Here is a 138916-nt window from a genome sequence, read left to right on the forward strand (position 1 = left end):
TCATCACATTTTCAGTTGTTTGCAGTGTTCTGTCAGACAAAGCTTATTATACTCCATTATTCAACTTGGGATCAAGTTAAGGTCTTGAGGCTCCCATGACAAATTATATCTGTTTAATACAGACACTTCTGATTAAACTGTTAACTCAAGTTCTGCGCTTTGGTTTGTCAATCCTCCCCCTCTAAGAATAGAACTCTTAACTCTTGAGTTATCTGTTTTTTTGGTGTGGATAGAATGCAAACACCATTCTCTGTTCAGTTTTGAGCTGCAAAAGAAAACTTGATTAAAGTAAGAACTTGATATTGTATGAGTTTGTATGAATTGTAGATCTTAACACTTTTCCCATTTATTCTTTCCGAAGAAGTTTTGGAGTGTGCCCTAGAAGTAGTGAAGTATACAGTTGTCTCTTCTTCAAATAGTGATTATGTTGGTCAAATTCTTTCAAAATGGATCTTTCTCCTCACATATCTTCTCACATATCCTGACCCTGCAACCTTAAATAGTAGTGATGCAAGACAGAGGATAAACACCAATGGTAGTTCAGAGTGTCACCATGTTTTCCACGTAGTGATTGCAGCCAGGCAGACATTCATTTAATGAGCAGAGAATTGTAACAGCCCACATTTTGTTCTTTAGAACACTTTTATTTTTTCCTTCTACAAAGAAGAAGGATACAGACAAAAAGTTGCTAGGTATATATACTGTGTCTTTGCTGGCAGCAGCAGGACAGATACAGCTGGCAGGCTATGTAGTGGACAGCTCTAGGCCACGGTAGAAGCTCATTAGACCAGATGAGGTCTGGAGCAGAGAAGGATAAAGCTGTCCTCAATATTCTGCATTGAAAGGGTATTCCTTGTGCGTTTTGCACCTGAAGGATATTAGAGAGGAGAAATTAGTCTTATGGCTGAAATAAAGACTATATAAAGTTGTACTGGATACTTGGAGGATCCAAGTTGTATAACCACAGAATTAATTAGAGTTCTCTTTTTTGGTGCGCAGGTAGTATATGTGACTAGTGAATTCTCAAGTCCTTTCCTGTTATTCAGGCCCTAGCTATTCAAAATTAGTACAATCAAGTCACTTTCTAAATAAAAGTTTCAGTTCACTGTTTACTGCCTGAAAGACAGATTCTGTGGCCTTTCAGAGGCTTCCTATCTGCATATAGGTCTCCAAGGTGCCTATCTGCAAGCATTTGTTCTTCATATTTAACTTCAGATGGTCATCCCTCTCCCAGCCACCTATGAAAAAAGCTGCCATCAGTTTTTATAATAAATTCAACATAAAAAAGTGATCATAAATTCAAGGCTGCCATATACTCATTGCAAATATGACATAGTCAAAATAATCAACTAGAGTCTTCCTGTTGGATTTCCACTTACAGAAGGTATTCTGGAGGAAGAATACAAACGAATATATACTATGATTCATGCTCATTTTGACAATAAATTGAAAACACAAAACTCCAAATGAGTTATTTTTGAGATGGACCATCTGTAAATTGAGTTCATGACTTCAAAATATGCCTATTTCACTAAAGTATAACCTATGAGTTTAGGCACAAAATCCCCTGTAAAAAGGACTCAGAATTAAAGAGTTTGAAGGAAACAAACTGTCACTCACGTGATCATTTCACAGATTCTCCAGTTTCTGTTTAAATTGAGAATGGTTGCCATCTCCTCTTTAGTCAATTCAAAGTCAAACACCTAACACGAGAAACAGCTAGAAGTCATCTCTTGGAACAAACCAAAGATGGTGAGATTGACAAGATTCAAGAGCAAGTCCACCCTGGGCAGCGGTTGCTGGTTAGAAGCAGCAATGGCCTCATGCAAGAGGGAAAAGGAAAAGAAGTCTGCAGGCATTTCCAAGACTCCACTGGCAGAGGGAGGAAAACACCTACCCACCCCTACCCCACCTGCAGCTGATGAGTGTGCTGTTCCAAGAAGCTGGGTGAGCAGCTAGTGTTGCAGCATGCCTCCACCTGTAGAGGTTGCATCTATCTGTCCTGCTCCAATGGAACACCTGGAAGACTTTCTGCAACCCATTAACCCCACTAGGTTTCTTCAGAAATCCTGACCTCCAAGGTCAGTCAGGGATGGCTGAATTCAGAGGAGCAACTTGGTGTAGGGCCACTAGAATGATCTTCCTAACATTGCCTGCCCTGCATAAGACTCTTCTGGCATGTTATTGCACTCGGGCTCCAGGTGAGCCCCGTCTGTTGATTCATGCAGGCCTGTGAGCCCTGCATGCCCATTCACAAAGAGTAAGAGACAGCATGTGAGGTGACTGTTAAGGTTACCAGCAGACTGCTTCCAGGAGCTCTGGTCACTTCTGCTCTGTGAGCTGCAGCTACTAGTTTAGCCCTGCCTACACCATAGGTAAACATGCCTCTGTTTAGAGAGAGAAAGCCCAGTCCTCTTGTCTGAGGAGGACTTGGGATGGACAAGAAAGGATGGCTACTGCTGTGCAGGGAGAAGGACTGCCATCCCTAAAGGGCAGCACCCAGGTCACTTACAATCACTCACCTTGGCATTCTCGACAATACGCTGCGGTGTGACAGACTTCGGAATCACAACCACATTTCTCTGGATCTGAAACCGAAGAACCACCTGCAAGAAGAGACCACTGAGTGAGCTACAGGACATCTCCTTTTTTTCCTGTAAGGAGCAGAGTCTGTTCTAATAGCAGCTTGCTTTAAAGTGTAGAATTCAGCAGAACTAAACCATTTCTGCAGAAGTGCATTTCAAATCATTCCTGTACTCAAGGCCTAAACAGCACTTCTATAAGACCAAAAAGAGAAGTGGTAGAGCCCACAGAAAGTCTTCATCTCTCCTCTCCCTTCCAGTTTTGGGACGGTCAGTTCCTTCCCTTTACATCTAAGCAGTCTCATTCCCTGCGTCAGGGCTTGATATGAAAAAATTTTCTCCCCTTTAAACACACATTGCAGGCCGCACAGCAAACAACCTGCATTGCTACTAAACGTCACAGAAGAGGGCCATGGTTCACAGGGAACGTAGATACAGGCTATACCATTTCCTCAAGCACAATTTTCTTACCGGAACCAGCACTCACTTTCATGCACTTGCCTACCTGTGCTGGGGTTTTGTTGTGCTTTGCTGCAATCTCTTTAATCTTGGGGTCATCCAGAAGTATGCCAGAGGGACCTTCTCTTCCACTGGGAAGGAAAAAAAACAAAAAACAAACAAAACGCATGGGACCTCTGCAGAAAGAGTCTACCTTCAGCAGTAATCTATATATATACATATCCACATCATGGCTCATTCAGTTTGTCTGGATGCTTCAAGCTTAAGATGCACTAACTCATTTGTAGATTGGAAATTACCTGTCAGGGCGTCCAAGGGGACAATATGCTGTCACAACAATCCCTTTTGATTGGCAGTAGTTGATCAGCTTCTCCTGGGTAAGGTATGGATGGCATTCAATCTGCCAACACAAGAGCAGAGACTGATAGTGGCTGAACAATTGCCATGTTGGTCTAGGGATTATCTCCTCCTCTAATTACACACTGCCTTTATCTTAGCTTGCCAGTGGTCTGTGTGATAATACAAAGCTGTAATGCTATAGGGCACTAACTTTTACACTAAGTCCTCATGTACTTTGATTTTGCTGAAAAGATTCAAAAAAGAAAGAAACTGAATACAATCACATGATCAGAGCTCATCTCTGTATTCACTATTCTTTTTAAAAAAATCATACAACTGCTCCAGCATATGTGAACAGTGGTTTAGCAAGTTCAAAACCAAAAAAGAGAAAGTATCCTGGTGGCTTGTGTCCCATAGGGTGGGGTTTAGAGAACATGCTGTGTCCACTCCATCCTCACTTTTTCCAAATCCTCATTTGACTGTAATGAAATCTTCATAATCCTTGAAGAATCTGCTGTAACATAGCAGCCTACCTGGTTATTTACAGGCTTGTATTTCAGTCCTGGCTTGTTCAAGATTCTTTCAGTCTGCTCACGGTTGAAGTTGGAGATTCCAATGGCTTTGACCAGACCAGCATCCACCAGCTCTTCCATGGCCTAACAGAAAGGGCAGCAAAGTCATCATCAGGTATGCTAGGCAGGGCCTGAAGAAGACATTCTTCCTGACATGGCTCACTTCCTTTGTAAGAAGGATCAAAAGACTGGACAAGCAAAGGCTGTTCTTGATTCTCTGAGGAAAATGGGAACACTGGTATATACATGCTAAGTCTCCCATCTCACATAAGAGATCAAAGTCTTATTCTTTGAGTTTGTAGAAATTAACAGAGTTCCATGTGGAAATTAATAGCCAATTATTGTGCCATTGAGTCTTTCCAATAATTCTGCATACATGAGACAACAATTCTGCAACTGCTGAAGGTAATGAGAACATGGAAGAGAGGCAGAAAACATCATTCTCCCCCAGTAAAAGAGCTTACCTCCCATGTATGTAGAATATCAGTGTTGCTGGGTATAGACATGCCTTTGTCGTCAGTGGGAAACAGCTCCTCTCCTGCCTGTCAGTGCAAGAGAAAACTGCTTGAAACACTCTGTTGGGATGCTAGCTTAATGCCATGCTAGCTGAGGACTATGATAACAAGCTTTTAGTGCAGAAAATTAAATGTCTACATTCTTCAGTCATTCTCCTTTCTCCTTCACGTGGACCTATCACACTTTTGCAGCAACCAACCCAACAAAGACAGGTACTTCCACACATTGTTGGCTCACCAAAATACATACAGGGAAATTAGACATTCCACTTGTTCGGAAGTGCAGGTGCAGTGCTGGTACACACAACAGATGCATGATACTTCCTGGCTGGAAGCAACAACTGAGCTTCAAGAGTGCCAATTGTAAGAGATTGACAATGTAAAATAACACTGTTACCGTACCTTAAACCCAAAAGGCCAGTGGATAAGATAGAGATCCAGGTAATCCAGTTTCAGGGCAGCAAGAGTCTTCTGGCAGGCTCCCTTCACCAGAGATTTGTCATGGAACGTGCACCAAAGCTAGAGATAAAAAGCCGTGCCACACTGTGACCTCCTGAGTTAAAGCTCTCAGGTGCTCTCCTGAACAAGAGAGAAGCTTTCCGTCTTCTTTGGCAGCCAGTGTAGAATTAGGTCATCTTATAGGTCTTCTAATGGGGCCTGATCTGCAAGCAGAGCTAGACCATGATAATAAGTACAATATGTGCCATGGCAGTACACATACTTGAATACAGTAGTTGTAAACAGAGTGATTTGCTTCCATTTGTTCACCCATCATTTAAGTCACCTATTGCAAGGCCAGGTATTGGGAAGAATAGGATAGCATGTATGAAGACAGTATTCTGTCAGGCCTGACCATTCTTAAGTTTCTGCAATGTATTTATCAGGTAAAGCCATAAGACCACAATGCAAGCCATTGGAATTCTGGAATTCTGGAAGAGGCATTTAGCAAAGCAAGAAGCTACTTCAGAACCCAGCTAAACATAGTGCTTAATAAACAAGAAAAAGAAATTCCATGAACCACAACTTTCCTGGGACATGTGCTGACTGATTACACTGTCCCAGGATGCCCAGAGCCTCATCTTCCTCACACAGCAGAGGGACCCCCTTTCCGCAGGACTGCAAACCCAGCTGCTGCAGCAAGCACAGAATGGCATCACAGGCACCAGCCACCAAAGGGCTTTTCTCAACTGTGCATTACCAGCTGGCAAGGTCCTGTTACCAATTAGCACTGCATCGGTAGCAACCCACAATACCAGATGTTCTCAGATCACTGCAGTGTTAGTGTCTACCTTGCTTGGTGCTACCTCTGCCTGCTTCCCTGCTCCTGCATCCCAGAGCAGCACTCCTCAGGTGGCCTCTGCACTCCAGCAGAGGCATGACGTGCAGGGCCAAGTTCCTCTTCATCCCCCAACACATTCACCTGTCCCAAAAGCGCTGGACTACGAGAAAGCTGCTGTGCCAAGCGCTTAGTGGATAGTGTGGGGAAATCACAGCCCTGACTTCTTTCAGTGGTATCAGACTGGCTGTGAAAACTGTCAGGAGAAGTAGGATTCTGTCCTCTGCTCAGAGGAGAAGGGATGCACTGTTCCTATCCAGGGGACATGTAAAATCACCACCAACGGTTAGGAAAGAATCAAATGGTATGGTGGTGATGAGACGCAGCACGAAGGCTGTATCAGGAGTAATCTCAATTACGCACCGAGTTACTCTTCTCTACACCGTAACGCCAGAATCCCAGGCCACCGAGCCCTACCTTGCTGACGACGAAGAGGTCCTCCCGCTTCACAGCGCCCTCCTGGACCTTCTGCTGGATCCCCTCCCCGACTTCGCTCTCGTTCTGGTACACGTAGGCACAGTCGAAGTGCCGGTACCCGGCGTCGATAGCAGCCATCACGGCACCTTCTACCTTCCCTGGTGGGGCCTTGGCGTAGAGAAGGGAGCAGGGGGGAAAGAAGAAAAGAGGGAATAAGAGGGTAAGAAACGCAAGTCAGAACACATCCCGTTTCCGACCCAGCTTGAGCACAGAGGAGGGGGAGGAGGGAAAAAAAAAAAAAAAACAAGCAAAAACCCCCCAAACCACCACCCGCGCAACCGCGCAAGAAGGGGGCTTAAGGCGCTCTTGCCCGGAGCGCTCTGCCGGCCGCCCTCGCCTCGCCTCGCCTCGCCAGCGCGGCTCCCGGGCTCCCTCCCGCCGCCGCCGCCACCACCGCCACCTTCCAGGTGCCCAGGCCCAGCAGGGGCATCCGCGCCGCGGCGCCCAGCCGCACGCACGCCGCCATGGCCACCGCAGAGGGAACCTCCCTCCCTCCTTCTCTCCCCCCGGCTCCAGCGGGTGGTAGCGCCGCCACTGCCTCACGTCACCGCTAAGCTCTGCCTAGCCGCACGCGGCCAGTCACCGGCCAAGGCTTGCCCCTCATGGATGCGGGACCCAATCAGCGCGGCCAGCAGCAAGGCAGGACAACCAATGGGAGGCCCGCGCGGTTGTCATGGGAGACATACCGTGGAAGGCGCCACAAGCAGGAACGGGGGGGGGGAATCCCGCCGCGGCGCTCCCCGCCCCCGGGGGTCTCCCGCCGGGGGCAGGTGGCTCCCGGCCCTCGCCGAGCTGGCAAAGGTCTCGCTTTGGGGGAATGAAAGGGTAAGATTGTAAGAGCGTTGTTCTGTAGGGGCAATTTAGCAAATAGTTTAAAATATTTTAACTGTTGGGGAAAGGTGGTTTTATTGCATAAGGTTGCAGAAAAACAGCCGCTTTCTGGTGAGCGTCGTCTCGCTCGCGTTGTCCCTCCGTCCTTAGGCAGGTGCAGAGGGCGTTTCAGAATAAAACGCTCGCGCACCGAAATAAACAGTGCAATTTCACGTCAGATATGGGCTTTGAGGCTTTGCAGAGACAAGAATGTGCTGTCTGATGAAACGGTCTCAGTGGCGTGGAGTGCAGTTGGAGGCCTGTGGCTAGTGGCGTCCCCCAGGGCTCAGTACTGGGTCCCACCCTGTTCAACTTCTTCATCAGTGACCTGGATGAGGGGACAGAGTGCCTCCTCAGCAAGCTTGCTGGTGATACCACACTGGGAGGAGTGGCTGATACAGCTGAGGGCTGTGCTGCCATTCAGAGAGACCTGGACAGGCTGGAGAGTTGGGCGGAGAGGAACCCCCTGAGGTTCAACAAGGGCAAGTGCAGAGTCCTGCACCTAGGGAAAAATAACCCTAGGCGCCAATACAAGCTGGGGGCTGACCTGCTGGAGAGCAGCGCTGCAGAGAGGGACCTGGGAGTGCTGGTGGGTGACAGACTGACCATGAGCCAGCAATGTGCGCTTGTGGCCAAGAAGGCCAATGGTATCCTGGGGTGCATTAGGAAGAGTGTTGCCAGCAGATCAAGGGAGGTGATCCTGCCCCTCTACTCAGCCCTGGTGAGGCCGCATCTCGAGTACTGTGTCCAGTTCTGGGCTCCCCAGTACAAGAGAGACATGGAGCTACTGGAGAGAGTCCAGAGCAGGGCTACAAAAATGATCAGAGGGCTGGAGCACCTGCCCTACGAGGAACGGCTGCGAGAGCTGGGCCTCTTTAGCCTGGGGGAGAGAAGACTGAGGGGGGATCTTATCAATGTGTACAAGTACCTGAAGGGAGGGTGTCAAGGGGCCGGGGACAAACTCTTTTCAGTTGTCCCGTGTGACAGGACAAGAGGCAATGGGCAGAAATTGAAGCACAGGAAGTTCCGCCTGACCGTGAGGGGGAATTTCTTCCCTGTGAGAGTGACGGAGCACTGGACCAGGCTGCCCAGGGAGGTTGTGGAGTCTCCTTCTCTGGAGATATTCAAGGCCCGCCTGGATGCAATCCTGTCTACTATGCTCCAGGTGACCCTGCTGAGCAGCGGGGTTGGACTAGATGATCTCCAGAGGTCCCTTCCAACCTTACTGATTCTGTGATTCTATGATTCTATGGTCACAGCACAGTCTGTGTGTGGGGAAATAAAAGCAGATTTCCCCGCAGGATGCCAGGATGTGATCAGTACTCCATGGTGGCAGGGCAGCCTGGGAGGCTTTGCTGCCTACTCAACGTGAGAATTGAAGCGCACGTGTTACTTGGGAGTGTCACGGTGCTTTGTTTTCTCCCATAGCAGGTGCCAGGTTTTTTTTTGCTCCATTTAACTTAAGGCAGACCAGGTAGTAAGTTTCTCCCTCTAATCTTCCTCCTGTTTTATGACAGCACCTGTAGCTCTCCTCAACACGTGATGTGGTTCACTTGAATCCTATGGCAGTTAAATAACTCAAGCATTCATCTTCTATTGCTGTTTTTGGATTTGTTTTCCATAAATCTGCTCTACATGCGCTCAGGTTCCTGGGGGCTGGTTCACTATATAGTAGAGTCGAAGGAAGACACAAAATGACAGGTTCTTCCTTGGCTGTGATTCGCTCTCTCAGGGCAGCCTGAAGGCCAGGGGAGGGCCAGTGCCCCTGATCACCATTGCATGCCCTGGATGTTCAAGCTAATGCTGTTGTGCAGGTGATTTATTACTTACCAGCAGAGAGATGTACTCGTGGTGCTTTAATTCCAGGTGTAGGAGCCCTTGGTGTAGGAACTGTCAGAACTGATCAGATTTTGTACTGGAGTGCTACAAAAGCAAAGTGGAACCATCAGAGAGACGTGAAAGCTTGCAGAGCCCTGCTGCATGGCCAGGGAGAGGGGATTTCCTACCATAAAGCGGAGAAGACTCCACTGTGTTTGTATTCTCCTGAGCCTGTTTTTCTGGGGAGAGGTTTCAAAGTTTTTGTGATGCAGTGGCGATGAGCTGGGTGGTGTGAGGGAAGGCAGCAAATGGGAGTTGCTGGAGAGCCCAGCTGAGAAATGTAATTTGGCCACCTTCTCATTTCCTTATCAGCTGTCTGTGTGGTGTCGTGCTCTGCAGCCTGTTCTGTTCTCCTCCCGATGCGTGTGTGTGGTTTTCACTGATGATTTCTTGCTCGAGAAATGTCTCCACCTTTTTTCAGAGGTTTCAGACAGAATTTTTGTATTGTGCTGTGCTGTTTGCTCTTGCTAGTAGGAGACTTTCCTACTTTCAAATCAAGCTAGGAGCATACATCAATGGATTGAGGTCCTATGGCTGCATTTGAGTCTTCTCAGAGTTAATGAAATTACTTTGATAGCATTAGGATTTGGTCATTAGTCAAATGTGCAGGGAAAACTGTGTACTTAAGAAAGCAAGCCCAGGAATAGTAAATTCTGAACAAGGGCATGTGCCAGTGCCTGTACAGCCTGAGGCAGATCCAGATTGTATCGTTACTTGAGGCTCTTGCCTGCTCATCACTCAGTCTGCCACATTGGCCTGATTCAGTAAAATGATGTGGCTCAGCCCCTCTGATGTGTCCTTTTTTTTGGCAGGTTGTTGTCACGCTGCCTTGTGAAGGTGGCAACCCTGCCCATAGGTGCAAGGACAACCATCAGCCAGTGTGGGAGGGCTGAGCCCCATCTGCAGCTGTGGGGCAGCTGAGCTGGGCTGAGTTGGGGAGGAGGCAGCTGGGTTGACAGGGGCTGCAGGAGGAGGGTTGTTGCAGCCTGATGAGCCCTAGTCCCCGAGCTTCTGGCATGGTGGCCTGGGCTTAGTGCATTTGGCCTTGTGAGAGGACCTGCTCTCCGGGGCTGCCTGAACTTCTGGGGAGGCTGCCTGGTTTGGGGTCTCCTGGCAGGGGAAAATGCAGGTGTGGGGCAGGTGAAGCTATACCAGGGGCCCTGGGGGGCTGCTCCTGGGTTGTGCTGGCAGAGCAACGGGAATCTCCTTTGGGGCTTGCTGCCCTCAGGGGCCTGAAAGGGAAGGTGGTTTTTCTAGCGGGGATTGCTCCAGAGATGAGTCGTGTCCTCTGGTTCAGGTAGCCACAGCTGACCTGTCTGTGCAGAGCTTTTGGGGCGAGGTAACATTGAACATGAAAACATATACAGAGTTCATTTTATATCAAACATCACTTTTTTTCTAAATCAGACAGAAGACTTTCAGCCAATGATGTTTTTGCATTTTAGAATGTTTTTTATTTAAAATATCAAACTCTACTGATGAAATTGTTTTTCCATGTTTTCTGTTTTGTTTTGTTGACATTTGAGTGGTAGTTTAAGCACTTTGCCTATTTTCCACCTTCTAATTGGGCATTCTGAAAATAATTTTTTCATCTTACCAAGAAAATTATCACATACCACAATTTGTTCTGTAATACAATTATACTGTTTTCTTCTTCCAACAAATACTCAAACAAAAATCATTGAATACATATCCTGTTTCTTTAGTGTGAGCAGCAGGGCAGATGCAGTAAAAAATTTAGAAAAGGGAAAGCTCTAAGTTAGAGCAGAAGCACATCAGACCTCAGAGGTCTAGAGAAGGGCAAGGTAAAACCATCTTCAGTATTCTGCATTAAATGCGTAGTCCTTGTGATTTTTTGCACCCAAAGGAAATCAAAGAGGGAAGATTAATGGCTGAAGTAATAAATGCTATATAGCACTGTAGAGGATGCATAGAGGAGCCACCAAGGAAAGATCTGAATTGTATAACTGCAGATGAATATGTGGAGATATGTATATATAAAACATATACATATATACCTATATACATAGATATATATGCACACTCCCCCCCCCCGATATATATTTGTTTTTCTTGGTGCTTGCATGTCATTTGTACCCTAAAAAATTCTCAAGTCTTTTCCTCTTTTTCAGGCACTGACCATTCAAAGGTGGTGGGACTTAGTCACTTTCGAGATAAAGAATTCAGGTTCACACTGTTTACTGCCTGAAAGACATTTTCTGTAGCTTTTCAACAAAGATTTCTATCTGGCTTTCAGCTGCCAAGCGTAAATTCACATACTTCACCTGTCTAATGCTCACGTGCCTCCCAAACGTTCATGAAAGACATGCCATCAGTTTCTATAATATTCCTAAAGGGTATTGCAGGAAATGCAAATAAATTCTGCATGAGAAATTAGGAATTTGAGTCTGTAACATGCTCATTTCTCTAATACAGACAAATGCAAAATGAACAACCAGAACTCATCTTTTGTAATTCCAGGTACAGAAAGTTTCCTAGAGAGTGAATTCAAAATGAGAACATAGTTTGAATTCTTTGAATTCTTTTGTTTTTAAAATGAAAATATTAAACCCTCTTCTGAAAAATTATTTTTGGGATGAACCACTTGGAATTTAATCTGACAAGATTTTTAAATATGCCAATTTTTTGCCCAAACTAATACCTGTGACACAAAATTCGCTGTAAAGAGTGCTAATAATTTAAGAGATGGGAGGAAACAAGAAGTGTCAGTTACATACTTAATGCACAGATTCTCCGGTTTCTGTTGAAACTTAAAATTGTTGCCGTCTCTTCTTTACTCAATTCAAAGTCAAACACCAAACAGGAGAAACAGCTGGAAATGATCTCTGAACAAGTCAAAGCTTATGAAAAAGATGCACAAGATTACCCACTGGAGAGGTACTGGCTAGCTTAGTGAGCAGTTATTGCTAGAGAATTTCAGTTGGTACATCTCTCACTCCTATTCAGAATAAAAGTTTGGGAGACTTTTATATTTCTATCAATCCAACTGCATGTCTTCAGAATAAAAGTTTGGAAGACTTTTATATTTCTATCAATCCAACTGCATGTCTTCTGAAATGCTGATGTCCAGTTTCAGTCAGGGACCACTGAATTAACAGTTAGAGGAGTGACTTGGATGATGGACAAAAGAGGTATTTTCTTAACATTGCCTGAATGATATAAAACTTTTCTAGCATATTTCTGCACTTGGGCTCCAAGTAAGCTCTACCTACTGATTCATCCACAAGCCACAGAAACAGGAAATATATGAGCCATCTTCACTGCTGTCCTCCAATTGTAGCTGTTTAGCCCTCACTAGAATATAGCTAAACATATAGACAGAAAAAGCCCAGTCCTCTTGTCTGAAGAGGACTTGGAAATGGTTAAGACAGGATCGCTACTTGCTCTGCAGGGGGAAAGACTTCCATCCATGAAGGGCAACACCCAGGTCACTTATAATCACTCACCTTGGAGTTCTCCACAATACGCTGTGGTGTGACAGACTCTGGAATCACAATCACATTTCTCTGGATCTGAAACTAAAGAAGAATCTGCAAAAAACAGACCACTGAGTCAGAGAGAGGATGGCTCCTCTAGTTCCATAAGTGGAAACTGTTCCAGTATGGACTGTTCTTTTCCTGTTGAATAATTCAGCAAAACTAACCCATAGAAATGCATTTCAAATCATTCCCGTACCTGAGGCTTAGGAAGCACTTCCAAAAGAGCAAAGAGAGAAGTGATGGAACCCACAGAAACGTCTCCTTTCTCTTTTTCCAATCAGTCATATGATACTCAATTCTTTATCTTCCTACCTGCACTTCTGGGAATCTATACAAAGGTTTCATTCTGTGCAACAGAATTTGAGATGGGAAGACTGAAACATGAAAATATTTGAAGATGTGCTGAGGACATTTTCTTTGTTGAGGACCAAAGAGCTCTGAGTAACGCATCTTGTAGGCCATGTAGTAAACAAACTGCATTCTTAGAGAAAAGCCACCAGGGATTGCCGCCATAGGGAACAGATGTCATATGTATCTTGTCTTTAAGTATGGTTTCCTTATGGCCGTGTAACAGGAACCAGTACCGTGTCCCCTGCGCCACCCTTACTTAACCTGTGCTGGGGTTTTGTTGTGCTTGGCTGCAATCTCTTTAATCTTGGGGTCTTCCAGAAGGGAAGGATCCTCTGGCTTAGCCCTGTATGGAGAACAGCAGGCCAGTGGTGAGGAACCTCCATAGAAAGGCCCTACCTAGCAACAGAAATCTGTATCTATTGGAGAGAGAAACGGTGCAGGTACAGTCTCAATGTTTTGAGCATAATTCATGCACGCTGCCTTGCAGATTGCAAAGCGGTCTTACCACAGCCTGTTTGGAGAGCCAAGGGGACTGTATGCTGTCACAGCAATCCCTTTGGACTGGCAATACTTGATCAGCTTCTCCTGGGTAAGGTATGGATGACATTCAGTCTGCCAACATAAGAAAGCAGAGGTTGACAGTGGCAGAACTGCTGTAATGTTGCTGTGCTGCGGGAATTATCACCTAATTTGGTTACAGCCTGCCTTTTTTCCTAACTTGCCAATGGTCTACATGATAATATGCATCCTTAGCACTGAAGGCACATATCTTTATAGTAAGTTCTTACACCACTTTGAATGCAGAATTTTGTAAAGCTCATTTCTGGGTTCTTTATTTCTCCAGATTGTTTGTTTAAAGAGGAGCTGCTCCATCAGCACAGTTGTGCATCAGTGGTTTAGCAAGTTGAAAAACAAAGGAAGAAAGTATTCCAATGTATCTAGAAATAACCGCAGGGTGGGATTTAGAGAACATGCTGTGTCCACTCTATTCTTACTTTTTCCATGCCCTCATTTGATTGTGATCAGTTCTTCATAATCTTTGGAGAATATTCACCTGCTGTCACTTAGTAGCTTATCTGGTTATTTGCAGGCTTGTATTTCAGTCCCGGCTTGTTCAAGAGTCTCTCAATCTGCTCATGTTTGAAGTTGGGAGATTCCAATGGCTTTGACCAGACCAGCATCCACCAGCTCTTCCATGGCCTAACAGAAAGGGCAGCAAAGTCATCATCAGGTATGCTAGGCAGGGCCTGAAGAAGACATTCTTCCTGACATGGCTCACTTCCTTTGTAAGAAGGATCAAAACAACTGTCTCAAGATGCACAGCATTCTTGAGTCTCTGATGGAAAAGGGGGCACTGGTATATTCATGCCTCAGCTCCCATCCCACACAAAACCAAAGTGTCATTCCTGGAGACTGTGGAAATTCCCCCAGAATTCTATGTAGAAAAGAGCAACAACACTTGATAATCGCCTGCTGTGCTGGCACTGGAGGGCTCTGCCCCAGGCTCTAGGCAGGATCACATGTTAAAATGCCTTTATTCCTGCAAAGTGTGTTTGGACAGTTTCCAAGAACTGTGTTACAGCTGCAGTGAAGACAACTGTATGATTGTTAAGGTCAAGCAAAGAACCCTTCCTAACCTGAATTTGGTCTATGGCTCCACTTAAAGTCATTGGGCAGCTCATAGTGGGTTAGGCATTTAAGTAAGGCACTCAGGGAACAGGAATAACAGCTTTGCTAAGCGTTAATGTTATGAAAGGCTACTTCAAACTACTCTAAGTTCTCCCCAATAATTTTGCATGTATAACTGTGACTGCTGAACGTAATGAAAATGTGGGAGAGACTTTTGAGGTCACAGCAAGCTTCAGTCTTCTGCTGTGGCTGAGCTACCTCCAGGTATGCAACAGATCAGTGTTGCTGGAAATACACATGCCTTTGTCATCTTTTAGGAAACAGCTCCTCTCCTGCCTGTGATTTCAAGAGAAAACACTTGAAACAATCTATGTTGGGAAGCTAACTTTGTAGGAGAACAGAATACAAACATGAGGAGCCTGCTACATATAAAAAAAATGTATTAACTTTTATCGTAGCTTAATTCATTCTTCAGTTGTGTCTTATTCTTGGTTCATGCAGGGTTATGGCTTTTTTTTTTTTTTTTGCCAGCCACCATGCCAATAAAGACAGGTATTTCAGCTGGACCCCACAAAGTCTATACTACTAGATATATGAGTATATACCCATATATATGCCACTAGATATATATGAGTATATACCCATATATATGCATGAGTATATGCCCATATATATATGTGAACTGACACAGTTCTTCTGCAGTACCTGAAGTTTGCAAAATTATGGATATCAAAAAGCATCACCTTCTTAAATCCAAGGTCTGCAGAACAACAGTAAGGTTCTGACAGCAAAGGTCAGTCTGTCTGTACTGTATTAAAGACTTAGTAATTAAAGAGAGAAATGGAGAACAAAAACATTTTCTCTCGCTGTGTGATTCTGTAACATGCAGAAGAAAGACCTTCTGTCAGGCAGGGAGGTACAGGCCTCCTTTCCACAAGGAGGGAGCCAAGCCGTCGTGAGAGGAGCGTACTTAGGGTTTGCAGAGAAAAAGACAGGAGCGTAGGGCATCCTTGCAGCTGGGAGACCTGCCCCTATTTCTAGGCCTGCTTCTCCCAGGCTCAAAAGGGCAGAGGACACTGTGCAAGCAGCAAACTCGGAGACATTGATCAAGAGTCTGGCTCACATGGCCAAAACAAAGCTGGATGAGCAGTAGTGCCCTAAGCATGACTGGCTCTCCCAGCCGGAAAGCCAAGGGCATTTCTGTTCCTGTACCTTTAACCCGCAAGGCCAGTGCATGAGGTAGAGATCCAGGTAATCCAGTTTCAGGGCAGCAAGTGTCTTCTGGCAGGCTCCCTTCACCAGAGTTTTCTCATAGAACGTGCACCAAAGCTAGAGACAGCAAGCCAAGCCACACTGTGTCCTGCTGGATTAAAGCTCTCAGGCGCTCTCCTGAACAGGAGAGAAACTTTCCATCTTCTTTGGCAGCCAACATGAAATTAGGTTGTCCTGTTGCTCTTCAGATGGGGCCTGTTTTTTGAGCAGAACTGGCTCATGATACTGCGGGCAATATGTGGCAATATGTGCAGTGGCAACCGATATGATGAGATAGGTCTGTAGTAAAGTCTCTTATTACAAGGTCAGATACTGTGTAGAAGAAAACAGCTTAACTCAAGAAAACTTTCTTTCAGACCTGACCATTTCCTGTAACAAATTTGTCAGGTTAAGCCATGAATATGCAAGCCAGTCACTTGTATATTCAAAAAAAAAAAAAAAAAAAAAAAGGTTTGTAACATACATTTACCAAGGTAAAAAGGAGTTTCAGAATCCTGAATCCAAATACAGTATTTTCCTCCTTTTCCTTTCTTCTTCTCCTTCCTTTCCAGCAATAAAAACAAACTCCACCAACTACACTTTTCCTGGGACACGTACTGTGCAGATTACTTTATCCCAGGATGCCCAGAGCCTAGTCTTCCTCACAGAGCAGAGGGATACCCCTTTGGCAGGACCATGAGCCTGGCTGCTGGAACAAGCACTCAGTGCCACCACAGACACCATAGGACTTTCCTCCTCAACTGCATGTTAGCAGTCGGTGAGTTGCTTCTGTCCTTTTAGAACTGCATCTATAGTGATTCACAATACCAAATGTTCTCAGATCTCTGCCTCTGTAATGCTAGTTTCTATCTTGCTTGAGTGCTACCAGGCCCCCCATACCTTTGCCTGCTTCCCTGCTCCTGCATCCTGGGGCAATGCTCCTCATCCTCTGTGCTCCAGGAAGAACAGGAGATGCACATCCAGATTCTGCCTCATCCCCCAGCACTTCTGCCTCTCCCCAGGAAGCAGTACAGCAGAGCTGCTGTGTTTGAGGACTTTGTGGATTGTGAGGGGAGGAAGAGTAGCTGCTATCCAGGGATTTGGATAGAAAGAAACATTCCCAGGAAGAGTATGGGTTGAAGAAGGAAATGCATACTCCAGAGGTGCAGGGAAGAGCAAATGCTACCAGCACCCTTGGGCTTCGACTTCACTGTGGAGAGAAGTCCCTGTGACATGGTTCTGACTTAGTGGTTCAGGTTGAATGGAGAGCGAGCTGCCAGTAAACCAGGAGGAAAAGAAGGATTCTCTCCTCTGCTCGCAGCTGTAGAGACTCAATATCCCTACCTCATAGGTATATCAAAATCACAATCAGTAGTCAGGAAAGAGTCAAATGGCATTACCCCTGTCCGTGGTGCACTCTCCGTGTGGAATAGGGTGAAGTAGGAAGCTTGTATCAGGAGTGACCTGACTAATGTTATGAATAGCTCCATCCTATAGCACATAGCTTCTCTCCAATATTAAGTTTCTTATAATGAAAATACTACAGGCGAAGCATGCCCCCTTCCCCACCTCAGGATGCGGGTCCATCAGATCTCTACCTTACTGATTACGAAGATGTCCTCTCATTTTACAACACCTTCCTTGATTTTCTGTTGGATCCCTTCCCCAACTTCACTCTCGTTCTGGTACACATAGGCACAATCAAAGTGGTGGTATCCAACATCAATAGCAGCCATCACTGCAGCTGTTACATTCCCTCGTGCAGACTGAAAAATAATAGAAAAATCTAAGAATCTCAAATCAACTCATGTTAAGTACCTGTTTGCTAGAAAAGTAAAGATAGGAAGACCACCTTACCCAGATTGCCCCCTCCCCTTTTTATTTTATAAGAAGTTTATTCCATGCAGTGTTCTCCAGGCTGCACTAATCTCATAAACACAGGCTCCTGGGCTTAAAGCCTGCCTCCAGTCATTCCTCTGTAATCCCACTGCCACACAGGGCTCAGCCTAAAGGCTAGGTAAAGCAGAAGCCCAAAACACCAGGACAATTTTCCAGAGCAGGACCAGGAGGATATGAGTTTTGTGCCAGAGAATTCTGCAATACTGATGCTTTTCATTGAAGCCCTTACCTTCCAGGTGCCCAGCCCCAGGAGGGGCATCTTTGCCCTAGTACTCAGCTGCACAGAGGTCACCATAGTCCCACACACCAGTTCAGAGCACTGCTGCAGCTGCCTCCTGCGAGCCCTTTAATAGCGTCAGGACCCAGCCCAATGTGGGGGGCAGGTGGCGGAGTGGTGCCAGTGCCCCAGGCCCTCCCCTAGCTGGCCAACAAAGCTACAGCCCTTACACCTTAGATTTGACTTGCACAGCTGCACACAAAAGCTTAAAGGAATTAAAACCTGTGGAGGTAACTACCTCCCTGGTGAGGTTATCAGAGGGTGAGGGTGGAGTGTTGCTGGGCTCTGTTCCCATGTGTGTTTGTGCGGGGTTTGGACCCTGCAGTGCCTCGTCACTGTGCCACCAGTTGTTGCAGATAGCTTGCTTTGGAGAAGTGCTTCGGTATTGCAACACACTTTCAAAGTTCATCCTGTCGGTTACTGCATTGGGAGCACATTTCAGTCAGGAGCACTTTGGCCCATGACTTTGCATCAGTAAAGCCTCAGGTGTCATGAAATGAGTCACTAAACAGAGTCCTGAGGGAGGCCATGAGGCAGCGGCAACATTACACAGAGGTCTCGCGCTCTCTGCTATGTAGCTGCAGGCTGCTTGGTTGCAGGTTGTGAGCCTGGGGCTGTAAAGTGGCAGCACGTGTCCCCGTCACAGTGTTGGTGGTCAGTGCTGGTCCCCCCTGGCCTGCGCTTTTGACCCTGTCTGCTGATAAACCAGACAGCTAGAGAAAGCTTAGCATGGGTTTGCAGAGGAAGAAGTAGTTTCTTTTTGCCCAGACAGACCAAAGTGATATTTCTACTTTACATATTGTGAAATGAGGTACTAGGGGAGCATGACTTACTAAAGCTCATGTAGGGCATGTGTGACAAAGCTGTGAAGTAAAATTAGATCCCCGGGACTTTCAGGATCTTAATGGGGCCATCATTCTTCTGGTAAATTCTAGAATTGCATATTTTTTCTGTTCACTTTTACCTCTTCCCATTTTATTACTCAGTTGGAGGCAACACAGTTGTACTGCTGTGGCTTCTTTTTTATCGGTCAGGGCTTTCATAAATGAGAGTTTCATAATGCAGGGAAAGGCATGTAGGTGTAGAAGAGACATGTCCTTTGGCTACATGATCATGATGGATGTCATGTATAATTAGTGTCATAAATACATTCTTTTGCAGAGAAATAACACAGGATCCAGATAGGAGGATGGGAGGCTGTATTTTAATGTTTGCACACACGGGGGCAGAATGAAGCTTGTGTGGGACAATTGTGCTTTTGAATTTCCTCAATAATCTCTTAATGGATTTAATTGCGTATTGTTTTCTGTAGATTTTATAACAATGAGAAGTTAAAAATATCTCTTCCTCTATCCCTTTTCCTAAAAAGGATTAAACAAAAAAGGTGACTTAGGCTTAGTAAAAAATAGGTATTAAATTGTTCTGCCAGGTACTCAAAGATCAGTCTGAGGTTTGAAGAGAAAATTGGCAATTACTGTCTGAATTGTCTTAGTTGTCCTTGGATTGAATGCACAGAAAAAAAGAATTCCTTTTCTCTGCTGTCTTTTGAACTGAAATGGATGAGATTGCCCTTCCTGCATGAACTCCCTACCCTATCTGACAGATGTTCCCAAACCAGTGCTTTTAAGAACTCTATGTGTATGGGGGAATCAACTTCATTTTCTACCTCCTGTTAACTGTGTCATATATCCTAGGGGAAACAGAAAGACTGTCTAAGATTCAGAATAGTTATATTTATTATGGCCAGTAGCCGTCAAATGTGCTCAGCACCTCCAGCTTGTTTTGACTGCAGCAGTCAGTGGGGCTCGTGGGCTGTCTGCAGCTTATAGAAAGCAGTAAGCACTGTGCAGCACTGGGTTTTGCAGCCAGAGGTGACTTTCACTGGGAGATTTGCCGTTGGTTTGTGGGGGTGCAGCAAGCCTTTTGTTAAAACATCTGCCAGCAGCATCAGCTTTCTCTTTGTTTAGCTGGTCTAATGGCAAACTCTGTCTAACCTACTTGGTCTATCATCCCTGATGTCCTCAGAGTGGCTGGATGTTGTGATTTCAGCTTCTTATGTGTTTTCCAATGCTCCGTCACCAGAGACTGTCCCCCTGCGGGACATGATGCAGCAGTGCTGGTGGTGCTGCCACAGCAGGAAAGATGAAATCCCACAGCAGCTGCGTCATGGCCTTGGCTCGAGCACGCTGGCATTTAGGAGGAAGAACCACAGACAACAAGAAAGAACAAGAAAAGTAAGAACTAAGCCTTCCTGAGCACTGTTCCCTCTGCGTAGTACAAAGCACTGGGTTGAAGCTGATTGAACAGGTGCTGGGATATCGTTCCAAGCAAAGAAAGTGGGGCTGGTTAAAATGCTTTCTGGCATTGTTTATACTTTTGCTCAGTTACTGTGCGTGACCCTCTGGGGAGAGATGATAGTCACAGTCCGACATTGCCACAGCATTGGGCTAGCAAGATGCTCAAAGGGATGTATTTTTGGCTCGTGTACTGGGCATGGCTGGCAGGGTTTCAGCAGCATGGTCTGCTGGGTGCCCTGCTTGGCAGCAAGCCACGAACTGCCTGTGAGGATCACTGCTGCTCCCAGCCAGCTCTGAACTGGCAGGAGAGAGCCCCCGTGTGCTGAAGCTTCAACAGCATGGAGTGCTGGTGCCTGGGTGGGTTTAAGAAAAGGTGGCAGCTGCGATGGGTAGGGGGCAGGGTAGGGGGCATGTGAGGACACAAAAGGAAAGACACGAGGAGACCAAAAAAGAAACAGAGGAGACACAAATAGGAGATGTGAGAGGAGACATGGTAGGAGACACAGAAAAAGGTACAGAAGGACACACGTGGAAGGGGATGCTGTTGAGGACAGTGGTGCCCCGTGCCAGAAGAGGCATGCCTTGGAGGCACCGTGGCTGTGGGCCACCCACACCAGAGCAGGGACACCCTGAGGGACCGTGGCTGTGGGCCACCACGCTGGAGCAGGAATGTTCCGAGGGACCACGGCTTTGTGCTGCCCGTCAGCCTGCCGAAGGGATTGGGAGGGACGGAGCTTGATGTGTGGTGAAAAAAAAAGGGGAGCTGAGACTAGGAAAGGGGGAGGAGAGGAGTCTGCGTTGAAGCTGAGCCTGGGAAAGGGCAGGAAGGGTGTTTTCCTACACGTTAAATTGTTCCTGTCATTTTTGTTTCTCAACACCCAAATCAGTAATTAAAAGTTTATGCTAACTGGCAACAAATTCAAATAAGTGAAATTCCCCCAGTCAAGACTGTTTTGCTCATGACAGCTCCCAAGGAAGCTGCAGCCAGTCTGGCTTTGAGGCTGTAGTAACTATTACTATTATACATCAAGGAATTGCTGGGAAATCTCTGGAATTTGAGCCCAAAACTGTGTTGAGGAGGAAACTTTTAGCTTAGCAAAACCAGAGGAAGTCAAGATATATAGAGCTACATCAAATGTGGTGGTTTGGTGATAAAAAGAGGTGTAACTTGCCAACAAGAGGGCATGGGAGACAGGAAAAAGATAGTTAAGAGAACTGTGCCAAGCAGCAGGGAGCAGACCCTGGCAGGCACTGGAGGAGGTGCTGACAGCAGATAAAGGCAAAGCAAGGCATGTCCATGGTAGTCCCAAAGTATAACATGGTTACATTTTCTTCTGAGGCTTGTCTACACAAAAATTTCACACTGTTTAGAAAAGGTTTAATTTTGTCAATGCAAATGCCTTTTTTGGACACATATCAGTTGAAGTATGTTGTATTTTGCTTTAGCTTACATCTGTGCCTTACCCACTTCAGTTAGACAGTGGAAAGCACTCTGCAGCAAAATAACATGTATCCTCCCACAGAGTTAGCATTTAACAGCTATTTAACAGCATCAGTTTTTGAACTGTTTTAATTAAACTGCAACTTCCTTGTACAAGCCAGGACTGGTTCTTGCGGAAGCAGAAGCATGTCAGTATCTTTTTGTGTCTTTTCTCAAACCCTAAAAAGAAAACTTCCAATAATAGACTGGAGCGGTGGACTAATGTGAGACTAGCAAATACCTTTGTTTAATTTTCTCCAGATGAAAATCCTGCCCCGTGAAAAGAGCAGGTACCAAAGCACCAGCAAAGACCATACCTTTTCAGTTGTTTCTGTGGAAGAATGGACTTTGTAATGAGGGGGTAAGCAACTTAAGTAGGAAGGCCACTATGGCCAGCCTCCAAAGCCAGCTGGTCTACAAATGGAAAAACTGCTCATCCCAGACTTACATTCCTGTTCAGGGTCTGTTGGTAGGCATGGCTATCAAAGGAATAGGGGTTTTCTCTTGTGGATGTAGACTGTAGGTTTTTCAAAGCTCATCGCTTTTGAAAACAATCTGCTCTTTTTCATAATAAGTGGAGGCTCTTGTTCTGGCCAAAAAATATTTTCATGCTCCAGTTCAAGTTTCAGCTATCAGCTGTGTCTAGTTCTGGCAAAAAAAGGGGGTGCTTAGAATGCCTTAAGAGTGAAGGAAGGTATGTTTTCCATTTGTGAAACACAAAAGTGTTGAAAATATTTTCCTCATGTTTAAAATACAAAACAAAACAAAGCACACGCTAAAACCAATGAGATCATTTTGATAAGGAACATCATGAAAAATACCACTGTGCAGAATTAGAGCTGAGTGGAAATTGCTTTATAAACTGAACTCATACATAACAGGGCAGCCCAGTCATTTCAGTGGGCAAAGTAACTCAGGTTTTGTGAATGTGAGGGCAGAACTTTGTGTGGTCTTTCTCCTGTCAGACAGCAGGACCCAAGGGCCACAGGGGTATTTAGTGTGAATGCGGAAGGTCCAATGCTTCCCAGAAATGTTTGGCATACTGTCCTGCACTAATCTGTGGATCTGTGCAGTTATTTCGCTGCATGCTTCAAGGTCGCTGTAGGTAGTCAGGCAGGCTTCTCCACTCTCAGCATCTGTCTTCTCCACCAGTAATTCAGGTACATGCAGGGAGGAGGTTGTGAGCTGCACAGATTGTTCTGGCAGCATGGCATCATCTTGCTTCCAAGTGTTATCTGGTCTGAGGACTCTCGCTCGTCCTATAACCCGAACGTGCCTCTAGCCTGAGGGGCTGAGGAGAGATGGTGGCTCAGTGTGGGTTGCCGCAAAAGCCAGGACAGTTAATTTGACCACAGTGTGTTCCCAACTGCCCTTAGTAAACTAGATGCAACCCAGCAGGCTCGAGAAAGTGGCTTCTCTGCATCTAAAGTTTATGAGCGCCTATATCCTTAGAAAGACAAGAAATCTTGGTCAGATAACATAGGCTGCATTTTATGATGTCTTCCTCAAAGTATTATAACAAAAAAGAGACATAGTTCCTTTCCAAGATGTGGTTTATCAGATACATGCTACTTCTGCAAATGCCTTCTTAAGAAAGGCAGGAGCAGTGTGCCTGGATTTTGTTCTCATACAGATCTATTTAATTGATCTCAGCTCAGTAACTTACTTGGAAGATTGCAGATGCAGACATTTGCAAAGAGAAAAATAATGACAGTAGTTACTGTTTAAATAAGTACTTGACCTATCCAGAGTGCCAAATACTGGATAGTGTGTAGTGTCTCTGGGAGACAGAAAGGTTTGAAAGTCATTTTTTCCAATATACAGAAGGAGATCTTGAATTACAGGCAAAAAGATCTTTGGTAGGTTTTTTTGGGGGGGCAACTAGATCTAATAGCAGTAGACAGATTCTTAATCATAAACGCAGTGGAAATCAGACACAAGATGATTTTGATGAATAGATTTTCATGTGGGCAAAACAGGTATGAGATGAAAATTAGTTCTGGGAAGTTGGATATCCTGGCTCCCTATCCATGCATGATTTATTACTCTTGACTACTAGCTTACTCATGCTCCTTTTTCATTAATGAAATGGAGGGAAAAAATGAATTAAATCATGACCTATAGGTATTTATATATGGTCTTTACTCCTGAAGTTGCTTATGAAAGAATCAAATAAAAGGAAGGCTTGATTGTATGGCCTTTTGTAAGTCAGGAGTGACCCTGAATTGTGAGAAGTAACAGTAAGGTAGAATGCTGTGACTCAGACCTGCTGTTGCTATTATTCAATCATGACACATAGGACAGAATTTTTATACAGGAAACTCAGTTTTCGCTCTTCTCAAAATCAGACTAAACATCAGTCAGATTTGTTTTGTAAACTGGTATGGGGCAAGAAAGCCATGTATCAAGGAAAGAAACTAGAAGAAGTGCAGAATAAATCTTTGCGATTTTTAGAGTGTTTGGGAGAAAACAATAAGAAGTAACAAGCACTGTGCACACCGAATTCATGGTTAACCCGGTGTTCCCTTTTCTTTGTAACACAAGTAAAAAACTTCTAAGCAGTTTTTTTCAGGGTGAACCACTAATTTGTAATAGAAAGACATTAGTGCAAGAAAACAAATATATCCTTTGTGTTATTTGTTCTCACCATTCTCTCCAGTAACACTGGAGTTCTCATTTTTTTACTTTTGAGTATATTTGCTCAGATTCTTATGCTGTTACTATGCTCTAATATCAGCACTATCCAGTCAGTTTTTAACTAACTTTTCACGTTCTGACTAGACACTTCCCTTGCTGCTTTCTTTTTTCCAGAGGAGTGCCTTTTAAATTATCACTCCCCAGAGAGTTTCTTACTGATATCTGATATCTGCAGCACTTTGTTTATCATAGAAAAAAAAAAGTAGATGCATCATATGATTTTCTTCGCTTTTGGTACTGCTGCAGTAATTTAACTTGTACAGTATTGTGATTGGAAAACAGTGAAATACTCTAAACTAAAACCCACAATGCAATATGGTCCAAATCTACAATATCTAAAAGTGGACCTTGTAGATGTTTAAAATGCATTTCTTGCTCTGGAAGTGAGATAACTGTTGGCATGTGATACAACTTCTTTCAGAGCTTTTTGCGTGCCGGAGGCAGCACCTGTTACTGCGGGGTGGATGCCAGCACATCCTTCCTTCGGAATTCAAACACCAAGTGCTGGGCTAGTGCTGAGCCAAAGAGGATTTGCTGTGGTTCCTCCACTCTCTGAATCATGTCTCAATAACCTTACATTTGTTTAAGAAAATACATATGATTTATCTAAGCATATAGGATGTGCTTTGGAAAAAAAATGACTTCATGCAGAAAAGTGTTTAAATATGTCATCCATTTAAATTCTTTCCTTCACAGCACTGTGTTCTACACACTTCACTGTAGTATCTAGGCACCTGTTGCGATAAAGAGTCGCAATTTTAAGATACTTTAGGGTTGTCTTCCTTTACTTTTGTAATGGTTTTGAGGGCAAGAGAATGCAAGTTTTGTCCTATTTTTTCTGTCTCAGATTGTATGTTTTCAGCTTGAGATATGTAGAAATATTTTTTTTAAGCTAAGACTTCAAATGAATACACAGATGTCATGTGTTTTACTTCAGAAAAATGTTTCAGGACATATCCAGGGACTTCTTTCATTCCTCAAAGCAAAATCAATTAACACTTCAGAATAATGTTGCCAGTACCTAACAATAGGGATTACATGAGAAATTCAGTTCCCAGGCTTAGATATGAAATACAGTACCCCACACAGCAGCTTCCTTCCATCTGTTTTGCATTTAATGAAATGAATGTTTCTATGTATTTTTTTCTTCCTTCTCAGTCTGTCACTTATTCAACAGTCAGGGATTCAAAAAAACCTACTTCGTTACTTAAGACTAGAGCTGTGATTCTGGTGACAAGTTCAGGGTTAGTTTTAGTGCTTACACACTCACTTTTCTTTTGTTTGAACAAACTTTTTCCCGCAAGTCGTGGAGTCATAATAATAATTAAAAAAAAGTAAAATATTTTATTTACCTTCCATATGGATTTTACGCTTCTGGTTTTGACAAAAAGAGAATCCACTCGGATGCCTGAAGTTATATGTTGCCTCCATACCCAAACAGGATGAAAGCCCTACTCTGTTTACATATTAAAGCCCTATTTCCCACAGGCAATAGAGCCCAGGCACTATTCAAACAAAAGGTGACAGATCCTGTGCTGAGGAGCTTGAATTCCAATTCAGTGACTAATTGGTGTGCTAGGCATGCCTCACTGCTCTGTCAGATATATCCCTGAATTTTAGGTAATAATAGGTTTGGTTTAAGACAGGGATATGAGATATATTAGTAAATAGGGGTAGGTGCATGATGAAAAATTACGGACGCATAGGCAAGCTTGAGCCAAGAAAATACTGAGAATCACTTGGCTGATTAATGCGAGACACAACGAGTGGCTATAACAAAAAGAATTAGAGACCAAGGCCTGGTCAGGAGGTGGGAGTTAGAGCCGTATGAAGCCGTATGAAGCCGTATGAAGGTCAACAGGACTCTCCTGCAATTTATGTGGCTGTGGCCTCAAGGACAAGAGAAACAGCTTCCAGTATGTGAATTCATATAAATTTGTGTGGTACGAGGCTAAACAAGTGGGTTTGGAGTATAAGGTTGAGTGAAAATGCGATATTTGTATTTTGGGGACTATAGTCTTTTGGGGATGGAAAAAAAGAAGGTGACTGGGGAAAGAGTGAATAAAGGAGTCATTTAAACCAGTAAAACTGAGTGAGCAGCGGTATGAAAAGAATAGGTAAGGAGAGTGAAAGTATGGCTAACACAAATATGGTAGCAGTGTCCTGCTGTTAACACATGCTGCGAGTTTTCCATGCCCCTTCCACATTGCAGCTGATTTCTTGCAAGATATGAAGCTTATGTTTACTACTTGTGAGATCCGAGAACCAGTGTTTTGGGAGAGTGATGGCCAGGGGGATTAATTTAGTCCGAGTGATTTTATGTAACAGTTCTGGATATTGGAGAACCTGTTTGAGAAATATAGGTCTGTTTACCTCCCTGCATACAGTGTTTTATCCTCCTAGACCTCTCTCAATGCAAGTTAGCCGTGAATGGAAGTGGGCCATCAGAAAAGCTGTGGAGAAACGATTCAGTCATAGAAATGTGAAATAACAATTGTATGGATAAAAGAGAAAAGATAAAATCTAAAATGTTTGTGGAGGGAAAACTATGAAGTGCTGAAAATGGCCTGAATGTGCCAGCATCAAAAAAAGGGTGAGATTTCTTGGGTGCACATCTGGGCAGCAGAGAGCATGGGCGTGCTGTTGGCAACACATGAAGATTGAAATTTTACATTAGTAAACAGGAGGAAGAATTAGAAGGTTTCAGAGTTACTGAAGAGTGTGAGGATTTGATTACAGAAGTGTCTTTTGAAGTTGAAATTATGAATGAAGGCAGCTCATATATCAAATAATGTTAACTAATGAGCTCTGAGTGTTCTGCAGTGCTTTATGGTAAATACTTGATCTAGATTTGAACAAAGTAGCTATTCAGTGAACAAATACCAAGGGTGTAGAGCATAATCACTGGAGAATGCTCCTGTTTGCCATGGTTTTCATCAATTATTTATCTGCTTTTCTTCCTTCTAGTTCTGTTGTCTTCTGTTTCTGCCTTGGTTAGCTCCAGACCTTGCTTTGGTTTGATGCAGTTGAGCTAGTGCCCTGGCGGAAGCTTATGTGTCAAGGAAAAACTTCCTAAACTGCTTCTGCCATAAACGTTCCAGCTAAAAGCATCTGTTATATCCTGGAAAGGTTCCAGGTTAGAGACCCTGAAAAACATAGCCCAGCTGTTGCAAAAGATTAGTGCTGCCAAATGAGGATAGCCATCTGGAAGAACAGTAACAAACAGGAATATGGCTTGAACTCTTTAGTCCTTGTGTAGTTTGAAATTTGAATCACAATCATTTGGCTGTTTTTGCAATATTAATGAAATCATCTTCTTATAAGACTAATGGTAATAACAAATCTGTATGTCATGGCAATAGAAGTCCTGGCTTGTGGCACACATTACTGTCTAGTGACTTGTGGTTATGATTCCGTAATGGCATGTAATGTATCTTTCTGTTATTTGTATTCTTAGTGACTGAAGTACATCCTATACATAGAGCTTAGACTCCTGAGTAACTGTTTTTCTTTTGATCTCTAGTATGTTTGGTCTTGCAAAGGCAATTCAACAGTCTGCTTGTGATGCCTTCATAAATAAAAAAATTTATCACTAGTAAGTTCATACAAGCAGAGACAGGCTTGATCTGACTGGAGAAAGGGTGACTGCAGGTGTATGCTCATGCAAGGTGATGCAGGAACATTTCTGCTTACCAGTTGGAGCTGATGGATGGAGAAATAGAACTCAGATTTGGTGAACTTAGGATACTACTTTGATTACATAGGTGGACTGGCTTTCTACTGTAGGCTTTGGCTTAGAAAAAGTTGAGAGATGAAAGGTAACAGTCAAAGTTAGTAAATGAGCTGAAAAGCATTATATTTTTAAGTGCAACTCACATCCAATAGAAACACTTTGCAAAAGCAGCAGATTTTGTTATTTTTTTCTGTGCAGTACACTTAAGGTGGAGGGCTGATAAAACTTAAAATAAAATCTTTTAAAATCTCTATTTGCCCCAGATTTTTTTACAGCTCCTTGCCTGTTTTTTTCTTATCTGTGTATCTCTTGCCTTCTATCTTCATGTCGTACAGTCATAGCATATTAAAAATGCAAGATCACCCTTTTCTCTGCTTTGGAAAGAAGGTGATAAGAGACTGTGGTATGCCTTGAGCTTGTGGCACTTGTCACTTTAAATTATGGCTGTTCAAGGGTAAGTATTTAGAGAAGAAAATACGTATCTGGTTATGCATGGAAAATGTGTTCTACTATTTTTAAATGACATCAGATCTGTTGCAATAGAGGCAGTAAAGGACAGCACCTTCCCATACCGCTTTTATCCATTTCTTGCTAGAGCTGCTCAGCTCATTTGTTTTTGATTATTTTGAATCAAAATTAGAGCTTGTGGGTATGAGAATAGCTAAGATGATTTTTTTAAGTTCCCAGACTCAAGTCTGTTCTTTCTGGTGATTTCATCATGAGTAATGAGATTGTGGACCCTTGCTGGAGCCAGCCTTACTAAAAACAGAAGGCCCTAAGACCAGAAGAAAATTTCAGTGCTGCCTGGGAAACCCCCCATCTGACTGATTCTGTGCCCTATTTCCTCTCTCCCTGGGAAGGAGCAAAGTGCTGTTAGATGTGAGCTGAGGGTATTTACCACCTTCCTTCTTCTGGAGAAGTTATGGGTGGCAGAGGAGGGAACAAAATGACCCACTGTCTGAGCTCAGCCCAACTCCCTTTGTCTCTTCCCTGCTGCGACAAATGGGTCACCCTGCTTCCTCCCTTGTTTTTGCAATGCCCAGTCTGCACATGAGAGAGGAGAAGATGCTCTGGAGTTGCCTGAGACGCAGAGGTGGATGGAGGTCTACAGCAGAGGTGGGTTTGGTGAAGCAGGTCCAATCTGCTGCCTATGTAGGAATGGGGAGGTTTCTGGAGAAGCAGGAAGCTGGGCTGTGCCTGGTAGTATTTTCTATGCATTGGTGTGACTGGACTACACCTGGCAGGTTCTCATAGCGGGAGGGGCCACCGCAGTTCCTGCAGCAGAAGGCGCATCGCTGTGATCTTTGGTTTGGTAGAGCTGACAAAACTGCAGTATCACACACGCAAATAGCGTGTGTGCATGTGCTCAGAAATCCAAAATGAGGTGAACCAACATCTCTGCTTTGATCCTTTACAGAAAAATGACCCGTTCTTTGAGGGCCAAATTTCTAACTTTGAACTGCTTGAACCGGGTGGGTGGAGAGGGTTGGCAAAATCCCATCGGGGTCAAGGGGGAATCAGGCTGGCCAAGGGAGGCAGCGGTAGAAGGGGTCAGGGCAGGAGGACGGCAGAGCCGGACACCTTCCCGCCGCGACCATGCTGGGGCTTTTGTCGCTGACGCCTTCACCACAGGCCCGGAACAAACACCCTGTCCCACCTCCTCGGGGAGCCCCGAGCCGCCCCTGCGTTCACGCCTAACGCCCCAGAAGCGCTTTCAGCCCGCGGAAGCAGTCGCCTCCGGAGCACTGGGCGCGGGGGCGGCGCGGCCCTGCCGCCCCGAGCGGGGCAAACACCACCCCCCCCCCCCCGGCGCCGCGCCGCTCCCGCCGCGCGCATCGGCCAACGGCCGCCTCCTCGCGGCACCGCCCACGGGCGCGGCCTCATTGGCTGGGCGCCGCGCTCGTTCGCTGGGCCAGCCAATCAGAGACCCTCCCTTGCTGCCACAGCGTCGCGTGGACGCGGAGGGCTCTTCAGGCCGGGCCTGCCCCTGGGCAGCGCGTCCCCGGCGGTGGCGGCGGCTCGCGAGGAGGGGGCGACTGCTGCGGCTCCGAGCTCTCGGGCGGCGGAGCGCGGCGGTAGCTCTTCGCTGACCGGCTGGCTGGCTTCCCGCAGTGTGCCGCCGTCCTGAGAGTGAGGCGGCTTTGATTTAGTCTGGCGATTTCGTGAGGTGGAGGGATGATGGGGGGAAGGACGGACGGACGGACGGTTAACGGTCGTGCTGGGGCCGTCCGTGGGGCGGGCGGGGGGCAGAGGGCTCCCTGAGGGACGGGGAGGAGATGCCGGGGCGAGGGAAGAGGCTCCTTAAGGGGAGAGCCGGAGCCTCGTTGCGGGGGAGGGGAAGGGACGGGACAGGGCGGGACGGGACGGGACTCCCTGGGAAGGGACCGCGTGCGTGTTTCGCTGTATGTCCCCTCCGGCTGCGGCAGTGCTTGCTGCCTGGCTGCTTGATGAACTCTCTGCCTCTCTAAGGAAGGCTGAGAGACACAGATGTGCCACGCAGGGCGTGTTTAAAAAGGTGTGTTCGACCTGGTTGGATTGGGGGTCGGGTCGGGTCGGGTCTCCCTCTTTTGAAGTTAGGCCTTCAAGCAGTGCCTGGCTAAAAGCTCTGCCGGTGTGTGTGAGAGGTTGTTGTGAACAGCTAGCTGCGCTCTACTACGCAGAGCCAGGGCTCTGCAGTGTTTCTGTCTTAACACTGGGTCCAGGTGTGCTGTCCAGATCTGTAGCCTCCATAAAGCCCTAGAAGCTTCAGGGAGACTTCTCTGTGTGTTAGATCCAAGGTAATTGCAATCTAAAGCTTTGTGAAGCAAATAATGTCCTGGGGCATCTGGGAGATAAGGAGCTTTCCCTTGTTGGAAATGCAGGAGCTGTACTTCTGTATCCTTTTTGGGAGGAGAAAACTGGTAGCTTTCCTAGCATGTACAGGGGGTATTTTTCTCTCAGCTCTGAGAACAAATGATGGTAGACTAACCATTTGCACTTCTGGTTTCTGTGAGAGCACTTAGTGTTTATTCTCTTCGTACAGATAACTAGCCAAGAGTGTGCGGTGACCTCTGTGTAGACCAGCTCTTGAGTCTATGCTGGGATTTGTGGATGTTGCTCAGTTGCCTTAGGAAAGGTGAGTAGGATTAGTTCCATGTGTTTGAGACTTTCTAGCTAAATGTTTCCATAAGTGGACTGATATTTAAAGAACCCTGTCACTGCTTATCCTTTAAGATTTTTTTTGAAAATGATGATTCTGCCTAATCTTGTTTATAACTGAACTGAAGTTTATGGACCCCAGATGAATTTAGTTCTTTGTTTAAGTCTTTTCCGGTGTATTCCTTTAGCTATCGTTTCAGGCTGAAAGCACCCAACTGCAATGGGTGCAAACAGGTGCATCTTTTTTTTTTTTTTTTTTTTCTCTTTTTTTTTTTTCCTTTTTTTGGGGGGGGGAGTGTCTTGATTTGGCTTGTAAATCACTTGCTCTGTTCTTGTAGATAATACAGTCTATTAGTCTGAACAATAAAATATTTGAAGAGATGGAGCTTTTTCTGCTGTTGTGAGTCTTGAACATGCTGTGAACACGCTGCAATTTTTAATGATATCCATGGAACATGAGGCAGGGATCTAGGGAGAATAGTTCGGCATTAGGTTGAAAGCCATCTAAAATTCCTTTGTTATAAGACCGAGGTGTTAAAGGGTACAGTTTAGTCCTCTATCTGATGTTACTGCTAGGAACATGAACTTGGGTCCTAACAGAGTTAGGGTCTTTCTATAACATGTAGCTGATTATCATGAATGGAAAAAGTTGAGCATATAAGGATTTCTTGTCCAAAAACCTCCATGTCCTACACAACTTATTTTTTTTTTTAGTGAGACCACAGCAGACTTGCCACCATCCCTTCTATTTGCTAATTGTCTGCTGTATGTCAGGCAATACCTACTGATATTTTGTAAAATCTGGCAGTCCTTAAAGGCTGTTGTAAATCTAGGCTATACCAGTAATTAGAAGAAGTTACAGAGCTGGGGAGGTGCTGCATTACTTTCTTACATGAAGTAGACTCTCTTCTGTGGGGGTAAAGGAAAACTAAGTTGCTGTTCAGTCAAACAATATCAAACTACTGAGACTGTAAACTAATTGAGCTTCTGTATATAACCGTTAAAAGGCTTATTTGGTAAAAATGAATGCTGACATTGTCCTTAGTGCTTCCAAAAAACAGACTGCATGAGCCTTATCCATACTACTGATGTAATTCAAGGGCAGAGTGGGCCAGGATTTTCAGGCTCTTGATCTGAGATACCTGGAGACTTGGAGTGTGATTCCAAGCAATTCCAACTGATTTAAGATGGTGGGAGCTCCTATAAACACATCTCTTCTGGAAATCCAGTATCCAGATGTGCAAAAATTAGACCTCAGATTTTTCAGCCTCCTGGTGCCCATGATTTTGGGGCCATATGAGAAAGGAAGAGTCATCTAATGATCTGCTCATGGGTCAAGAAAAAGGCTGCTGTACTAAGCTGAGCTTGGGTGGTATTGTCTGCTAATGCTCCTTTGAGGATACAGCAATACCCTCAGTGCAGGGCAATGTTTTGGTTTCTTTCCTGCTTGTTCCATTCTTGTCTCTTCTGTCATCCCATTTCAGGATGATCAGGTGGCTCTCAAGAGAGTAATAGTGCTCTGTTGGATGGACTTATCAGGCCTCACACGAATAGCTAGAATATTTTTGGCCACACTGGAAAAACTTGGGTGGGAGGACACAGTCCAACTTCCACTAAAAAAAAATCAGAGGCTTCTGTTGCTGAGACAACAGGAGCAGAGAAAAATGCAGTGTTATTTGATCTTTGGAATGTGTAGCTGTCTTATTAAATAAGGACAGAAAATATGCTGTTTGTGCCTACAGCAAAAAACAAAAATATTAATCCTTGTGTGTCAGAATCTGGCACTCTAATTCATAGACACAGAGAGGGAAAATGTACTTGAAAGTCAGGAGGAGAATGGAATACTCCATAAGATCGCTTTTGGACTGTATGAAAAAAAGAGACTTACTGTAGGATGCAACACACAACTATAGTTGTGATGTGGCAGTAGAATTTGGAGGAATGGTGGGGGAGGGGAGAAGTATCTAGTGGAGGAGGAGGAGGCCTGGAGGAAAAATGAAGCGAAGAGATTGGCATAATTAGCAGAGTAGGGTGGGGGGAATGTGAGGAAACAAATTTTGCAGAGCATAGCTATGGTGAAATCTCACTTGAGAACTAATAAAGTTCTGTATATCGCCAGTTTGAATTCTGTGGTCCTTCTCTCCCATTACTATGGCCTAGGATCACTGCTGCTGTCTGTGTATCTGCATGCCCACAGAGCTGGTGTAGGTCTGGCAGATGTTACAAGCTTGGGCTCCATATATGTCCTCTAATGAGACTGAGTCACCAGTGAGGTCTGCTTTGCTGGTTGGGAGCCACTAATGTTAACTTAGTCTCTGTTTAAGGGCTTAGGGGAAATCTGTAGACAGTACTTTTCCTTCTTACTTGACGATGGGTAGCCAAGAGCCTTTACTCAAAGGTAAAAGCTTACTCAGTAAACATCTGTTTCTCTGAATGTATTGATCCTGATAATTGTTTGCTCTCTGCTGCCATATTACTTCTTGTAATGCATATTTTTTATGGAATGTGGTAGATCTAGCTGTCTCATGTCGTTCTTCAGATGCATTGTTACTAGATGCCAGACCAATCTTCATCTATGCCAAGCTGCAACTAAAATGGCAAAGTACAAGCTTATTCTCTTAAGACATGGAGAAGGAGCCTGGAACAAGGAGAATCGCTTCTGCAGCTGGGTGGACCAGAAGTTGAGTAGTAATGGGATAAAAGAAGCTCAGAACTGTGGCAAACACCTTAAAGCACTAGGCTTTGAGTTTGATCTTGTTTTTACCTCTATATTGAGCCGTTCCATCCAGACTGCATGGCTGGTACTAGAAGAGATGGGTCAAGAGTGGGTCCCCATTCAGAGTTCCTGGCGGCTGAATGAACGTCACTACGGTGCGTTGATTGGTCTCAACAGAGCAGAAATGGCTCTGAATCATGGAGAAGAGCAAGTGAAGATATGGAGGAGAAGCTATGATGTTACCCCACCTCCCATAACGGAATCTCATCCATACTATGAAGAGATATACAATGATCGTAGGTATAAATGCTGTGATGTCTCTCAGGATAATCTCCCAAAAGCTGAAAGCTTAAAAGATGTGCTTGATAGACTTCTTCCTTATTGGAATGAAAAGATAGTGCCGGAACTGAAAAGTGGCAAAATGATCCTCATATCTGCCCATGGCAATAGCAGCAGGGCACTACTCAAACATCTGGAAGGTAAGGGTCCTCTCAGTCTTCCCCTGTTCTCCTTACTCACCTGTTTGCAGCTTTACATCTTTCTAAGTGCAGCAAGTGCAGCTTTACATCTTTCTAAGTGCAGCAAGTGCAGTTTGCTCTCTAGCATGTAATACTTTCTGTCTGGATGCTATAACAATGTCTGGTTTCCAAAGAGAAAGCGAAAGGCTGACCTACTGAAAGAAGAATCAAGCTGGGGAATGAGAGAGGTCAGGAAGAATTAATTGGGTTAATGTAGCTCTTTTGAAGAGCCAGGCTCTTTCCTTTGCTTCCCACTGCCTGTTTTAAACTAGTGTATCCAAACTATAAAGTTAGTCTCAGTGGACAACCTCAGACTCTAACCCTTCCTCTTCCTCACCCCTCTTTCATTTATTCAGCTGCTATGTCAGGAGGGTTGAAGTCATAATTGTTCATTAAACAAGCATTGTTATAACAGCAGAATAAAGTGCTAGTCTTGGAGTTGCAGAGGAAATTATTGATAACTCTCTACTTGCAAAAGCTGTTGTGACAAAGAGTCTTTGTAGAGAGCAGGTACTTGCAAAATAACAGTGCAAATGCATAAACATCAGCAATATAGAAAATGTTATCAGTGAACAGTTAAATGCTGTAGCTCAGCATAGGGTTTTTAATTTATTTGGGACCTAAAAAGGAAGCAAGTGTACCTTTAAGTCATTGCCATTTTTCCCTCCCTATATTAAAGACATGGCTTCTAGTTTCAGCCCTCCTGAGCTGGAAGACAAACTATATTAACTTCCTTATGTCCATGGATAGAGTTAGTGACTATACACAAGTGTAGTCTGCTAGAGATGTAATTGCAAGTATGCACAGATTGGATTTTGCTCTTTTTTTTTTTTTAAGTAAGCCAGAGTAAAACTCTGTGCTGTTGCACTTTCTGCATCAGGGCATGCTAGAACAGTCAGGACAGCTAATTCTCTAGCAGGAGTTAGATGCCCAGGGCATAAGGATATACAAATGCCCTCTAGAACCACAAAGGTAGTGAATTCTGGGCTACAGGTAACTGCTCTGGTGCAGGAGGAAGACTGGTTCAAACCACTTATCCTGAGGTGGTCGAGGTGGCTTATCCAAACTATATGAAATGATAAAAATTAAAGGAAAAAAGCTTTGGGGGAGCCCAAGCGCTGTCCCCTCCCTCCAAAAGTGCTGAACTGGTATAGGAAGCCAGGCTAACAAAGCCCTCTTGGTGGGGTGATACACTGCGAGCTGACCAGAGTTCCACATGAAACCCTGAGCCATGTTGTGTGCAGGCATAAGCCAAGGCTAGAGGTTGACAGCATCAGCAACTGGTAATGCTTGTTTTTTAAGATAGTATGGCCAGATTCCCTGTTGCATTGGTGCAATTAGGGATTAATTACAGCTGAGGCTGAAACTGGAATAGCTTTATCCACAGTTAGGTTAGAGAAGCTGCAAAGCTGCTGTTTGAGATGGTCTCTTAGCTAGATGTATTTTCCTACTTGCACTATATAGATTAAGAGAACGAGTAGAGCTATATCCCTTGTCTGTACTACATTAGACCTCATCCCTCCCAATTCACGTGAAATTTGAGGCAGAGTCTGGTAGAGGGTCTAATTCTGTTGATTGAAGGCTGTCTGTCAGCTGCCCCAGTTCCCACACAGGAGCAGATGCCATGTAAGTGATGGCTCTTTTGCGCCCCACGCAATGTAGATCATCTGGATTGCTGCAGAATTGACCTAGAAGGTTGCATAACGAGAGCACTTTAAGACCTGATACTGCAACCTGCCTTTTTCTCAGAACTCCCACTTACATCTGTCAGGATGTAGGAGGTTCTTTGTCTGTGTTGCTGACTGTCTCCCTTTCTCTCCTGAAAGGTTGTGAGCCTCAGCTGCTCTGGAGCTTTGTTTGAGTTGGACATAACTCAACAGTGCTTAAAGTTTTTCTGCCTGTTGTACTCCTAGCATCTTGTGTGGGGTGGCCTTGATTTTGTGTGGATTTTTTTTGTGACAGGCTCAGTGTGCCCTGCACCTGAGTAGAAGTTTCTAAGCCCTTTCATCTGTTTATCATAGCTGGAGCTGTGGGATTTTTGGCATTTAGATAACTGTATTCCGTATGCCTTAAGAAATCCAAGCATATACGACTGCTCCAATCTTAGTCATAGTTACAGTGTTTAATCTTTGAGGCTATTGCTGGGAGACTTTAAATGGCAGTAAAGATAAATGTTTTCATTCAACGTGGATCTGAAGAAACAGACATTCCAGGGTGAAACTTTGTTCGAAGAATACCTTTGCTGAAAGGTTTCACGGGTTACCCTTAAAGCTGCTATTTCAAAGAGGTGTTTTTTTAAAAACAGGCTTGCTGTTCTTTGAATCTGAATGTTTTCCTCGTTATGATTAATTGGTAAGGAGCTTGAAATGTTATGACCTTACTTTCCACTTGCATGCGTGCGCGCACACACACATGCGCGCACACAAAAAAAATTAGAGCATTAGAAAGTCAGGGTAACAAGGCTTTGATTGTGGGTTTGGATTTTGTTTTTGTTTTTTCAGTGCTCAGATGGACCTCACTAGGGTGTTTGAAAATTTCTGCAGGATCTGTCACAGTTTCCATGACAGATGACTTTATTTAACTAAAAAAAAAAAAAAAAAAAAAAAAAAGGCAACACCCCAGTAATTTTGCTAAAAGCAGTGTTTAATGCAATTCTGGCGGTATGCTTGTATGCACTTGGAGAGCAGAAACAGTAGCTGCTCTGAGAGCTTGTTTTTCTGTCTCTGTGGATTGGAATAACCCTTCGTTAGAGTGTGCTATTGAAGATGTTAAAGCTGCAAGATATTGGCCTCTGGTGGGGATGCTTGACTGACTTTCTTTTTGTAGGTAATTCCCATGAATGTGGTGAATACCATCACAGACAAGCATGACAGTTTTTAATGCAGTCCACTGTTTTGTGCAATCCTGTCCATTCAAGTGATCCAAATTGTATCAAGTAAGATACAATGTTGGCATCAAATATAAGTTTAGTGGCTAGGCTTGTCCAGTCCTTTGAGAGCACTTACCACCTGAAGATGATGCAAAAATTTATATGATGCTAGGAACCACATTGGCACCACTAAAACTGATAAAGCAAGAATTTTCATTTGTTGTTGGTAGGGATGGGAAGGCTCTTTGAAAGTGTGACTCTCTTCCTCTTACGGCAGTAGTTTTGTTTGCTGAAACTTCTTACTGTGACTTAACTGTTCAGTGTGACACCAACTGGAGTGAACTATGGCATATAACTCAGGTCTGCACATGGAGTATATTTTTTCCTTTATGATATGGTATATTTTTGCACTGAAAGAGCAATGATCTCAAGAAATGAGGAGGGCATCAAAAAAATGTTGTCAGATTTGTTAGATAAATTTCACTCTGGATGCTGAACCTGATTATGGAAACATCAGTTTTCAAAATCTGGTAATTAAGCATCCTAAACACACACAGTCTATTTGCAGGTGATTATCTCAAATCCTTTTATCTGATGCCATTAACATTATGCATCTCTCAGTCTGTTTAATCTTGGGCTGCCTGAGGAGTTCAAGATAGGCTGATCCTCTGTTGCATGGAAGTAGGATAGATACCATGATTTAATATTTTCTTATACTAGCCCATAAGGGGATGGCCTCAGTAATGACCACTGTCAAATTCAGGCAACAGTCAGAAGTTGTTGACATAATGATGTAGAGGGGAGAAAATCTTGGCAGGTGGAGAAGGGTGGAACAGATGTAAGATAGTGTGCTGCAGCCATGGTGGTAGCCTATGATCTCCCCTTTTTTCCTTAAAATCAGCACAGTGAGATTAGATGCTGTAAAGATTAATAGCTATATTCCAGTACTGTGCCCAGTTCCCTTTTCTGTCTACCCTATTGGAACTAGGCCCCCTGCTAGCCTATATGCAGCTATGACCCCATGATGGAGGGCAGAATCTGTCCATGAGTGTTTAGCTTGTTCAACTAAAGTGCAGTGTTTTCACTAAGCTTGCAGGAAGGATGCAAGACCTGATCTGGATCTCTATTACAAAGCAACAATTACAAAGCAAGCCCATCACGGCTGAATTTACGTATGTGATGTTTTGTTAGGTGAATCATCTGGCCTTGGATGTAGTTGACATCAAAGGGAGGAGGAGTATAGCTAATTTCAGTAATTGTTGTTGTGTTTTTAAGTTTTCATGTTGCTCTGTCCATAAAGACACAGGGAAAGAGCTTGGTAAGAACAAGTAAGTGTGAGGGAGAAGCTTAACCAACTTCTAGGAGCTGGCTTTAGATGGTCAAAATCAAGTGTAATGGGTTTTGCATCTGTAGGACTTTCTAGAATGTAAATGTTTCAAAGCACTTCATGACCTACCAGAAAAGGTGAATGCTTAAGCTTTTATGGAGATGTGAAGTGTTCTTCATGCAATATATCTGCAAAGTCAATCTTAAATAACATTTTTCAATGAAAGACCACACCGTAACCATAAAAAAGCAAAACAAACCTCTACGCCATAAAGAAGTATTGGCTAGCATTGTTTTGATCATCCAGTTCAGTTAATTGAAGCATAAGTTAGCTGGGAAGGAATCTTGAGCATGACTTTGAAAGTTGATTTTTAGTATAAGGTGCTCTACAAATCCTTATAATAGTCATGTGCATAATCCCTTCCTGCTATACAGCTACCGTTGAGGCACAATGTTTAACAAATATTCATGAGATAAAATGGGAAATATCCAGTTGATATTTCGGAAGAATTTTAACTAGGTAGAATGCAGTTGCCCAGTCAGCGTTTTTATCTGAGGTCCTGAGGAAGGATCTGTGCTGTGGGATATCATAGGTAGGCAAGACCTTAATTTTAAACCCCCTTCGGGAAAAAACTACTTCCAGCTTTGGTATTGCTTTGGAGGGAAGAGTTGCTCCTGCAACAGTCCTTCCTATTTCCTACTGCACCTTGCACTTGACTGTTGAGTCCTTGCCCTGATTTCACCCTTCTTCCCTTGTGAGGCAGGATGGGATTGTGGGACAGGCCAGCGTAGGTGCTGAAGTACAAGAAAAGGTCATATGGCTATAGTTACAGCATGTGAAGTAACTGGATAGCAGGTTTTGCTCACTCTTGAGATTATTGGAGTGGAAGATGTGCACTCTTTATTGCCCTTCTAGCACTGCCAAGAAGTGCTCTCTGTGCATTTAGCTTGCAACTGAAGAGCTTGTGTGTCAAGCCTGATAACCATCTTGCTGAAGAATAGATTTCCCTATGCAAATACTGTACCAATACTGAAATAAAGCAACAGGACATTAATATGTCTCCTCAGGATTTTTTTTTCTGTCTTCAACCTGCAATTCCAGCCTTCTGGTTGTGAGGCAACAGTTCTTCCACACAAAAAATTCTGAGAAGGAAAAACAAGTTGCAGCAAGCATGCTGGCTCTTCTACTCTGCACTCTTTTAGCCATGTAAATTGGTACTGTAGTTGAAATTGGTGTGGTCACCTTCTTATTTAAAAAGGGTAAAATGCATTTCTGAATCATGTAGGTGCTTAAGCTTCTTTTATTTAATCCATCTTTAGAAGACTCCTTTATATATCCTGGCAGCTGACCACATTATGTGGTTTACTTAGTCTCCTGCATGTTTTCATTTGCTTTGTGCAAATCCAAATATTTCAGTCCAGCATATTGAATTTTGGAGGTGGGTAAAAGACTTCCTATGGCCAGATTCTCACTGGATGAATGGGGACATAGGTACGAATCATTGTTACAAAATTTAAGAATCCTTGAAATGAGAGCTCAGGCAGCTTGGATGTCAGTTTTGCAAACCAAAGGGCTTGAGCGCAGTGCGTTGTCTAGTAAACAGGCTTGATACTTTTCCTGTTGGCATCTGTGTAGTTTTAAAATTTCAGGAGGTGCTTGAAAGCTTTTCTGTGGATCTCTAGTCCTGCTGTCTAGAACAGTTGAATTATGTATCCCTTGTAAGAAGGGATGGCTTAGATTTGCAGTGTGTGTGTGTATGCTTTTTTTTTTTTTTTTTTTTTTTTCCAAATGGACTGTTGCTCAATGTAAGACAAAATGTAAGTCTCCTACAAGAATTTGTCTGTTTCTCCAGCACTGTGCCCTTCTGAAATTTAAAGCTAATCTCAAAATAGATACTTAGCTTAAACCAAGGCAAGAATAAGTCTCTGCAAAAATGGCATACTTGTGTTCTCAGGCAGTGAAATAAAGTAATTCTCACCCATTTCAGACCAGAGGGTCAACTTAAAGGTATTGATATACATATATATATTTTAAAAGAGTTAAGTCCTGATAAGGAGTCATGGTCAGTGTGTGTGGTGGCTTTTTGTTTTTTTTTTTGTTTTTGCTGTTCATAGGTTGGCTCTACTCTTCTACCTAATGTGAAAATCACTGGTAAATTTACACCTGTGTGTTCAGAGAGCCAACTGTTTTGTCAGCTGCCCCAGAAGATGTTTTTCTCTTGCTTGTTGATCTAGTTTATCTGTTTAGAAGCTTGATTGCAAGCATTTTCTAAACTTGGATTACTTAAAGTTGTCCTACTTAAAAAAAAAACAGGCTGTCATGGAACTTCAGTGTTTCCAAAAAGCAGGGAAGGGGCTGTTGGGGGGGAGCTATTCCTCATGACATTAGCCTTCTCTTGCCCAGACTTCGGGAGGAGTAGTGGCTTTGCAGTCATTGCCTCTTAATGCATTTATTCAGGCCTTTTGTGAAAACTTTACTCAGAGGCTGTCTTGAAGTTTGCTCGGAAGCTTGTGCTTTAGAGGTAAACATAACCAGCAGTTTCATTGAAAATAGATCCCTGGAATGTCTTAATTATATAGCTAGATGAAATAATTAATTTTCATCCTCAGGTACATCTTATTTTGGTGAAGTGGAAAAATATAGGAATCTGCTCCAAGTTGCAGAAACTGAAGGCCATTCTTCCCTTCCTTTCTCCCTCTTCCCCTTCCTTTGAAAGCAGAAATAAGTAGTCTTGTATCTAGTAATTCTGGGAATAGTAACATAGGGAATAGTAATGTACTAAAACTTGCTTCTGAACAATCAAATGTGGGCAGACACTGATCCTCATACTAGGGGAGTTTAGATACCGCTTTTAAGATACGGTTTGTATGAAAAGCTGATGCGCAGAAAATTTAAGAAAAAGATTAACCTTGCTAACTTGTGTCCCCAAGGAGGTTGTTTTGATTACTTAGCAGAAGTTGTTTCATATTGGAATAGCGCCTGTAGGCTCTAATTCCCATGAGCTTTTTGTTATATGAGCATGAATAGGTTGGGAAGACATGGAGGAGAGCTTGCTATCCTGAATATTTTAATATAGGGAATAGATACTTTCTAGGGCAGAGTCACTTCCTGCTTCACATTTGTAGACCAAAAAGTGAAGAAAATCTTCACCTTGCTGAGAATTTCCTCCTGTAGCTTTTGTTAAACCATTCTTCCAAAGCTGTGGTCTGGATAGGAATGGACCCTTGGGAGTAGTTGCTGTTGCTCCAGTCTCTGTCAGCAGGTCCTTGTTGGTTTGAAGGTTGAATAACTTCAGAAATAAGGCTAAGCCAGATAGGTGGTGAGGAAGCCTTGCACTAGGTGTAACTGTGTGGGCTTTTGTCTTTGGCAGGCATCTCCGATGAGGACATCATCAATGTTACTCTCCCCACTGGTGTGCCCATACTTCTTGAACTCGATGAGAATCTGCACCCTTTGGGCCCTCACCGCTTTCTGGGTGATCAAGAAGCTATCCAAGCTGCTATCAAAAAAGTGGAAGATCAAGGGAAAGTTAAATCTGCTGAGAAGTAAAATCCCACTGACCAACATAATGCTCCTTTCTGAAGTGTGTGGTAATAAGTAATGCTTTATGTGTGAGTGGTAGGTTGCGCTGTGCAAAAGTCTCAATTTCAAGCACTAAATAAGTGGAACAGTTGCTGAGTCTTGGTTGATAGATTAACCCTCTGCCTTTCAGAAACTGGAATTCAAATCTCAGTGTGAGATTATGGATATTGAAAAAAGATTCCAGTTCAGGCAATGGAAGCTTGCAGGGCAGTCTGTCCCAGATCTTGGCTTGAGGGAGGCCTGAAAGGAATAATGGAATATGTTAAAGCCCTCTACAAATAAGCAGTCCTGATCTGTTGAGGGGAAAAGCTTGTACTGCACAACACCAGCTCCCTGGACTAATTAAGTCCTAATGTTACAGGCACTAAATTTTCTCACTGACAACATGGCATCAGATAGGAGTTACTCCAGTGATTCTTGTATGTCATTGACCGTGACTGTTGTGTTCTTGATAGTGTCTTCTGCCTTTCAGAATACCTTCAGCTATACAACTCTTTCCCTCTTCTCTTTGTTATTTTAAGTCTTTAAAGCCTGCTTGTGGTTCACCAGAGAATTTTGCAGAAATGTTCAGACTGTTGTAGTTACCCTAGTTGTCTTTTGTTATATGGTGCTCCTGTTCTAGGTATCTAGGAGGTACCCTTCTTTCTCCACCATCTTTGCAAACCCTAGCATGGCTGCATTTTCTGGCTTGCGGTAATGGGATTTCACTCAGACTTTAGTCTACAAACTAAGAACAAAAGTTTCCTGCTCAACATGTAAATTATCACTTAGCCTGAGTGACCTGAAGAGCTACCAAACATTTAAATAACATGTGCTGTAGGCCTGATCATCTCTTAAAGTTGTTGGAAGCGTTCCTGATGACCTCAGTAAAACTGGACGTATTAAAACTCCCCTCTGATCATTCCTCAGTGGCAGTGAACTCTTTATAAATCTGTGCCGCAGTAATACTACTGTGGCACTTTCTATAGCAGTTTCTTTGGAGGGCAGTAATAGAGATACGTAATGCCTGTAAGGTGTTACTGTGTGCAGTTCATATCGCCATCATGCTAGCAGGAGAGAGTATTGTCTGAAAGTGTCCTATAAAGCTCTAATCACAATCATAGCTATATTCCTGCCAAGGGCAGTCTTGCTGCTTTTGCATTAAACTTGAATAGTATGCACTGTGGTTGGATATAGTGTGTGTGGTGGTTTGATTTCCTCTTTGTTTATGTGCACAAACATAAGGAAATTCCCACTTTTGAAGACCTGCTCTAATTTTACTTGCAAATGTAAAGCCATTGTAACTTAAACTTGGAATGTGACCAAGTATCCAAATGTGAGCATCCGAATTTTGACCTCAGTTAAAAATATGGCTGGCACTTGCTTATACAGTATTCAAGAGCTGAATGTGTTCTCAATGTGGCCCAGCTACAGATCCCATGAGAAGTTTATGAGAATTCCTGTGGTATAATAGTGGTTTTTTTTCCTTTTTTTTCCTTTTTTTTTCCTTAAATCCCAGGGTGGCTGCATCTTTGCAGTGAGCAGCTCTGTAGCTCTCCAAGTGCAACAGGATGGCTTTTGTTTTGATAATGCATTATGCTTCTAACAGTGTCCCTGCTATATGGAGGGATCCTTTCTAGGCCTGATGCCAGCTCACATTAGGGTAACACATATTCCATAAAAGACCTCTTGCTGGTTGGTAGTTTCTCTTGCACGAGCAATGCCTGGCCTTTTCTTGGGTTTTGTTTTTGTAGTCTCTACAGTAGGAACAAAGATACATTTTTCTTTAAAAACATAATGCTGATAGATTTCCCCTTTCCTTGTACAAGCAAGGATAAATCAGGTTTTTATTTCTAAAGAAATACAGTCAGCATCCCCTTCCCAACTATCTCTAACACTGATTAGCTTATTGCTTTCAGTTCCCTTTCCACCCCCACTATTTTCTGTGATAGAGTAACTTTTAATCTTAGTTGATATTCTACACTTCAGAGTTATTCTGATTAGAAAATGTTCATCTGCCCATGCCATAAGGAGGACCGTCATCACTCAGTTGATTTATTTTTTATTTTTTTTCCCACCCAGTCATTGAATAATGTGTGAAATTTAGTACTAAGTAAAAATTACTTTAGATCCGTCAACAAGGCAAAGCCACCAGCCATCATTGGGAATGGCATGTATCAGGATGTGTTGGCTTATAAGCCCTTAAAGGTATTAGCTGTCAATGTTTGTATTTCTTTGGCATTGTGGTATTATAATGTAAGGCAGCCTCGTTACAGGGGACTTTTGATGCAGCTGGAAAATATTTGGAAACAAACATAGCTGAACTGGGAGATCCTCTTTAACAGAAAGAGAGGAGAGGGCCTTGAATGCCTGATCTCTTCAGGCAAAAATGGAAAGGTGGGTGAGCGGAGTGTTAAGAACTGTTAATATATCTTCCTACAACTGAATAGATGGAATTGATTAAAAAGAGCCTTTCAATAGGAGTGGAAAAGTAAAGAGAACAGCAGTGTGAATTTCAGGTGGCACAGTTTCTGCTGTTTTTCTTGAGGTAGGAGTGGTGATAGTGTCCTAGGAAGCTGGACTTCGATAGCTTTGTGACTCCAAAGTGATGACAAAATGGTTTGTACAGGATTTTGTATCTGCATCTGGTAGCAATATCATGTCACAAGTATAAATTGAAACCAGCTAGGGATTTCGTTGTGCCCTTTAATAGGGTTACTTTAACACCTTGCAGTGCTGGCTGCTGAACAGCCTTATAATTAAATTTTTCATTCATAAAAGGGACATCTATATTGGAGAACAGAAGCCAGCTTTCATCAGCAGTGGCATAAGGACCAGATCTTCAGGCTTGGTTGCATTATAGTAGGGAAACAAATGAGAAGCTTGCAGGGTTGCTTTGTAAATCAGCAGCTGGAAAACATTTTTCTCCATGGTTGCGAGTATGCCTCAAGTCCTATAAGCTAACCAGTGTCTTTACAGTCGATGTCACAGATGTGTTTGATTTGGTTTGTTTATGTATTTGTAACTTGTATTAGCAATAATAGTTCTGCAATCCTTTTGAAAACACTGTAAATATGGTGGAGCTGGCAGGTTCTTTACAATTCAATAAATTCACCTGAAATAGAATTTCATTTGGCTTCAATCTGTCTTCCTTCTGCTCCCTTCCCCCTTCTGTTTCCTTTCCAGGACTGATTGGTAAATAAAACTGACTTTCAGGGTCCCAGAGCTCCTATCAAGCTATCCTTGATCATATATTGTGCAGCCAGTTGGAGGATAAAAATAGTATTAGAGCAAGCAAACTGCCTCACTTATATATGCAAAGAAGCTGAACTGGAAGGAAATACATACCTGTTTGAAACTATGAGGGGACTGGGATAGGAACAAGACATAGAACGTGTTCTATGTTTAGTTCCAGAACAGTAGAACTAAACAAATGCTCTCTGTGATTGGTGTCCCCTCTCTCCCCTCCCAATAAGAAGCATTATTATATGATAGTCTGTTTTAAAACCATAGCTTTGAGAGAGAGAGCCAACCCCTTCACAAAGTGGTCTGGTGTCAAGCAGAGTTCTAACTCCAAAGAAAAGTGGAATAGACTCCAACCTGATGGGAACTTTGTTCTTGCTCTACAGCTTTTACACAGAAGATCTTGGATACTGGAATGATGGGAGGTGATACAAAGGACTGAAAAAGGTAGAACATTCAAATGAGGAAGACAAATGTATGGCTTAAGATAAAAGCATACTGAGGAAACTCTTTTTTAAAGCTGATGTTATGATGTGTTGAAAGTGAGTGAAGAATGGAGCAGGGCAGCTGTCTGATAGCCATTTGTACACTGATACTGCACATTTTGGTGTTAACCATGGGAGTGCTGCCACTCAACTGAAAGGTGCGTTGGTGTTCTAAGGAGCGGTTCCACCCACAAGTCACCTTTTGTACTTTGCTGTGTCTTGGCTAAATTCTGTCTGAGTTGCGCAAGTACCTTGGATTCTTCCTGAGTCGTGTCCGCTATTTCCTGTGTCAAGAGACCATCTAAATCCTGACTTGGCTGAGTTCTAACCTTTCCCGAACAAAAGATAGCTAGAGTGCAAGGAGGGGTTTGCTATGGTCAGTGCAGTCTGCACACACTGAGGAGACATGGACTGGGTCATTAGTGACACTTGGCAATTGTCTCACTTGTCTTCTGTGCAAGCCACAACCTCTCCTCAGCCTTAAATTCCCCTGAGTAACAACGAAAGCTGTTATGAGGACAACTCTTGCTGCTCAGAAATCTCTGAGCTGTGGTAGGGTAGGGACAGATTGCAGGAATTCAAATGGAGACTGCAAAAAAGGTTTGGAGAGGAGGAAACCTCCCCCTGAGACCTGTGCAGAACAAATATTGCTTCTTTTTCCTTCTGTTATGGTGGCCAAAGGTTCTGAGTGGGCAAATACAAAACTTGACTTCTAGTACCATGCAGAGGAGAGAACTTCATTTTTTTCATATGGGGAAGCTAGCTACAACAGGAATACTAGCATATCTCGTAGCTGCTAGCTTGTTAGTAACTGTCCAAGCCTCCCTGGGGCTATTGTAGCAGAATTTAGCAAAGGTGTTGCCACCACTCTGTAGTAAGAAGGGGTGAGGTGGAAGGGAAGTATCTAATCCTGCTCCTTTAAATTATGCTGGCAAAATTGGGGAGGGCAGCAAGTATCAGACTGTAGACATTAGTGTGCTGTGAAGTCAAGCTCAGTGCGATAAACTGGCCCAAGAATCACTTCTGAATGCTATTTTTTTGGACAGAGAGATTGAGCAACCGTTGGAGATTGTGACACAAATGTTAAAACTATTCTGTCAGGCTCCAGAAAGCAGTGGTGTTCCTAGTAGGACCCCTGGAGTGGTCACTGTCCTTAGAAGTGCTGTATCTGCCAATATATATTTCATTGATGTAATTGTGTTTTTCTTTAAACCTCCTCCAGCTGTTCTTTCTCAGCATTGCATTGCATGTAAGCTTGAGCCATTTGCAAGTGCCTGGCACTTGCCTAGAAGAAAAAGTGCTAGGTAGCTACTAGACAAGAGAAATTTGTTTTCTAGAGAAGTTGTGTCACTGGGGTTTACACAATAACTTAGGTAGATGCTTTGGTTGTTTTGGCCTCAAATAAAACAGTTGCAGAGCCAGCATTGCTTTGCTGCCATCTTCCAAGTCAGCCATTAGTCATTAGGGGCAAGCAGCACAATGTTATACCATGGAGGACACTGTTGCTGCCAGAATTATCACAGAGTGGTTGATGTTTGGAAGGGACCTTTGGAGAGATCATCTAGTCCAACCCCCCTGCTCAAGTGGAGTCACCTAGAGCACATTGCACAGGTTTGTGTCCAGGCGAGTTCTGAATATCTCCGGAGAAAGAGATTCCACAGCCTCCTTGGGCAACCTGTTCCAGTGCCCTGTTCACAGCTATAAATGGAAGTGTCAATTGAAGATTAAAAATATTTTCCCTCTCTGTGGCTTACCTAGTAGAAGCAGCAGTACTGGAAAGGAAGGAGATGCATTTGCTATTAATCTCATCCTCCGAATTGAGGATGCCTTGCAGAGGAGTTAACGAGTAAATTCCCCTTGCCTGACAGATGTTTGACAAGCTCTGCAAACCGCTGTAGTGTGTTTGTGCAATGCTGCAGATAAAGCTGAGCTAGTTCCCCTGTTCAGGTGTGTGGTTCTGCAGCTGCTCCTGAATTCCACAGATTATGGATCCCAGGACTTGTACAGAAGGCAGTGGTAGTGCCTAAGCTAGGAGTGGGCAAGCAGGTGTAAAGCTCTGCAAGTATCTCTAAGGTCAAAGCAATTACTCATGACAAAGATTGCAATCATAGACTTGACTTGCAGAAATGCAAATAGACAACAGGTGGAGCAAGTGCATTGTGGTAAGTATATGTGGAAAACCAGGAACAATTTTACACTCCTATGTGCATGTAGGAAGAACAAGGCATTTCAATTGCTCCTGTAAGGCAGCGTATTTTGGTTCTGTTTGCCAGCACATCCCTATAATTTAACAAGTGGTGCAGAGTGACTTAGTTCTGGTGTGGAATAAGTTGCAAACATCATTTAAGTTTCTGGTACAAATCAGAGTGAGTAGCTTGTCTTTTGTCTTGCATCAGCAGCTTCACTGGACTAGATAAATTCAACAGGCGCAAGATTGGCAGTTTGCTCACATATATTTAGTCTGCAAAAAACCTCAGTCCCATCTATCCCCCTTTCTCCAACAATAATGATTCATTAATAACTTTGCATGTGTGAGGAGAGGCAGGGGGGAAGAGTCACTGTTGCATGAGAGAAGGTCAGCAATGAGCAGATGCCAAATACCTGAAAGAAACTGGAGCCTTGCGTTTCTGGGATCTAAAGATCTGGGATCTTCAGGCACTCATACTATTTTTCCAAAGGTCTATGTACCCTCCTGCTTCCCTTATCTGAAATTAATGGGAATTTAAAGAACATAAAGCTTCATAGAAAAGTAAGCCTATGTCAACTTTTCAGCTAGGCACTCCAGACACCTTTACGTGTATCTTGAAAAATGTTGACTGATGTGACTTACCCAAGCAGAGGGAGTCTGTGGTTAGTAGGAAAAGATCCCAGCAAAACTGATACCTGTGTTGCACTGCAAACCCCAAATAATGCTGCCTTTCACTACACACCTTAGAGTAAAAAATGCTCATTGGTGTGATGTAAAACTCATGAGCTTTGGTTTTTGGAGTTTGCAGTAAACTTCAACTCCTACCTATGAGGGAATGCTTTTTAGGTATATGCACAAACAAAATTTAGATTTAATGAAATATAGTAGTTACTGATACTGATTTTTTTTTGTCAGAAAATAACAATGCAGAAAGCTTTCACAAGTTTCACTTCCCCAGATGAAAGCCTTTACAAGACTTACTGATACAGAAAGAACTTTCTCTCGGTATTGGAAATTTTATATTCTGTGCTTCCTCTTTTATATCACTGGCTCGAATGGTTTCCTCAACCAAGAGCCGGTAATACCTTGTATGAAGCTGTAAATCCTTCTCACAAGTAGCTGATAAGAAAATTCTAAGAACATCTGAGAACTATTATTTCCTCACCTTATCTCAATATTGGGTATAACTGAGATACCTATGCAGAGTAATCGTTAATAATACAAGGTTGCGTATTCCTCTTGGTAGCAGCTAGGTACCTGGTCTTATTTGCAAGCAAATTGTGTTCGTCTCTCTAAGTCCCTGCTGCCTTTCATAACTGTAATGCTTCCCAATGCCAGACTGGGCTTAATCTGATCCTAATTACAGGTTGATTTATACAGTAGATAAACCACGTTTTAATATTATGTAACATACATTGGCAACATCAGAGACATTGCGAAGTGTGTAAATAACGATCATAAATATACATGATTATTTTTGTGCATACATATAAATAAATGGACAGATGATTGTTTAGTACTAGGTCAGAATCCCTCTTATGCTCAATGTCCTTGTTTATGTCACAGCATTAAGTAGTTTTCATGTTAGTGTTGGTCTGAATTTCCTATTCTAAAGCTCTGTGGGTAGAGTGGAAGTTAGATCATATATCTGTGCTTCTGATCTGTAGGTTTGGCTCATTTTGCTGAAGTTTGGAGCTGACCTATAAAATGATAATGCCTTTTAGTGGCAATGTTTGTATTTTTAGCTGAAAAAGAAAGTGCAAAGTATATTTTGTATTTTAAGTGGACAAGGTTTCTATTTAACAGAGCTTAGAACTGGAATTTCAGACAAGACGAGTAGCTTCTGAATTTTTTATCTTCCCAAACATATTAGAATATAGGATTGTGAGGGTCTGACTGTGGAATTCTTAGGAAAGCTAATTAAAATTTTGAAGTTTCCCTTTGAATTTGTTGGAACATGCAACTTAAGGCTGCATGGAGCAGCATATACATATTTTGTTTTCTCATTTGTCTTAAGTTAGGAATTCAGCAACTCATAGCTTTAAGTGCAACAGATTAATTAAATTCTCTAAGCAAATTATTATTCAAAAAGAGAATATGCTAGGGGTTTCTGTATTTCTTTGATGTTAGGAGTTGTGGATTCAGTTCTGCCGTAGACACCTCATCATAGACAAGTCACTTAGCTCTCCCGTCTATGAAATAGGGATATGCAGTCTCATATGGTTGCATTAGAAGTTGAGAGATGCTCCAATATATGAGAAGAGGACTTTGTTGGTAGGATAAGGAAGTTCCAGCATGTGGTTTGCTTTGACAATTTGGCTCTTGTTTCAGTGGCAGAATGTAAAGAGAGCACAAATTGGGGCAGAAGTCTCCCATCAGTTCCATGACTAAATATACTGCCCTGCTTTATGAGAAAGTTCATAATGATGTTAGTAGAATTCAAGCTTTGTTTATATTTAATATAAAAATGTCCAGTAATAACAGGACTTTTTAGACATACTTGAACTGACAATATGAACCGAGTTCTCCGTATTTCCCCCCTGCTTGTGCAAAGGAGAGCCTTGCAGTTGTGCTTAGTCAGCAGGGTCTTCCTTGAGCAGACAGAGTGTACTAGGCAGTGGTGGTTGTATTACAAATGTGCCGCCTTTGTAATGCCCCTGACCTCACACTGGGCTGTTATTAAAGCTACTCATGAAAGAATGACTACTGATGATGTAAAAAGAAAAGATGCTGGGTCCATATCATCCTGGGAAAAATGTGAATAGTGTTATTACTGAAAAGGAAACACCCGACCCTCTATAGCAATGATGTCTTTCCAATAAAATGAGTAATTGCTACAGTTAAAACAATCTTTTTTTTATGTCCAATTTTTTAATTTAGTGCCAGTATATCTTGCAGTATCTCTTATGGACATATAGCTTTTATTTCTTTTATATATGACGGTAAGAAGATGATGCCTATAATTATTCTTTTCTCTCTTCACCATTGCAATTTAGCAGAAAAAGCTTTGTTCAGCAGAGCTTAGTACTTAATTGTTTTCTGAAATATGGTTAATTCAATGGTTAATTCAATTTAACTTCAAAAGTCATCAAAATCTAAATCCAGATTCCAGTCTGGCTTTAAACAAAAGTATTCCAGAAGGTGCCACTGATTCTTTTAATAAATATATCAGGCTCTTTTGAAATGACCATCTCTTATGTCATGCCTCAGAAAGGCTTAGGAAAAAAAAAAAAAAAAAGAAGAAGAACTCATTATCCTGTAATCCTGTCCTGTAAAGTGATTTTATGTATATGCTCAACACTTCCTGCTATGACTAATCTTCTGCTATTGACAGATTCTAATCTAAAATTCTTAAAATTCTATGTGCTGGGATTAGGCCTATAATATGCAAGTGCTCCCCTTCATGCAAATCTGCAGGAGGCCGAATTGGGTAGCAGTAGAAATGACTGTATAAGCTACATTCCATGTTTAAGTGGACTATTTTGTTTGTTAACACAGTGGCAAAAGGTAATTGTCACCAATTTGAGCCTGATAATGTTTGTTGTATGCAGTGCTCATAAAACCAGCATGAGAGTGAGGTCGTTAGACCTTTTTTTTGGATGAGTCATATGCCCCCTGAAGTACTTCATCTTGTATCTTTCTCCACTGACTTATCCAGCTTTTCTGCACTCTCCTTCTGCCATCCTCAAACTCAAACTCAAAAGGAGCTTGCGTTTTGGTGCTGACTCCTCTGTCTGGAAAGCATTACTCATATTCATGATCAGAATCCACCTGAAATACTGGCTAATATTTGTTCGGAACAGGATGTGGCAAATTAAAAACCAAACACTAGCAGATATTACAAATATTTCTGTAAAAAGCTGCTCTATATGCAGTAAAGAAACTTTTGCCAATTGACTGAAAACATGGTCTTTCATACTTGTTTGAGGGGCAGAGTTACCACCTGGCACTTAGTAATTCCCTTGGCTGCTGTGTTGCCCACCTCTTTGCCAGCTCATGGTTCTGCTCCATCCTTTCATGTGGTACTGCCATGAAGATCTGTGTCCAGCCATGCTTCATTGCAGCTTCTCCAGCAGCTTCCTGTCAGTTCACCTCCACAACACCTTCCTTGACATTGCGCCCCCACTAGTTTGAGTTGTTTTTGAGAGGCACTCAGATGGGAGGAAAAATGGTGAAGTGTGGAATCTGTGCACTGGGAGATATATCCAAAAAAGGTATGAATTTCCAGCTGGATCACTGTTTTACAGTTTATAGTCGTGCCCATGTTTCTGTAACACAGAGGAAAATTAGTTTTTTGCATGGAAAGAGCCACCCATGAGACAAACACTAAGTGACCCATTCTCAGTAATTTTTCTATGCTCATTTTGTTCTCTCTTTTACTCTCTGTTCCACAAGTGGCTGTTCATGCGTAACAGTTTTCCGTAGCTGACAGTGAAACTATTTGCATAGTGAGACCCGCTGGATATAGGGGGAGGGTGCTATGACCTGATGGGCTGTTGCAGTGTGTTTCTGTTGTGCGTGAACTCAGCAGTGCTACATAACAAGTGATTTTTTACTGCTGTAGCCTGCTGAAGTCTTTAGTTTGTGCCTTCATCACTGCTGGTGAGATTTGTGGTTGCACAGCACCTCATGGATCAGGTCTGTTGTTAATGATGTCCCTGAAAATGTGTTACATTTACTTACAGACACCACTTGATGTTAATTCCTTCAAGATCCAAGCATAGTGTTCCAGGAATGAAGAAGAATTGGCTGAGATAATGAAGGGAAAAATCAATTACAGAAATATTAGTGACTCTATATTAGATATGCCCATACTCCCTAAGGGCTGTCAATGCACTGTACAATTTATTTTCCAGTTGTATGTAGCTTTGCATTTGGCTTTCATGGTGACAAGGAAAAAGAGGTTTTACAAAACCCATTTTTTTGGTCTCGATTCAAAAGGTGCTTAACAGCTTTACTTCCAATGTCCCTATCTTAAAGTATTGCATAAAAAAGCAGGTCACTTGAAGAGCTGTCTAACTAGATGCAGAGACCATGAATACGTGATCTTCTGCAGCTCTCTGAGGCAGTGTGGGAGGGGAAGGATGAGCAGGAAGTGCCTTCTCATGCAGGTCCAGTTGCTAAACAAACATTTTGCCCTCATGGGTTTAATGTTTCCACTGATGACAAGAGAATTCCTGGTTTAAAACACCATAGTGGATCTAGCCCTTTGCACTTGCCTTATTTTTCTGTGCTCCCTTCGCATTCTGATTCTTGCTCTCTTGCAGTAAATGGTAGAAGTCCCACTGACAGTAGAAGAAGAGGACTGGGATTTCCATAGATTCCTTTCTTTTCCTGGGTACAGAAAAAAAAAATGATGACTTTAAAATGTAACTTTCATCTCTTGTCAGCATGTTTTGTTCTAGATACCTGGGAGTGCAGTTAAAGACAACAGCCCCTGATGGACAGACAGGAAGAGAGCTAGACTTCACAAAGCATGAGTAATTGTAAATTCTTGCCAGTTCACTCACCTAATAGAGCTCTGAATAATGCAGTGAGTTTTCTGAGACACAGTGAGAGCTCTATTCCACCTTCTGTTTGTAACATTTTTGTGCATTTGGTTTTTGCATGTGCTTAAAATACAGATTAATTTGTTCCTAAAATGGAATTATTCCCTGCAGCCTCCCCATGCACGGGCAGCCTTAGTGCTCAGATTGTAGCAGTAGCTTTTGCTTGCTTTGTAAGAGTGCATCACCCAGGGATCGTAGCACTGCCAACCTTCAGATGTACCATTACCATTCCTCAGTGTAAGCAAACAGAGGTTTTATTTGGGCCTCCATAAATGTGTAGATAACCCAACAGACAGTAATTTGGTGTATTGAGCAGGACAGGCGAGGGAGAGGGGAGAGAGACAAAGTGTGTGTTTCCTGCCTTCTCTCCTATCAAAATCAGTGTTCTCATTGCAGCAGTGTGGGCCCCAGTCCTGGTAATAAAGATCTCTGTGGAGAGATCACTCCCATTGCTTGCAGCACTCCAGTATGGAGCACTGTTTGCTTGTTTATTTGTGTAGCTATGATCTGTGGGCAGCAATTCTTTCCAGGAGTACTTCTTCTGAGCGAATATTTTCACAGGGCAACACAAACTGCATATAGACTCTGTGAGCCGAGAAACCAGTGTTTTGGCCAGCAGCCATGATGAAGAAATCCATGTATGTTTCCTGCATATATGTCCCCTCTTGTTCTCACCACAAGAGATGTTACATGCATTTAAAACTTAAAAAATTTATAGAGAGTAAAGCTCAGACATCTCTACTGGCATTTTAGCTTGCACTTAGTAGAATCATGCCTTAGGTGCCTGAACATACAAATATATCGAATTGCAAAACTGCCTGCAATAGGCCAGTCTGACCAGTTCTGTTCTGCAATAGGCTTGCACATCATTCTGAAAAATTTTTATAATGCTGTTGGGAATAGGCAGAGAGTTTTTTAAGACAGATTTAAATAACCAGAGTAGCAAGTTATAGCTGGAGGAAGATTTCTTTACCAATGGAGGCTGATAGGACAGGCTTCATCTCATCTCCTTGTAGATGTCTGAAGTATGAATATCCCCACTTGAGCAAGGCTCTCCCTTGGCACATTTTATTGACAGTGGAGAATAAAAAGCCTTTTCAGGATCTGATTCATCTGTTCCAATTTAGAAATATTAATTTAGGTGAGATTAATGGTGTCTTCCCCTGCTTGTTTCTCTCCAGTGATGAACGGAGCTCCAGTTGTGACCAGATTCGATTTAGCATCTGTTTTACAGAAGTCTGCGTCTGCTCAGAGGCATCCCCACCTCTTTCTGATTGGAAATGGTTTTTTAGTTGCTGAGTTGATTTTGATAAGTGTTATACGTACTTTCGGATAAAACCACAGTGGGCATGCTTATGCTATATTTTGTCAGTTGCTGCAAAGCTGTGTTTGCTGTCCACAAAGACAATGAACCAGCAAGCCTGGTCCCGTATGTGGCTTAATCTTTTCTTGTTCCCCACCTGGGGCCATGGGACCAGCTCAAGCATGCCTGCCAGGTTCATACGCTGCCGGCTAGCACCTTGAGGAGATGTCCTCAGGCTACCCGGGAGGCCATGGTGTTGTTAGAAAGTGAGCGAGCTGCTGAGTAGGCTGAGCACCCTGTGGCTCTGTGCTTGCTCCTCAGCTGAGGCATGGACAAACACACTGTGTCAAAACACAATTTGGGACATGATCCTCTTCCTGGTTTCAGGCTGTGATTCCGTGAGTCAGAGGAATTGCATTAAGGCAAATCCATTGTGAATGAGAAGAAAAACAGGTCTGTACTTTTTTAAAAAAAGGTTAAATGCTTGTCAAAACTTTGGTTCTCATCTGGTGTAGCTTCCTGCAGGTCCTGCTGGGAAGATGGGTCAAGCTATGGGGAATGGGATCTTTTGTCTCATGAACAAGGTGTTAAATATTTTATGAAATTCTTGTGTTGAAAGCTGCAATCCAAATGATTCAAAAAAAGGGTTCGGACCTGCATACTTATCTTCCAGAAAATGCCTGTATGAATTTCTCTGATTAAAAGTAGCAACCACAAGGGAAATTCTCAGGACAATTTTGAATTCAAAATAAAAATGTAACAGGAAATTAAAATAAAAAGGAAAGACCTATGACCAATACCCATTAAGAACCATTTGACCAGTGTCTAGATTTCAGCTGCATAACAAATCTAGGCAAACCACCAAGAAATACCTATTTGTTATGCTTTTTGGTTACATTTCTCAAACTCAAACCACTTTAAGTAAATAAAACTGACTCAGGAAATTAGTGTTTTAAGGTTTTCCTTGAAATATTTGTAACTGTAAAACATACTTTACAGTATTAATGTCAGCATGCAATCATTGTTTTTATCCTGCAGTCGTCATAACTGGATATAACTAATAATTAGGGGCCACATCCTGATCCCATTGAACCTTTTAGAACTGCTCCTTTTACTTTATTGAGTCTATCAGTGACTGTTTGTATTTGGTATATATTTTTTAGGTAAGAGAGATTTTGACTGATGACAACTTGAACTTTCCTCACAGCAATTTCTCAGTTCTCTTGAGTGATATTTTTTCTGGAAGACAGTGAATACTGATCTAACATTAATGAGCAACTGTGCAAAAGGTTGTCCTGTTTCAGTCAATGACGTGACTTACAAGTAGCTTCTTACAAGTTGGAAGTGGCTGTTCACCACTGGGCTGGCAATGCTCTTGCTGGATCTTGGATCTCACACAACCTGAAGGGGCAATGCTGGGTGCAGAAGCACTCTAGGGACTACACAGCTACTCCATGCACAGCACTAAAAAAGGGGCCATCCAGACTGATACAAAAATACAATGGAAAGAGAAAATGGTAGTTAACTCTAATTATTTATAAGTCTGAGCAGACAAATAATAGACTTTCTTCTCAGAGTAATATTTCCTGATACTCAGTGTTCCTGATACTCATTTTTGTAATGAAAATCTAGTATATAGTGTGTGAGCACTATATACTATACTATATACTATACTATATACTGTATCTCTCTCTCTATATCTCTCTATATAAATATACACTGCAATAGATAACTGTATAGTACTAATTGTAATGGAACACTGTACATCTTACACTACTGTACGTCATACACTATTGTTATTCCATTATAATTACCTCACTGTTTTGGTGTATTTGCATATAGCGGTCTGTTGTTCTTTTAGGTGTTTTTTCCTAAAACAGAGCTTTTTAACACTTTCCCTCTTCCTGCCCAACAACCAGAGGTGAGTTGGATCTCTTAAAACTCAAACGTTTCTTTCTTTCCTCTAGGCTAAGAACAAGCCTGAAAAATGTCAAAGGAGGTAACATATTTATTGATATATCTCTATGCATATACATAACATACATACATACACATGTATATATAACTATACATTTTATATGCGAGAAACATTCAGTTTGGCAGCACAGGTTTTTCAAGTGGTCATACCGTACTATCCATAAAAGTGACATCAGTTGCTTCCCCTGCTTGCATAACATCCAACATTTTGGGGGTAGAGAGGTTGGAAGTCAAGCTGGAGCTCTACTGCTGTGAGAAAAAGCTGGCAGAAGGCCCCTGAGCATTAGATCTTCCTCCCTTTGCTCTTGAGCCCAAATAGTTGTTTTATTGGCCTTCTAGGGCGGCTGCTAGTCCCATTTGTTTCTTCAATTGGGAGAGAAAGAGAAGTCTCTTAAAGATCTTGCACATGTTTTTTGTTGTTGCCGTTTGTGGAGCTGTTGCTGTGTGCTCAGAGGGGCTGTGATGTTTCCAGGAGCAGCAAATTCCTGCATGTACATAGGCAGATGCTAAAGACAGCCCACAGCAAGATAGGAGGATTCCTTCTTTGTATATTTTCTATATATCTAAATGAATAAGAACAGAAAACAACCGAATGAATTATTCTGTGAGTACCTCCTAATCAGCAGAAATGAGCTAAATCATACAAATACTTCTGTGAGCAGTAGAACAGAAGACAGTAGTGTTCTCTATGGAGCAAACCAAATCTTGCTTGATTGACTTTTTCACTCAGTTTTACTAAGGTTTTCTCTGACTTCAGACTATTTTGTAAAAAATCATTTCCTGAGACAATGTTTCAGTTCTCCTCCAATGAGTATTTTGGCAGGATGTTGGGGGCTGCTTCATTCAAAGTTAGAAATGAAGATCACAAGTAATTGGGCCCACCAAACCTGTGAATCCTCCACCCTCAGACTCCCCTCTCCCCAGCTGTCATTTTTCACAAGACTTGCAGGAGCTTAAGTGGGCTCAAAATTTATCAAAGGAAAAAACATGGCGCATGACTAACAGTCCTGTTTTCTACAGAAAACAATGTAAAAATTTGTAAGTGCAGATTATAAAATAACTTTTCAGCCTCTCCTAAAAAGTACTTTCCCAAAGACTGAAAGATACTGACTATATGAACCTCTTCCCCTTTTATGACCCTAAACAAAGTATGAAGTTTTCCTGTGAGGATGCAGTCAAACATGCATTGGAAACCTCTTGTGTCATAATTTGTACAGACACTGAGATAAAAAAGATAATAAAGCTGTTTGAGGTCTGCAAGCTGCCTGCTGCTGCAGAATGAACAAGCCTTCTCTATAATCTCCTGTACCACTTGGAAGTCTCCCATCTAAACCCCCAAGCCTAGCTGTGCTTAGCTCTATAAAAACCAGACAGGAACAGGCATATTTCAAACAAACACCATGTGCTACTGTTGTCAAGAGTTGGTTAATTTTTTTCCCCTAAGAGTATTTCAGAAAACAAATTTTTCTTCTTTTGTTGAGAAAAAAATGAAATGACAAACCACAACTTTGGGGTACAAATATTTTGTTTATAAAAACTGGAAATGATTTTGGGAAGTGGTTTTTAAAGATTCTTTTTTTAATACAAAATAGTTTTAAAAAAGAGGGAAAACCTGATTTTAAGTCTAGTCTTCTTTGTCCAAAGTGAAAACATTTTGTGAGGGGGGGAAAAGGGGGGAGAAAAAGCTTTTGTTAATTCCTGCAGAAATATTTGGAATTTAAAAAAATATTTCTATGTCTTTGTTTGTATCTTTTATTCTGTGCATTTTATTGTCGTCATTGTCTTCCCAGGATGCAACATTATTTATCAAGAAATTCTGTTAAGTACGTCATACTCTCAAAGGAAGGTGGTAAAGGGGAAGAGAAGGAAGGTGGCTGTTGCAAGACAGCATTCCTGGATGCAAAAGACTTTGCTAAAGCTTTATGCAAGGCAGATAAATAGGTTATAGAAGATTTTCTTCCCACAAAGAATGTTTGCAATGCGTTGTCCTTTCTTCTCTTGAAGGTACAGCATATATGTCATCATTGTTCTCACATCAAACTGCTTTCCATATTGAGAAACTTCATATCTCCTTGTAAAATTGCAGCTCTTCGTAGACAGTTGAAAGTTCAAGATGGCACTGGGATCTGGAATATGATAAACTATTGTTTGTACGTATGCATATGGTCTGGGCATATGCATATTCCTAACAGTTCACCGAAGTCTCACTCTGATTGTGAGCTGTCAAATACTGAGAAGAAATGAACTGCAATATATAATTTATTTTGAACATGAGACAGTCTCATGAGGCTTTTATAAATTCCTGTGCTAGTAGGCTCAATTACTTTACTTAATATAATTATTTGTGCTGTCATTTCTTTTAATGGCAGATGTAGCTAGCAGAGGGAGACAACACGGCCAATAAATAAGATTGCCTAACACTTTTAAAGAATAGTTAGGCTTGTCTAGATCCTAGTTTCACTTGTTAATATTTTTGTTAAACTTTAACCCTGAAGGCTGGTATTTTCCACAGCAGGAGTTTGCCTCAGATTGGAGCATCTAAAGTCCAATCACAAATGGTTTGCTGAGTCTCTGGTTAAGAAAATTGTTGCTTTTGGCAATGTGAAAAGATTCAAGGAGAAGAAGGAGGATGGAGTCTGTCCTGTACATGGAAGGGTAGGAGGAAGGTGACTGGGTGAACAGACCGATGACAATTAGTGACAGGGATGAAGGTGACAACTGAACTGCAACTGAGAAAGAAAAAGTTAGGATCACACAGATTCCAACTGAAACTCAGAATTTCTTTTCTATTGGCCAAGAAGTGGCTCTGAAGTGGAGTCTGCTTTTCCCTTGGATGTGGTCCATGTTGGCTACATCCATATGGGTGTGGAGCCCCAAGTGTGCTGTGACGCTGAGTGCTCTCTCAAGATTCGGCCTGTGGCATCTGTGTTGTTCTTATAGACAGCTTGAACTGAGACGACTGTAAACCCTGTCCACGCTTGTGACAGGCAATATTTGGGCCCTTCTGGAAGGACTGGAGGCCACCCTACCTGCATCGATCATTTGTCAGCTTGTCATGGGCATGAGAAACTGCCCACAGCCTGAGGGCCTGCCCACACAGCAGGTAAAGATTATCAGTAAACTATAAAAGTCAAAGATTTCCCTGTAAATATCTGTATGTATGAAACAAGGGGCACATGCATCCCTATGCAGAGTGGATAGGCTGCTTCAGAGACATCCCCCTTGTTGTGGTGTCTTTGAAAGTACATAATATGGACAAATGCTGAGTCTATTCTTGGGTATAGTCTTGTTGCTCTTGTGCAGCCATGTACATGCTTCTTTGGAGGATAAGGGCTGGTTTGTTAGCTTGTGTGGTGCATGCTTTTGCCATACATCTAATGCTGTGGGAAAACAAGAATAAGCCCAACAGTGGCTTTACTGCCTACACTGACCTGTGACTGCCAGATAATCTGCAGAAATTTTCACTCCAGTATCAGTAACTCCTATCCTGAGAGACACTGCAATGCTCCAGCTTTCTTATCTAGCTTTATCTCCAAACTGATGGTCCTCTATACTAGACCCTCTTGTGCTTGTGATGTCCTGGAGGACTTTATTTAATGACTGAAAATGCCATGTAGTCCTGCAAGGGAGAACCAACAACGGCTTTTCAGGCCTTCAAGCAAAAAAAAAAAAAAAAAAAAAAAAAGGCAGCTGCCCCCAGTGGGGTTGTAGCATGTGAGGTGTCTCAGCACCATCATGAATTGCCAAGAGGGCAGGAAGCCCTAGCCAGTGGGGTTCTTTTGGAAAAAAGAAATGCTTTCACCACCAAAAATTACAACGTTCCTCAGGAAACAAAGCCAGCATAGGCCTGGTAATAAAGGTTGCTTTAAACTCCCAAGCAGCCGCAACGTTCTTGAAAGTGAGGAGCTAAGGAAGAAGTGGGTGGTAGTAATCCCTCAATTCGAAGAGCTTTACCATATGAGTATCACCCAGGGAATTCCCCTTAGCTACTTCGCTGTGACACTGACATTGCTGGAATAAGCCTAAGAGACACGGATGAACACTGTCCATAGTTTTCAGAGGCTTGCAAATGAAGTTTTGTCCCAGTTCTGAGTCTCATGTTATAGTACTTTTGTTCTGTTCTACTACCTGGTTGCTCTTGCTCCATCTAGTGAGTAAATTTATTGCTAATTCTTACTTTGTTTTGGCTGTAGAGAGGGCCTGGGGAAAAAATAACATAATTTGTGAATTTTACCTATGCAAACATGGGAATCACTCAGGAAGATTTTGAGTTTGAGTTTGATTTTGCTGGAAGGATTAAGAATGACAGTGATTTCTGCTTACAGCTGCTCATTGACATGTCTTTTAAATTCTTTTAAAAAGACTTGAGGGCTTTTTTTAAATGAACTTTCCCATGAAAATCTATTTGTGCTTATATTCAGTGGGTGGATTTAGTTGTTATGTGAAGCAAATGAGGGGGAGAGATAAATGAAAAAAGTTGCTTTAAGTACTTCTACCGTATTTGTTAAAACCCATCTTTTCTATTCTTGCTCAGCAGCCAAAAATGCATTCCTCTTTTATAAAAGAGAGACCATAAGGGCACCAGCTCACAGATCTCTAATGCAATAAAGGTCATCTCAGAGACTTACAAGAGGGAACCTATCCTGCTGGGCACTGTAGCAGAGATGTGGCATAGTGGCAGCTGCTCAGGGCCTGCTCTGGTGAAGTCCCTAGGACACAAGAGGGTCTAGTATAGAGGACCATCATTTTGGAGATAAAGCTAGATAAGAAAGCTGGAGCATTGCAGTGTCTCTCAGGATAGGAGTTACTGATGCTGGAGTGAAAATTTCTGCAGATTATCTGGCAGTCACAGGTCAGTGTAGGCAGTAAAGCCACTGTTGGGCTTATTCTTGTTTTCCCACAGCAGTGAGGTCTGCATTTACCACCTTTTCCTTCCTTGCTGCCTTCTCTCTCTCTCTCTCTTTTTTTTTTAACCTCTGAGACCATCTTCCCTACCCATAGCCAGACACATCTCATGGCATATTCATCCTTTCCATTTTCCCTTTTTATTTCTGGAAGACATCCGTTGAAACTGTGAGAGGAAAGCAGAAAGAGAGGGAAAAAAAAGAAGCTGTGGCATCTTTGCTGTGGGTTTGTTTTTGGGATCTTGTTTGATACTCATGGAAGAAGACCGTGCTCCTTCCAGTTGGCTCCAAGCATGACCTGGTGCTGTGGCAGGCCCCGTCGGTGCACACTGTGGTCTGACCTGCCCGGGGCACTGCACTCACTCCACCGCTTTCTCTGCTTGTCTCCCATGACCTTGCTGGCTGTCACAGCCACCTCCCTCTGTCTCTATCTGGGCCCAGCTGTGACTGGTGGTCACGGCCAGTGAGGTGGCCCTGCCATCAGGGTGCCGAACAGTGCTACGGGGTCACCCTCCACCACCTCCTGCCTGAGCCCTGTAGCCATGCATGACCAGGCTGGAGTCCTGTTTGCTGCATTGGAGCACGCATGTGGTTTATAGAATGGTGACAACATGATGTGCGTATTTCAACCAGATGTGATGGCTATGTAACGTGGTAGCAGTGGGGACACTTGACTGCACAGTAAGTGCCATTTTCTTTGCGTAGAAGTTTCCTAATTTTATTTGAAAACTCCTGTTACTACTTTTGAGGTTGGTTAAGCTCATGTAATAGATATCCAGTAAGTATAAATGCATATATACATGTGTATATCCTGAAAGCATATTAGTTGAAGACATAGCACTTCCATGGTTAACAGTTTTCTGCTTTTAAGTGAAAACAGATTTTTATTTTGAAAAAAAAAAAGTAAGGGAAATTTCCTTATTTTAGTACGGAAAATTCTCACTGCCCACCTTCAACAAAAACCTTGAAAGAAATCTCAGTACTATTTCATGCCTGTTATGACCAAAGTTATACAGAATTTACAGAGAGTAACTGAAAGCTTTTGCAGGACCTTTATTGCTTTGTTTATTGGTTCAGCATTAAATTCTATAAGAACAGAGAACAGTATATTAACCATTTAGAGAGAGCCTGATCCAGGTGTTCCCTTTACACAGGGCTCTGTGCTGTTAATATACACAGTGCAACTCTTCTGTACAGTACCATTTTCATATTTTTTGAGCGTAAGAAATTATTTTGCTAAATTCTAGTGTTGAAGGGCTAAAAGCAAAGATAAGGAAGTCTATTCCTGTATTTACCTTCATCCCTCTGCTGTGCACAGTGGAACTCTGGCAGTCATCCTGGTATAAAGTAGGATGGAGCCAGGCCACTGGTGGCCTGGGGGACACAGGACACACCATGCTGAAAGAAATGTATCAGTTCAGTGCATAGTACTCTGAAATCTCTTGTCACTATTGACTGTAACTGGGTGCTAAAATCCTGCTTTTCTGAAAAGTTATAAATGCTCAGATGACATTTGCTACAGTGTTTGTCGTGATGTCTGGCTGTAGCCAAATTAAAGGTCAGGCAGTTGGTTTCTCTTGATGTGTAGCTTCATATTGACACTGCCTCTTTGCTTCTTCCATTTTAGATAGATCACCATTTATGCAATTATGTGCCATTAGGTTGCTCTATCTATGAGAGGACTGTAGGTCATTTGTCAGTCATATATATACTATGGACATAACCGTGGAGGTAAAGGGGTTTATTTATTTTTTTCTAAATATCCATAGTCAAAAATATTGAAGAAGTAGCCTATCTAATTGTCATAGTTAGGAAAAGGAATGGCTGCCTAACTTGAGCTTTCTCACCTACTTTTTGTGGGTTTAGTGGCCTTGCATGACCTTCACAGTGAAAATGCTGCACTCTCATCCTGTGTGTCCCTTGAGTCTGATTCAAGGATTTCTACTTACCTTTGGACTATCACGAATGCTGTGGTCTTTAATCCCATCATCAAAAGCTCCAGATTTGCATTTCTCACCTAGTCAGCAGATTACCATTTGCAGGTAAAAAACAAAAAACAACAACAACAAAAAAAAACTATATAAAAATATATATAAATACATAAAAATCTTTCACGCTTTGAAACAGTGGAGGCAGACATAGTTTAATGTGAAAATGGTTTGCTGTTGAAGCTTTGCTTTGTGTACCAGATCTTGTTCTAAGGAGCAGAGAAGCTAAGGAATTAATGCAGAAAAGCAGAGGGAAGGAAATACAGATGAAGAAAACTTCCAGATGAATTAGAAATTGTAGATATCTGACAATAAAGTACTAGTGTTGCTACAAGGCAATGGTAAAAACATTCAGGGGGCAAAAGATAGGCAGATTAAAACAATGTGTGGGAGCTGACTGACTGCTCATTTTTCAATCCAGTGGAAGATAAATTAATACACTTTGGTGAAAAATATCAAGGAGAAACCTTCAAAATATCTGGTCACCTGAGTCTTCTGCTTATGTCCAGGAGTTGGCAAGAATTGTGTGAAGAACCAGATCATTTGTTCTGTCCCTCAGTAGGTGTTTTAATAGTTTCCATGGAGTTCAAACAAAGGTTAGAGATGCCATGATTATGTTCAGGAAATGGGACAATTGGATTGGACAGAAAACTATTTTTAAAAGACTGAAAACTGTCCTGTAAGCTTTTGGTATTTAATTCATCAGTTTATCTAACAGATAACCAGGCATTTCCTGTAGTGAATACAACCGAAGGCTTTTAGCTGTGCATGGGAAAGTGAGGGTGAATTAAGGAAGCTCAAGTGGTTCCTAGACAGAACTATGGAGAAAGATAGATTACAAGAGAAGGCTTGTGAATTTACAAAGTGCCCATGAAGAAAAAAGCAAGGTGTTACAGTGGGTGGCAGCTACTGAGCAGCCATTTGGGATAGCTCGTGTACAAGACAGCAGGTACTTTATCAAAGGTGAAAGAGTCTGTCTGTGGAGCTATTTAGAACATACTGTAGTTTCCTGAGTAAAACTTAACCAGTCATCTAATCCTTTTCCAGAATTTCTGTTTTTTTGGAAGGCTTTTATGTTGAAGGACATTCATTTCCCTTGAAATATTTCATGTGTGAACCTAGTTGGATCCACCTGGAATCAAACCTGCCTTGCAGACCGCTACAGAACATTTTAGTTGGTATTTTGAAATGGAAATAGAAGTGCTGAGACAGCACCTGAGAAGGCTGTTCATATGGTATCTTTAGCATGGGTTAAGCTGGAAATACTGAATATTTAGGGCAAAAACCCTAAGAAGAATTCAGGAAGAAAGAATAGACCACATGCTGTGAAATGCAAGTCCTACTGAAAATCAAGAAGCTTGAGAGCTCCGCACTTCTTGTGCAGTGCGGAGTCATGATGCTCAGGGAAATGGGAGCTGGGGCAAAAATTCCTACTGTCACAAATGTGCAAGGGGATCCTTATGGAGAACAAGCTCTGTCTTCAGTCTCCTGCAAAAGGCCTCATCTCTTGCTACAAAGAGCCTTTTGGACTCCTGATAAAGAGGGAGGAACGCTGCCTGGAAATCGCTGCCTCCGCACTGGCAGCTCTCGGGTCTCCCCAGGGAGACCTCTTAGCCGGGGTCTGGTCTGCTCTCTCTGAGCTTGACTGCCCTGACAGAGTCACACTCCAAGGAGTCTATGGCAATTTAGTAGTTTGCAAAACCCAGTTTAGTCCAGCCTGTGCTTTAAAAAACAAAAAACAAAAAAACCAAGTATTTTGACTTTCTCTTTTAGAATCCAAAACACCCATTTCAGAAGGAACATATAAATAAAGACTTTTCTGTACATAAAAGAACTTTATGAAATAGAAAAATCATCTGCATTGTGAAAAGGTACTTTCTCTTGAAATGCTATCTGAGGGGAAAATGCACAACCAGGTAGCTTGGTAAGTGACTGATGCAAAATCCTTCCTCCTCAACTAGGCAACTGTTGCAGACAAACTGTGCCCTCGCTATTAAGCTTTCATTCAGATTCATGTTCTCTTACATTGTGGATATTCTGATCTGAGGCTTATGTTTCCATTCCTTTTCAGGAACTATACAGCTCGTACCCAAGTTTTCTTGGCATTCAAAGACTGAACAACACCTCTGCGAACTCAGAGCTGGGGAGGCAAAATTCCTTTGTGTTTGCAAAGGGCAAGTGACACCCCTTCTGCAAGCCCCAGGCCCGTGCCCTAACCCTGCTCTGTTGCTTCCCGTGCCTGGGGCCATGGACCCTGCTATCAGCACCAGGCTCTGCGCTCTCTACTGTTATGACCATTTTAAGACATCAAGAACTAATAGCACTGGTACTCGGCTTTTAAGTTTGGGAACATGCAACAGACCTTTTTATTCCTGTACACTGATTCTAAACCATCAAACTTGATTATGCATTTTTATTCAAAGTTTCTACTCTTTCAAAGGACTAAACAGTGCAATTCTGCCCGGGGTATTTGGAACCAGTATAAAAGTACAAACACTATTGGCAAACCATTTCTGTTATTTTTGCAGTTTGATTATTAACAAACTTAAATATAATTTTTCAACTCTCTATTTTTTTATTCCAATTCTTTAATGTCTTCCAGATAAACTCCAGGTTCACTGGACTGGGTGGTAGCTAGGCCTTAAATTTGATCCAGAGGAAACTGCCATGCCCATTTTGAGCATTCTTGATTTGCCTGCTTTTGCTCTTTTATTTTTAGCTATATTTTGTATTGCATTTCTCTCTGTGTCTGCATTTTATAATTACTACAGACTTCATTTTTTATGTGGCATTGATTCTTGGCACTGAACTTAAAGTCTGGATTTGAGAAAACTATGAAATTACTGCATCAGCACAACCACTTGAAAGTCTCTGTTGTGTACCCAACTCTGCATTTGTCTAACCTCTGTTCAACCACTATGCAGGATCCTATGTAATATATTCGTCAGTAGAGGAAGAGAGAGAAAGAGGGAAGGGTGAGAATATCAATCAGTTGTCATTTACCTGGTTAACTGTGGTCTAGAATTTGCCTACTTAGCCCTAAAATGCAAAGCATTCAAGATTTTATTGCAAGTGAAACTTAAAAAAGGAGTCTCGATGACCAAACATTAAAAACACAAAAAGCTCTTTTTTATTTTATTTTTTTTATTTTTTAGTATGTTCTATGCCAATGAATTCCCCTGCAAGGAGTCTATTTTATTAAATGGAAGTGCGGAAGAAATGATTCCTTTTTCATTCAGATGTGGGTTTCCCTCTATGAGGCCCAGGATGGGCAAGTTCTGTGCCCATCAGTGACAGATACTGTGCGCATGAAAATGTCTTGACTTTGAAATCCAGTGCTTTGCATCTTCTCAAGAATTAAGCAACAAAGAAAGAAAGTTTATATGCGTAAGGAGGAGAGATTTTTCAATTTCCCAGTTAGACTCAGCATGCTTTGGAAAGGTATTAGAATCATCTTCTTTCAAGCTGTCATATTCTTGTTTAGCAAAGGTATTCTGTATCATGAGGCGCCTCTTAGGAAAGTACCTTTGCACCTGGCACAGTTAAGACTCTTGTTAACTGCTGGATTTTCACCGCAAAATGAGGGGCTTGATGGTAGCTCTGGTGATTTTCCAGGTGATGCAGGCATGGCACCGGATAGTGGCCTGAGCCCCAGACCCGGGAAAGTTGACCAGGGAGGCGGTGCTCTGGCACGTGAGCTGAGGTGTCTTTGCTAGAGCTGTTGTAATGCTGACTAGACCAGCAAAGCGCAGAGAGCCTCATGCACACTATCCTTAAAAATTCATTTTACTTTGTGAACATAAGAGACCCCATTTTGGACCGAAGATGCCCAGCTTTGCAACAGGGATGGAAGTCTGCAGCTCTGTGTGAGGGGGGGAATCTCTGCTGTGTCCTCCTTTCCCAGAGGCTTCTTCCTTCTCTCCCTTCCCTTCTTGCACACTGCGTGGCATCACCACTGGTCCTTAAATCTTCCTCCATTAGCTCAAAGAGCAGAGGCCCACATTTCTGATAGGGGGAATATTTTAGATGCTGAGGTAATGACTTACCCAGTAAAACTAGAAATCTTTACACCACAAACGTCACCTGCAAAAATACCATTTTGTCAGTCTTTGCAGACTGTATTCAGTAGTCTAGGGGGTGTTAAAGGAATATTTCTGTTTGGGTGTGTGGAGTCATGGTCTACTGACTGGATAAGTATCTCAACTATGTTGCTGAATATCTGTCGAATTGTATGCTGCCTCCTAAATGAGGGATGCAGATATTCCACCATCACTCTCTGCTAGTGTGTGTGGGTATCATGCACATGTGTGAAGCAACCAGTACACTGAATGTGTGAGCATTTAGTATACTTGCCTTACACTGCTGGATGATGCCCCTTGCGACACCTGGGGCTGTTTCTAAAACTTAGCATCTGCAATCAATGATGTCAAGTTGTGGCTCTGACAGGAGATCGTGGCCCTTTGGCGCCCCAGCAAGAGTGGTGGTGTCTCCCTTCAGCAGGGGTGGTAGCATCACCCATTGGCGAGGTCTGTCCCCAGGAGGTGGCTTTCGCTTCTCCTTTCCAAAGGCCTTGCAGCCAGCAAGCCCCAACCGCAAACCTCAGCCCGACCTCTCATTTTCAAACCACTTCCAATGCAGTGCCCCGTGCGATTGCAGGAGCAGAAGAGCTGCCCCTCTTGCCCATGCAGAGCAGCGTCAAACTGGGGAGGAGAAAGATAATTTTGTTTCTCATTTCCTTTCCAATGTGAAAGGAAACTCTCTCCTGGAAGTATGCTTGACCAGGGAATAAGGCGCTGAGGGTGAGGAGGGCAAGAAGCCACACGAGCATAGCAGTTACCCGCCAGAAAGGAGGCATCATGTTCACAGGTTGTTAAATTCTTCTTTTTATATTAAAATAATATACAAGGGAGTGTTATAGATATTCCTTTTCCATCTTAACTACATTTAGAGAGCCTTAAGTTGTTAATGCCAAATATAATAAAAATGTGTCCTAATCTTAGCTGAGTTTCTGTTTCTCATTTGCTCCTTGCCATCTTGTATTTCTCTGCCTCTCTTTCCTACCAGCACCTGTTTATATTGTGATTCTTTCTTGTGTGTCTCGGTCTCTGGGCTTCCCTAGGCCTTGTTCCTTCAGCTTTCCTTTAGCCTTTCTACTCTCCTGTTAGCTGCAATTTGCCTTTTGAATATTTGCTTCTATTCCTTTATTAACATGTTAATTGTTTTTGGAGGACTGTGGCTGAGCACTGGAGAGGATTATTCCTTCTTCATCTTGTTTTAATTCTCTGTTCATTGTTTCATATCACTTCCTCCCTTCTCTGTTGTGGAAACCTGTGAAAGTCTGGCCTGACTACAGCACCGTTTGCCTCACGCTAGGTTGTCCAGAGTGTCTGAGATTTATCCTCTTGCCTTTGGCTCCCTGCAAAGCTGAGGAATAACCTGAGCCTCAGGGATTACTGGATCCACAACACTCTCAAATGCACCAGGTGAATGCATGCAAAATATATTATCCTAAAGTCCAAATCAGCGCTTTGCCTACTTGTTTCTACCAATAGCACTAAAGAAGCAGAGTCAGAGAATTAGGAAGGGGAGATCTGAAGCATGCTGCAGCAAGTGAAGATCTCCAGCCCCTTCCCCCATCTTTGTGAGAGTGATGGGAGGTGTATGAAGAAAACACTGTGATGAAAAATAGCTTATAAAAACCCTGTGTCTTGTTACAGACCTAAGTTAATGCAAATCCTCCTCACTTTTTAACAATTTATTTTCTAGTGCATAATTTGAGGGAAGGCTCAAATATTTCACTGTGACAGTAAAATCTGTAGAAAGACAGGAAGGTCTGAAAACCTTTTCACTGAACTTTTTAAAGGAAATCTCCTTGATAATTTTTCATTGTTGTTGCTACCAACTACAGAAATTTTATCCATCTAATAATAACGTGTGTAAGCACAGGACCATGCCCTTTCCTCATGCCAGTTCCCAAAGCACTTTTCAGCCCATATACAGGGACCACTGTGCCATTTAATAGTGCCAACAGCACTTACTATCGCCCTGAGGAGGGGAAGTGAACAATCATTTTTCCTACTGGATGACAATGGGAATTCTTATGCAGGCAGAAATGTGGTTACCTCCGGCATGATTTATTGCACTGAGGGACACCCAGGGCTCCGTCTCAGTAAAAAAATATGCTAGAGGGCGTTTAATAACCAGAAATGTTCAGGGTCTCCATTTATCGTGTTGGCTGTAGGACAACACTCTCTCCGTTCTCCTCAAAGTTGTCTGAGGATTGATTTAAACTAGCAATAGCATATTGGGAGGCAGGAGAAACATCAAAAGACAGTAAGGATTACAGCTGTTTTCCAAAGTATTTATTCACAGGGTGGGTGTATCTGATCCTCCACTTGATGAGCTGCTTCATGGGTCAGTGGGGCAAGATGCTGGAGGTAACTTTGATATTAGTCTTTCTTTGTAACCATCTGTCTTTCATCATCAATAAGTTTCCCAATGATTTACTGTTCAGGCTTAAACTGTTCTTACTTGATCTCTGTCCAGAATTGATTGTTTGAAATGTTGGTCATTCATCAACTGTTCCTGAAGCCAGATATGGGGACAAAATAAATAATACTCCTGCAAAAGTGTACTGGTTTCTTCTTTAAGAAAAAGGCTGGTGAGAGAGAACGGACTGCCTCGAGAGTGTGCAGAGGCAGCCAGTACTGCTTTAATTTGTGTCTGAATAAAAAACCTGAGCCTCAAGCAAGAGGGAGTCCTGGGAGATGGTCAGTAGCCTGCATGTGGCAAAGCACACTGGTAGCTGACCTGGACCTGAAGGGCAACCGAGGCAGTAGATAAGAATGTAGGAAATCGCCCCCCCCCCCAAGCATTTACAGAAGGAAATGGGTATCTATAGGATTTGCTCAACTTAACTCTTTCCCTTTTTGTTTTTTCACTTCTTGTTCTGCCGGCATTGACAAAAAGACCAGTTTATTCGTTCCCTTTTTGGCTGTGATACTGTTCCTTATCTTAGGTTGTTCCCCCTACAGCAAAACCTAGTAAGGCAAAAAGATCTGCAAGGAAGGGTGGGTGGGGGTGGGCTACTTTTATGTCCACTTTCCAGGACGGACATTTATCAAAGGAGCCGCCCTCTGGACAAGGAGGCATCGCAAGGAAGTGGATAATGCTCCCGCGGATGTGGAATGCCACAAATGAAAGGAGACAGTTCCCAGGTCAGAGTGGAAATATCTTACACTGCAGTCAAATATTTAAACTATCCCTACTAATCCTGAGCTACCCCAGAGTTTGGTTTGAACTAATTATAATTTCCCAGCACTAAGTAGCAGCACCAGGCGGGCTCTGAGTACTCTGGAGACCAGACAGACTTCCTGGGTCTGGGGTATCAGAGCTGAAGAATGATTAAGTGCAGTTAGCTTATGTCTAAGCAAACAGTTACTATTTTGACTACAATGCAGAGCTACTCAGAGAGTCAAAAATGAGAGAAAAGGGGAGCTTCAGGAGGGCAGATGTGAGCAGGAGACAAGAGCCCAGGGACTGGAGGAAGGACTGGGTTCAAAGACCAAGTTTCTGGAAGGGAAGAAGGCAGGTAGGGCTGAAGAAAATAGCTGAGTTCTGTTCATATTACCTTTCCATAGGGGGGAGGGCAGAATATGTGCAGGATGTGGATGAAGTGCAGTCTGTGGAGACAAAGTAGAGATGTTAGGCAAGAACGAGCTCAAGAGCATCCAGCAGCAGCACTTGCTAGGGCACTGGACAAAATATCTTGTCAAAGTGCCACTGGAGACCCAGGCACTGCCTGACAGAGAAGAGGGTCTGAGGGCTTCAAGTGCTGAGATGACCAGGGAAATAGTCTGCAACTCCATGAAGACAGACTTGGTTGGATACAGTCCCAGTTGTCCTGAGGGCTGTGCAGCATCCACTCATTAGAAGGTGTGAGTGAGTGTCCACGTCTAGTGATCCAGATAGAAATAGGTTGGTTTAGCCCTTTCTGTTCTCGTAGTAAATCCACTTCTAGTTGGACAAACTACAGAAAAGAGAAATAGAATAGATGATACATCCCTTAGCAGTCCAAGGAGCTGCCAGCCTTGCTTCATCATCAAACTCAGCTGAGGTGTTGAGGAGAGGAGATTTTTCCTAGCACAGGCTGAGAGATCACCAGCAAAAAGGTAATTTTGTGAGGTATGAGAGTGTTAAGCAGTGAAGTGAGGACAGGACAGGGAGAAGCCGCACATAAAAGGTTTCTGTTGTCTCTTATGGTCAGGAAAATAGTTTTGTGTTTGGAGGATAAACTGAGCCCTGAGGAGAAGGAACTGATCCAGGCTCTGTGGGTGGTGTCAGCCCTTTCCCGGTTGCAGAGATGGGCCAACAGTGTACAACTGAGTGCATTTTTGTGTGTATTTGGATTACTCCAAAATGCTTTTTCTTTTAAACCTTGACGTGTGCTTTCCCCCAAGGGATTAATATTGTTTGAACTGTTTTGGTCAGCTGAAAATAGAAAACCCGACCATGAGTGATTTTTTGCGTAAAATCCACTGGTGTGCTTTGGCTGCATTGCACCATCCCGCAATGTAAAACAGGCTGAGCGAAGCAGTGAATCTGCTCCAGTTTGCTTTTATAACTGCAGGTTCGGCAAAAGAGGAATGGTTGGAGGTGTGCGAAGTCATGGATGCAGGGCTGTGTAACCATTTCCTCATCAGTAAATGATATCGCAGGTAAGGAGAATTATTGGAGACAGCGAGTACCCAGTGAGGAATGCTACACCCTAGGAGGGAGACCATGTGTAACACTGACTTGCTGCACTGCATTTATCTGCAACCCTCCTAATGCCACAGAAATTATATATATTAGCAGCTGGCTGCCCATATGTGTGTTGCCTAAACGAACAGCTGCTTAGCCTTCCTCAGAGAGGGCTCTAGAGCAGGTGGGGGCACCAGAAGGCTTTTGAGATACCACATTCCTCTTGAATAAAGCAGTTGCTGACAGGTTACATACGAAAATTTGGTTGATTGAAAAGGGCCTTTAACTAGGGAACCCCACTCCATGATGCTTCAAGCGTCCTCCCTCAATGACTTAATTTTGCTGCTTATAGTATGATGAATAGCAGTTTGAATTTGCCAGCCTTGATGTAATGCATCCTTGGATGAATGTTACGGGGGTTTCTGTTTTGATTTTTTTTTTGTGTTTGCTTTTTCACTGCAGTTGGCAGTGTGGTAACCGGTTGCTTCAAGTCAGTAGACTCAATGGTACGCAGTCTGAATTTCTCCCCACTTTCTTAAAGTGGTCTTGGACAGCTATGTAAAAATCCACTTTCAAAATGCTTGCTGTCCTATACTTCTCTGTGACAGCAACTTCTGCTATTAGGAACTTCATAGTGTGTATCCACTATGGCTAATAATTTAATAATTTAATAAAAAAGATGATGAGCAATTCCTTTCATCCTTCTTTCATAGCCAGGAGATGATGGTGATCTGCAGTTATACAGAAAGATGGGTTGAATTCCAATCCCTTTTGCTGCAGGTTGCTGACCTGCCAACCCAGTTACTTTCTGGAAAAAGCTTATTGTTTTTCTTGGCAATCCAGTGACCTAGTCAATTCTAGACATCTGGCAGCTGTGTAATACCAGATCAATTTATGCACCTACGACAGCCAGGCATACGTAAGTCTAAAAGGTGGCTGCTGCACATTCACAGGAAGTCCAGCAAGGATGCATTTGACTTGCTGTGCATGAGCAGGTCTGTTGTGCATGCTGGTATCAGACCTCCTTGGGGCTGACGGGCCTGTGTTTTACAAGCATAGTGCAGCAAGGCTGTTTCTGCTCCGCATGCAGCGCTTAGGAGACTGGTTTACAGAGCAGGAATTCAAGATACTGCTCCAGTACAGCTAATACTGGGTGATGCTTAACCAGCACTGCAAGTTTTCGTCACACAGCCACAGCTTTTGCATAGGTGAAAGGTGATTCGGAGCTTGTTTATACTCCAGAACATTAAATGAAAATTTAGCAAATATTGTCCTTCATAAAAATGTCAGATGTCTTTCCTAATGAGATCTCTCAGGACAGGATAAACACGCTTATTTTGCATGTGCATGACAAAATGAGAGAGATGGATCTTTTTAATGTCTATACTACTCAAGTTTAAAAGCAAATGCTAGTCCCCAGAGTGTGATGCATTGCCATTTTAAAGCTGTGAGTTAGTATTTCCATTCAGTGTGTCGAAAACCTGTTGCACAGTGGGGACAAAAACCACAACTCATTGTGCGCAGAATGAAGAACAATACTTGAGCAAAGACATAGCTTATTTTTCTTTTTTCCCCCTGAAGAAAGCCAAACCCACCATCTAAAACATATTTTTAAAATTCAGCTGAAGAGAGAGCATAATGAGGGCTGATGTTGTGTCCTGTCACTTTAAAAGGGCTAATAGCCTTGGCAGTCTTATTTTAGGTCATGGCGCTAGGGAGAAGCTGACATACAAGTAAGGAGGACCCGACGCGTAGTCTGACGTGGTACAGTATAGATAAAGCAAGCTATCATTGCTCCTCCCTGTAGCAGTCCTGCTTTGTGGAGTTAGCAAAGAAATATGCTCTGTGCAAGTACCAGCTACAGCCCTTAGTGCCGCTGTGGGAATTTCTCTCCTATTTTGTGTTACTGAAATTCGATTTTGGCACCTTCAGCCAGAGTTGAAGGGATAAATTCAGCTCCTTAGGGGTCTAATCCAAAGCCACAAATATCACTGAGAGACTCTGCCAGCAATGGGGCTTGCTTGAGTTTGTTAATGGGTTGATATCTCTTCTCCACATGTATCTGTGGTATAATTACTAGTAAGTACCACAACCTGCTCGTTCAGAGTAATGGGTTTTAGCTCCCCGTCTCAAAAAGACTCATCATTTGTTTTTCTGAAAACACATTCCTTTTTACCATTTTTTACTTTGGCTCCTTGGAATGTTATGACACGTCCCTCAGATATCGGCACTATTAAATGACAACAAATTAATGTCCTTCCAGGCCCAGCTTGGGCACTCCTGGGTCCCGTTGGCCCCTTTCATTATGGACAGCAGCAGGATGCTTGCAGCCAAGGCTCTGAGCCTAGGAGCGCTCTAGTCCAGCACCTTCTGCCCCACATTGGTCCACTTTCGTGGGGGTTGAGCAGCAGCGCTGCTGGTCTGTGACCACGTGCCTCCGGAAGCTCCCTCTTCTTCTGCAAGAGCAGGAGAAAACAACTGGCATCAAATTTACTCACCTTTGCTGGCAGAACTCAAGGTAAAAAATATTGGGTCTGAATCAGACCTGACCTGGTCATTCCTCCTGCCCATATTTATATGCTTTACAAAAACAGTTGTAGGTCTTGAATACTATCACCTGAGTGACGTTTGCAATAAAAAAAGCTGTCCAAACCCCTGACTTGTCAGTGCTGTACACTGTGCTTGCACATAGTTAAGAGATTAGTGTTTAAGCAGGAAACTATAGCCTAAAAAGGCAGAAGAAGGGAAGAAAAATCCATTTAAGAGCTAGAGGACTGAAGTGTGGAGAAAGTTTAAGTGAATTTTCTGCACCATCCTACTACAGCCTTAAGTTATGACACAGTAAGGAACCTGTCTTGCTTCTGTAGGTTAACTGCAGGACTTTTCCGTCACTCAGTGACCCAAAAGGCCATCCTATGTTGAGCAATTGTGCTGAAGAAGGCAAGGAGTGGATGTGCCCTGTCCTGTGGCTAGTTGCAAGGGCTGTGGCTGTGGCACAGCAGGTAAATACTCACGTAAGTGAGCGTGTGTCCAAGGCCTGGGCTCAGGATTTCTATCAGTGTGAGAGAGAGCAGAATCTGGGTCCTTGCAGTCTGGGGATTTTTAAAATGGTTATTTTAATCACATGATTAGAATTTAGATAAACATTCAGTGAGTAACCAAGGCATGTCCCCCAAATAAAGTGAGTCAGACACACCATTTAAGGGAAATAAAAGGGGAAGAGTTTCATTCCAGCTCAAGACTTATCCCAAAAGCGTTCCAGTGCTTGGCTTGAGGCACTGGCAGCAGGAAGCTGAGTCTTACAAGCTTCTTCACACACATTTGTCTGCAGAAAAATTATGTGACTTTACTGCTGTACCATAGTCTTCCAGGCAACATACTACCTTTATAATATGTTGATGGGGTTTTCTTAAGTAATTCCTATGTATGCCCATGCTCAATAAATATCCACATATGCATAATAGTGCATGGGAGTCTCACCTCCTGCACTGGGCTGACATGTGTGATCTGATGAAGAACCCCACTGACTTTTTGTGCTTGAGAATCTAAAATTTTAGAAATGAATGTGCCATATCTGGTGTTTTGTTGTCCCCAAGCCATCAACCTAATTATACCAGTGCAATGGAGGGAGTGAAGGAGTCCTTTGAATGCTACTTAATCCATTATACTTTCACGCCTGACTCTTGCTTTCTTTATGCATCCTGATGTTCCTTCTGTTGTTCTCTGTTGGTTTGTAGTACTACATTCTGAGGGACAAGAGCTAAATTAAGGGTGAATTTATGCAAGGAGAAAACAGATTTTTGGCATTTTAATGCCACCCTTGTCTTTTAATGTGTGGAAATTGCTGCCTGGTCTCCTGTGAAGTCAGTTTATGCTAAGGTCAAAGTCTTGCAAATATTCAATTAGGAGACCAGTCAAGTATGTGGGATTAAGTTGTTTATATAAATGTTTGCAGAACCAGAGTGTGAGTTCACAGGCAGGCATGGGAGCTCTGGTTTCCCAGCTGATCCATAAAAAGGGTCAAACGTAGAATACTGATAAACACAGTACACTGACAAAAAGCTGGCCAGTCTCAATCCCGTCCTAACCGGAGCTTCTAGTACCAATTCTCTGCTGTTTATGCAGGTTAAATTTGAAGCTGATGAGATTGTAATACATACCATTTTTTAAAAAACCAGTCTCTTAGCTAGGGACACTGCACAGCTCTACACACAAATAGATAGCCAAAAGTATAAAAGCAGAACCTGCCTTAAGTATAGCAAGAGTTCCCCTCTGACTGCCAAGGAGCAGAGCTGATGTAAGCTCCTTGCAAGTGAGAGCAGGTGAGAGTGGAACAAGTCCCATGGATTAAGAGCTGAAGACAGCTCGGTAGCATCCCTCTCTAGGGTTTTCTATAATCATTTTTCTTTGTTTCTGCTTCCAGTCCCAAACTCTGGAGAGAAGCTGGAGAAAGTGCCTGGTTTTCAAACCAGAGGAAGCCAAAGGCTTCCATGAGAGTACGGGAAAATGAACTCCTGTTGGAGAGGCAAGCAAATGCTCTCTCAAACCTGAATTTTGGTGGTCCAGAGTAAGACTGATGGAGAGCAGAGGGAAATACAAAACTAGGAAAAGAAGTACAAGCTGAAAAGAGGAACATTTCAAGTATTTATGTTTTTACAGTATAATTTTTGAGGTGGTGTCATTTTCCAGTAAATTTGAGAATTTAGACAGTTTAGTCTGTACCTTCTATAGTTTTGCCCTGAATGTTTTTGTTTGGTTACTTTGTTGCATTTTACATGTATCTTTTACATACTGTAAAATCCCTCCTCCCCTATGACAACGTAAATGTCACCAATTCCTTTGCTGAGACCTGTGAGGCCCAGGTAGGTTCAAACACTTACTTATTACCCTTTATATACTGTTATTTCACACACTCAGAGCATGGATGTCTGTGGGGTGTGACATAGTACCAGGCACAAGAAGTGGGTAACAACAGACCCATTTAGCTCCATCTCTATCACAAGTCCATGTCTGAGCTCCAGACTGAATGAACAGAGACCCTGTGCCCTATGATGGCCTTGGGAACATGACTTTTCCTGGATGTCATTGCAGTTTTAATTTAAAAAAGTGATGCACAGAGAAATAAATGTGTAGGGCCAAGAGGAACCACCTAGCACATTTAACTTGGCCTCCTATATGGCTTAACCCATGCTCTCTACCTCCTTTCCTGACAGGCCTGTGCAGCAAAAGGGTGCAGTGGGGCCAGTGTCTTGCCCTGAAGGTGAAACTACTTCATGGGTGACTAGAATCTGTTGGGAAACAGAGAAAAAATCAAGGATTTCAATGTGTTGCAAGTATTTGGGTCCTGTTTCCCTAATTTCCACGCTGGTCAGGGCAGGGAAAAAATGAAGTGATTGGTGAACAAGCAAGATCACTGATCTTACCCATCCGCATGTGCCAGAAGGAGGAGTGACTGCGTTATGCTTGTTTTCTCCCTGTGGGTAGCCAGTGAGAAAGGATAGGGAAGTCTTTTGTGCCCCTGTATTTTTTAGGACTGTTGCTTGGGACAGCTTGTGATTATGCTGCTGAAAATATGCAACTGGTATCTTTTGAGAGGAAAGGTGCTTTGTCAGTGCAATATACTGCTTCTGTTGCTGTGCTTGAATTTGTTTCTAAGCAGTGGTATCTATATGGGAGTTATTAATAGCCTGAATTGTCCAAGCAGGGCTTCTTCACCTCTCCTGCTGCAAAGTAGGCACTATATTCGTGTTGCTACAGCATGTACAGCTATGTTACAGCCAGTACAGTCTGTTTTTCACTAAGTGCACCAGTGAACAATGTTTAAACAAAGTTTTTTAAAAAAGTACTGGCAACAAAGAGATGACTTATCATTTGCAACTTTAAAAAGGAGCCTGCAGCTATACGAATCTGGAAATAATATAAACTTAACCCACAGGACTGTTGCACTGGTTTTAGAAGAGCTTACTTTAAAGCTGGTATGTGGGCTCACTAAGAGACTGAGTGGTTGGCAAGGATGCTAACGATTTATGGAATGTGTCTTTGGAAAGGATTAAAGCAAAAAACATGTTGCTTCTTACCAGCTCTGAGCTAGGAATATAGCTCTAAGGGGCAAGCGTTAAATTTTAAGCATCCAGTATGTAAAGTTTTTAAAAAATAAACTTTTTTCTTCCCTTGCCCTGGTGCTTGGGATTAAATTCAGTCCAGACCGGATAGACTAAAAATCATTCCCATCTGACGTCCAGGAAAAGGTCAGGAGTTAAAGGAGTACTGGCAGTGGTGAAGCAGTTCCCAGCTTGCGTAAATACTATTTGTGAACTGCTAAAGATAACAGTCAGCGTTTTAGCTCTGAATGTCCCCAGCCTTGTATAACTGTGTCTCTTCAGTAGTTTTCTCCCTCTAAGTTGCTTTTTGAAACTGCTTTATACCAAGTAAAAACACAACTAAACTGAAGCCTGAGAACTAGGCTTAAAATATTTAAGCTTTATGATTTGGCTGGGAAGTCTTTCATTTCCTACATTCATTGGCCCCACAGTGACTCTGTCTAGGTGCTCGTGCTCCAGCGCCTCACCATGGCATTGGCTCCATCCTCTTCCTGTGGCATAGCTAATCCTGAAGTCCCTTTGAAATGACAGTGACAAATCTCTGTAATTGGCATCATCTTCCTCAGCCTGTGATAGAGATTCTCTGTTACTAATGAGACGGACTCTGTTTTTTCCCCTCCATGTGTGTGAATGGATGTGTTGCTGCATCTGCCTGTGTTTTCAGAAGACACTAGGAGAGGATTTGCTGCCAAAATCAACTTTCTACTCAGTGCTGAGGAGAGGCGAGACCCAGCATTTTTCTCAGCCCTAACATCAGGGGCTAACTGTGCCAGTGCTGCCCCCTTGGGAAATCTGCTTCACTGCTCCCGTGGGGTGCACGTAAGGGACAAGTGGCCCCTCAGAGGTAGAGCTAATCCCACGAAAGGCTTCAGACAGCAAAAGGATGCTCTGGCATACGATCAGTGCAAAGGGCAACGTGTGTTGCAGGGGCTGTTGTTCATCTGTTGTGCCATTCCTAGGCACAGGGACAGACCCAAAGAGCTGCAAAACAGTAGTTTGCTCCATTTCCAGGGAGCATCTTCAAGCCAGCTATTCATGCCCATGGTTATGGGGCATATATGGTAGTTCAAAATGTAGATTAAACTACAGCCACATTCACACTTCAGGACAGGTGTTTTAGGAAATGGGAGATACATACCTAAAGACAAAAGCTGTTGGAAATAACTTTCCCAAGAGGAACAATGTCCCTTTCCCACTGCCATTGCTGCGGTCCCCTAGCAGTTTGCTCTTTCTCCACATGCTCATTTGGCTAGGCAAAAAGAAATCTTGTTCATGATGACACTTCTGTATGATGTATTACCCATCATCTACTATGCAAGTCTTGGTGACTTCAGGAGTAAACTCATAGGTATGTGGACTCTGAGCCCCAGGAGAGGTGTTGGGGCCTTTGGATGTGGATGAACACCTTAGTGGGTCTGAGCCATTTTGGAGGACTTCCATTGACTGTGGTAATTTCTTATTGGGATCCTCTATTTCTCTTCAGCTTTTTGTGAATTCCAGAATAGAATCTTGTGGAGCTAACAGGAATATATTAGACAGGATGGGTTAAGTTTAGGGGTTATCAAAGTGAAAACCTTCTTCCAGAAGCTGCACCAAATGGCCAGGCTGTCCTTATGGTCTAACTTTGAAATCCTTCATGGCTCACTGTAGAAACTAGCAGTGCTATTAAATAATTCATTCTGCTTTAAATGTATTCAGCAATTCTTAAGAGAATGTGAGTAAACTTAAAAATATCTCTAAGAATTTTTTATGATTTTGTTTTCAGTGTTTAGAAAATATTCTAATATGCTTGCTTTGACAATGAATGTGTATATCAGTGCAACAAAAGCAGAGCATCCTGTATTATTTGTGAGGTTCTAAGAAGGAATCAGTTGGCTAAAACACAGACAGATGAACACCTATTTCTTCTTTAAAGGGAAAATCTAAAGCTAATGATATTTGTATTTAGAATAAGTGAATTTTCCTCCAATTCTATGATATGTCATTGAAAAACCCATTTTTTTTTCATGTTGCCTATTCTGATAAAGTACCTAAAGTAGACCTAGATGCTCATTGCAAGGTAGACACAGCTGCTCATTGTGAAGGCCCTGAGTGCACTAAGCTCCAATGGCCCTGATCAGCCTCACATGGGCCTCACCCCACCCCACACACCGTGCTCTGAGCCCAGGAGCCCCATTTAAGTTCTGTGGCCTATACTGAATACATGTTTGAGCTATGTTTGGGAGTGCTGGTCTCTAGATCTGTGTCTGACTTTGCCTTGTGGCTGGTCTTTGGATCTAGGATGTAGGTAGCTTGTCTCCTAGATGGGCTGCTTGGACATGTGTTGTAGCTTGTCTCTGGCCTTATCTTCTGGATGGACTTTAGCCCCATGCTGTAGTGTTGTCTCCAACCCTATCTTGCTGCTCCTCCTTGCAGTGTCTTGCTACTCCTGGTGGGACTCCCTGGCTAGATCCTGGCTCTGGTTCATCACTTGCTGTGTCTGAGGCTGTTGATGGACCCTGCTGCCAGCACCCTGTGGGACTGTGCTCCACTGCTGAGCATGCTGCCTGTGCTGGGATCACACTTGGCTCCTGGCTTGCTTGCTGTTATGGACCTTTTGCTCTGGTGTTTGGCTTAGCTCCCCTATGCTTTGCTGAGGTAAGAAGAGAATGTGTAGTTATTAACAAAGGTAAGAATATGAATACTAAATTAATTTGTTAATGGTAGAATTTCTGAAGCCTGACTTCTGCCTCCCTCTACTGGGTTTATTATTATGGAATTCTAAAGCTATTTGCCATTCCCTTTTCCCACATAGACTATTTCTGAGCTATTTCTGTGCTTCCCCCAGCTACTGGTTGGGTGAAGAAGGTTAATGTGCTATGGCTGGTTTCAAGCTGCAGGTGTGCTGCTTGACTACCTGGAAAGTCAAACAGCACAGATGAGCTTCAGCCTTGCCCTTAATATGGGATGCCAGTGTGCCTTCCTATCCTCAGCTGCAGATATTTCATAAACCTTTAAGGAATTCAGTAGGCTTTTTTGAGCACTTCTGTTAAAGTGACTTGGTACTGTTCAACTGATGCAAATTCCCTTGCAGAGGAGGTGTGGAAAGTAATGATGTATGGAAGACAGGCAGCTTATTTCCATAGGTGACTAGGCTGAAAAGGGATCTATGCTTTCAGTGGAGAAGGGAGTGGGAAGAATCAACCTGATAGTAGTAGAATTTGTCTTTCTTCTTAGGCATGGGGAATGCTCAGTGTGGCCTTCTGAATCTGAGCCAACAGAGAAAGAAGTAGGGTGAAGATGCAGGTTAGGGGAGCTGGTGACAGAAGGAAAGGCCTCAGCTCTGGTGTTGGGCAGAGGAGAGAATGGCCTCCAGCTGCTTCAGGTTGCCAGCTGGGCTGAAGTAGATTGGCAAGGAGCTACTTAATGCCATTCACTGCTGAATAAGAGGCAGGGATTAATGAGCCAAGCCTCCACTGCATTTGTGTTTTGTGAGAGTCTAAGTTTTGGGTGTCAGGGTAATGAAATGATGGTGTCTTTGAGGCATGATAGTACAGCTGAACTAGTCTACCTAAGAGGAAGGGTTATTATGAGCAAAGTTATTGCAAAGGACACATACTGGGATATGTCTCAGCTTTTAAGGTGGTGAGTCCTGGCATATGTGGGATACTATGGGTATGCATGCTGGGGGACTGGGGTTTCCAGATATAAGGTAGCCTTTGAAGGTTTAATGCTAAGCCTTCATGAAGAAGGCTGCCTCATGGCTGGTAGTGAGTCTCCAGTATCTGACTGGAAGAGATTTTTCAAACAGTAAAATTCAGTGGTGGGAGGAGAGGCTGCAACATCCTTGCTATCACCAAAACACTAATCTATAATGGTTTGGGAGCAGAGCATAGAAAAAACCCAGAAAGGGAACTCTGACAATTTCTGGTGGTAGCGTTTTTCCAGTGATGAGGCCTCTATTCAAAGGCTCTGAATACTTGTGCCAGCTTCTGGCACTAAAGATTTTGCAAGGATATAGTACATTGTGGCATGAAGAGACTTGGATATCTTTGTTAGAGGTGCTTTGTGTCCCCAGAGTGGCTGGCTGCAAAAGGCAGCAGTTTGGGGAATCCTTCACAGAGGGCAAGGGAGCCGAGAGCTCTGGTCGTGACTGGTAAAGCTATAACAGGTCTAGTGACAGATCCATGAGACCAGAGCAAGCAACTCTTCTGCCACAGGCTACAGACTGGTGTGTCTGAATTGCATGTTTCTCTTGTTACTGTCAGCTGTCTTACCTGGAGGTCTAGCAGAGAGGAAGGCTGAATGGATGCTGGATATTTACACTAGTGAAAGACAAACCAAACATTGCTGGCTACTAATAGTACTAACGGTTATTGTGTTCTCTGGGACTGTTGGTGCTTGTCAGATGTTCTCTCCACAGTCCTCAATGTCTGAACCTTTTCTTGCTGCTGTCAACAAGATATTGAGAGAATGCTGGAAATCTGAAAGGTTTATCCGATATACATAAATATTGAGCAGGAGCTATTTTAAAGAGCTTCTAGACAGTTCAATTGCTCTCAATGCCTATTTTAAGATAGTGATAAGTAAGTTTCAAAAACATGGTTGATAAGTACTCTTGCAAAAGCTGTTCTACCTTGTCTGAACAATTCTTGAAGAGGTAAATGGTGTTTGTAGTGTATAGCTAGCACAGCTCATGACCTTGTGCATGCCAGGTCTCCTGAAGTATTTAATATGGATTTTGGTGTAGGGGGATACTGCACTATAAAGCTGTAGAAGTATCAAAAAGGAAGTATGTCTTAGAAATGTGTCAGATGTGCCAAACTGAGCTGATGCTTGTATGCTGTTTGGCTCCTGTAGGCTCAGAGGTGGATTCAGTATGGCAGCTGCAGGCAGGACTGTAACTACTTTGACTAAAGCAAGCTGTTCTACCTTTCTTTCTACTTACAGGTCAAAAGGCCTTTGAGACCTAGTCAACTTCCTTTTGTTTTAAGAGACTGAGGAAAGACAGATGTCCTAAATAAGGAGGAATTCTACTATTTTTCTTTAAACAGCAGCTTGTACTGTCCTATTGCTGGCATCTTTTGCTCTGACAAATCTATGTAGCTTGATGCTTCTTGCAGGCAGCTCTCTCAGAGCACGTATATATACTGCACAGTTGTAGGCTGCTCATACTGCAGCATGTAAATCAACTCTAAACTGTTATTAATAGGAAAAATAATTTGGGGTTCAAGAAGGAGAGCCAGAGTTAGGATTAGAAAAGGTTTTCAGACTGCAAAGGTAGAAAGAAGATTGATTGCTAGAGATGAAGCAGCTATCTAGAAGATAAGGATCATGGCTTTTAGTATGGATGCAAGGGCATTGAGTGGGAAGAAGGAAAGGGATGTGTTTAACTTCCTGAATGATTTCAGGAAAAGACTTGTATTGGAAGTGTTTTAACTAGCTACGATGTCTGAGTTTAATGAAAGGGACTGTATAGACATGCTTTGTAAAATATGGGACCTAAGGGTACCTTTTCCTTGCCACCACCTTATGTACTAAAAGGCAGGCAAAACCCCCAAAAATCGCATCTATTTATCATAGAATGGCAAGGTTGGAAGGGACCTCAAGAGATCATCTAATCCAACCCTCCGCATAGCCCATACAGGGATTGAACCCATGACCTTGGCATTAGCAGCACCACACTCCAACCAACTGAGCTAAAACACTTGTCCTACTTTGAGTGGTAACTGCAGTAAACACAATCCCAGGTGCACCCTGCTGCCTTCTCCCTGAGTGGCTCTTGACTTATTTGGGATTCATCAGAAACATGGACTACTGCAGAGGAGTTGCACCATCTGCAACTTGTGGAAGTTTATCTTCTTTGCCCTTTCCGAAAAGGGCAGTGTAGGAGGCTAGATCTGTTCTTGTGAAATTGTGGGTTCAAGAACCGAGCTGTCCTTGTACTTGTCTGTGAGCTTTACTGCTCTTCTGACCCCAGTAAACCCTCGCTTCTGGAAAAGAACCCAAAACTAATTACGGAGGGTCACTTTTGAGGCATTGGCTAAATGGGAAATGCAATTGCTCCATGTTTGCACAAACAGAGGCCTGGGAGCAGCTCTGTGCCACCATGGGACCAGCTTGCTGTGCCTGGCTGGAAAATCAGAGGGACAAGATCTGAAAAGTTTCACAAGAAACCTTTTTATATAAAAAGAAGTGGGCTTGTGGACTTGCATGCTTAGATAAGAAGTGTATGTGCCTTAATGTGATTCTGTGCTGCTTGGTTCTGAGGGAGGTCTTCCGACTTCAGTCCTAGTGCTCAAGACTTTGTAAAGACATGTAACAACTAATGCTCTGATACCCTGCCTCTTCTAATGCTGCACAATTAATGTGAAATTAAATTGATTAGATGATATCATTACCTCAGGAAAGGGATACTTAGGCTGCCTTTTTTGTTATGATATCATTATGGGTGTTCTGGTTTATTTTTGGCAATTGCTTGGCCTTGAAACAATCATGTTTAAATGAAAGCAATTGTGCCTTTTATACTACTTACAACTGACTTCTTTTTCCGTAGATTGCTCACCTGAAAAGAGGTCTCCATTAGTCACTGGAGATGGTTCATACCTTCATGGCAGGCTCGATTAAACTTGATCAATGCTGGGCTTCTGGGTTCAAAAGTCTGAATTTAGATCTGAACTTGGTTCTGCTGTTCAGGCTGAAATGTAAGAAAGAGTAGGTGAGACAGTGAATTTATCCAATATTGACAATACTGAACATTCCGGTACTATGAGTCAGGCTCCTCTATTCTGCACTTGGCTTAAGTTAATGAGAATTAGTAATAGCAAATATAGATAACTTCATATTTTTGCTAAGTTTTGAATCTGCAGGACTAAACTTGGGTTGTATTTTGTAGTTTTCTTTCCATGCAGTAGCAAAGCCATATTTTCTTTGAAGGAAGCTTCTAATTCTCATATGAGCTCTTTGTCTCCAGATGCTCTCAAAATATTCCCAATTAACAAAAGACCTAAAGTAAAATGTTATTACGCTTTTGCTAAGTTAGAGCAATGGTCCTGTTAAACTGTTCATGGTTGATATTAGGGCAGTCTGGAAACTGAATGAGTTTCATTCAGATCCTTTTTTGGTACATTTATGTTATTACTGAGTAAATGATGGTTGGTGCAAAATGGGCGGAGGGAGGGTTAGCTCTAATACCTCTAAATAATATTGATCTGTGTGTTTTGGTTAATAAAGAATATTTCACTTCTCTTAGCATGGTATAATTCTGATGTCTGGTGAATGTCTCCTTAGTGCTTTACGCCTGCCTTAGCTTTGTGCCCCTATTGCCTCTGATCCTTGAAAACACTGAAAATTCCCCATTGCTTGGTGTCCTATGGGGAGGGGAGGTACTGATCTCATTTCAGAAATGAGTTCATGGTAGCCTCAAATGACTAGGATACTTGTCCAGATCATGCAGTAAGATGTTTTCAGCTGACTTTCAGCTCGTATTGACATTAGAAATGTTCTAATCAGTTACAGAAATTTCAAAAAGAAGGCTTTCCTAAACTGCTTGCATCTATACTATGATTCTAGCCAAACAAAAATGCAGATGTAACTGGCTTTGTTTTTTTTAGACTCATCTAAAATTAAGCATGCATTGTAGGTCTAGTCAGATATTAAATGGCTCTACCTAAATCAATTCTAAATCCTGTGGAACCACACTTACAAAACAGTGTCTCTGCTCCTCCTGCTCTAACCACAGGAGAACGTATCCTTGCAGGACAGGATTCTGCTAGTCTCTGTTTATTAACAGAGCGTGTTCAGAATCTGCTTTTTGCACATGTGTTTTATTGCAGATACTTTGTTAATTCTTCAGTCTCTCCTCTTCAAACAAGACAAACCCATGTAATCAATCTCAGATCCAGGGTTCTGCTTACCTGCTGTTGCCCAAACCCATAGACTCCACATTGCCCTGGAGCTTTTTTGTCTTTTTGGCAGCTGCTCTCATTCCAATTACAAAATATCCTTGGAAATTCAATACCTCATTTTTCTATTATTTAAATTATGGCTCACATTGTAGTTCAATGAATTTAATTAAAGCATTTCCTTACACATATGGTGTCCATGTGGACAGGGAATAAGAATATGTAATCTTAAAACTAGGCATATGTAATAATAAGAAGGAACAATCTTGTGTTGTAATTACATCCTTCAGGTAAGATGAATGCGCATTGCCTGGAGGAAGACGTAATCTGTATGAGCTGGTTTTAAATCCTTAGGTAGCAGATGAGGGAATAATCTGTTTTAAATGATGAACAACCATATTGAGGAAGCTATAACCCAGTTTGAAAGTCTAAGAATAACTAAATATGGGAATAACTAAATGCCTGAGCTATTATGTAGGACCCTGCCAAACAGCATCAAAAGCAGGGATAGGCCTCCTCTTCCTCTACACAGAACTAGTTGTGCTGGTTGCTGCTGCTCCTAGTGGAGATGACTGCCACTTTATGCTTCATGCCTGTGTGACCTGTTTCAGCCAAGCAAGCCAGGCCAGTTTGAAGAGTGTCCCCTGATGACATGAATCTCTGAACTGCAGCAGACTGGGAAGGGGCGTTAGCAGAGGTAAAGCCACCCTGCAGTGCAGGCGGTAAGAGCTCTCCTCAAAATCCACTTGCACATGAACAAAGCAGGATGGAAAAGAAGTCTCTTCACAGCCTTGAGCTCCCTACCTTCAGGCTGTTTTGCAAAATAAAAAGTGAGCATAGAGTAAACTGTAGTTATGAAGGACTTTCCACTGAAACAGGATGCAGCATGAGCTACCTTAGTGTGACAGCTAGCTATAAAATCAGAATGCTAGAGCACAGAGGCACCACAGGGCAGTACCTGTGCTAATGTATGTTTTCCTTGAACATGTGTTTGCTACTTGCTGTTCTCTCCAAGTACCCTTTTGGGACTGGGCTGTTAACCTGATTAATTAGGAAACCAGGAACTTCATAGGGTTTCTTTACTTTAAATGTTCTTTCCAGTTTTTAGGCTTTCTCATCTGAAAAATTATAACTACAGATTTTTTTTTCCTCCATCTCTTGCTACAACATTTTGGTCTTTGTTTTGGGGACTTTAATGATCTAATAAAGCTTCAGCTGTGGTGTTCTTAACTCCTGTGGCAGACTGTGCCCTCTTTAAAAAACCCAGCTGAAACAAATGGGTAGCCTCTGGTGGCATTTAATGGGCTTGGGATCAGGCCCTTGAATACAAGACTAGCCATTTCCTCGCAAGGAAGGTGTTGGGGAGCAACAGTGGCTGCTGCTCTGTGGAGGCCACTGTGGCAGTGGGGGCTACCCTGGCCCACAGTTTGGGGATGGGGGGGTGGAGCAGGGCCAAATGGGGAGGCCCCCTGTAGGTGGAGGCAGAAGGCTGGTGGGGAACCACAGCTGTGCCAGGAGGTCCCCTCCACAGGTGGGGGGAGTGGGGCTGAGGCCAGGAGGCCCCTTGTATTTGGGGCTGGGGTTGGTGGGCCCCCCCATGCTGCCCTGTGTTGAAGCCCTAGGAGCAGGTTAATGTGCCTGGGGCCTTCGTGAAAACTGCAGGCTGCTGAAAGAGGGTTACAATAAACAACTCTGAAATGACTGAATCTGAGTGGTTGCTACAGCTTTGTGGTAGGAGTTCGTGAGTATCTGGAAAATACAAAGCTGACCTCTAAGTATCTCTTTCTCAAAAGATACTTTAGCCCAACTTCCTAATGAACTTAAGCATATGTGACCCAAGATTTTTCTTTCTTCCTCTCCCCAGGTTCATTCAAGTCTGTGGGTTAAAGTTGGTTCAAGCTAGCCAGGACTAACATCTCAAATGGTGAGTTCTGAGATTTAAATATATAATATTTAAAAGAAAGACAAATGTTATTACTGAAGCTGTGGATGCTATGTGAATTCAGCGTTTTTAGTTTGTCCCATTAGCTGGCATGTGAATGCTGGCTGGTCCTTCAGCTCCCACAGCTGGGGACCAGCTCTGGCAGGTGCTGCCCCTTGAGTGGTCAATGACTGGGCACTACAAGAGGAGCTGAAGGTGCAAAGATGCCCACAGGGTACAGGGAAGTGAATCTGAAGGTAGAGCAAGAGGTGAGGGCTGAGGCTGTTGAGGAGCTCTGACTGAAGAAGCTGCAAGCATTTTGATGATTCTGGGAAGGGAAGTTTATGGGTATGGGCTATAATCCATAGATAACTGGCCTTCATCAGCTCTCTTAGTTACGGAGCAACTTGTTTGGTTTCCGTAGGAATGCCTGAACTGTCATGATGGATCAGGTTAGAGGTCTGTCTCACTTGGTAACATCTCCTTGAGGATGGCCAATATCAGATGCATCAAGAGAAAATCACAGTGACAGTTGTGGAATAAGTTGTGGAATAATTAGTTGTGGGGCTGAGCAGTGGCTGTCATGCATCAAACCTTCCCCCCACCCCCAATCTTTAGTTCAACTTCCTGCTCATTACCACTGCCTTCAAGAGTAGAAGATGCTGTGCCTTCAGGGTGTATGAGTGTCTGGGATGTGCTGAGGCTGCTCTTGTCCCAGGCAGAGGTTTACACTGATGCTACAAGTCCCTTTACTGTTTTGTCAAGCCTGAAGTGCAAGACAAAATGAGTATATTACTGAAGCGCAGATTCTTGAATAAAAGGTGAAATATATTGCACAGCAAATATTGTTATAACACCTTAAAAGCAGGGTTACCTGCATTTAAGATTGCCTATGCTTGACAGTATACAATAACCTTTTGAGGTAAACTCTTGTAATAGCATGTGCTGAGGAAAAATAATAGTAGTTGGGTACACAACTACAGGATTTCTAAGTGGAGATCAAGGCACTTTAGAAACAAGACTTTATTGTAACCTTTTTTTTTTTTGGTGAATTATTCTAACAGAGAAACTAAATCAAGCTAAGTATAATCAGTGGCTAGCTTAATAATCCATAGATTGTTCTACTAAAACATGATTTTTCTTTTGTAGCACTTATCTACTATAATTTCAAAGTATACCTCAATGTAGTAACTGTTTTCCTACCTAAGGAAATACTTTCATTTCTGCTTGAATATACTACTTGCTTTCTCTTTACCTTTCCATGGAATCAGTGAAAGCAAATGTGTTGCCAGCAATGCTGGGCACAAATTCCAGTTGCATTTGGCAGAATTTTTGTTTAAAATTATTTACTGTAAATCAGGCTTTGGAGGATGTTATTCTATTTTAACAGTGATTAACTTCAGAAACCTAGACTTGTGCATTTCTGGTGAATCCCTTAAATGTGTGAAAATATCACTAATGAGCGTTCAAAAAGGGGCCTCTTCAGTCAGTCTGCGTCTGCTTGGAGGATATTGCTGGAGGTAATGAAAGTGTGCATAGCATGCTCTATTTAACTTATAGAATGCATAGTATCAGTGTCTGTCTGCACGAGTCTCATGTTTGCAGAGCAGTTACACAGCTGTTCTGTTCTGGAAGTGCAACAAAGACTACATGGGCTGTGCAGCCTCCTCCCAAGCCCCTATATTTCAACAAGTGAAGAATGAAAGGGTGAATGAAAGGGTGTATCTCGCATATCCAACTATTATGGGCTGTAATTCAGAATACATTGTGTGCTGTGGGAGTCTTTGTTGGCTTCAGTATATGCTGGATGAGGGCCTTTGGCAACATCACCGGACTCCATCAGCAGTGTCTTCTACTCCATGTATGTGTCAAGAAAGAGAAAATGTGTCAAATGCTCTGTTTGCATATTACTCTTGAAAGCTGGGTGTGGTGGTGGAACGTCCCCTCTTCCTTCAACAAGCTGAAAGAAAACTTTGGCTAAATAACTTGTTATTGATTGCTCATCCTGAACAAGTGGGTTTTGTTAAAAATGGATTTAGTTTGGACTTAGCAAGGGAACAACGTATATATCATCTAGCAAATAATCTTCCAGCTCTGCTAGCAGAGCTCTTGCTGCTCAAGTGAAACTTTCAAAGGCACTGTTTTGCTGCTACCTCCTCTGCTCCAAAGTATTTTCATGTGGTTTTGTTTCAGATTGCATTTGTGAGTAGTTATAGATTATGTAGAAGCTCCTTCCTTCTATGCACTTCACTTTCCTGATAACTTATGGATGCTGTCTGCTTTCTTGTTTCTGTTGCTCTGCAGTGGTGGAGCCCAAGTTCTTGGATAGGTTTACTAATATTCAGAAATTGAGTAATACTGAATAACCACTCCCTTTTGGAGCTGTCAAAATACTTTTTCTACATATCTCACAGATTGGCAGCTGAGGCAATGTGGTGAGCTGCATAAGCATCTCTGCTCCACAGGGTATTGGTAGAGCTGAAAAGAGAATCCAGAGTCTTTAGGACAGAAACCCTCTTATGGGGCAATTTCCTACCAGAGCACTCATTCTTGTACAAAACCACACTGAAATTTAAATGGCAGGTTTTTCTAATATGCAAGTTCGGTCAGCTGCATCATCCAATCACATTGATCAATCTCCTGTTCTTATATGGGAATTCTTTACTCTTACTGGGAGAAATTAATATTTTTGGCTTTAACTTCTGCTAAACCTGCAGAAGCTGATGAATCGAGGGAAGGAACTCTCTTTGTCCTCATTTACTATCAGTGATAATGGTGTTCATGCACTTCTGTATGTCCACCCTTGTGGCTGCTTTCTTGAGGCTGAAGCCCTCACCTGCTTTGCAGGAGCAGTGTTGATATGTGAGACAAGACTTGGCTCGACTGCTTAACTATTAGATGACAAGATGACTTTGCAGACCTAGCAATTAGTGAGGTAGCCTCATCTCTAAATCTGAATGTAAACTACTTGCAGTTATTTGGAAGCTGATGTGCAGCAGTCTGAGGCGGCTGTCCTGATGATGATGTTCTTGGAGAGCTGCTCACATACAGTTGTAGCTCCCAAAGGGGAGAAATCTCCCATGAGATTGCTGTGCCTAGGCCTGCAATGGTAACACTTGTGGAATAGGCTTACCTATCCCAAAATGTGACTAATTTAACATTTGGCTTATGACAGATGAGAAGGGATTCATCCCTGATGGTGTGAAAGATCTGCCTGAGGTTTATAAAGTGTTGGCACCTGCTAGATCACCTCTGACCAGAGCTGAAGAAGCACTGCAGGAGGATGTGGTAGGCTGTGAGCCAGCATCTCCCTGAGGACCCACAACGTTTCCACCAAACATGGCTAGTCACATCTTTGATTCCGGGGGGAGGAGGGGAGAGGGAGCAACTGACATAAGTGTGCTGGTTGTGAGGGTCCCTGATCAACATTCAGCATGCCCATGCTGTGGAACCAAGATGAGGAAGCTGGCAGTATTAACTGAACATCTGAGAAGGGCCCAAGCCCATCAAAGAATCCTATATCAGTGCTCCAAATATAGGAGGAGAAATGTTGTCTTCCACTTCCCAAGATGTCAAGGAACCACAGTTGAACCTGGAGGCAAAGAAAGAACCTGAGATGATGATGGATGGAAGTGTGGAAGTGAGGAACGTAGGTAAGCATGTAGTGCCTCTCAGCAAAGGAGGATTGTGCACTCATAAACTAGAAATATAGAACATATTGAGCAGTCTCATCCAAAGGAAAAAGGAGAGTGAAGTATGCATAAGAGCTGTTGGACAGAGGAGGAGACAGTTCCATTGAACAGAGCTTCTGGAATGATTGCTTCATCAGTAAACTGACTGAAAATTTGGCCATGAAAATGGCAAAGCAGATCAGTGATAAGATACCAGCTGGTGAGTGTGAGGATATTGGTATTGCTGAAGAAAGCTGAGCCAGGGAACATACCAGCTGAGAAGAAGGAAGTTGAAGTAATAAAGATGGAACAGAGGAAGAGTATTGCAGAGGCAATTTGAGCTGGAACCCTCGCAAAGAAGAATGTGATATAATCTTGGAGGGTGGTGAAGACACCAGAGACGTCCTCATGAGGACATGGGTGAAGTGGTCATCATAGTTGGCAGGACATATTGCCACAGTGAAATTGAAACAATGAAGGAAGCATCAAGCTAGTACTGTGCCTGATGAGAGCAGAGAAATGGTTGAAGAGCAGGGAGATGAGAAAGGGTTGGTATCTGACATACTAGAGGCTCTTAGAGTTAGATAGCAAGCAGCTTGCTGGTATAATCCTGGATAATATTGAAGGACTGAGTGCCCCCTTCCAAATCCAAGGATTTAAATATGGAAATCTGTGTGCTATGAGAGCAGGATGACATCACTGAGTGACATGGTGACAGAAAAGGTCCAGAAAAGTGGGAAAAGGGAAGACCCTTCATCTGTTTGCATGCCTTTCAAAGTGTGGAGAATGACCTCCTCAGAGGTCAGGAAGAACATGGCAGAGATAACTGCCAATGCCTAGCTTTTATTTATCTTTGTGGCGTCAAAGCCAAAGCTTTTGACTCAGTCTACCATCAACACATCTTCCAGGTTCTTGGACAGAAAGGTGTTGATAGTCACATTGGTGGCATCATCCTGGAGATGTATAGTAAGTGTAATGGAGGTTGGGGGGACAAGCTCTGAAAGTAATGACATCCTCGCTTGGGGTGAAGCCTGCCTCACATAGGACCAGATCCCTCAATATGTTCTTGCTTTCGTTCAACCTGTCAGCAGATCCATTATTATGTAGGCTAGAAGATGGAAAGAAAAGATTTAAAATATGGAAACAGCTTAATATCATCAGCGTTTGTGGATGATCTGGTCCTGCTGAGTGACTCATAGGATGGTATGCAGGAGAATATATGGGTGGTGAAGGAATTTTATCAATTTGCCAGGCTTAAGGTGTAAGCAAGGGATTCTGGGTGAAAGTAGTGGCTTTAATAGTGTGCTATGAGAGCAGGATAACATCACTGAGTGATGTGGCAGAAAAAGTCCAGAAATATCAACATCTGGAAGAAATGACAAAAACTGGAGAGGTATTGTAGAACTGGTAAGGTTGGAAGGGACCTCTGGAGATCATCTAGTTCAGCCCTCAAAAGAAGGGCCTGCCCGTACAGGGACTGAACCCATGACCTTGATGTTACTAGCACCATGCTCTAACCAACTGAGCTAAACCTAGAGGTGGAGTTCTTGGGCTTCTCCATTGGTACTTGTAGCAAGTGGTATAAAGGCAATGATGGATTCCTTGCTGACCCTGGGCTCTTCCAGCCGCATGAAGAGGATAGTGAAGCTCCTCTCTAGAAGAGCCCTCCTGTCCTCTGTGAATGTCATACGCATCTTTGTCGAATGTAAGGATGTTTAATTTTAAGTGGCATATAATAACATGCTAGTGACTTTGCATACAGAAAGTCCTTCCATGTGAAAGGAAGTAAAAGTCTTCACACAAATGATGAGTCTGCTCAGTCTTCTGTACTTGCAGAATTTTGCTTTTGCCTGGCTCTCTTGTGGTTGAGCCTGTAGTTGGGATGTGGTGATCTGGTCCCCAAATGATGCCCACTGGATTTGACTGGGCAGATGGGCTGCCTTGAAATCCATCTCAGAAAAGGTTTTGTAATACTCTGATTTGTAAATAGCTCTGGATGGGAGGGGGGGTATGTGGGGTTCAGGGTAGTCTGCAGAAGTTTGAGATAAAGACAGCACATCCTTACTGCTTGTGTCTCCAGCACAGCTCTCAGTATTTTTTGCTGAAGCTATTGGAGCCTGAATATTTTTCTAATGGGTTCTGAAGATCACTTATCTAGATCCTAGCCTGTTCCAGGTGAATGAGCTTTGGTACCTTCCTTGGTACCCCAACACTTACGACACATCCATGCCTCGAGTACCATTAGCTGTGCCATACTACTAGCTCCCAGTGTTTATTAGCAGAGGGCATGACACTTGCATTATAAGTAGCTCTTGCCAGCACTGCCACCTGTGCGAAGACCCCATCTGACTAAAGGTGATCTGTCAGGCCTTCTGGGCTTAGAGTAAACTATATTAAAAAAAAAAAAAAAAAAATCAATCCCCAGCACAGCTGACTCATTTTAAGGGAACCTAGTTCCTGGGAACAGAAATTCTCCAGTCTCCTTATATGGAAGGAATGGCTTTGGGTCTGGCATCTTAAGAAATGCACAGCGTTAGTCAAACTAAGTTGTTTAGTATTCTGAACACTAAATTGCTACTTCGTGTGTGTGTGTGTTTATATATATATATATATATATATATATATATATATATATACAAAGTATATATGACAGATGGTAAAGATGTAATTGATGCCTTCACCAAGCTGTAGGCAAATGCCAAAACCTCTTAATGTTGCTTGGCAATTTTTAATTTTAAAAAATGTGCTTATTATTAGGCCTAGTTGCTCTATGCAGGTTTTGAGTTGCTCAGTGATGAGCATGTGCACAATGAAGAATTAGAAAAGAAGCATGAACAAAATGTTTATGTAAATATAAATTGCTGAAAAGGAAACCACATATGGCTTACACCGCTGCATGTTTTAAAATTGGTCTGGTATCTCTCACTTCTGATTTTAGTTAGAATGAAAAGCTTTTTTAATCATCAATTAGCCGCTTGGTGTAGGGTTTAACTGCTTTCAGGCCTAAATAGCCATACTGAAGCATGGGCCAAAAGACATCTTTGCCCAAAATGACTGAAATAGTCAGCTCCTGCCCAGAAGACTGGAAGGCAAAAACCTACTCTAAATAAATCCGTTGCATGAGAAATGTAGAAGTCTGAATTCATGTCACCTTGTGTCTTGTTTAACACAATGCAAGTACCTGAGTTAACTGTTCTGATTTAGTAGTGTTTCTCATGGGCTTTGCGCAAGTGCACAAGGTAGAAATCAGTAGAAAGGTGAGACCCTTTGGAAATGCTAGAGTTAGTCTTGAAGGAGGTCTTCCAAAAGCATTTGGTCGGACTAAACTTTCCCATGGTAATATACTGCCAGATGGTTACTCTAAAACATGGCTAGCAGGGATGTTTGCAAGAAGCAGGAAGCAGAGAAGTCTGCTGAAAACTACAGTCTGGGTAAACCAGTCACATTTAATTCAGCTTGGTGTTGCGGGCTCTCTCTAAAGACACAGGAGAACATCACTAATCCCTGCACTGTTGTTCATCCAGCTTGCTACTAAATCAAATAAGGGAGCAAATGTTCTGTGTAATAACTTGTTCCTTTCTGGTCTTCCCTTCCAAGCTGTTTGCTCTTTATCCAGTAGGATGTTGGGTTCCTCTGTGAGGATCTTGCCTGTACTGTGCCACCTACTCAGGCAATGGTTTTAGTTTTGAAGATTAAAATTTTTATTTTTAAATCTTCTAAATGGCACCTCTTTTTGCCAGTAGCTCTGAGTATGTAAATAAAATGCTTTGGGTTTACAGGCCAAAATTAGTCTTGAAACCAAATGTTACGTGAGTTCTTGTTTTGTGGATGCCAGCAATAAATATTTTGTAATGTGTATTTCTTTAAACTGATTTTTATGATCCCAGAATAGAATTTACCTTGGGTTTTTAACTTCACTGTGCCCCTGGTCCCAGCAGACAGTGAAGGTATTGCCTCATGTCATCTGTTCTGGAACTCAGCCTATGCATGACCCACTGCCTTTTTTTGTAGGTATATGGATTTCTTGGTTTCTCCATCTATTTATTACCTTTGAATAACAATTCCTGACATTCCAGATTCTTTGATTTCAGTTCTGCAATGAGTAGCATTTTTTTTCCCCATTAGGTGTTTATATTACTTTCTTCTAAAAACTCTTTAAGAGAAAGAAGACATATCGTAGTCAAGGGCTGGACAGATCCCTGCATTGCTGATTTCAGCATAGTTGTATAGAGTTACCTCTGCATTTGATCTTCATTTCAGACATCATCCTACCTTAAAAACTGTATGCCATTATCTCATTAACAACTTGAATGTTGCAGAGTGAGCCTAGCTCTACTGAGGTTTCTAGTTGCTAGGATTTGCTACCTTTGGAGCTCAAAGTAATGTCGTCTTACTGAGAAAGTATTCGCTTATTAAATGTTTAAGTTTTTATTTCAATAAACTTTGTTCAAAGCCACAACTACGCAGTTCTAATCTTCGATCCCTTTTCAATGCCGAGCCTTTGTCTTCTGTCACATTGCTTGAGCCCTCTTTGCCAGTCTTAGCACTAGAGGCAACCATTTCATGGTGAAGAGGTAAAAATGCTTAGAATAGCAAGATCTGTCTGGATTTCACCTTGTCGCAGGCTTTCTGCTGGACTGTACCCATGAATAGACAAGGACATTTAAAATGGCACACTAGTGACTGAAATATTGCACTTGAATAGCACATTTGCCAGCTGAATAGCTATTATATCATGAATTGTGGTGTTTTGTAGGGATAGCTCAGCAGGTTGTGGAATTCTTTTCCATAAGATGAGGTTTGAACAGAGCTCGTGATGATGGTGGCTAGTTACTCAAAGCAGAGCTGAAATAAGCTTGATTGTATGTGGGTATCTTGTTGAGGAGAGAACAGACAGCAACCCTAATAGCTGTAATAGGTAAGAGGGAACTTTTTAAATAAGGGTGGTCACTCACAGAAATTTCCCTACTGAACTCAAATATTTTGGGATCCTTTAAATTGAGTCTTCTATAAATAAGATATTAGGAGTTTTTAACTGCACTGATACAGTGCTGTCTTATATAGATGATTCTTTAGAATTCCTGGTATTCTGTGGCTGCTGTATCCTTAGGAGACAAATGCATACATGAAATGCCTCAGTTCTTTAGATATTATGAAAGGAAAGATCTCTTTTTCATTCTGGAGCTGCTCTATTGAGGAAAACTGTCTTGTTCTGAAGTGGGAATTTATTTATTTATTTTTTTTAATGTAGGTATTACCCACAGAACCAGATGAGTTACATCTCACTAACCAAGCTAGTGAGATGCAACTTTTCTGTGTACCACTAGAGTCTCTTACTGGGTGGTGATAGTGGGGATTCCCAGGGAGCCTGATATGGCCTGAGATCAGTTCCTTTTGCTAGCAATTTGTTTGCAGGAGTCGTTCTACCTTTCCGAAGGGAACTGTCTCTCCATAAACTGATGATGATTTCTGAGTATTTTCCATTCTACGGGGGCTTTGAAGACTAACAGAGAAGGCGTTAGTGTTAGTTAGTCAAATATTCCCACCTTTGACAACTAAATCTGGCTCAGCTGGCCCAGGCTTCAATAATATATATCTGTTCCTGGCCTCTCAGATTCGCTGGGTTTTTACAGCCTGGCAGAATAACAGCTGCCAATATTTTCTAAAGTTGGTACTTGAAAGTTGGCCTGAAATTCAGAGGTGTGAGTGACCTCAGCTCCAATATTGTCCACCATTCAGGCTCAGGTCGCACACATGCCTAACACGCTTCTGACATGGGTAGCTGATTTTATTTTTCTTGAATCCTTTCTAGAGTGACTGGATTACCTTGGAGATGTGCAGATTACCTTGAGGGGGCAAAGCTGCATAAAGTACTTATGTCTCACATAAAGGCTGGATTCTAATCACCTTGATGGTACTAATTGCCTTTTTTTTAACGAGGCATTGGAATGAATGCAATTTATTTTTTAGACTGAGGTAAGAATGTGCATCAGAAACACTAGTAGCAGTGCAAAATGGAAAGAAACATTGCCACTTTCATTAATACAATTACCGTACAATATTAAGCATGTGCTGATTAAATTTGAAATACTCTTACTTATTCATTAGGTATATGCACTCATTAATATAGTTGTCATAAAATAAACAGGGGAGTGTTCAGTATGGGGAAAACTTTAGAGAACAAGAGCTCACATTATACAAAGCTATGATAAATGTCTCCTGTGGCATAATTCTAACTCTTACCATCTGTGATTCCCTGTTGCTACAGCAACTTAAAGTAAATATTAAAAATAGTCCAAAACCAGGAAAAGCACAGCAGGGAATGTCTGTCCTGAAAGAAAACAAGCCCTCAATGTGACCAAGCAACGGCAGGAAAAGAACTGATGAGAACTTCAGGAGCTTTAGCTTAGAGAATTTTCAATATGCAAGGGTGGGCGGGAGAGGGATCCCAAAACAGTGTTTATAAGTGGTTTTAGCTGTGCTACCAAAACATTATCAGATGCTCTGTGCTGTACTTGTCATCTGTTTTCAACTTTGAGCTTGAGAAGTAATTTTACTTTAACTGGTAGAAGATTTGTGTGTTTATATAAATAAATGATTTTACATTTTTGACAGATATGTTTTTGATTTTTGTTGAGCTAGGAGGAATGAAGATCCCTTCTGATGCAGGTTTAAAGAGCTGTAAGCACTGTAGTGATGTCCTTCAAACAATATTACAAATGAGTGTTTAGTCCAAAGAGAAGACTTAAAAGTGAGAGGTCTGCTTCCATGCCAGGCCAGCACAGGAGCTGTTTCTAGTGGCTTCTTTCTGGAAAGCAGGGGAACTGAGAGCAATGCAACGGGAAAAGCTGACTAGGAAAAGAAAGGGTGACAGACGGGGCATGGAGTTGCAAGAGGGGTGGTGGTGGTGAACTGTTTAACTTAAAGTATCCGGGAAATATCAGAGTGCTTCAGGAACTTTGCTCTGTCATTGCTAATTGGTTAATTGGGGAAGCCCTACCTAAAGAAATCCCTAGGGGAGGAAAGAGCTTTGCTTGGGAAGAAAAGCCATGCTCAGGGGCATTGCTAACTGTTCTGGGTGTGCCCTTGCTTCAGTCTAATTGTAGTGAGGACTTGTTTAGCTTCCTCCGTGAGTGTTTCTGTTCCTGTATGTTCTTTAGTGTTCCTTCTTACTCATTTGGCAGTCTCTTCAAGAGTGATTTATGAGAAGAGCTGAGAAAACAAACTCTGATTTGATATTAAGCAGTAGCCAGGAAAGCTAGATGTAATCACTGCTGCACAACCTTCTGCAATGTTCTGTATTCAGTGTATGCATCATGGGGGACTGACTTAATGCACAAGATCTCACTTGAGCTTGGAAATGAACACAACCTTGGTATACAAAAACCACCTGGGAATCCAGGTGCCATCAATGTAGATCAAGGCCTGCAGCTAGGCTCAATGTGAGTACAGGATTGTAGGAACAGAGAAACTCAGATTTTGTTTGGCCCTGCTCTCAGTTAGGTTCTTACAGGGAGGTTTTTATCTCCAGCCTTATGGTTTGTTCTATGGTAATGATGCTGATGAATAAAAATTCTAAAAGGCAGCCAAATGTAGATGCTGTGATTTCTAAGAAAGCTCTGACCAGCTAGAACTACTAGGGAGGAAAGTCATGTGAGTGGCTACTGTAAGTCTGTTTTCCTGGATATGTCATCTTTTCTTCCTCTTTGATTCTCTGCCTTCTCACATACTGTAATACGAGTTTTCTATATTTGGTCAGAGCTGCTGATCAGTGCTGCCCTCAGCCTGCTGTATATCTAGAAATTGTGGACACTTCCATGGCACAAAACCAGGCTGATAGCACAACTTTTGTGTAATGAGTCAGCTGCTCTGGAAGTAATAAGAGCTCTTGACTATGTTCAGGATAGCATGCAGTAAGCTGCATGTACATCAAGCTTCCCTTCCAAACATCTCTGGGAGGCATCTGGGGTAGGTTCACGGCTTCCTGATGCAGCTCTTCTGAGGCTTACTGTCTAGTCACAGGGGTCCAGAGGACAGCCTAGTAGAGAGAGTACTTTCCCTGAGGCCTCTGTTTTGGGAAATGGCGAGGGCTTCCAATGTATTGACCTCTTAGGATATGCCACTGGATAGTTTCAGCCTTATCTTAGTGCTCAGAATGTATCCATGCTTGATTCCCCATGTGTATGTGACAGCCTGAAAAAATTCTCTAAATCCCATTGCTTTGATTCTATTTCTGCCAGTAAAACAGCTTATCCAAAGCTTCAACTACTTCATCCTGTCCACAGGTATTCATTGCGCAAAAGGGCTGCTTCACAGCCTTTGGAAGAATATTGTGCAGTCTTGTGAGCCTCACTCTTAGCAGCTTTTTCTTATACTCCTGTTTCCATTTGCTTAGTTTGTGGGGAATCCATGCTCATACTGAAGTGCTTTCTGGCATGCTGCAGGAAGGAAGGGGTTTTCCAAGAGTCTTGGGAACGAGCCAGGTGCTTGAAAGTTCTACTGGAAACACTGTTTGGAAGTTGCGAAGAAAATAATAAAACTTTCATATATCTACTAAAAATAGGCCATTATTCAATAGTATATCTAGCTGAATGTGGTAGAGAGGCACACATAGGCACACTGTGTTTGTCTGCTCAGGGTGTACATTACTTATCACAGACAGTGTGCTTGGCTGTCTCTTACTACTAAAGATGAAATGTTTCCTGCTTTGAGGAATTTACAGTCTAGATGGACACTTCACTAAGACAGAAAATCCAACAGCAGCCCAGGAAGAGTTCATTTTAGGAAGCTTATTGCTGTGTTTCATGATGGTGATGACATAATTTTTACATAGAGGAACAGGATTTATGCTGATGTACTTTCAGCTTTTATGCCAATCTCCTTATGTATTGCATTAGATGATCTCTGCTGCAAAGGCTTGCAGTCTCAGCTAGATTAAGATATCTGATCTCTCCACTTCCCAGAAATTCCACTGCGTTGTCAAATGGAAGCAGAAACCTGGTGGAAGACAAAACTGTGCAAAAGACCTGCTATATTTCACCAGGATTTGCTCTGACATCTGTGTGCAGCTAGCAGATTTTTTTTTTCCTTTGACCCATACAGCAACATAAATGAGATCAGCATTCAGCAACACATTCTCTGTGCACCTAGAGAATTTCAATTACTGTTTCACTGGGGTTGTGATAGCCATGCACATAGATATTTCTGCCTATACAATCCTCCGTATTGGTATGGTGGCAAACACATGGCATTAAATAAGCTTATTGCAGTTCTGGGAGGAGAGCTAAGGGAAAACTTACTTGTTTAAAGTTTTGCTGTAATGCTTCACTGCTTTGAAAACTCTGTGAATGTTTACAGCACTTTCAAATATTTGGTTCCTGAAGCTAAGTTTTGTCTTTAATGTAGCTGAATGCTTAGATGCTCCAGAAGTTGTGTAGCTCCTTATTTGCATAAAAGCCAAACTACAGAGAGCTATAAACTTGTGCTGTCTCCTTAATGCAAAGCCCTTACCATACCCTCTCAGTCCAGGGCTTTACAACATGGATCTATTTATGTTTCAAGAAAACTTGAGCCTTGTTTTGCATGACCTGAAGTTGAGTCTGGAGTCGATATAAACTTTTATGTAACTTTGCATTTGGTCTATAAGGAGTATAGTTTCTTGTGTTTTTGAGAAACTCATACAGAATTTAGTGTTTTTGATGGAATCTTGCTTTGCAGTTAAACCATATAATTTTGTCTTTCCTCTGTTTTGGAGATGTATCATTTAATTAAAACTGAAAGGTATAGTAACCACATCCAAGTTCTAAAAGACACTTTCTTCCTTATTCCATCTCCTTAAACTTTTATCTTGTACAGACTGCGATAGTTTCATAGTTGATATTCAAGAGTCCATGAATCTGGAGAACTCATGATGATTATCCTTTTTTTTCTGCTGAGTACTTTAGAGGTTGTAAAGAAACTGTGTGGTAAAATTAATAGAGCCTCCTGGTTGTTCTCACAGTACTCGTAAAATTAGTTGGTGTCATGACTTCATAGCCAGATGACTACATAAAATTAAGAATATTTCTAGTGCTTGTCCTCTTATAGAGGCGGAGATATTTTTAAACCTTTAGGTGCCATTAAAATGCAATCACTTTATTGAGAGACAACTAAGAGCTTTTTCAAATGTTGATGAATACTGCGCTAAGACTTTTCTGTATTCAATAACAGAAGTTTGAGGCATAAAGCACTGGGCACCTGGGAGGAAAAATCACTTTTGCTTGCAGATGATTGATGTAACAACCTTTCATCCAGTTTCCAGATTTTTGAGATTTCCAGATTTTTGAGATTTCTTTTTAAATCTGGTTACAGGCATTTCTTGAATAATAAACAAATTTGGGTTCCTTAAAACATTAATATTCTATGTAGCATATCAGTAAGAAGTTCATAAATAATGAACTTCTTCATAAATAAATACTTCATAAATAAAAGTTGCACAAAACTTTTTGCAGAATATTATTAAAAGTGTCTCTGCTTAAAAATATTGACTATCCTACTGCTTTCTCCTGATCTGACAACTGACATTGTATATAAGAAGCTTTCCTATTGCTCTATATTTTTATTAATCAAGGAGGGGAGGAAATGAAATGCTAGCGTGGTTTTCATTAGAAATGTTTCTCTACGTTTTTTGCAGATGCCTACAGTGTGGAGAAACATGTTACATTGTCTGTTTTACCAGTCTGTTTCAGGTGACTTGCCCATCATATATTTTATCATAAGTTATACTCTGATCATTCATGACCCACAACACTGAAGCCTGCTTTTCAGTTGCCCCGTGTGATAGGACAAGAGTCAACGGGCAGAAATTGAAGCATAGGAAGTTCTGCCTGAACTTGAGGGAGAATTTCTTCCCTGTGAGAGTGACGGAGCACTGGACCAGGTTGCCCAGGGAGGTTGTGGAGTCTCCTTCTCTGGAGATATTCAAGGCCTGCCTGGACGCAACCCTGTCTAACATGTTCTAGGTGACCCTGCTGAGCAGGGAGGTTGGACTAGGTGATCTCCAGAGGTCCCTTCCAACCTTACTGATTCTATGATTCTATGCCCCATAATAAATACCTGTTTTTCTAGTTTACAGTATTTCTCCTCTAAGGCCTTTCCCCCTTCCTTCAGTATCGGCCTTCATCCCTTCTTTGTCTTAGTAATAAAAAAAAGAATGTGACTTACTGCACTGAAATAACATTACTGAAAAGATCAGCATTTCCCTAGAGTTTGCTTAATATTCCCATGTTTAGGATAACAGAGTCTATCCTTATAGAACAGTAACTATGTGATCTTGGATACTATTGTATGGCCACAGGGAAAAGGATACCTTGTGCCTCATCACCTCCATGTGGTTGAAGCCTTTAGAAATCTGGATTCCTTAGATCCTGACACTGACTTGTTGGGTAATATTGGGGAAATTGCCTCTCTCAGTGCTTCAGTCATTAGCTCATTTAGTAGATAGGCTTGAGCTATACTGGTGAGATATTGTATAAAAGCCAGGTATCACCATTTATCATTGCTTAATACTAAAATACAGTATTTTGTAGATACTTTCATTGGTGATGGCTAGTTTCTGTGTAGGGAAGATTCAGGAAACTGAGTTATATTTCGACAGATATACTTACTGGACTTGATTCTCCTTGGCACGTCAAAGTCTTCCTGTGGAAAGAAGCAAGTAAATATGTAGATATGGTTATGGGTATGATATGAATCCTATGTAACTGGAGGCAAGCGTAATGTATGATCCTAGTAACATGTTCTTCCTAAGCTCAGTTTAAGAGGCCACTGAAGGTGATGAGAATTTCGTGAGTCTGGGATTCTTCTTGAGGTGCTGTAGTGTCATCAGGGGTCTTGGCTGAATAAAAGCCTGTCTGTTACTAGCTAGAGTGAATGCTTTTAGTGTTGAGACCAATTTTTAGAACTGATGACTGTGTGGTTGTTCCTCATGCACATGTATAGACCTAGTGTTCATACACATGTGTGCCACCACATGCAGTTTCCTCATAGATTGGCAAATCCCTAGTAGCTCCCCAGTGCTGTCAGCAGTAGTGGGATCAATTGTCTAATCACAGACCTGGTGGTGGTGGGTGTTTCATCTGTGCCATGCATGTGGCAGTGACCTCTTGTCTGGAAACCTGGGTGATTGCTACTCAAAATGAGAGTGTCACGCAGACTAAGCACCTCTAATAATCAAGAATTAAGACTTCCTTTTACTCTAGCAGAAGTCTGTGGCTTTTTTGAATCATAATTTCTATTGGTGATGGATGCGTTGTTGGTGTCCCTGCATGTAACATAGAAGTTGCCTGCCTGGGGCAGAGGAAACCCGATAGTCTTTGTTTATGGGCAGCATTAGCTGCTTCAGAGGCAGATGATATATGCTCAGACCACAATACTGGCTGCAGACATATTCCGCATCCCCTCTGTCTAGAGAAGTCCAGGATTTTCCTTCTGTAAGGAATAACTTTACTGTAAATGAATTAGGGATAACATTTTCCTAATTTATTAATTGCCAAGTGAATAAGCTCCCCAGCAGGGGCGGGGGGAATACAAGTTTTCAGATGTTAGCTACATACAAGCATATAACAGGGCCTAAGTATCATAGAATCACAAAATCGGTAAGGTTGGAAGGGACCTCTGGAGATCATCTAGTCCAGCCTCCCTGCTCAGCAGGGTCACCTAGAGCATGTTAGACAGGGTTGCATCCAGGCAGGCCTTGACTATCTCCAGAGAAGGAGACTCCATAACCTCTCTGGGCAACCTGGTCCAGTGCTCTGTCACTCTCACGGTGAAGAAATCCCCCCTCACGTTCAGGCAGAACTTCCTGTGGTTCGATTAAGTACATTTGCAAAAGGTCATAACAGCTCTGTTAAGCAGTCATATTTCACTGTAGTCTTTGATGTTGTTAGTAACATTACTGTGCAAAAATAAGTGCCTTGAAAAATTCCTTAGTAAGACAAAAAATAAAAATGATGTGTAAATATAAATGTCTGACATTTCTGTATCTGAAAACCCAGTCCATCTTTTACATGTACTTGATCACAACCTTCTGTCATGAAGGTACCAAACTATATAGCTTCTGGCTTGTGTGTAAAATGCAGGTGATAGGGAGCTATTCTATCTGTTAACAGAAACTTTGGTAGCTTAGCTGGCAAGCAAGGGGTGATTAGCAACACCATGGGAAAAAGTGACAAGGTGGTATCTTCCACCTGTACAACTCTGGAGGCTTTTCAGGAATCTGCAAGCACACTGAAGCTGCTCCCTCAAAATACCTCACTGCTACTATTATTTTAAGCTTAAATTCAACCTGCAAAGGTATGTGAGAGGCTGCAGAGCATTTTCCTATGGATATGATGTGCTCTTCAGTTGAATTTTATGCCAAACTCTGTAGTAATCCTTCTGTATAAAGTATACGATAACTGGATGCGGAACCTGAGTTGGAGCTTTGGCCTTAGGGAGTTTAATTCAGTTGATTGTAGTGTTAGTGGGAAAAGTAATTCTGAAGTTCTAGACTGAGATCCAATGTCCTCCACAGGATTGGAGCACCGAGGCACAAGATTTTTGGGAGAAGCTCATTTCTCATATTCATAGTGATTTATCATTTTAACTGACATACTTAGAGCACAGTAGATTTGTAGGTTTAAACAAAAGGAAAATGGGTTATTAAAAGAGCCGACGGGCCACATCCAAGTTCTGCATCTCCCTCTCTCTCCCCTAGCTTTCATGGAATGTGGCCCACTGTAGAAATTCTTCTTGAATTCTTTTTGTCGGAAACGCTGACAAAAATTAATATGCCCCTAAAGTGAAACAGACTTGGGAAACAAAACAAAACTCAGCCTCTTATAATTGTTTAAGCCAAAGAAAGTGCAGAAGCTAAACAAATACCATGAGAATGGTAACAGAAGATTTATGCTTTCAGTTTTAATGCTTTTTAAAGTATGAGTAATAGATGTAAGATAATAGTGGTCAATTAGCTAATTAAAATAATGCTGGCAGCATCCCAAAAATGTATGCTTTAAAAGGTTCAGAGCCTAGCTGGTATTTAGTGCACATTTTGAAAAGCAGTGATTTTTTTTTAGAGCCTTCCTAAAGATGGCTGGTTTTGGATGCTAATTCTGGAATTTGTGTGTGGTTGCAGCAGTTCACCCCTATGAGCGGACTTCTTCAGAGCTTTGGTGAGTTCTCACAGTGCAAGAGTGAATGGTAGAAATAAGACCTTTGGGACTTGATTCCGTTATAAAATCTGGTAGGATACACCTCTACTAGGATAAAGTCACCTGAAAACTGATGAAACTGTTTTCCTGCAGCACATTTATGCAGTTAGTACAGTAGAATCTTTGTAGATCTTGATAGACCACTGAAAATGGGATTTTTGATTTGATAGGTTGTTTGCTTGAATGTGTTTGCTAGTTGATGTGGTAATTCCACACACTGAGTGTGGCACCTTCTAGATAAAGAAGTCAGTCTTATCTTGTTGCAATACAGTACTAAATGAAATGAAGTGTATGGAAAAATTCAGTGAAGCTTTTTGAAAGCTGAGCACCTTCATGTTTCACTGGGAAGGAACTGCTTCTTAGTGAATGGCGTTTTCCTTTACTGTCTGAATTTGTGTGAGGTTGTTTCCACTGTGACAGTATGTAGTGTGTCATGACTTTGTAGGGATGCTGCTGTTTTTGCAAAATGTAATATGCAAAAGGTAATTGTCAGGATACAAAAATAGAATCCCAGAAGTCATCCTGAAAAACATTATGAAAAATTACGTGCTTTCTCGTATGTGTTAACTGCACTAACTCAAGTGATGTCAAATCTCTGCTTGCAGGATGATTCCCTCCTCCTCCCCATCAAAGAGAAGTTACTCTGGGTACAGCACTTTTGTGGGAAATCCCTATTCCTCAAATTGAGAATAGTCTTGCTGCTGATTTAAATGGTGCCAGTCAGTTTAGCTTTAAAAGTAATTGGCTTAATCCTACAGGAAGGCAGTGCTTTGCATGAATAAAGGATCTCAAAATTCATTTTTTTCTACTGTTTTGGGTGGACTGCATTAGTAGGTATGGAAAAACTATTTTTGGAGAAAAATTGCTTCTAAACCCTACTTTTTTAGAATGCAGTAATAGGCGCTTAACATAGATTTTAATGCTTGAATTTTGGCTGTTGTAGGTAAATCCAGTTTTCACTTCTTCGCAGAGAAAGACTGAAAATGGTTTGTTTTGAATGCCTGCTATCCAGTTACAATTTGCAATGTAAGGTACAAAGTCCAGAGCTTCTCTTTGAACAGGTGGGAACCTCACACGCACACTAGTAAGTCATGAGCACTTGGAGCTCTCAGTGCTCTCAGTTCTATTGAAATTATACTAGAAATAGTTTCTGGACAGGCACCAAAAATCCTGAAGGTTTAAGTCAAGGAAAAACCCTCTTACCTTGCAAGTAACTTGCAGCAATAAATGTAGAATAAAGCCTGCATTAGGTCATTGTAGCTACTTACTGCAGTACACAGTGAAGGAAGAATATATTACCCATTCCTTCACTGTGTACATTCCAGAAAATACGTATTTGAGTTTATTTATAGGTACTTCTGTGGTGCTCATCCTCACAGTATCATTGTATTGCTCTTAGGGCATTCATACCTTTAATGGAAAAGGACAGATGTTTTGCTAGTTGCCTCATTAGTTTTGCAAAGGAAGGCACATCACTGAAATTCAGCTCTGGTCTAAATTGTTACTTTAATTAAAATAACTAATTTTTTCTCTTAGCTACTTAGTTAGAATTCCTTGACAGGTTTCTCAACAGCAATAAAACAATGAATGTATTTTTCATGTTTCTTTAACTGCTTTGAGTATTAACTGTGAAACTAAATTGTAATAAAGCTCTGCTATGCATAGTTTTCCTGCTTTGTAATACTGTTTGTTTCTCTAGACATTTGTTTATACTGGTTAAGGGAATACATGATGGGGAGTACAGCTGCTTGGAAAATGTTAATCCCTTTAGTGGCCTGCTTCTCTCCCTGTCTTGAAATGCTGATGACGATGAGAACTTTAACAAAAATCCTTTTTGTGACAGTTTAGTTCATGAAAGGAAATATTAGTCATAAATTTTTGACTGAAATAAGAAAATCTGTGTGGAGAAGTGAAATTCTCTCTTAAACTTGATCACTGACATTTACCCCTGCAATCTCTTACCTTCCAAAGATGCGGTACAGGCTTTTTGCTGGCAGGGCCATTGTGCAACGTATCATGAGAAGCTCAGACTGGCTCAAATACGTGACCCAAGATGAATAATGCTTTGAGATTCCTGTCCTACTGCTCTTCAGATGTAAGATCTTAGTTTTTCATCTGAAAAGCTTCTCTTCAGAAATGCTAAGTATTTTATTTTTGTGATATTTTTGGTGCAAAAAGTTAGCAATTTTTAGCAGAAAATACATTTTTTTAGGAAAAGACCATTCTACTGAAAGCCCAAATTTCTACATAAAAATTTTTATAAATGGAATTTTTCGGTAATCCCAAAAAGAAAATCTTGAAGTCTGAAATTCTAACCTACTGTTGCCACTGATTTGCTGTTTAAAATCAACAATTTGATTTCCCTTCTGTTAAAGATAATACCACTGACTTACTGATTGTGTTTGCATATTAAAAAAATATATATTTATATGAAAAGATTTAACTCCTCATATAACTTTGCATGCTTGTAACATTATATGTAATTTTTAATGCTGTTATATCCTTTTGCTAATCGTTTGGGCCAAAATTATCTCTGGTATATGACTCAAACTGCCAAAATGAGAACAGGAAAATCACTTAGCAAAAAGCAGTGCAACTGTAAAATCTTTCATCTATGTTATTAATACATCATGTGTGGTCTCTCTGAAAATTTAAAAGCAATCTGAAAGCTTTGACTCTCATAAAACATATGTACAATGAGTATGGCTTCTGGTATATGTTTTATAAAATTTTTGCCAGTCTTGAACATGTTGCAACTTGCAGGAAAGCCTGAAGCTCGAAAGAATGTGCTACGTAAAGAATACAGTGAACAGAATGAAACTTGATATGGGGGAGAAAAACATTTTATTTTGGTCAGAGTGAGAAACAAATCTTGTGTTGTCTCTGTCCCCACGGTTACTCGCTCCTTTTCTTTGATGAAGGAAGAGAAAGCCGGCAGGGGTAGAAGGCTTTCGCAGAACAAGAGATAGAAGAACAGATTGCCAAAGAGGGTAGCTGAGATGCTGAAACTGCTAAGGATGGACTTTCCTTAAGTTTGCTTTAGACTAGCTTTCTCTTATTGATTCCTTTGCTGCTGTGTTTTCGGTTTTGTCATAAGGAAGATAACTTTTTGCTTTGTGAGAATAAAATTGCTTTATTTTTACGCTTCATCCTCTGCTGTTGTAAGAGAGGTTTCAGGGGAGACTGATAGGCCAAAGAGACTCTTTAGCAGTGGGCAGCCCCACTCTGGAGTCCTGATAACTAAGTGCCAAGTGTGAGGAAAGATCTCCTTGGCACATGTAGACTCATGTCCCTTTTTGACTAGCAGTGGGGAGACTGCTTATGGTGACTAAATATACCCCATCAGTATAACAGGCACGCTATTGAACTGTATGAGGAATAAACTTGGACATTTAGGCCTACTGGAGATACTGTTTCTAACACTGAGGATGGTTACTTATTTTAGTGACTATCACTTAGCCTGAGGTTTGGTACCACAGATACAACGCAAGTTGATCTTCCTTTACGTCTGCTGCTTGTAACGCTATCCTAGGCGCAGAATAGCCTCCTGAAAGCGGAGGGTTTCAGTGCTCAGATGTTATAAGGAATTTGTTGTGAGCATCTCTTAGATATAGAAATAACCTGCTCATTAATAACATCTTGTAAGCCAAATCTTGTATGACAGTGCTGGGAGCACGGATGACAAGTATATTAGGAATACAAAGTATAGGCTCTTTGTAAAATTGGTGATATTGATTACAAGGCTTAGAGTTGATCTCCAGATGTTATCAACGTTTGTTCATTCATTCCAGTTAAGTGGGTGAGTTTAAGAGTCTTGACTGAGTCTAATATATCGACCATTGGATTTTAACTTCTGTGGAGCAGGAGTTTCTTGCGGTATCCTAAGAATTGCTTCTTTTCTGGCAACTCGATGCCTTACACCAATGATCAAAAACTTCCTGTGTGGTGCTGACTGCGTTTTTTCAGTAGAAATAGAAGAGCAAGAGAATGTGGCTGGAGCGATACATCCTGATTGTGAAAGCTTTCCATGTATTTGTCTGCCTACTTGTGAGCTGGTGTTAGGATTCCCGGGTCCCTCTAACTCATATTTCTGAGACATGAACCAGAAATGGACTGAGGCTATGTGGATGGGAGACATCAGACTATGGGAAGCTGTCTCAGTCAGCAAGTGGTATTCTGTTTTCCAGCTTGGAACTAAATTTCTTGGTATGTTGTTGGGGGAATGTACAAAAGGAGGCTTTTTCACTCACTGCCATGCCCACAAACTCTCTATTAGGTGAGGTGTGAAACTGAACTTATAGCACTTTTCTCTGGTTTAGCAGTGTGCCATCTTGATGAAAGGAACAAACTTCAGCTCAGTGACTTGTGCTCTTTCTAGCAAAAACTGTTTCTGCATCTTCCTACTCCTTTCACTCTCTGCCCAGTTGTTTGTTGGTGCTGTACATTGCTAAATTTGTTCCTTGTCCTCCAAATACATCCTCTCTGATAAGAGACACAAATGTGCCCCATTATGTACATTATAGTTATATTTCAGTGATTATTTCCTTTTTGAGTCTCTGCAGAGACTTCAAACGAAAAAGTCGACTGTAACATAGACATATGTCTAGTAGGAATTTTACTGAGACCACCAACTCATTTCACATAGGTCATCAAATGGCTTTCAAAGCACCCACTGTCTTGGACTGGTTTTGAACCATTGACTTAGGGTGGAAATATTTCATATCCCATTACTAATCCCCTGAGCCAGCTGGCCTCCCACCCCCATGGTCATTATTTTTAAGGAAAATCAATTAAGTACAGAAACTCAGCTTTGTGTTCTTTCACTTAGGTCTCTAGTATTCTGTGGTATGTCAGGGAACCTTTATGAAGTCTGGGAAAAATGTAAAATAATCAGGAGACTGCAAAAGAGGGGAAGCTTGCTTTCCTTTCTGAACTGCAGCAGAAATTATATACTTAACTAGCAAAAACGTCTGGAAATGTTACACACTAATTACGACTTTCTTAATGCTGCTTGAATTCCATTGCTCCTCTCCAGACTGGCTGGGCTATTTGATTTCAAGGGTTTGGTTTATTTTTTCCATTTTTGTTTGTTTTTTAAGTGTAGAAAGAATTGTGCTCTGCAGCTAAGTGTTGTGTATGAAGCAACTTAGGAGCTCCCTTTGAATCTCTTAGGCAGCATTTACATCTGATGAGTCAGAGGAGTAATAAAAACTTGTCAGAGGTTGTGGACGTCTAATCATTGAAAAGCATAGACTTCAGTGGGAGATTGACAGTCAGGATATTTTTGATGAAAATAAAACTATTGAAGGATGATTTAATGGCTGGAATAAGGTTCCTAGTGCTGACAAGTTTTTACTGTGTTCAGTAGTATTCAGTGTTGCCATAATTCTTCACCAGCATGGAACGTTACCATGTACTTGCAGAAATTCCAGTGGTGGTGACTTCACTTCAGAGAATTAAGTATTTGTGGCAGTCTCCATCTTTCCAGAAACCAGCAGATCTGACAATGCATACAGGCATACATTGATTTTTGTTTGTTACTTCAGCATTTTCTTCCCAGTAAAGGTCATGAGACTGGCACTTGAAGTACAAGGTACCTCTGTATTTCAGGTAGCTATATCCTTAAAAATATGGAGGCAAAAATGGAACAGTAGACGTTTATAGAACAATATTATTGGAACTTGACATACTGTCTGGAAAATGTCTGGAAAACTGTGGGTTTCCTCTTTACTCATATGCCTCAAAGTGGATCTGTTTTATTGCAATGCCAATAAATAATTTAAGCCATTTATATTAGACACTTGTGATCCCATCCGTCAGGCTAGACTTTTCCTGTTACGCTAGTTATGCTGATAGAAGTTTGCTTTTTATCTGACAGTTCTATCATGGATAGCATTACTCTACGCTTCACTCTTTGTTGGATGGATGCCTTATACCTGACTAATGCTCTTGTAACCTCTTCTGCAGAGAGCACCCATGAGAGCTCATTAAGAGCTGTGATGGAGGAGGTGGCCAGTCTTGTTGCCATGGCACACAAGCTAGTCAGGAAAGAGATAGCTTGTTCCCCGTTCTACTAAAGGCTTCTGGTCTTCCCTTAGGAGCAGCCTTTGAGCCCTTTCTGTATCTGTAGCTCTTTAATTGGAAAATAAGTATAATATCTTTACCTTCCATAAGGTAAAGAAACTATGTTCAGAAATGTTTGCCCTTGAGAATCTCTTCTGGAAATGGCTATATTGGTGCAAAATACAAATTATTTTTCAGATTTGGAATTGCTACATATTAATCTGCCAGCATTTCCTGGTGTGTGACTATGCTCTCTTTTGCATTTTGTCCCCACTTTCTAACTTATTAGAGATCAAATAATAATCATATGTCATCCCCAGCACCAGAGTTTTTTTGGTGACTTACTCTGTTCTGTATCAGTCAAAAAGCAATTTCTCCACCACCATCCTTCAGCAGCAGATAATGATGCAGCTATTCCAATTTCTTCACTTCACCTAGAGCGTAAGTCTCGATCACATCTAAAGAATCTTTCACCACCCAATAAACAGTATAATTTGTTATGACAGATCTTATATTTCTGTCCAAACCATGAACTTACCATTTTCCCCTCCTTGTTCACACGCCCAGAGCATTGCACACCATTTTCATTTGTCTTTCTATATGTATCTGTCAGGTTCATTTTTACTTTGTCACAGCTGTCATCTCTGGAAACACTGGGATAAGCTATTCTAGTTCTGGAATGGTGAGGAAAGAGAAGCTTTATGAGCTCTTCTGAGTGAGAGACAATACTTCAAAGTTGTGCTGTGACAATAAAAACGTGCTAGAATTCCCGGTGGCTCTAGCTAAGTCTAAATATAGCTTAAAAGCTTATGCAAGATTTGCGGCTGGCTAATTAAAGACAGTATGGTGGAAGGCACTAAAAAGCTGCCAATTTTAACTATAAGTTACCTCAGCATTTGCAGTGTTCTTTAGTACTCCCATTTATCCTGTAACTCTTAATTACTGCATTTAGGGAATTACTTGAATTTGGAAGACTTCCTTTAGGGCCTGACCTCTCAGTGGCTCTTTAAGTGGATGAATCCTGCTACTTTATACAAGTTCCTGGAAGTCCATAGGCTTAGTGACAGTTCAATGTGGCAATTTAATTGCTGGATCAGCACTTCTGTTGGCCAGGAAAGTTCTGAAGGGCCGCTGCTGTGCTGTCCTGATTTAAAGGCTATTTACTGGCTTAGAGAATATTGTTTTGCCCATTGCGCCTTCTGTATAGGTTGTGAGATGCAGATACTCTTCTCTCCAGCAAACCTCTCTGTGAAATATATTCCATGTTGCTTAATAAGTATCGCTGAGATCTTCTATTTGATTTTTAACCAAGTGGGATTGTAGATCAAAATGCAATCAGACCTATGACTTGGTAAATTTGGTACATCTTCCTATGCATCTGAATTTGAAGGGATGGGGTGCAAATACTCTGTGATACCACAGAGCCTGTTCCAAAGCTGAATGAAAGCAAAGATTTTGGATCCTTTTGGTAAGCTTCTGTCATGTGATCAATGACAAACTTCCCCAGTCCTCTTCTGTGAGAGCAGCATCCATGTAAAAATGTTAATTTAACTTTTTCTGAGGTTGGTGATTAAACATATCTCACTGCTTTTAATGGTTATTAGATTTTGGATAGCTATGGAAAGAACGAAAACAAGATAGCTGTTCTTTTTTCAGTGCAATATATGAATGGAAAGGAATAAATGAGATACGAAAGAAAGGTCTAATTTTCATACAAAGCTTTGGTTACCACATCTGATTTCTGTGGGTAAACCAGAGTCTCCTCACCCTTTGCACGTTTTCAGGTTTGTCTTGCGTGTGATTGGAGTGAGACACCTCCAGTAAGCTCTGCAGTAAGGAGGTGGTGGGAAAAGCTCCAGCCTGGCCTTGTGAAAGCCTTCTTGTAGATATGTCAGTTGTCAGCAGCTTCCTTTCCTCTGATATCCTACCCGTCTTGGTCCTAGAAAACCCTTTCCTGAATATGTGATAGTGTCTGCTCTCTCTCCAGTAAATGCAAATGTTGTCAGAAGCACCGGGAAATGATCCTGTCCATTATGCTGGAGGGCTGCTGGTGTAAATGAAGCAAGTTCCTCTGAAGTTGCTGTGGCTTTGCTGATTTACATGCAAATAATTTGTTGACATATTTTCATAGACTAGTTCCACGTTGTGTCTGGAAATGAGTGATTAATACATGTCTCGTATTTCCTGCTGATATGCGCTCACTTGACCTCTTCTGTTTGTTCTATTTCTGTTGAGCTTCCCTCTGTAAGACAAAGCCACTGCAATAATTTCCCTTTCCTCTTAACTTTTCTCAAAGTTAAAATGATAGCCCACAATAAAGGCACTTTTGTTAAGACTACAGAACATTTTAACCCTAGTCTTTCCTTTGTTCCAGAAATTATTCCAGAAATTATTATGCTTCTTGCTCTGTCTCCCCTACCTCAGACTGCCTGCCAAATCCCCATTTGCATTGCTGTCATGATATAGCAGAACTCATGCCTATCCTAAAAAGCACCAGTGTCCTCCATCTACTTGATGAACTACACTGAAGTCCTGTAGAATATTGAACCAAACTGAGGTGAAAAGGTTTTTTTTTTTTCTTTTTGGTTGATGTTTTTCTTTACTGGGCAGTGCACGGTCTGTCGTTTAGGCTGATATTCATCATGCTGAACTTCAGCTGCCCAAAGCAACAAGTACTTAGACTGACTTAGACTGACTTTCTTGTCTAGGATGCCTCTATAATCAGTGGGGAGAGAAATACTTTCAGGAGAACTTCTTATTCCAAGATGGGATGAATTATTCCCAGAAGGTGCCTATATTTCTCTAGGGCAATTTCTCTCCTGGGTGAGAAGGGAGAGAAGATAGGCACATACCTGGAATATCACAGGGTAGGGGAGCCGAAAGGAAAAAAAAATGCAATAAGAAAGGAGATAAAGACACAGGGAGGGTCACAATGCATGGAACAACTTATCAGCCACTTTCTACTATAAAGTACTAAGCTCAGGCATTTTGTAATTTTGGGGAAGATGTTTATAAGATTTCTCTTACTGCATGAATTTAGACCGCTCTGAATATCTTATAATGAGAAAAAAGTGTAAGGAGAAATTACTGTGATTTTATACTCCAGAGTTATTGCATGCTTCAGGTCCTCAGCATTCAGCTCTCCTTGGTCTCCTCTATGTGAGACATAAGCGCTGCTGACTCCCATGGGCAAAGGGTGTTACTGTTTGAATAGCGCATGCAGTGTGAATAATAATGGGAAATTAGGAACAAAGAACATCTAAACTTCTGATAAGTAGCTCAGCTATGCACCAAAACGTAACATTTGACAAAACTGTCTGGCACACATGTTTCATATCTCAAAAGTCAAGTTACAGTTTTGAAAAGCTTAAGGGCTTTGTTCTCCAGTTCTTCCAAGATCCTAAAAGAATCTGAGGAATGGATTTTCTCCCCTAAAAACTTACGAAATATTTGGGAATTTTTACTTTCATCTTTACAGAAGCAAAGTGTTGAAGTGTAAAACAGAAAGAAATTGAAATATAGAGGGAGTATCCAGGTCAAGGCTTATCTAAACTTCCAGAGTTTTTGGCTTAAGGGACCTTTGATACAAACAAAAGTTTAAAATTAAAGTGAAAATTAACTGTCCAAGATCACCGGTCCTTGTTCATGTAAAACCACATGCAAAATGAAATTTTGTTGAAAAAATTATGGCATGCATCAAATCCTTTCTCTATTTAATAGCAAGATTTGGAGAAGTGTCAACTTAGTGTTCATGTGAAAAAAAAAAAGCAAACATGCTTTATATTGATTATTTTTCTGACTCTAATGCTGAGCAATTAAAATGACTGTTTTCAGAAAAGATATGGCATGTAGAACTGTAGGCAGCTTGTGCTCCACAAGGACTGCATCTTTGACAGTGCAAACTCAATAAATTTGATTTGACCGGGCTCTTCTCTGCCTGTCAACTTGAACCTCAAGGAAGAGTAAATTTTCAGTACAGTCTGCTAGTGCTAATGCTTCTTTTCATTGTATTTCCAAATTTCCAATTCCCTGTATTTCTAAGGGAAATCAGTTTGACTTTGGGTCTGGGTATTGATGGTCTCCCTGAATCTCTGAGGTTGAATAGATGTGAAGGGCACTCTCTATATGGACAGTACTCTGTTGTGATTTTTTTGGGTGAGATGAGGGGGTGGAATTCAGGGGAAATGTCATCAACATATTAGAATGAGATAGGCAGTAAAAGTACATTGTAACCTTATATTTTACCACTGATTTGGGGAAGATGCTGTGAGACATATGAACTTAGATGGCCACAATCCAGATCTTCAGTGGAGGCAAGCTGATAGCAGACAGGCATAAAAGGAAGTCACTGGCATGCAACTTTCCTCATTTCTGACTTATACTAACACAGTGTGGGCTTCAAGTGCTACACAGCCAGAAGAGTGATATTTTATGGTCATTCTGACTAGCTGAAGTGACAGGCCACAGAAAGGTCTGTTTGCTATTCGCAGCACTACTGCTGAATTGGATTTGGATGGTGAGTGTGCCTGTTCCTAAGCCCTGCGGTCTCTGTGTGACAAGCAAATAATAATACCACTCTGAACTGACACTGCTAATTAGCATTAGTTGTATTATTTATTGTAGTGTTTCCTTCAAAAATTGGGTGTGAGTTTTCCTTACTAAGACAAGTATTTCAAAGCCCTGTTGGGTTGTTGGGAGAAGTAGCTGAGGATAAGGGACTCTATTTTGGGGAAGAGATAAGAATAGATGGAAAAATTTTAGATATTTAGAAATAAGATGTTAATTCTGCATGTGATGGTAGTGAAAGGTTCAGGTCTTATATCAAGGGGAGCCACACAGGAGGGTACAGAGATTATTTCCTGCGACTGACTAGGAGAGATGCTCTACCTCTACATGGAAATTTTCTGAACATTCAAAGACTCCTGAGGACCCCAGATCGAAAAGAACCAACCTGTTTGCAATCACACGCTGCAGTGAGAGATGTGGTTCAGGATGAAAAAGGGGATTTTACTCATACTAGTGCATGAATCTGTGAAGGAGCTATGGAAGAGGATACCCACAAACAAGTCCAAATGTTTGGAATGTTTATTTTTTCATTATAGGTCTGTTTTTATTATCACAAAAACTTTTAGTGTTCTTTTCTGGCATTCTTCAAGCCTAGGGAGTAGTATTATATGTAGGGGAAATGTGGAGAAATAGCATAGAATTGCCCACATGCGGCTTATGGACAATGAAGGAAAAATACTACTAGTCTCCTACTTTAAATTGTTCGTTTGTTTGGGAAAATAACTCTCTGCAAGCAGAACTCACTCCTAATACTCTCAGCTTGTCAGCTCAGCAGTGCTGTCCTCCAGCCAAAGTGCAGGCTCACTTCATAGGCCTAGCTATAGAAGGAGATTCCAGAAAATTAGTTTAGCATGTCAGTTCACCACGGATGTCCAGACTTTGCAGTGAGGAATGAATGGAGGCACAGTTCTACTTTAACTCGTTCAAACCTCATGGGTTCACGACTGCCCTCTAATTTACGCACACGCTGAGCTCAGGGGAGCTGTGCAGGTGTATGTGAAGGCAGGAACAGGCACACTTGTGTTTGTTTTAACAGCAGTGCAGATCTGGACTATGCGGCCAGATCTGCGCTCCTCAAGACGCGTGCTTTACGTCCAACCAGTAGCTCACTTCATACCTGAGGCTAGATTACAGAGTGTGTTGTTAGTTCAGAGTGCCTTTGTACTGTTGCCAGACAAGGAACAGGCTCGTTGCTTATTCTCCAAATCAAAAATATATTGTAAAAAGCAACATAACACAGAATTAGGGTTGCACGGTTTAAACATTAAACAGTCAGCAGAAGCGGAAGGGAACACTTCGGCAGCAGCATTAGCCCTAAGCCAGGCCATTTGTATTACTGCTGTTCCAGGTAGAGATGCAGCGTACTACCTGCACGTGCTCTTGATGAAATCAGCAGTGACATTTCTGCCTGATGGGAGAGGAATGGAGCCTTTAACGTGCTGGTATGAGGTTATACCAAATTGTGACTGTAAACCCTAATAGTGCATTTGGTTTAAATCTTTGTAGCTGCAGTAGCCCTAAAGCCATGCCATTAACTGGTGAGGGATGTCTCTGGAGATAGCACTGTTGTTCTGCATGGGTGGATATGGAGGCCACGTCTTTGGTTGCTTAGGTGAAGCACGCAGCTTGGTATTGCTTGTGTGCTGTTAATAATGACCTTAAGCCTAAAGTATGTGTGCAAGTCTGGAAGCTACAGAAGTAATTTTTTGTTGTTTTAAAATAGAGGGATACGGTATGGAGTTACTGAAACGCAGTACGTGTGGCTTCCTGGTAATGACAGCTACATCTCAAGCCCATTCCTACTCTTGTTTTTCCAGCCAGGTAGCTGGGCTGACTTTGGCAACAAGTTCAGTTTGAGCCTACCAAGAATCAGGCTCTGCTGAAGAATTAACATCTGACTCATCTTTTCACACCCAGAAATGTCATAACTAAACTAGAGTTAATTAGGGTCTTCAGTCAATTGAATTGCATTTTTATATGTAAATGCAATTTGAGACACTGACAGTTCTTTTAAATATTTCAGATTTTCATCAATGAATGTCTAGCTGGTGATGCTATTTAACATGCATCTTTGAGATACATACTCTGTAAATTGATTTAAGAAGCTTAATCCCACAGATTGTAGATTTCCCTCCAGTCCATGTAAGTATAGTTTTAAGCACAGGTGTGTAGCCACAACTGAAATGACCTTGAAAGCTGGTCAAGAGCAGCAAGAGTAAATAACTCCATTTGGCAAACACAGTCAAAGGCTCAACTTCGCTGTCATTTGCAGATGTTCCAGGCTCTACAGGTTTGAAAAAAACTCAAAATTTAAGACTCTAGATTAACAGTCTAAGAAATTTTCTTTTTCTTTTCCTCTTCCTATTCTGCTCCACATTGCTCTGTTTTCATTTGGAACAGATCTTTGTCCCTTGGGAAGGGTGTGGGGTGGAAACCTTGGAAGAACGATGGCTGTTAAGCTTGCGCAGTAGCTTGCTGGGTAGTGGCTGGCACTGCAAGACTCCTGTGGGCAATGTAAATGCCTACAGGAAACCAGCAGGCATGTGTCAGTCTGTACAGTTGCCCAGAACAGCCTGCAATAGGAAAATAGTACAGGAAAAAGATGCCAAAAAGGGCTGCTTCATTTCAAAATCCCTGAAGAATGAATTTATCATAAAACAAAACAAAATCCCCTTTTGCTCATTGCCCTAAGGAGATGTATCTTGAGAAGGAGCACTGAGGTAGTGTTAATCATGATTAAGCACACTAGAAGCAGTGGTGGAAAATTAACTGTTACTGAGATTGATCTGATGCGTTACTGATTCTTTGCTTTTTTGTGATTGGTTAAGCTCAGGCCAGGTTGTCAGAAGTCATGTTTTGCTTAGCGATGTTGGTTATGGATGATACACTCCCTTCATCTCTTTTACTTATGCAATCAGGAAAAATTGCTGGGTGTAGTCAGGATCTCTGTTAGCACCATGCTCTGGGAGTCAAACTGATCTGCTAGACTGAGTGAGTTAAAGTGAGGCAATTCTGCGTGTGGATGGCGAAAGCCTGACGCAGAGTCAGTCTTCTTGTCAAATGTAGAACTCCTGCTCCTAAGCCTGGAGCTTTTCAATGAAGTAGTTGTAAGAACTTTTTCATGTGGTCCAGACAACATGTTTTCTTCTCAGTTTTGGAAACGGCTGAAAATTTTTGCTGAAACATCTTTTTTTTTTTTTTTTTTTTTTTTTTTTTTTTTTTTTTAAAAAAAAGCCCCATCAAGTAGCATGAGACAAACACTTAGTATGAGAGACTTCTGCCTAAACAGTTAACATAGAATAAAATAAGCTACTGAAAGAGGGGTGTCCTGTAATGGAAAATGCTACGCAGATTGAAGTAGATGTGTAGCTGCCACTGGCACCCAGAACTATAAAGCCATAGGTGGCTTGTTTTTCTCTGCCTTCCTATCTAGCTTGCACAAGCTGCATTTGCCAAAAAAGTATTTTTGCATGAAATGCAAAACTCACAAGCTAGTTGGTTTAAAGAATAGAAAAGCCAAAAAATCAGTAAATTATATACTTATATATCTTCAGATGGTATCTTCCAACTTTGCTAGTGGAAATACTTCATACTTGGATTCTGCAAAGAGTTTTTTTTTTTTTCTTTTTTTTTTGAAGCAGTATGTAGAACATCTAAAAATATCAGCTTTGATTCACTGATCTTGCTCAGTCACTGGAATTGCTTTCAGAAGCTGTTGTCTTCCCTTGTTAGATGTTTCTACCTCCAGAAAGATACTGAAGAGGGACTTGGTGGCTCACATTTCTGGGTTAGCAGGCTGCAGTTTCAGCCCCTTTAGCTGCTGTCTGAGAATCCCAAGAAAGGGAGGGGAAAAGAGAACATCCTAGGCCCCTCTTCTGCCCTCCACTCCAGCAGTCTGCTTTTCTCTCATCCTCTCCTGCTTGCCATCGGGCAATGAATTGAGGGAGAGGGTGGCAGAGGAGCAACTGTTAGAGGGGAGAAGAGATCCTAGAATAGAGTGGAGAGAGGATGAGTAATTAATTTACCTGGGAGTCCAGTGGAGCGCTCTGCCCTGCTTCTCCTCGTTTCCTTCTCATCTTGGCCACAGAAGATGACATAACTTTTCTACAAAGTGCCACAGTGGCTATTTTTCCAGCACAGTTGTTCTGGGAATTTTTAGACTTTGAAAACTTATAAAGGCTCCATTACTCTTTTAATTAGGAAATAAAGAGGGCTTATTATTTTGTAAGGCAGCGAAGGGCTTAAGCCTTTAAGCAGTTATTTCCGTAGTGCAATACTACCCAAAATTGGGTAATGAAAACTGAAGACAAAGAGATTAAGATCTCAATAATTGGTTTGACACAAAGAAGGGGAAAAGCCCACAACATTTGATTGCCCCTTTTGTAGTAGTTCTTGCAAACCCTCCCAAGCATCTGGAAGAATTAGGTTAGCAAGAGTGAATGAAAGAATTTAGAGACACATGGAGGGTTACAACAACAAGCAGAAGATTATTCGCAGAAACTGGATCTGCAAACTCCCCAGTGCATATGAACTGGGAAAGAGAGGAGTAAGAAAATAATGGCCTAGTTTTGCCAAAATACTCGAATTATAGCAGCAAGAGGCACAGACATTGCTAAAAATCAAAGCTTTCTTAGCTATTTCTACCAGTGCATGAAGAAGGTGTGGCTTTCTTCCTCTGACACTTTGAGCTGAATGAATTTTACGTAGAGATATAGTGATTCTCGCTTGCTTTAAGAGCAGAGGAGAATGTAGGAAGAGGCAAATATCTGCAGGATCAGGCTTTGCAAATGTCTTCAACCCAGATTAAAGCTTCACTCTTGATTCTGTTTATCGCTTTCTTTATCTGTACAAGTCTTGCTTTCAAAAGCAATCAATTTAAAAGCAGTCATAATAAATTGATATACCACTGACAGACTGATGCAGGTACCAGTCTTCCCAATTTACTCTGTAATAAGGAAGAAGAGCATAGGAGTGAAAAAACGGATTTCTGGCCAGCTACCCTACAACGCAAGCTGTGAAGTAGTGGATGTGCATCCATTCAGGGAACATGGTAGCCATGTAGAAGCTGTTGCTCACTAAAATCTGTATTGAATTCAGCAGATCCCTGAATTCAGTAGAGCCTAAAATCCTCTTGGAGGTTTCATGTTCTCCTTAGTGTGCCTCCTCTCTTCTAGATGGTTATTCTTCTCAGCACTATATATCTAAGATATTAAAGTAAGATGTCCAACAAGTCAATTCTTTGAGGCAGTGGGTAGCAGTGGAAGAGCTAACAATGTTGTTGGCACTGAGGAGAAGAAATAATGGGATTTTTATTAATGAGGTACATTTATAATAATTAAAAGAATACTTTCAGGCTCTACAGATTCAGATGGAGATTGTAGCTGGTTTATCTTTCCTTTGCAATATTTAAGTACAGCCCCCTTTTCAGTTTAAAATTAAGCTTCCTGAGTCTCCACAGGATGGCTCCTGCAAGCCCTTGATGCTGCCCTAGAGAAGTTTAAATTCATAAGCAGTCCTGCGAACTGTGTAGCTCCAGTCACCTTCATGCACACTGAGGCATCCTGATGGTGACAGGAGGAGGAGCAAGGGTAGCAAGACGATAAAGTGTTGAATGGGACACAATACAATTAAATATATTTGGAGAGTTAATCTTTGCCTCACTGGGCCGGAATGTACCTTCTCTTAGAAGCCAAACAAGGCTTCAGTGTGGCAGGTGTCTGGATGGGAGACCACCTGAAAAGTCCTGTAAATGACAGGCAGTCATCAAAGTGAGTTTCAAAATGAGAGTGAGCTTGAAAACTTTCATTTGCTGTTGATTTAACAAAAGGAGAAACAGCATATTGTCTCTAGAGAATTGGTCTATGTATTCTCTGCAGTTGTCATGTTTGTGTGTGTGTGTATTTTAAGGGAAGAGTTAAAGTTGAAAATAACCTCAGGAGACTCTAGACAAAGGGGGAAGAGGAAGACAAAAATTCACCTTTCCATTTCACTTAGGAATATTCCTACACCTTTAGAAGAGACAATATAAATACCTTAAAAAAGAATAGGGAAAGAGTTCAGCCAGTTCCTCAGAGTTGTAAAATCCTTCATCACTCACTACTGTCCCAGTTGATTTACACCGCCTAAGGTGGGCCAGCCACACTCAGGCACTATGATAGCCAAATACATAATAATAAAAAGCTAAAAAAAGTCATAAAAGTTTTACACAGAGGATGTGACCAGCATAAACAGCTCACAACACATGTCGAACTTGCAGAATAGGTGTCTGCGGCTGAGCAATCAGCGTTGGCAGAGCAAGAAAATAGCTATTGTTTTTTTTTAAAAAATAAATCATATGCTATGCTACACAATCTGAATGTATAATAGTTCTGACCCTGGTGCCCTCCTCCTGGTTTTGTACTGGGCTCTAGCTGCACGTAACAATATTGCACCAAAATGTTGGAGTGTTTCCATTTTGGCAAAAAGGGCTGCTTGAGGGGGGTGAGCTGGGTTGCTAAGGTATGGGATGTGGGAGAGAATGGTTTAAGTCTTTGCTTTCCTGATTCAGGACACAGTTTTTCTTTCCAGGCTTTTCCAAACCAATTAGAGCAGAGACTAGACTCTGCTGGTCAGTATTGGGAGAGGTTTACTTTTGCTGTAGTATAGAGGAAGCCAAAAATATTAAATTGAAATACAAATTTAACCTCGAGAATTCCACTGAGTGATGTGATAAACCATCTGAGAGTTGCGCTTCTGTGCATATTCCCACTGAATGCATATTTTGTGCGTACAATATATCAGCATCCCTTCATAGCCTTAGACACTCCTTGTTAACCATGAACTTACAGTAACTGTGTTTGGAGAGCACAAAGGCTTTTATGGGGGACTGATCCCCCTCCCCAGCTTTGTCTGTTTACTTGGCTGAGCAAAATCTGTTGGCTGTAGGATCTACTGCTATTCTCCAGGCAGTAAATACTGACTAGGTAGAAATGATTTGTGAACAAGTGGGCTTTGGCTAAGCATGAGGTCTGAAGCACTTGACACCTCATCAAAGACTATGGTGATCAAGGAGATGTGTCTGAAGCCTAGAGCTTCTTAAGTCTCTTCTGCAACAGGACTGTACATAGACTGTGCTTGATCCAGATTGGGCTGAAAGGATTCATCAGATGTTTGCATTGCCTAGAGTAAGCTTGCAACATAAAAGAAGCAGAGCTATGCACTTTTAAATGGTTTAGGTGAAGGCTTTGGATCTCTGGGGAGAGAGAGACAGGCAGATGGTGGCTTAGTAGCAATGACAGAAGGAATGACAGGAGGGAATAAAATACTGCATTTTTATGTATTTTTACCAGGAGAGCTAAAATGTATTAAAAAGGAGAGGCTTGGAAATTGTGTCTGATGAAACTGATTTATTCCTATTATATATTAGGTGTAAAACATGCTATATTTGTAAATGTTTTCTTGTACCCACTGGAGATGCTGTATAAAAGTACATTGTATTGCTAATTAGCTCTGGACAGTTGAGCTACAACCTTTAATGGAGCTCTCCCATTGAATGGGATGTATACTTAGCTGTTGTATTGAGCCTTAGCAGCCTGTTGACCTTTAAACTTGTTGAGCCTGGGTGACGTTCAGATTTGTTGGGACATAATGTACACGCAGCCTTTCAGCAAGTTTCTGGGTTTCAGGGTTCATCTCTGGTTCCCCTTCTGTGGGAAACTAGGACCCTGACATTCAGTTCCTTCAGGTTTTGTATGAACTCATCTTCACGCCATCTCCAGAGCTCTACTCTTACTCATTTTCTTGGACTATTGTTTTGCCTTGTGGGGACTTCATGATGGATGGTGAAAGCAAAGCAATGTGGAGATGTTGCAAAGGCACTTTTAAACCACATGTACACTGTCTGGAGTCTGGACTCCTCCTTTCTTCCTCCCTCTTAGTCCTGATTTCTGTTGATTTTTGCTCTTTTGTGTATTGATTTCTCTTATAAGAGGCATTTTTTTCTCTTGTTTCCCACTGGGACTGATCATGCTCAGCCTGCTCCAGACTGCACCTCTTCCTGTTGAGCATAGCCTTTACTGAGTCAAGGGCTCCTGGCCAGCAGATTCTTTTGGGCTGAGTTAGAAGGACAACGGCTCTTGACAACTGTTATTGTTTTATCAAGACTTAATGATGGGGCCATCTGCACCCATCATCTTTCTTCCCACAAATCCCTTGGCCCAGATTACCTCCTATGCCCATGCTGCACACATTGAAACAGTAATAGAATGGGTGGAAGATCATTTAATATCAATAATCTAGATGTTTTCCGCAGCCTTAGCAGGTGCTAAGGTTTTGTAAACGTCTTTTTTCCATCCATACGCTCCCCTGACCATATTATATGTAAACTTAATATCCCTGATTTCCATACAAGCTAAATGGAGATGAGAAATGGCTCAGAATGTCGATGAGAACCCTAATGTTCCCGTCTCCATAGCGAGTGATTGTTTGGGAATGTTTACAGGCCATAAAGCCAGGGAAGGTGAGGAAGAAGGACAACTGAAAACAAGTTTAGGGAGTACATCTATGAACAAGCAGATGGATACAGCTGCGTTACACTGTTTGGGTAAGTCCTTTCTTCAGAAAAAGAAAAAGATATGGATACATCTGTAATGATGTTTGCTGGAAAGCAGCATTGAACAGAAATGATCAGTACTGTTCCAAAATAATCAGAAATGAGTAAATTTATGCATCAGAAGGGCTAGATATGGGTAAGACATAGCTTATGACATGTGGTTGTATTCCAAAATCCTTACTCTGATTCAAAATGCCACCCCACCTCGCTCTCTCTCAGTAGTGCCATATTCTAGGCTTGTACCTGCATGAGGGCTGGCCAGAGTCCAGGCCTGAGTTCAAATTTGGGACTGTAATATTGTGGCAGAAAAGGATGATTGCAAAGATGTATGAATTTAAACAGGTAGGATGCTCTAAAGCCAAGTGGAAGCTAAGGAAGCAAACTGGAATCAGAAGTTACAATGATTATTATCAGGGAATATCATGAAAAAAGCTAGACTTCTTACCAGTGCTTTTCTTGATGCTTATGTTTTTTCTATTATGAATGAATCAAGGGGAATAAAATACAGCTAAAATACCATAAACAGCCATGTAATAACATAAAAAGGTCAATATTAAAAAGCCACAGAAAAGCTAGTGATACCAGAAGTTTGTGACTAGTGGTTGCTTGACTGAACTGTCCAAGCACTTGGATGAGCCCAATGCATTATGTACTTTTTGCCTCTGCATATTCTTGTATCTGATGTTTCTATCTTACAGAAAATAAAAAAAAAAAAAAAAAAGAAAGAAAAAGAAAAAGGGGCTGGAGATAAATCTTGCAAGGTAATTTTTCTTCAAGATCTTCTACAGAATTCACTTAGTCATTTATAGAAAATGTTATGAGGAAAACATTTTGATTAAAAGAAAATCAATGTAAAGACTTTAAAAAAGGTGGACATTTTTAAAATATCTTTTAAAAATCAAAATTCTTGTGTGAGAAAAGGCCTCTCTGATGGAATTGCCTGGTAACTGAGAGAAACGCAGCCATCTGGGTTGTTTTTGTTTTGTTTGTTTGTCTGTTTTTACCAGTTGCTCATATGATATACTCTAAAAGCTGCCAAACCCTCTCAAATCTTGGGTGGCCTGGGCCTGAAACAATAAGCAATCCAACTTCCCATACTGTTGCAGTACGTAGTCATCAATATATTCTTTTTTTCCTGATGGAATTTGGACAGAGAGATTCTAAAAATCCTTTCTTGGAGAATATGAATCAAAATGTCTTTTGCTAATCCTTCTGAGCATATGAGTCCATGTCCATAAGCCAGAACTCATACCGTATGATTTTTATGATCAATCACAGCTAATCTGGAAGATAATTTGAAAAAGCAATGGGAAAAGTGGTCGCTGAACTGCTAAACACTTTCCTGGGTATTTCTCTGTGTTTGTGCTACTTCACATGTCCTTTATGGCTTTAAAAAGAGAGTATGGTAGTAAACAATGAGTAATATTACCGCTGAAGCTAAAATTTTTCATTGGAATCACTTTCTATAGATTCTATGAAGCTAAAGAAATCACAAAGATATTAATTTTGGCTTTTTTGATTAAACATTGTTGAAGAAATTTGGAATGCAAGTGAAGTGATTTCTTCTGATATTTATCACAATTTCTAATAGCTATACTTAAATAAAAAGTTCGGAAAGGAATTAGAAAGGAAGTCCTTTGACATAGTCGGGAGGAAGCACTTTTGAAAATTCTTTCTTTTTTGGAATTTTTTATTCTTCCTTCCAATTGGATAATGAACTCAAGGAAAGTTTTGAAACATTGGAATTCCTTGAGGAACAGCATTTGGGACTTTGACTAGCTCAGAGAAGTGTTTGAATAGCGTTTTGTCCATTCATGGCATTGTGCAAATGTTATTTAACGTCGAGTTAACTTTGACGTCATGTCTGTTGAGAGGGGGACTATGGCTTCTTTGCATTGCTTACATTTCCCTGGCTGGTATTTCACAACAGCTCTTCATGGCTTCAGACAGCTGTGGAGCACAATGAACGCCTGTGGGATTCTGCAGCTGAGTGCTATGCAAACTGAGGCGTAAACTCTGGTTGTGGGGGCTGAGGAGAATGAACAAATCCTCTCAGTGTGATTTTTATGAGTTCCTGACACATGGAGAAGGCTGGATGACAATATTTTGAAAATTTATGGTGTGTACTGCTACTCCACGACCTACTTATGTCAGCAGCAATGCAATTGTTTTGTATTCTGACCTAAGGTCTGTCTGAGATGGGTCTGGTATCTAGCTGAAGACTGATGAATTTATCTATGATACGATCAGAAATGGGAAATGTAACCAATCACACTTCACAAGGACTTGGGCAAGCTGTATGTTTCTTTGATATTTTCATTCAAGGATCTCTGTAAGGAAACACCTTGTGATTCTGAGGAAGCATTCAATTGCATATAACTGTCCAAAGGCCAAGTTAAATAAGCCAAGTGTCAGTTTTTCTAGTCAAATATGGAGTATTTAAGACTTACTTTGAACACTAAAAGATTGCAGCCAAATGCAGGAAAGTGTTTCTGACCCATGATCACTTTAAAGCTTCCTTAAAAACAAAGGCTGCTTCTTAGAAAACCGATTGACTCTGATAATTTTTTGCTTGTGGTATTATGGTATGTTAAGGTCTGGAAAGAGTCAAGAGCATGTGATATCTTTTTCTAATGAATGCAAACAATAGCTATTAGTTAGGAATGCATTTGCACATGCTGACACTCAAGCCACTCTAACTGGTGATGTGTGAATATTTAACTTGCTGGTTATAATATCATATGTGGAAGATGCTAGCAAAGAGAGATCCCTTTCCTTCACCCTTAAACTTTTAATGGTAATGATGAGACTTTTTTAAAGGCAAGTATAGTTCTTTCCATGTTTGTGCTTATTGTTTAAAGAAAAAGTTCATCCATTAATTTTGTTTATGGAGCGTATCTCTGTGACTGAAAATAATAAAGATATTAAGCATAAGCCTCTAGTGACTGTTTTAGGTCATCAATATCTAAACGTGCAACACTGGATGTTGCTCTTAATGGCTTGTGAGACTGAGTATTAGAAATGAGAAGAATGTGGTAATGGTGCTAGTTCAATAAAGGGTAGCATATGATAATCAAGAGTTTCATGGAAGAATAAATTATTTTCTGTATGGCAAAAATATAATGAATGCTAAGACAGATGTTCTTAAAGATGTGGCTGTGAGTTTTCAAACACTATTTCTTTGCAAGTTTTAGGACCTAAGACCCCTATTTTTTTTGAGCCAAGCTATGAGAGGATCTACATTGAGAGTGATACTCTGAACATGTATATATTGCAGGGGCATCTCTCTGCCAATCTTTTCTGGTAAAACATTAAACAGAAATCCAGTGCTACAGAGCCTGAATGATGACAAAGAACATGTTTTACCCCAAGAAAATCTGCGACCTGATTAAATTACTTTTTTCCCATTGATCTTGCAAAAGAAGATAAGCAGTGCTTCCTTACAGCAGTTATTCAAAGTATTTGGAAGCAATTCTTGTGTCCACAGTAACCACTGCAAAAAGACACAGGAGCATTACAGTGTTCTCTTACATCATATGGGTTGTCTGATGTTGCGGTATCTCATGAAATACCATGACTTACAAAAGAAGAATTCCTGAAACCCACTTGGAACATTACATTAGTCTCACATTTCTATTCTTTCTGTAACTGAACTGAGGAAGATCATGATGAGCACTTAAAAAGGGACTTGCAAATATAAATACAAAGGACTGAGGAGAGAAAGATGAAAGTACTCTCATAGTACAGCATATTTTTTATTTGATATCAGTGCACTCACCCAGCTGACACTGGATGCTAAATTGCTGTGAATTACTCTTCAAGGAACAGTTAAGAGAGTTTTTTTTTTTTTTTTTTATCTATCTTTAACAATAGGATAAAAAAAAGCAAATATCAGTATGTTGAAGGTTACACTAAAATTTGGGAGTTCAGAAGTTATCACAGAAAGTACACTGTAATTATTCTGGAAAAGGAAAGGACTAAGCAAAATTGAAGAGATCAGATATTTTAGTGAGCATTTGATGAACACTGATCACAGAAGAGGCAGAAGATCACAAAGCAATTTTTCAGGTAAGCGTGACTGCTGCCTAGAGGATTAAAGCTAGTACTTTCAACTCCATCTTCACACCAAAGTGCAAGCCAAAGTAAATTTGATATAGTGTGCTCAAAGCAGCAAGCTACACTCTGCATCAACCTTAATTTTACAATAAACTGAGGATGTAGTATGTGCACAGCGTAGTGCAGAGGTTTAATCTCTTGGAAGCAAAGTCGTTCTGAAATGCAGAGGAACTGGAGACTTGAACTGTGAGAAACATATTAGCTGTTACTCCTCTTTCCTGTATACTTCTTTAGTTACCTCATCATGTGTTATGCCAGTGATTTAGCTTATATAGACAAATAGCATAGCTGTCTGCAGTTCAAAGTCCCAGCTTCCCTCTGATAGTTTCCCTTTGAAAAATTTTGTCATGCTACTTTGTCAATAGACACAATTGAGACTTACTGGAAATATGAGGGGATAGGAAATGTAAAATGAAATGTAATTTCAAAATGTGTAGCATGAAAAGTGTATACTCGTTCTATTTTTTAAATTCATATCTATTTGTTTTAATTTAAATGAAGCTGCTACAGGAAGTGTCTTGTCCCAGGACATTACCCAGAACTCTTAGGAAGCTGGGTGTGTCTGGATTTGGAGAGGAGCAAGTCTCATGCTGAAGAGTTAGTTAAAAAAAAAAAAAAAGGGGAAAAAGAAAAAAATAACCCAACCCCTCTCTTTCCATATGAGAGTATGAGAGGGGGCAGGGAAAGGCATTCCACAGTGTGCGCAATGTGCTACATCCTTCATAGCAGCTCATGTTACGGGTGATGCTGGTGTGGAGTTATGCCTGTGCAGGAACAATTGCTGTGTACCTGGGGATCCCACCTGTGTGGGGATCCTTTGACCTGCTACTGCAGAGTAAATGAAGGGAGCACTTCATGGGAACTTGACTCATGATCGAGATTATTAGGCAATGATGCAATAGAAATAGTGATCATTTCAATGACCCCTTTCATAGCTTTGGGACAAGACCACTTGGCAGTATGTACGTCTCTACACAAATGTTAGGTGCTCCGTGTGGCCCTAAATCCAGTTCTTTAACTTGGACCCATGCTATTATGGAAGTCATTGCTAATTTTTCTTCATTTGTTTCCTCTTCTCTTCTGCTTTTAATTTTTCGAAACAGATATTGCTGTTCCTCTTCACTCTTCTGGATCACTCCTAGGTCAGATGGAGCTTTTGGCTTAGTGAAGTGCTTGTGACAGGCAACACTCCTGCAATGCTGTTGAGGCTCTGCCTGATGTATCTGCTTTTTTCCTATAGCTTTATTGTCACTAGTGATACCAGAAATTTTGCTTTTCCAGCCAGGTGGCAAAGGCATCTTCTGTCCAGAGGGATTACATGGCTAGAAGATTGAGGGAAGATGTATTTTGTTTGAAATCTGTAATTCCTTCCACAAGATTTGCTGTGTTACCTTAACACAGCTACAGTTGGCTTTAGCTGGCTCCTATTTGTGGCTCTATCATTGTGTTACACAAGCTAACAGTGTGTTGCAGTGCCCTGAAGATCTTGTTTTAAACAACTTGTTCATTAGCAGCTGTAGCACTTGCACAGCATGTGCATGCCTTACCTAGTGAATTCTTTCCAGTCTGGGACAGTGCAGCTCTACCGCTCTGGATGTAATAGCAATAGGAGTATGAAAATGAGGGCTGTGTTCCCTTGTGCACCCCAGTTTCCACCCTTTTGTTCTGCTTAGTGCTGCAGCTGCTGAGGTATCTGACAAGCCTTTTTTCCCCATCTTCTGCCATGCACACTTCTGCCTTTTTTTCCCTCTATGTCCTGTATAATACCACAGCTTCTTCCTGCCTGCCAAACACACTGCTTCCCTGGCCTCTTTCCAGCTCTATATCTTCCCCGGCTCCCTTTGCTATGAACGAAGGTGGGTGCTGTTAGCCTCGTGTGAGCTACCTCACAGCTGGTCTTTCAGCAAGCTTCCTTTCTCTGTGAGGTTGCTCATCTTGATGGGGATCAGACTAAGATGGAGAACTCCTGAGTTCCCTTAGCTCTGCCAGATACTGATGGTATGATGTTCTGTGAGTTACTGAAAGCTGGATCCATATAAGTGCTTAAATGTTGGGGAACTTAAGCGTCTAAATAAGAGTTAACTGTCTGAATATCTACATGGATCCAAGCTTTAGCCCTTCTGTACCTCTGTTCTCATCTATAAAAAGGGACTGCTACTCCTTGCTTTATCATTCTTGGTTCTACCTGTTTGGAGCTTAAGCTTGTTACAGTGTGGTCTGCTTCTCTTTACAGATGTGCAGTGGAGTCTGAACTGGTTGGAATTTCTTGGGTTACAGGGACATATAGAGAGATATGTATGACAATAAGACATCTAGCATGAACAAGATGGAAAGCAGCAACTATGTTCAAGCTTTTCCTCTTATGTGTGTGCCAAATGGGTAAAATGGGGACAGTAATAGATTTGCTATGTGAGGTAAATACCAGAGGAATCAGGTATTCTTGTCAGAAGCCTACAGTTATCTCTACTGGATTGCGTTGAGTAAGAGTTGACTTCAGCTGCCTGAGACTCCTTGCTTTCTATCATGCCTTGCCATCCTAGGGGAATGGCCATGGAGAAGCGGCTGCAAGTATTGAATTCAGTTATAGCAGCCAGAGCTGCATAGGAGACCTAAGTAAGGATCAAAAACATTGTTTGGAAACATGGGCATGTGTGGAACTTAAATGGACTTTGCCCACTAAAGTCATATTTTTCATTTGAGTCCAAGTTAATGACCGAGACCTAACCTTTGCTCATTGCCTGTGCCAAACTACTGAAGCTGAATGGTTTATTGGCATTGGAAGACAAAAGGCTGGGTCTTTACGTCGCTGTAACAATGGGATATGTCAGAGAATATTGATTTTATTAGGTTGACACTTGGTTTGCCCTAGTCTAAGTGACAGGAGAATCAGTGCTAAGGAATATGCCTCACCCTCGAAATGCCCCTACTAGCAGCTGTGCAATTTGTAACTTGGTTGCAAAAGTGATGGCATCATCTTTTCTGTCTGGAAAACAATACTCAAAAAAGCCAGTTTTGCAAAGAAGGAGTGTACGCAGTGTGGTTGTTTTGAGAAAACTCACTGATTTTCCTCAAATCAGGACAAATAGAGAATCTTCTCAAATTAAAGGAAATTTTCTGAATATTGCTAATTTCATTGCACATAATTTCTCATAGCTGTTAACAGAAAATGAGTGATTGGAAAAAGATACACATCTGTTGTTCATAGCTTGTATTCTCTGTGCGAGAAGTGGGCATGCCCTTCAGGAAGAGAGGTGTCCCTGAGGGCAGAGTTCTCTTACCATATGTTAGCCTGCAGAGAAAGCTTAAGGAAAAAAGTCTTGCTTCACAAGGCGATCCAGAAGAGTGCTTTATTTCTCTCTACTAATGAGCAAAGATGCTGTGAGGTCTCTGTTCTTTGGGGGGCACTGTGTACTTGTAGCTAGGCTTAGTTTCATATTGGAAATGTGCAGGTATGTTGTTTTCTTTAGAATGTGTACCATTACATTGTTTGTTTTTAGGAAGATGAAGTCACTGCGTCCATGATTATTTTTTCTTACTATTGTGGGTAAAATATTTCTTTTTGGCAGGTTTTGGTTCCCTTTTTTTGACTATTTTTTAATTGATAGATATGCCTTGATGATATATAGCCAGCTAAAACAAGAGAAATAAAAATTCCACCTTTGGCAGAAATGAGCAAATACTCCACACCAAAACGAGAGAGTGATATGTAATTAAATGCTTGTCTTTTCATTCCTTAAATCCAAGGTGAGAGAGTGCTATTCTTGAAAAATTTGGACTGATCTCTACTGTCAAGGTGCTGGGATCAGAGTCAATTCCTCATACCTAGCAGGGAGTCTCTTCATTCAATGTGCTTAGGCAAGCAGAAGCTGGTACCATCTTCCACCCTCTGTTCCTTGTTTGGTGAACATGACCTGGACTGAGAACACTGTTCTTGATTGCTATGCCTTAAATAGGATCCACTGGTGTTTTATTTTACTGCTTTTGTTAGCATGCAGAACATACTTAGTGCGTTTCAAGAAGGAAAGAGAGCACTATCCTTGACGCTGTGGGAATTTGGTTGCACTTCAGAAGGGGCCTGGTGCTTTGGGCTCCCTATTTGTTGGTGGATCTCTTCTGGACCTGCTAGTGTTGATGATGTCAACAGTCTTTTGGAGGGGTCCAGCTCTTCTGCTGGGTATACAGGAGTCCTAGGAAAGACTCATGTAGGCAGGCACCTGTGTTAAGCAAGATGCACATCCAGCTTAGTATCTACATACTAGTCCTTGTTATTGTGTCTAAACAGCATTGGTATCTTATTTCAAGCTGACTGATGTACTGTACACATCTTTAAGTTTGAAGAGACTTGTATTTGTCAGGCAGCTCTCTTTTGTGGTAGCTTTTACATCCTCTTTGAATGCACTGGTGACATTGAAAGTCCTATGGATAGTGCTATTCAAGTCCAAAAGACCCTGCCTGAAGCAGCCCGTTTAAAATTTTCCTAAAAGCTTACCTCTGTCTCTCTGACATAGAAGCAGCTTGTCTGTGCCCAGGAGGTAATCATAAGGATGACTAAATCTGCTCATGGTGTGTGGGCTTCTCCCTCATGCACTTCAGAGCAATTCCCAAGACAGACCTGCCAGCTGGGTGGCTTGCTCACAAATCTTAGCTTACTCACCTTCATGTCAGATGCATGCAGCTGTGAGCACCACCATCTGTGCTGCATCTTCTGTATATAAGATGAGGTTGATTTCAGATGAGCTGTGAAAACAGAATAGCCATAGCATTATTTATAGTACGTCTGCTGAGGTGAGGGGAACCCATGCCATACTCTCTTTATATTGTGAGGGGATATGAGGAAATGTGCGGAGAGGCAGACTATGCATGCTGCTCTGGGCTGGAGCAAGAGAGGAGGTGTGAGCTGTCCCAGGGTGCACGGCACATTTGCTGCACGCTGCTCCCCTGCAAAATAGGAGGAAGAGAAAGCAAGTCCTACTGGAGAGGGTGCCCCCCACCTACCACCTCAGGTCTGGAGGGTGCAGCACATAAGCAGAGGTCTGTATCTGCTGTCTATCGACTGCTCCTTGTGCTGACTTTTCACTGGGTATTGCTTCTCACCTGACCCAATCCTTAGGGCAGCCATGTCCTTTCAGTACCAAGGGAGGCTTAATCCGTCTTCCTCCCTGTTCAGGCAAGCAGCACAAATCTCACCTAGCTTGCCATGTATAACAGGACTCTCTGCAAGATCTTTTCAGACTGAGCATCTCACGTAATCTCACAACAGTTCCCCTGTTCTGAACCAGTTCAACCATTGCCTTTGTTTTAATGAGCACTTTATATTTGGGAGGGGCAGAAAGTGATGAATAACACAGGTCCTTCTTTTATTTCAGGGGTGCTTGGAGATACTCAACAGTGTGTTGGATGTTCTAATATATGGTGAGAAGCAGGTGAGGCATGTTTAATGTTGCCAGGGAAGGGAGACCTACCTCTTCTCAAGATGCAGCCTTTTGATGCCTCCTTTAGCTCACCAGTGGGTATAGAGGGAGCAGGGCCTTGGGCCTGCTAAATGCAGTCATGTGCCTTTCTGAGGATATATTTTGCCATTAGAAGCATCAAAGCTCCCTTGCTTCCCTTATCCTGCTCAAAGACAAAGTGCAGCAAACCTTTATTTACAATAAACTGTTGCACTGCATAGCTACAGCAAGAGTGATGCGAAGGGAGAGCCAAACACGCATAGATGAAAGTGCTGCCCCATCAGACCTGAGGGTGTGTGTTAGAGTGAAAGCTGTGTTTTGCTGTAACTGTAGTTGCTGGACTCAATGGACGCTGACCCGTACCATGTAACGGGATTATAACCTTTTGTAACTGTGACCCTTGTCAGCACTCTAGCACGTCACATCTTTGTTATTGGTATCAGGACTGGAAATAAAGACAGCTTTCTTGCCAGTAGCCACCAGTGACAGACACATCTTCATTCCTGTGATGCTGTGGGGAGCCTCCCTCTCTATTTTCTGCCTCTGCATTAGGGAACATGGTCGGGCACTCCTAGCATGGACCTCACTACTGCATTTCTCCTAAGCGGACCTTTGGTCTCCCAGCTCAAACACTGAGCAGCTGTTCTAGATAGAGAGCCATGGAAGCTCCTTTCTAGACGGAAATATGTGTTGAGTGCTAGAACGGTTTCCTGTTCTTGCTATTCATCACCAGCTGCTACTAAAAAGATGGACTTTGGAGATGTGAAGTAAAGGCCAAACATGCTGGATACAGATTGGAATAATGGCATATTTCCCCATGGCATATTTGGTACACACTGCATCTGTTGGATTGTAGGAACATGCAAAGGTGAGGAATATATTTCCTCTCGTTTTCTGGAATCTAAGATGGTAGCTGAAGATGCTGTAGTGACAGAGGTGGTCTGTGACTCAGTACTGCTCAATAATAGCCACATCTGCCAAGCTGAATAAAGGAAAAAAAAAATGCAGGAGGCTCAATAATGAAAAGAGACTTTATTTTGAAAAGCAAAAAATTAGTCCTCTCCAAATACCTCAATCATTTTTCCCAGAGAGGGAACACCGTTTTGCCCTTGCAGCTGGCTTTGGGGAGAAGGAACTAAGATGACTGGAACAGCAACAATCCAAGCGGCCCTTTTGGCCACTGCTGCCTGCAGGGTCCTGAAGGCTCTGCAGATTTTGCAGAGTGACTATATGCAGCAACCAGACCTGCCTCCCAGGGGATGATTTATAGTGTATTTCTAGACCACAGATTTACCTCAGCTTTAGACTGTAAATTTTGAAGGAAAAATTGATAAACCTTAGAGAGCCACAGTCTCGACAGAGATTTCCAGGTATTTCTAATATGATTCTTCTGAGGAGTGACTGCAGAATCCTAGGCCTCCGAGAATGCTCCAACAGCCCTGCACATACAATCACTTTGGCTCTTATCATAAGCAGTCTCACCCTTGTCTTACATTATCAAGCTGAAGAGCTTAGCAATGAGCACTTGCAGGGCCCTCACTTACTGCGGTAAGGTATCAATATTAAATTGTGCTTGGTTGTGGGGTTTAATTTTTGCACATACAATTTTTTTTCCTGCCTTGTATCTGTAAGCAGAAGGTGGGTGATTCAGCCCAACATGTTTTCTGTTGTGTGTGAAGATATGAAGAGGGTCTCTTTCCACATCCTGATTGTCGGGGAGAGTCAGTCAAGGCAGAAAGGATGGCTAGAAGAGCAACCCCAGTGATGAGGGCAAGGACAGCTATGATAGGTCCCTAATTTCCTACTATTGTGGGTTTGAGTATATTCTAACCATGTGTTTACTATAGGCACTGACAGGTTGGTCCTGGTCACACTTAGCAACGAGGCGTTTGCTAGAAATATAATTCGACGTTATTAATAGCTCAGATTAAAAAAAAAAAAAAAAAAAAAGGCCAGGAAAACTGTGCCATTTCACTTGTTTTGAACTTTTCAGTTTTGGAACTTCAAAGTTTCTGCAAGTGAAAATTAGCACATTGAAAAGGATGCAAGCTTTACTTTTCATAACATCATTTCACCAAAATGAAATCGGTGCTTTCTGCAGAAATCTATTGGAAAAATGACCTAGAACACAAAGAGTTTGGAATGCTTTGAAAACAGGGCACCAATGTGTTGTGTTAAATCTCTTTCAAAAGTGTAATTGCTTTCAGCCTTAGGTGGAACATAACTGCTGTGTCCCTGTTGCAGGGGACTGAGATTGCAGGAGATGGTGGCCATGCTGGAAAGAGAACTTTGAGGTACTTCTAATGTTCAGGTTCTTGCTTGGATGATCAGCATCTTTTAATCTGCTTTACTCCTTAGCCTATATTCTGTAATATTTTACATTCTGAATATCTGGGAGATGGTAGGATCGATATAATTTTGTCATTTCCACCTAAATAAGTTCACGTACTTTATTTGGCTATTGATACACAGGCTAGTAATTTCTGTAGTTAACAGAATGCCAGAGGGAAAGCATTTTATTCTCCCTTGCCTAGCAAATCCTGCTAACAAAGTTATATATATGCTCCATATTTTAGACTTAATATTTAAACCATCATAATAACATCACAGGAGACGTCTGGTATTAGAAAAAGATTCCAATGGATTGTTAAAATAAAAAAAAAAATGTGTAATTTCAAAAGCAAACACCTATTTTTTACTGTATCAAATAAAGTTGTGAAATTTAAAATGAGAGTTGAATAATTCTGATTGCTTGGTGTAAATCTGCACAGCTTTGTCCCTTGTTTAATTTTCTTCATGTTATAAAGATTAGTTTACTGTCTATGGACTGAGTCCTTTTTGCATTACAGATGTGGCTAAATCCATGGGGCCTAATGACCAGGAAAAAAAAAAAAGACCTAGAAAGGCATTAAAATAGTTTAGCCAATTCAGCTGCAAAGTCATCTTACCCATAATTCCTCTCTAACTGGTTTTATGTATGTTATTGTCAAATATGAATCTGCAGAATAACTCCCGGTGTGTAAGCCTGTCCTCTTTGAGCAGTCAACAGTTAGTTCTCTTTCAGCCTTCCTTCCTGGCTGCTGCATGTTCATGTTAGGGTCTATGAACAGCACTGTTTTCCTAAGGAATAATTTTTATATTTCTTTTCACACTTTCTTAATTAGTTTATTGAGCTCATTTGTTTCCAGCATCAGTCTGCAGTTGTTTCATTTTTGTAAAGCTACCTGCATAATTTGCAAAGTTATCAATAGCCCGGTGTGATCACTCTGCAGGTTTCTTTTGATAGTCTATGAGAAATGAGAAAAAACAACAACAAAAAAAGGCATTGGGATAAAAATGAATCTAAGGTTACTTTATCCATGTTAATGAAGGACAGTGAAAAGCATTGTCCAGAATACGTGTACCTATCCTCACAGTAAATGAACGTACTTTAAAATATAGATATATGGCCGTGCACTTAGAAACAGAACTTGTTCAGCTGACTCCTCCAACTTGCTACGAATCATTGTCAAAGTTTTGAATTCCTTTTAATGTTTTTCAGAACATGGATATTCTATATGTAACTTCTGTTGCACTATTTGAACTGGAAATGGGCTGCGAAGCCTGCCAACTCATCTTTCATGTGCCTTTCCTACTGGTGTCTCTTTTTTCTGCAGAATCAAGCTTGCACAGCA

General features: G+C 41.8%; 2 protein-coding genes and 1 pseudogene across 7 annotated transcripts; 1 reads left to right on the forward strand and 2 right to left on the reverse strand.

Moving 5' to 3' along the window:
* Nucleotides 1-623: 623 nt before the first annotated feature.
* LOC134148617 (aldo-keto reductase family 1 member B1-like) lies at nucleotides 624-6791 on the reverse strand. Its single transcript, XM_062590947.1, has 10 exons — nucleotides 6681-6791; nucleotides 6221-6388; nucleotides 4870-4986; nucleotides 4417-4494; nucleotides 3914-4036; nucleotides 3341-3441; nucleotides 3088-3172; nucleotides 2523-2606; nucleotides 1621-1703; nucleotides 624-868 (listed from the first exon to the last, which is right to left on the reverse strand). Exons 1-10 carry the CDS (start codon nucleotides 6744-6746, stop codon nucleotides 826-828), a joined length of 948 nt encoding a protein of 315 aa, XP_062446931.1. The 5' UTR covers nucleotides 6747-6791; the 3' UTR covers nucleotides 624-825.
* A 207-nt stretch (nucleotides 6792-6998) lies between these two features.
* Nucleotides 6999-66053, forward strand: BPGM (bisphosphoglycerate mutase). Of its 6 annotated transcripts, none has more exons than XM_062590993.1 (8): nucleotides 6999-7105; nucleotides 13970-14110; nucleotides 16332-16537; nucleotides 20018-20169; nucleotides 31165-31257; nucleotides 33820-34475; nucleotides 42081-42293; nucleotides 65980-66053. In XM_062590993.1, exons 6-7 carry the CDS (start codon nucleotides 33875-33877, stop codon nucleotides 42257-42259), a joined length of 780 nt encoding a protein of 259 aa, XP_062446977.1. In that variant the 5' UTR covers nucleotides 6999-7105; nucleotides 13970-14110; nucleotides 16332-16537; nucleotides 20018-20169; nucleotides 31165-31257; nucleotides 33820-33874; the 3' UTR covers nucleotides 42260-42293; nucleotides 65980-66053. The 6 variants fall into 6 exon arrangements, with proteins under 6 accessions (XP_062446977.1, XP_062446986.1, XP_062446943.1 ...); XM_062591002.1 differs by lacking the exon at nucleotides 65980-66053 and adding an exon at nucleotides 56203-56220; XM_062590959.1 differs by lacking the exon at nucleotides 65980-66053 and having other exon boundaries at nucleotides 42081-45397.
* LOC134136014 (aldo-keto reductase family 1 member B1-like) lies at nucleotides 10846-17953 on the reverse strand (annotated as a pseudogene).
* Nucleotides 66054-138916: the final 72863 nt, after the last annotated feature.

Source organism: Rhea pennata, chromosome 1, assembly GCF_028389875.1.
Source record: "Rhea pennata isolate bPtePen1 chromosome 1, bPtePen1.pri, whole genome shotgun sequence".
In the NCBI taxonomy this organism is placed as follows: domain Eukaryota; kingdom Metazoa; phylum Chordata; class Aves; order Rheiformes; family Rheidae; genus Rhea; species Rhea pennata.

Excerpts from the sequence above, each read along its gene's own strand:
- BPGM (XM_062590993.1), top strand. The coding sequence starts at position 33,875 with ATGGCAAAGTACAAGCTTATTCTCTTAAGACATGGAGAAGGAGCCTGG. Across the intron at positions 34,476-42,080 it reads ACTACTCAAACATCTGGAAG|GCATCTCCGATGAGGACATC; the intron begins GTAAGGGTCCTC and ends TGTCTTTGGCAG.
- LOC134148617 (XM_062590947.1), bottom strand. The coding sequence starts at position 6,746 with ATGGCGGCGTGCGTGCGGCTGGGCGCCGCGGCGCGGATGCCCCTGCTG. Across the intron at positions 6,389-6,680 it reads TGGGCCTGGGCACCTGGAAG|GCCCCACCAGGGAAGGTAGA; the intron begins GTGGCGGTGGTG and ends CTCTACGCCAAG. Across the intron at positions 4,987-6,220 it reads ACCTCTTCGTCGTCAGCAAG|CTTTGGTGCACGTTCCATGA; the intron begins GTAGGGCTCGGT and ends TTTTATCTCTAG.